At 35.8% G+C, this 144179-nt stretch overlaps 1 protein-coding gene across 1 annotated transcript; it reads right to left on the bottom strand.

Annotated features, from left to right (window-relative positions):
- Positions 1-400: 400 nt before the first annotated feature.
- LOC149791324 (uncharacterized) lies at positions 401-112259 on the bottom strand. Its single transcript, XM_089971336.1, has 25 exons — positions 112146-112259; positions 84457-84525; positions 77627-77710; positions 74684-74800; positions 70198-70323; positions 60978-61046; positions 57984-58105; positions 56022-56108; positions 54696-54785; positions 53250-53336; positions 52021-52065; positions 45418-45637; positions 44342-44485; positions 42664-42749; positions 42111-42181; positions 41681-41768; positions 33196-33355; positions 19781-19924; positions 15517-15602; positions 15119-15189; positions 10012-10147; positions 9403-9496; positions 5877-6962; positions 2708-2767; positions 401-1128 (listed from the first exon to the last, which is right to left on the bottom strand). Exons 2-25 carry the CDS (start codon positions 84476-84478, stop codon positions 401-403), a joined length of 4023 nt encoding a protein of 1340 aa, XP_089827462.1. The 5' UTR covers positions 84479-84525; positions 112146-112259.
- Between the last annotated feature and the right edge of the window lie 31920 nt (positions 112260-144179).

Here is a 144179-nt window from a genome sequence, read left to right on the forward strand (position 1 = left end):
TATATATATATATATATATATATATATATATATATATATATATATATATATATATATATATATATAAAGAAAATCTTTTTAAGTTTACAAACATTTTGGTTTATTTCCTTTATCAGGATTATCTTTATAATGCTTTGTTGATTTATATACAAAGTTCTGTATCAAGTTTTACAAAATAAGAATGTTTGGTAAAGTTTTCAAACATTTGAAACTCTTGCCATAATAAGTGTATTACGTTCACATCCAGTTTTACATATCTGTACTTACTGAGTTTTAATAAACAAAATCTTTTTAAGTTTCTAATAATCTTGACTACTTTGCTTTCACAAATACACACACATTTAACGCAAATGTATATATACACATGTACGGTAGAATCAATATTGACATCGTAATATGATTACTTATTTTCCATAAACTTTGAATGCATTTCGGTCAGCATTTTAATCACACTTTCCATTCCTTGCTTCAATTCAGTGGTCTCTGTGATTGTTTTGTCCATTTTTTTCTCCAGGTTTACTAAAGTTTCAGTTTTTATTGCTTCTAAATTGTCATTTAGATTTGTAAGTGCATTCTTTTGTTTCTGTACTTGTTTTTCAAGTTTATTGTGTGACTCTTTCAAAAGACTGATTTCAAGACTTTGCCTTGAATGGACAATCTGATCTGTATGAACCACGTCTGGAAAACACTTAAAATTCCTAGTTGTTCCAAGTTGTTCAAAGACAGCCTTAATTGGTGTAACTACATTTATGCATCCTAAATCCTTGTGAGTACTTCCACCAACAATTAGTCCTATAGCCTCCAAATCTCCAATGTTTCCATGATTACAGTGGAATACCAATGCTCCTGAATCTCCGTATGTCGAGAATGGTATTCTTTCATCACATGATTTTATGACCAACTGTTTGAAATATGTTGGATAGTTCGTGTAACAATTTACTTTCCATCTCCTCCGCGATGTACATTTATCATTTAACATCCGAACGGATGCTCCGTTCCACATCAGAGAACCAACCGTAATGCCTGTAGAACTTCCATACTTCACCACATTGCATGCACTATCCATAGGATTCAAATCCTCTCGAATCTTCCCACTAGTATACATCATTGGCCGTTCTTTTGTAAAACCTGTAAGAAAAACAAACAAAAATTGGATCTCAATCTAAATTTTAGATGAGACAGTATTATGTATCAACATATGAATACTGTAATTAACATCAGATTCCTCAGAAAATGCAGAATTTTTGCAAATGTAAGAAAGAACAAAAGAAATTTCTCACTTTAGGTTTAAGCACAGGTGAACATGAACATCCTTTTGTAACTTTTCATTCTTCAGAAGCAAATTAGGATAAAATGCATTTTGAATTTGTCAGGCCTGGCTTATCAATTTCATGAAAAGTAGATTTTTAAAATGAAACACAATGACAGAAAGTCCACACTTCTAAGAGTGCTCATTCTATGACATGTTACCAATACCACATCCTTCGTATAATGTTTTTTGTATTCCTTTGGCATGACACGGAACTAAATAGCTGAGATTTCCTAAAAGCAAAATCTATACATATTTTTAGCATTTTACATATATATTTTGTTGCATCAGTTCATACATTTATCAGTAAGAGGTTCTAGTGGGCCTAATAGATCTTTCACCCTTTTGACACTGGTTAAATAGCAAAATAAAAGGGATATTGGTAACATTATATTACTGCATCTCTATGGGAAAATATGAATGAGTTTTTTTCCGAGCAATACTTCATGACCTTGAGAGTGCAGTATTAGTCCCAAAAACCAAGTTCATATTTTCCCATACAAGAAGCAGTAACCTTTTTATTATATGCTCATTTCACTTTCCTACCTAAGGCCTAATAATAAATGAATATATAATAAGAAACAAAGTAATTAAAGCTGTATTTGAAAATAAATCACAACCATAGATTCATCAATACACAGTAACAATATTAATGCGCACATATCACTGCCCAGTAACCTTTGAACTTATTCACCTGCTGGTCATTAGGTTAAGAAAAGTTCTCATTTTGGTCTACTTAAAATTGAAATGTAGAACCAAATTTGGAACTAATACACATTGAAAACACTTTGTTTGTTTGGAATGGATGGATTTTATTTTTTTGTTTATCCAACTCATTTCTGCATTTCTGTTTAAGATGGACTGGATTTATTGGGTCATTTCAGTTCATTAAAGAAAATGTGGTTTCAGTTGGAAATGTAGTCAAAGTTACAGTGCAATTTTGGTGTGAATCACGTTTTCCATGACATGGGTCTTATCAATCAGATTTGCACAACTAAAAAGGACATTTTGAGGAAATTCAAGATGTATAAATGTAAGTATATTTATTAAAATTCTTTTTATCACTTTAATAAATTAGTCATATGTGCATGCCATGTCACTTGCATGCTTGCTGTTCAAGGAACCAAACTGTGACCTGCATCATACAGTTTATCTCTTCTTTCGCTAGCCTAACACTATCAAAATATTTTAATGTGGAAAACTGCAAAGCAGCTGTTGCATGAAATTACATTTGGCCAACGGAAATAATACTTTTTCCAGTTGCCTTATTCTCTCTGAAGCTCTTAGTTTCCTTCCAAAACCTTCAGATGCATTTTTTTTCTCGAATTTAGTGTTTTGACTGACTTATAAAATGGTACGTCTCTGACAGTTACGTTATAGCCCATGGCCTCCATATACTTTTCTGTGCTATTTTTACAGACCCAAGAGTGTACTGGTCATAGTCTGAACTAATCTGTTCTGAAAAAGTCAAACATTTCTTCTAAATAACTGTTTAAATGACCAGAACAGTATTTTCAATTATCGTGTCTCTCATGTTTGACAGTGACATTTTGCAAATATCTTCATTTGGTTGCTTGTTTCAGTGTTTCGTTTTTGACTGAGTGAACTTGTCCACATCATTAACTTTATCAGCTCTACTTTCAAATGGACAAAACTGCTTGTTTAGTTCATTTAACACATTAACCCCTAGCGACGACTTTATGGGGCAGGAGGCAGTAGCCTACTGCCGAGCTCTGTAGCGTCATGGTCATGCATGATACATTAAAGTGGGTAGTATTATAGAAAGGTAGACATATGTAGCTCTACAATGATACCAAATAATCTGGAATATCTAGTTGCACTACAAAATACAAACAGAAAAACTTCATTTTTTGGACCCGACTTTTTTAAACCCAAAATTCGACTTTTTGGTCTCAGATCTAAGGCAAACCTGTATGAACTGCAAATAGACAGATGCGCCTTTGCAAAAAGTAGGATAAGATGGGCATTTGGAATAAAGAGTGGTCTCCATGCAATAATAATGGCTCCGTTTAGCAAAAAAAACAACAACAAAAGAAACCAAACAACTTTTACCCATCTGCTCATGCTCAAGTCAAATAACCAATGAAAAACGATGTTTCTAACACAACTAGGCAGTATGTTATTGAAAGATGACTGGGGATTTGGTGTTTTCGAGTCTATTCAGAAATAGCTTTCAGAATGTGTTTCCTTCTCGATTTTCAGGCAAAAATGAAAGACACTCCAGGGGTTAATGTGTTACAAACAGATCTAATCAACTAAAAGCTAAAGCATCTATGACATGAGTGCACATTATTTGTTTACGACGTTGCTCCTAATACAATATACTATTTTTAGACACATATGTTGCAGTATCAAGCTGTGTAGTATCAAATATTATTGTATGATTCTGACCATGTAAAGTTATCCATGAAAAAAATGAGCACATAATAATGAAATCTAGGTCATTATGATGGTTTTCATATAATTTTTTTCAAAGCTTTATTTGACAACACATCAGCAGAATTTGTTCAATACTGAAATGCCTCTTTACCAGCATGTCAAAGTTGTTAGAATATTATTTCTACATTTAGTAATGAGGCTCTTTTTTTTGGTAATGGACCTGTATCACAAGTACGATTAAAATGGCCTTCAAGCTTGGACACTTTCTGTCAAATTTAGTAAGTAGTCTTTGAGAAAGCAAGTTTGATTTTTAGTAACAACATTCAAATCAGCATCATTTGTATAAACTTAAAAGCCCTTTATGGCATAATGCTTTCTTTCAACTACTGCCAGTGATTTTTGAGAAAATGTGTAACGGATTTATTATTTAGTACATGCAAAAAGTTTTGATGCGTACTTGGCATAAGTTCCACAAATGTGAAACTGGGTAATGCAAAAATGTTTTTCAAAAATTTTACTCGGCTATTTTCTGAAAAGAAGCCATTTACAGATTATTTATTTCAGTAATGGCAGTCATTTATGTGTTATATTAGCATCATTTTAACCAATCTGAAAGGGCCTTTATGTGACTAAGCTGTCAAATACATTTTTGACAAGAAATGCCATTAAAGGCTTATCAATTTGAAGTAATATTGGTCGTATTTATGGCAAATAAACATTATTTATATAAATCTGAACATCAATCATCATGGGGCTTTCTGTCAAATTCAATCAAATTATGTTGAATAATATTAGAAAAGTCATTTAATTTTTTTACTTTTGGTAAAGGTGGCCATATTGTATGTAGATTGGCATCATCTCTTTGCATAGGTATGACATATTTATATGCCTTACTGCTTTCTGTCATATAAGTAAAATTATGTTGATTGGTTCTTGAGAATAAATAGGTTAAGTTTTCATATTTTTTGGAACAGTGGTTATAATTTATGGCAGATTGGCATCACTTACATAACATTTAAATTCCTCTAAACCAGAATGCCCATAATTAAATTTTGTAAAATTCTATTGACTGGTTGCAATGATGGAGCCATTTTAAAGTTGTTTTTTTCATATTTTTTTTTAAAACAGTAACCATACTTGATGGCTAATGTACATGATTTATAAAAGCTTGTAAATCATTCATGGCAGTATGTTTTCTGCTTAATTTGTTTGAAAACTATATTGCTTTTACTTTTCAAATGTTAAATTAGCTAATTCTTACATGATATATATGGTACATGCTGGACACGAGACCATATGGCCCTGTCAGCTCAAAAAAGTTATCCAGAAAATTATTGCCTTGCGAAGTATTTATCAGAGATAACATTTCTTTTGTATTTTCTAAGTAAATACTCCAGTATGTGTTTTACATTACTGGTAAAGCACAGCCTCAAGGAAAACAAGGATTGCAAACGTCTGGTCCTGAATTTTCTCACTTCCACACCAGCACTGTTTTCTCTAATTTTATGACCGCTCCGGTGGTTTAGCGGTCTGAGCGCCCACCTCAGATGTGGGAGGTCGCAGGTTCGAAACCTATCTGAGTCTTACCAAAGACTTATAAAATTAGTACTAACAGCTACCTCACTAGGTGCTCAGCATTAAGAGGTTAGTATTAGGATTGGTCAGCCTGGTGTCAGAATAATGTGACTTGGTGAGACATGATGCCACATGTCTGTGGCATCATGCCCCAGTGCTATACATCACTATAAACTGCCACACTGCGGACATAGTAGCGATATGACTGAAATATTGTTAAAACTACGCTAAAAATTCAAAAATCATACCCACACACGTTCTCCAATTATGTTTAAACAGATGTTTTGAGATTCAATCTCGCATGAGACACATCAGACACATCGGTTTTAATTCAGTGATGATAGCTTAATTAACATATATATGCAATGAAGACGATATCAGTAGCTTTCATTAGATACCCATACACTGGTAAATAGCTTAAACAAATTATTAGATCTTGTAACATGTATCAGGAATTTATTAATATTTAATTTTTAAGTAAGTCATGCAGCACAAAGTAAATTATGTTAGCACTAAACTGAGAACACTGTTGGGATAAAGACTACAGAAATTAACAGTTTTCCTGTACACTGCAAATTCTGTTTTCCCATACCAATATTTGGAGAGTTATCAGATGGAAAATTCCCTGCATCTGGTCTTCTAACATCATCAGTGATTTCAATGAGAGCCACATCAACAGTGGGTGTAGAATCATTGCCCTCCTCATACACTATCTCACAGACCTTTCCAAATGCATCCGAGTCAGGTGAAGGCTGGAATATTTTTTTCAAAATCCGTCCTTTTGCAAGTTGATCATTAAATCTCTTTTGTTCATTCTTAGATTTGCCAAAATTCTGTTTCTCCTTCTCATTCAAGACCACATGAGCAGCTGTGATACAACCAATTTTGTCACCAGGCAGATCAATAAATCCACCAAGAGTCCCAGCATTGTTGTGGTCTGATGAAATACGGCAGCCCATTCGTAAGTTAGGATGCCTCTCTCCTGCTGTGCTTCCTCCATAAAACACAAACTCACCCTCTCTTACATCCGTGGCAATTCCATCAATATCTTTTTGAAACTCCTTCTCACCTACTGGGATGATTCCCTTTACTGGGACATATAGAACTATACATAGAGTTTCTGCCAGTGACAGACTATTGTAACAACCATTAAAGCGACTTGCTTTGACAGAAGATGCAGTGATAATACTAAGATTGCTATGTCCATGCATAAGTCTCTCTGTATTTTTTGCGATAACACCATGAACATATTCAATATCTTCAAAATTTAATATGGTAGTTCCAGTTCCAGCATACCGCTCTGAAATAAACGTTTCCTCGTCATTGGGGGTGTATTCGTACCGATATACAAATTCATAGTCATGAAATGTTTTTGGGAGATTTGACTTCACTGATTTTTGTGTGTGTTTGCGAAGATTAACCACAAACAAGGGAGTATATGGTTTATGCGGTCTATATCCACACCATACGCTTGTTGCATTGGGAATTTTTTTCCTGAGCAAATTAGACATTCCTCCAAGAAGACATTGAACAACCTTGTTGTATCCACATTTTTCTATAGCACACATCATGATATTGATTGCTGGATACCTTCTCTCTCGAAATATCATTCCAATTCTCCAAAGTTTGTCTTCTCTAATGATGTCTATCAATTGTATGACCATATGTTGATCCATGTCTGAAATAGTGAATTATATATATATACAGAAAACCGACTTTTCTTCCACACCTAAAGAACTTGACAGCTAAATGCTTGAAATCCTAGATATACTTAAAGCTGTAGCGCACAATGACTGGGGTGCTGATAGAAAAGTCGTCCTTAATTTATATTGAACGTTAATTAGCTGCAAACTGGACTTTGGTTGCGTTGTTTATGGTTCAGCTAGGAAGTCATATCTGATGATGCTTGACCCAATTCATCATCAAGGAATATGATTCGCTCTAGGAGCATTTAAGACATTAGATGTGAAAGCCTTCTCAGTGAATCAAATCAACCACCTTTATCACATGGGAGAGAAATTCTTTCCGCACAGTATGCTCTCAAATTAAGATCAAAGCTTCTGAACCCTGCTTTTTCGGCTGTTTTTCAACCCAAATACAAAACTTTATGCAAAAATAAACCAAATGCCATACCTTCTTTTGGCATTAGAATATCATCCAGCCTTGGCAGTTTCTAACATTCAGAAAACGTCCATCTCCGAAACACCTACCTGGCTACTTAATCAACCAAAAGTACGATGGAAACAAATCTGAGACAAACCATTTCATCTTCCACAACTCTTATCATGAACTCCTCACCGAATTTAAAAACTACAAAAGAACTTATACTGATGGATGAAAGGATGAGGAAAAGGCTGCCGCAGCCTTCATTAGTTGAAAACACAATACATGTTTGCTTACCAAACAGTACATCATTTTTTTCAGCCGAAATCAGAACATTAGACCTTGCTCTATATCGAAAAAAATGTATTTTAAACAGCATTATCTTCTCTGACTCCCTATCAGTACTTCAATCACTACACAACAGAAAACTTGAAACCCCATTACTAACCAATATTCTCATCAAAAATACTAAACTGAGTACCTCCCCCAATATAGTATACTGTTGGTTATCCAGTCATATTGGTATTAAAGGTTATGCAAAAGCACATCACACTGCTAAAATGGCCTTATTTCTCAAACCATCTGATTTTCAAATACCGTATACTGATTTTAAACCCAGTATCAAAATTTATTTATGTCAGAAGTGGCAGACATCATGGAATGGTGCAGTGAATAATAAACTTCATGCCACCAAGCCAACCCTAGGAGACTGGACTCCTTCCTGCAGAACCATCTGTAAGAAGGAGGTAGTCATTGCAAGAATTAGAATTGGTTATACTTATATAACTCACTACCACATATTAAAAGGCAAAGACCCACCAGAGTGCGTTTCTTGCAATGAACTATTCACTGTTAAGCACTTTATGATCGAGTGTTATGACCTGCAACCTACGTGAATCAGTACTATAATGTGCATGACATGAAGGAACTTTCTGATACAATAAACATTACTTGTATTATAGAATTCATGAGAGAAGTAAACATTTATTCTAAGCTATATCTTTTATGTCATCACCTTGAACATTTGTCATCACCTTGAACCTTTGAGATATTTTGAAACTGATCTTGACTTCTCAAACAACAAAATTAGCTCAACTATAACACAATATTGGTTCAATTTTTCAGACCAGAGGCAAGGTACCTAATGTGATAACAACACAACACAACTGGTGGAATAAAGAATATAATAAGGCAACACATAATAAAAACTAAAATTTATGATGCTTTATATCCTCAAGTGCTAAAGCTGACCTCAAGCCATATACAAAGTGTAAATCAGCGTTTAAATCAATTATTGCAAACAGGAACAGATATACTAGAGAAACCCAAAATGAATACATTAACTCAAATGAAGAAAGTTACTCGACAATTCTAGCATATTTTGAAATAGAAAACACATCATCATCAACATCAGTTGGATCGTACATATCCCCTCAAAAATATAAACTGGCATGAATATTTTCAATTTTCATTCAAGACGCCACTGTAAGAATTTGATGACTATGACAACAGAGGTATCTCCCTTACTGATATCTTGTGCAAGATCTTTGCTGATATATTGAATATGCACATATATACCCATGGGCATAAGATATCTGTATGTGAAGCACAGGCAGAAACAATGGGGCCTCTGAAGAGTGATTCTCCTCCAGAAAAGCAACCTTTCAAACGATTGTATTGTGGTCTAAGCCCAAATTGCTGCATCTGACAAAGCAGTGTTCAAGGACATGACATGCCTCGAAGTCTTGTGACTTGCTCTAGGAGGCACATTATGCTGCACCAGTGTCCAGGAGATGGAGGTGAAAGGGCCAAGCAAGAGAGTGACGAAAACTAAAAATGAATTCTAGCATGCAACCAAATATCCATTTTAAATGAGGAAACGATCATATATTTTCATCTGATTATGTATATCAAAGCTAAAACATTTATTAAACGATGCAGTGGGGATAGAGACTGGATGGGTGATGCAAACAATAGAGAGAGAGAAAGAGATTGAATAATGGTGTACTGCATACTCATTCCTTGAGCATGTAAATCTGACATTTCCTGGACAACGTTTTTTGATTCAGTCTGCTCATGGACGGAAATTCTAGATAAAGCTTCATGTCTCTGAAAAAGTAAAAGAATAGATAAATTCCATTCTACATTTAACGTTGACAAGTTAAATGCAATCGAGGGATGGAAGAGACCAGTTATGAGAAAAACATCATTCCATATATTTTAGACGGAATAAACTGTGCTAAGTGTATATTGTCAACTATTAGATAAAACGCATCAAAGTTATTGGATAAATCTGCATATTTGCATCCTGGGATATATTTTATATATTTGGGTGTTTTAATGCATTTTCTCATGGCAACAAAAATTATAAATGGTCGAAGTTGATCGTATATGTCTTTATCAAATACAGTAACTGATACGCATATCAGTGCCTAAACAGTAGAGCCATCCAATGGAAAATCTAAAGAATCTAAGAGCAATAAATGAAAAACAACATATGATGAAGCACATGATTAGATCACGAACATAACAGCGATAGTCATTACTGATATAGCATGTCTTTATTTATAAGATAACACTAAGCATTATATCAGAAATATACGTGTCCTCGTAAATTTATTTACCCCTTTCTTCATTGGGAATTTATTCTTGTCCTGGCCTTTTCCTGTTGGTACTGGTTTTGTGTTTGACGAGTCCAAAGTTGGATCACATCTTTCAATTTCCGACATGTGATGCTCAATTTGATTATCACGTGACTTACTGGAAAACACAAAATAATTTGTTAACAACATGCACATAATCGGTACGAATATTAATTATTAGACCATTTATTGCAACCATCTATTTCTACAGGGCCAATCAATGTAAATAGATGCAATACTAAAGGTGTTAATTTGACTGTAATGGAAAGTAAAGTAGTGATGTTACAACATGCTTTTGATGGATCACAAAAATATATTCAAAAATGTTTTTGTATAAATTCTTTATAACACCCAGTTAATGTCTGTTAAAAATATAAGATATTTGCACATTATATTTTCTTTGAAAATATTACACAACTTAGACAACCTCACATGACCTATCTCATCAAATGGGAACCAAGTTAGTTATTTCAACCACCCATATGACCTGCCTATTAAGAGGGAAACAAATCCACACTTATAAACTGGTATTAATATTATTAGTATTATATTATTGTTATTGTTGTTATTATTATTATTATTACTATTTCTACTACTACTATCACAAGTAAGTACAAGCTACAATGTTGGAATAGTGGCATTAAAATGATATAAACTAAATGAAACTTACAGTATCTATTAGTGTGAAAATTATATATATATATATATATATATATATATATATATATATATATATATATATATATATATATATATATATATATATATATATATATATATATATATATATATATATATATATATATATACATATATACACACTGTATCAATGATATACGTCGAGATGTTTACATTTTTCATTAAAAGGAAACGAGGCTTGACGATCATCATACATACTATACGTCAATTTTATTTTTATAACATACTAATACACATATTGCCTTTTGAACAGAGTTAAGACCAACTAAGAACTTTGTATTGACCGAAAAAATGAACTCACATCCCTGCCGAGTGTGTCCTACACAAAAATGTAGTTTTTGTACCAATTCACAATCACTTTTGCACATTGATAAGTTGTTTGTTTTCATTCACCTTCATTAAATCGGTATAATTCACGCTTAGTATATATACATGAAATATAGTTTTAATGAAGAAAGTAGAGCAACACAAATACATAGTTAAGTTCTTGAATACTGAACATTCAGCCATTCATGTACAGGTGCATGGAAATTAGTGTGGAACAGAATCTAAGCGAAATGACAAGCCAACAAGAAGTAACAAAAATATTTCCATGTATTTACAATTGATCTAAGTCATTATTATTTTTAAAGTAACATTACTACTTACCATAACATTCTCTCTATATATGTCTTTCTTGCTTTCTCTGTCTCTCTTCCTTTGGTCAGTTTGACTTAACATTTATTATCATTCTCTTTGGATATTTTAATTTTTAATTAATAATAATCGATTCTTAGTACCTTATAATAGGTTTAAGAAACTAAAACATCAACAACAACAATAAATGAAATACAGTGCATTATATGTGTCGTGAAACCAAGACCTTTCCTTTAGAGTGTCAACCGGCTATTGCGACTTTGCATCATTCATTAATATAAACCCTGTGGATAGATCATAATGGAAGTGTGCACATACAATTGCAACAAACCATATCATTGCAGGTTGCTTGGTGCAAGTTCAGTTTCAATATTTTCATCCAACCCAAATTCCTGTTTTCTCTCATTCAAGATTTTTTACGTACTTTGTCTGTTACATGAGAAGGGAAGGGGAAACGGAAGAAAGAAAGAACTGCGATGAAATTGTGTACCGTGTTAAATTCATTTAGACAATGGATTATTATTACGTTAAATTTTAGCTTTATTTTAATACATCAGTAAGGATTAATGAGTGCAAATTCATCATTGATCTATAGTAATAGAACTGATAGCACACGTATCCAATAATGTTTACATGTGCATATTATTGTGCCATGGACGTATCAGAATTTGATGTATCAATAATATGTCTTTATACATGTACCAACGATTCTAAATAAAGTCCAATTATTAAATTATTATAAACAAATTGAAACTAACTGGGATAAAACTGTATCTCTGTATTCATTCGGCTTCTTCATATGTAACCTATGGTCAATCTAATCGTATACCTTTTCCAAATTTAGTAAGATGCAATTTATCTATCAATATCGTTACTGTCTTCTTGAAATCATTTCCTGTAGACAGAGCACTTTTAATGTTAGTTTCAATTAACAACAAAGACTCAATCGGGTAGGACATGCTGACTTTCTGAACTGGCCGTTTCAACAGTACATTCGACCTCCACAACCGAAATTGATTGGTTGTTTTTTTTTTTCTATTTTTGTTTTTTAGCACAGTGCAAATAACCTACAACGTATCATTTCAATAACTCTGTCCAAAGGCCACGAAATGAGATGAACAGCTAAAGCGTATTGTAAAGAGAGTAATTACCAATTTTTAAATGAGGCACACAGATGCATTATCATTATACCGCAGTGGTTAATTACTTGATTATATAGACTCAGATTCATTTAAGTACTTACATTTATTCAAACATGCATCATGGTTACAAACCCAAATCTAACCAAATCTTCAGATGATTGTAACAACTTATATCGATAAAAAAATGTATACTCTCTGCATCTAACGAGAATTGTTAAATAGGGCTTTTCTGAAATAAGGATCAAAGATATGGGGTATCTACCCAGAATAAGATGAACACATGCATAAGAAATGTTGTAGATGATAGGGTTGTGAAATTTTCTTAATTCAGATGCCCTTAATGTAAACCGGAGATATGTTTATTGTGGGAAATCATTAGACATACTGTCCAATTTCTCTACTCAAATATTATTAAATACAAACAGCTTAATCTTTTCATACAACTTCCACAATTTTAGAAAGAGATATTCATAACGGTAGCTCCTATAAAGGTAAAAGGGGCATTCCTACTTAAATCTCTATAGGATCATTTTATATATGGAGGAAATTATCTGATGTTTTCCTTCCATCAGCGAAACAAGAAATAGCAGCGATCATAATGGATATCCTCTGTGAGTTCATCAATTAAGTTAAAGTATTATTCCTTGTATTTATCATTTGCATATGAAATAAAAGAAGCTCATTTTAAAAGTGCACAAATTATATTTAGAGCATTATCAAATACATGTAACCTTATTATTGAAAAGGGTCGTTATATTTTATATATTGCACATCAAATAATGTCAGAAATTACCTATTGTTGCTGATCTGATAAGGTGTTCAATTTCATTTTAAGACAAGTAAAATCAAATAAAAGTTGGCCATAACATAATATGTACATTTAATTGTATGTGAATTGCATTGAATTATGTTACTTAGTATTACATGTTTGCGTCATGAAGTTACGTTTGCAGATTAATGCTAAATAAAGTGTCCATTACGTTATGCTGATAGTAAATTAATCCACATCTAACTCATGCAACCGAGTGTGCACAACGTCAAATACAAATGCATTATTTTTATCTCATGAGTTCATATGAGCGGGAATGACAGAGAGATCTGTAGGTATGAGCTTACCGTTGTTTACTTTCAGCCAAAATAAACTATATAATACAGGTGAATTGATAAGAAAGATTCATATAAAACTGTTTTGTCAACACAAATAAGAAACAATACCTTTGTGTGCAAAACATATAGCCCAATATCAAACATTGCATAAAGTAAAAGAATAAAGTCACATCAAAACTGTAGAAACAAAATTGGAAAATTGCTATGACTTAAACATCATCCTACAATTAGGAATAATTCATTAATTTATTTCTCCTGACATAATCTTTCTTATTTGCAAGAGAACGAAATGGTGTAAAGACAACATAACAGCAAAATTTTAAGGTAACAGCAGTACTCATAAAAACCAACATGTAATATAAACAACAACAAAAACCTGGAGAACAGCGTTAAAACTTATTAAATTAAAGCGATTATACTTCTTGCTATAATACTGTAGTGATTTATCTAATTTGAAAGACATACTTTCATCCATCTACTGTCATGTGGGGTTATAAACCTCATTTGTGCTTAACCCTCTCATATATACATAGTGCTCTTTGAAAGCATGTGTTTTGAAAACAGAAGAATCGACACATTAAGGTTCTAAATAAAAACAAATATTCTTTTAGTCATCACATTAGTTCCTGGACTTCCATACTTGGTTTCTTACATAAACCAAACGTTTAGTTCAAAACAACGCTAGAGAGGGAGATAAATATACAGACAGACAGACAGACAGACATACATACATACATACATACATACATACATACATACATACATACATACAGACAGACAGACAGACAAAGACAGAGGGAAAGACAGAAAGATAAAGATAGTGGCGACGGAAAACCTAATGGTATAATTGTCAGAAAAGACAACTGCAAAACCACCCGCATTTCCCCTATATTTTCTGGAAAATCTAAAGTCACTAATCCCAGATAAAAGATGAAACATTATTTGACATATCTCAAAGCATGCACTTGATATGTGTCACATATTTCTTTCGCAAAGGGATTCTGAGCTGAATTACAAATAAAACAAATGCATTTTCGCAATGATATATATCGTATGTATATTAATATTCAATATATTTGAGATGACTGTGTTCACAGTTGTCACCATTATTTAATCCATAATAACGGAATCATAATTCGAAAGAAAATTGTCACTATTTTGTGTAAAAGGTTCATTGAAAAATATTTTCAGTTAACGTTATGTCAAGTTTGTGGACAACATAAGTATCACAACACAAACTATATCTGACATGAAGTTTAAAGCGGGAATGGTGTTTTATTTATAGAAAATATCAAAATCATTTCAAGTCCTTGAGCAAGAGTGAGCTGTCTTTACACTTTTTTTATTTTTTGCCTAATACTGTTAGCTCAGAGTAAAACACTTTTGTGGCATATTTATTCTCTGCACGAAACTCACGTCGCTAATACTATAAAATAAGTATTTTGTGTTAACTGGGGAATCAAGTGACATAAAATGTACATTTGTACAAAAAAGTCAACACATACCATATTTCTACATCAAATTGTCCCTCTGCACCATATCTGTAGTAACATTTATATTTATTTGGCCAGCGGACCTGGAATGAAATAGTTTTACTTGTCATCAAACTTAATATATAAGAAAATACATAGTAACTATCTACGGTTTAGGAAATGTATATCTTAAAATTTTCATTCTTCATCCATGCTAGGAGAGTATCAAACCAAAGACATAAATGATTCCGATTAACGACACCAATATTAATGCATTTCGATTGGCTTAACTTTCCTTACAGATAGTTAAATTCTCTTCTCTGCTTAATTATTCTTACACTAAACAAATGAACGGTCCTTTGCTTATAAATATTTTTGGGTGCAGAGACATGATCAAGAATGAACCTGCAAAATAGGATTGTTGAACATACCAAAACCATGCCATCTTCTCTAACATTAAGCACAACTCCTATGGAATCAGGCATGCCATTGTCATTCCCATACATCCAGGATGTTCCTGAAACAATGCATACTTTGTTAAGCTGCATCTTTATTTCAACACATTTAATGCACCAAAAAGAGCTGACATCGATACGTCCCATATAGATATAACTATCAAACACCGATCCCATTACAATAATATAGCAACAAAGAAACTCAGACTCATAATGCAACGTTAAATGCAAGTGTAGCACTGGACATGTGATCTGTAACCCAATAATACATGACCAAAACGGGTACAGGAGATAATTATATATGTAAATGTATTCATATATTCTTTGCAAAATTAAAAGTTGTTAACCCTGACAAAATCTTAAGTAACTTCAATATTAATTTAAATATATATGCTATTAACCTGCTGAAGGGCATAACATCTCTGTCTTATATAACTATCATAACTCCAAACCCATCACATCATACGTTATCACATCAAGCATCGAAGTCTACATTTGATGAAACTCGCATACAATCTCATCATTCAATCTCTGACAGCATCGTGTTCCTCTTTTTTTAAAGCTCCCATTCCATTTTGAAGATCGTTTATATATTTCCTTCTCATTAAATTCATATACAATATCATGTACTAAACCATCATTACCATTTCTTGTCAGATTCATTGTTGGCATCTTGAATGTTTTATCTGATTAATCTTTAAGAGTTATTTAAAAGTGATAACTTGAATCTTTAATCTTATCGTTCACGTTTTGTTTGGAACGATTGTTATTGATCTGGTGGGTATATAAGTGCAGTATATTTGAAGTGACATTTTTAAATCTGCATTGTAAAATAAGTTATTATATCATTCAACCATCGCTTTAAGTCATCAACGAACGTTTTAAGCTCTTCATCATTCAAATCCTTCTGCAACTGTTTGAGTTGGAATAGTAACTATTGCAAGTATCCAGATAATGATTGACTTCCCGATTAACTTCGTCTTTCCTTAGAAGGACTATCTTATTTTGATGCATTCCTTTGGTGGATTCAAGTTTGTTTCTTTACCATATGTTATGAATTGTAACGGTTTGACGCAGGCTATTATGGCAACAAATCTCTAGTTAACTATATCATGAAATTGTTCAATTTTCATTCTTTTCAAATCTTATATTTTCCGGTTCTAAGAGTTTAGTAACTCTACATATACAATGGCTTATTTGCCATTATTCTGTTCTATCTATGTCTGAATATGTTTCAAATCATTTTCTTCCAACGTCTTACAAATCTGACCACGAATAAGTCTTTGTACAAATATTGGATCCCCCCGCATTGTTTGTACAATTTAGATTTCAAGCTCGCAAGATATATTTACAACATCTATATATAATGTTCGTATTTCTTCTCAACGATGTCTTAGACTTATTTCATTCGTGTATAATGTGAAAATCAATGGAATTAGTATGCCATGAAAGAAATATCACTTTCCGATCCTCACTGGTAATGATCATAACAAATTAGTGTCATACCTGTGTGCAATAGTTTGTATCATTACATTATATGAAATCACAGTAAAATACGTTAGGCGAACCATTGATTTATCGCGGTTTCAGGTGCGTATATGGTGCCACATGAAGCATTCGTAGCATGGATTATGATTATGTAGCATGAAACTATTAAATCATGATGTAAGTACGCCATGTATGATACATCATGTATGTCTGCCAAAGTATATGGAAAATGTTGTATGAGGTAAGTTGATATGATACGGTGGTGCAATATAAAGTTATTACATTGCCAGAAACAACAATTTCACTGGATTGAACTTGATCGTCGAGGTTGAAACCATTAGGTCCACTCAAACGTGTATACCACATGAGCAAAGACTATTTGCATTCCAAAATTAAAACTAACAATTTCAGCTCATGAATTGGTATATACTAATTACACCAGTTACTTTAAAATACCTTATTTATAGACTTGTTTTTATTTACTAGAAATTAGCTTAAAGACTTAACAGAATCAGATGGAACTATCGATTGCTAAAAATTGCAGTAATTTTATAAAACTTGCAACTATTTTGCAACATTTTTGCACACCTTATGCTGCCTTATTAATGCCCTGTGTTACAGCCATCGATTAGGGAGTTGAAGAGACTTGGGATAATTTTGCAAACTTCAAGCGAAAATAACTGTAAGAATACATAGGATACTTGTGTGTTTAGAAAAACATAATAAAACAATTATATTATGTTTATTCTGGTGAACCATTAGGAGTATAGGAGCCTTTTATGACATTTAGTTGCACCCTTTCAAATGGTATTACAGCTGATTATACTAATAATGTAAAAATTAGATTGTGTGCAAATTGGTCAATGGATTTGCCAGCAATAGTAAAAACGAGAATGAACTGAGAAGTAAGGTATTATTTGACATCTAATGGTGACATTCCGATATTTAATGAATATTTACATTAACATGTTATTTTTATATTATAGTGTAGTCAATTCGCATTCAATTCAATTTTTTGTTTTTGTACATGTAATGTACATTTTTATTGGAAAAGTTATGTTGGGAAATATAATAATTAATATTCCGTTAGTAAATCTGAACTCATCAGTGCTTATTAGTCTACGTATACAAATAAGGTACTACATAGTTACACATGTTTTGGTTAATTAAGGTCCTGCGACTCAAGAGGAAAGTAGTATCGAAACATTCAAAATGGACAAACAACTCTATGCAGTTGGATGCGCACTAAACATAAATGTATAAAGAGACAAAGAAAAGATGCAGAGAACAGACGAGGAGTGACATAACTGACTGTCTGACTGAGTTCACCGATAGGTTAAAATGATTACACATGCTTTTAAAACTGCGGCATGTAATAAAATCTGAGGAGGTTCTCCCAAAAAAAAATAGGATTAGGTTTTTCTATTGATTGATCTGCTCTGCTCATATCACTATCGAAAATATGTGTAATAGATATTTGACTTACCAAACGGTATCTATTGATTTACCGAGTTGCCCAGTGATCTTATTCGCTCTCTGTTACGGATCACTGCCATCTCACCTCTGTCTGCATGGGTTCGAGTCTCGGATTCAGCCAATGAGAGTATGTGAGAAAGCTTGCCAGTAGCTTCTCGTGGGTCGGTGGTTCTTTCTGGGGATTTTCCCGGGTTCTTCCTCTACCATTAATACTGGCCGCCATGTATAGCCTATCGTGTGCTAAAATATGGCGTTAAACCCTACAGTAACAACAACAACAACAACAAATGTTGGAGACATATGGTGGTTACAATCAACATACTATGTAAATATATTAATTTATATAACAAGAGTCATAACTCTATGAAAAACTGAGCTGAATTAAACCAATCCAATTAAAGGCACATCTAGGACAATGAGATCGTCTACACCATAAATTGTTATAAAATCTGTTGAATGGCTTCTGATATATGCTGTAGTGTAGTCATGGTATTGATGTAAAATATTACAGATCTCCATCAAAAGTTACTCTAAAAGACCAATTAGCCTTAAAGGGTCATCTATATATAACAGGAAATTCACCTGCCAAATGGTTTTGAATCATATGTAAGGGTTGCAGAGCTATGCCGTTTGAAAGTGGCAACCAAAGGAAAAAATATTATGTCAGTTGTCAATGCCTATTATTGTTTCGAGGATCGATTAAACGTCATAATGCCCATATACTAATCAAGTTCTTTGAGACGATGTGCAAATTAAGTGAACTGGAATATACTGAATGCTCTCTGCGATATGATGCTTATAATATTATGATGTCCTGCAAATGTAATATTGATGAAAAATGGGCAATAGTCCTATTAAAACTGGGCACATGTAAGCAAATATTTTAAAGGGCATATCCACCAATAATAGACTCACTGCATCCACATTTGCGTAAGGGTTGAAGAGCTATGTTAGAAGAAATGTGAATGAAAGAACAGACAAGTGGACTGAAAATGCAATTAATACACAGTTACATCATCTCAACGCAAGACTTTAATCAGCCCTAACTGAGTACTTGTATCCAGTGAAATTCCATCTGCTGATATAAACGTAGTACTCGTGTGCATTTGAACGCTTATTGCCATTAAATCTGGAACATATCTGTTCTTTTGTTCCTTGAAGAATCATATATTTCACGTTTGCATTTTAATTATATCACATATATGATGATTGGTTTCCCTGGTCATTTTGTCAATGATTTAGTATAAAATGCATTTATCAGTATAAAAGGACATACCGCGCTTCACGTGGCAACCAGTGACAATAAGCTCGCATGGCTGCAGTACTCTGGGTTCATCCACGACAACAACCTCACAGTTTTCCATATCTTTAAAGTAATAGTAGTGACGTTGTCCATTCCCGTCCCATTCGACATAAACCTCTACAAATAAGAATACTTGTATTTAGAATCATGCTTGAACTTTGCAGTGGTCGAAGCACAAAAACTAATATACTGTCCAGGCTGTACCCCCAATTAGCCACACCCCACTGAGATACTGACCAGGCCCCATTAAGAGACTACGCAGCACCGGCGACTAAATCTCGCACTATCAAGCGGACGAACTTATCAAATATCACCGAAATGAAAACCTACCACAATCCAGACTCTCCTTTTTCAAAATGGATCTTTTGAGTCCCACAAATATGATGGATGTGATAAAAAATCAATCTGATTTAAAATTATATGATTTGCATTATATGATTTGAAAAACCAAATCTTCAATGTAATATGTGTTTCTTCGTGAATAATTAGTCAACATTCCTTAGGATAATTACTACTACCTCAAATCCAGCCATCCCAAATAGTACTTTTAGCTAATAGGTGTTAAAACCTGTCTGCCGACCTATGTGGCGGTCGGGATGTGTGATCTCTAAGGTATAATAACTCCTGGCTAAGTCTAAGAAGCTATCAGTTATTACAGGTACACTCTCTTAGAATGTTACTGTGGGGAGCTGGTAGTGTGTATGTATATTATAAGTGGGTATGTGTTCTGTGTGAAAATTATTTCACTCGGTAAAGTCGGTTTATTCCTTAAATAATTTACCCAATCATAATACCTTAGGAGAATACGTAATAGGTGGCAGGAGGTATATCCTCTTACCCCGGAGATACCGGTCTCCTAAGGTATGTGACACAACTTCTAGGTAACCCAACTGGAGGGGTCTCCATCTGTTGGTGCGCAGCTTCCAACAGATAAAAATCCGTTACACCCACACCCGCAAATTCAGCGGTAGCCGTGATGCCACATTTTATGACATCTATTGACCTGGACGAGAGACCTGTTGGGCTGTGGATACAAGATGTAGATCCTACCAGAACGAATTCGTCCCTTTGGAACGACAGATCTCGGAGATTAAATCCAGAGAATGCCGACTCTAATCCATCCCTAAGCCTGAATGATGTCAGTTAGAGAACATATCCGAATGAATGTTAGACTTCTGGCAACTTCTCTAACCTTGTGAATAAAAATGCGTAATAAGTTCATTTGAGATGGGGATATAACTTGATATGACGAGCAAATAATCTGCTTAATCCAGGATGAGACAGTTTTTCTTGAGATATATTTTTGTCATGTCTTGAGAGGTAGAAAGAGGTGTAAAATCCCTCAACGTAACATCACAGCTCGAACTGGGTCTAGTAGGTGAGCCTTATCTAATATTTCAAGCCAAGACATGGTTTTATGACGAAAGTCTGGCTACTCATGGAGAAAAGGCCGTTCTTGGCGATGAAAGAGGATGCGGACACGAATTAAACTAATACGACTTATCAGAACAGCATGTAACATGGGTCTGCTGATATGGCATACATTTTGCTCAGTCTGCCTGCAGTCCCTAACACCATGAAGAAGCAGGTCTGGTATGAAAGGTTTGCCAAAAATGACCTTGAAATTCGTTTAAACGGTGGCTTGTTCAGCCAGGTTAATACCCAAGATTGGTTCAACTTTGGGTGTATACTCAAAATTGGTGACTAGGTCAGATAATTCCTTGTTTGTTGTATATTCTTTCTTCCATGATGATGAGAGGCGTCAGAGATCGTGGAGTAGTAAAATTGTATCATACTCTGTACTAACGTTCTATCTCCGAACAGCCAGAATAACTATCTGCATTATTGGTGCCTGGAGAGGTAGGATATCTTCATTTGTGCACCACATAGGGAAAATGTGTCATTTGAATTTGTATGATTTCAGAATTGAGGCCGGATGTTCTTGAGTGATTCCGCCCACTCTGGGCAGTAATGAAACAACAGCCGTCGTGGTTGTTTGTGTAGATGAGGAAACACCTTAATTTTCCTAGCAGTTTCCGATGCAAGATTCATGAGGTCGTTAATCCACGACTTCTCCCACCTGGGTGGTGCAGTGATGAGAGGACCTACTGTTTATCTTGCCTTCTGTAACATTTTTGTAATCAGAGGTGTTGGAAGGTAGGCATATGTGTCCAAGTCGGTCAAACCTAGCAATAGAGTGTCTACTGTCCAAGCTTGTGGGTCCAGGATGAGAGATAAAGGTTGGAAGTTTGGTATTCCAACTTGTCTCAAACACGTCCCCCAACGGTCAATCTCACTGGGTACATATCCAAGTGATAACCGAGGGATTCTGAGACCATTCCATCTGTATTAGTTAATTGTTCCGATACAAAGAATCGGTTGGCAGGTTTAGGCATTTCGGGATGTATTGAAACAATCCTGACTACCTGTCAGCTTGTATTCTTATAAAGCGCATTTGCACATGAAATTAATTTTGGAGATAATTTATGATCTCCATTTATTTTTTACATTCCCTTCATGTTGGAAAGTAGTACCTCTGTTTCCGATGCAAATAATAGTAACTGTAGTAACAATTTTTGATATATGATGCTTGCACAAAGGAAAAGTAATTTGATACACTGTGTACATCATATAACAATGATTTGTTTCAATATTTATCATCCGAGTAAAGATTTTTTTGAAGCCCAGTGTGTACATGATAGGATTCTAAACTGTTATCACTTACCTTCTATTTTGAGAGAGAAATAAGCAATTGTATCCATTTTCTCCAGGATTAAGGTAATAGTCATGTAAGTTCATAATTTTTCGTCACCACTTTGATAAAACTGTTCATTATCAATGCTGAATCTTTGTAAAATTTATTGTGAATTCATTTCTATTTTTTGTCGTTTGAAATCGGGCGCCATTTTTACTAATATGTGTTGGACGCTCGGCATTCCACTAGGTGGCGCTCAGGTTAATCTTTCCGAATTCTTCCATATTTAGTCATATTCGTGAAAACTTTGTCATGAATTTCCCGAGTGTGTTCCCAAAACCTATAAATAGGGGTAAGGTCCGCCGTTTTGTCAGTTGTGGTTTCACTGGACTCCAGTAAAGGTCTCAAGATCAAGCAAAAAGTCTCTCATCAACTCAACTGATACTTTCAAGCCTTAATAGCAAGGTATACTAGTTACCACCGACACATTAAATTTAGTACTCACAATGACTGCCATAATGTTTCTCTGAAATTGTTTCAACGTTTATTTCCTCGTTATATCAAATAAAAACTCCCATAGAGGGATTTATCTGACGACACTGTGACTGTGTCGTCATAAACATAGCAGTCTGCTATCCATTGGAAATTTAGTATTCCGATTGGCATTATCGAATTTCCTACTCAGTTTCATGTATCATTTTGAAATCACAAACTTCCATCCATTTTGTAGTGGTTGTGTCAATTGGATGTTGAAATAATAAACCCGACACAACGACACACTTTGTTGCTACAAAACGACACTCATTGTCGCATTCAACTCGAGCGACACAATATTAACATCCGGTTCCAGACTGTGTTGCTCAAAACGACACACTGCGTCTCAGCCAACAAACGCGACACACTTAACATCCGGTTCCAGACTGTGCCTCTAACGTATTTACCATTGGGTTCTAAAACACAAATCCGGGTCTGGTTCCGAACTTTGATTGGGTGCACAAAATCATTACCACGTCGGTAGATTTGAGAACTATTAACTTCTTTTTCTGTATAAGGTTAGTTTGGGAATTGGAATTATCTGAGTTAGAGATGATGTGAATTAGGACAAATGGAACATTTATGAGATTTTCACATGCAATTTAACACTGAAATTATTGTTGTCATGTCAACATGCTTTATCAAATATCTGTTCTGAAAATTAGCAATATTATAATTCACTATTTTGAGCACTAGATTTTGTGAGAAAACATATTCAAGCCTGGAAAACTAAACTGTGCTGACTACTTATATTTGTTTTGTTTTGTGCTTTTATGATTTATATAAGAACGTTTGTGGTGGACACACATTCCTTGACACTACAATACACTGGAGAGATCTAGTAACTGAAAAATGCGTGAGCTGTCCATCTATTCCATTTTATTTGACCTTGACCCTTGACACGTTACAGTATGTGGTGAACATGTATGATGATTTGTTCTTGTCAACAACATTAAAGAAAGTCACAGACCATGACACAAAGGTCTAGGCCAGGGACTTGGTTCTTCCTTGTTGCTTGAGATAAGTCACTACTGTTGAGTGGTCGGACAGAATGAGGACTCTCGTGAAATTTAAACATTCTCGGCACCAGGGAAAGGCTTTCACAATGGCTTTAATCTCCAGAAGATCGACATGCATATAGCGTTCCTAGCAAGACCATGCACCGCTGGCTCCCCGAAAGGATGTTCGTAAGTGGACTCTCCAATCTTTCGAACTTTGCTAGGGACACCATACACAGCTGACTTCCCGAAAGGATGGCAGCAAGTGGGCTCTCCAGCTTTTCTAACTTTGCTCGATGCAGACTGTTATCTCTGGCGGTTTTACTTGCAGTATTTTAACTTAACTTATAGCCTCCCACTGGCACAGAATACTCATTTTCATTGGCCATATCAAAAGGTGACCAAGGACAATAAGGCTCGCTACCGCTTTTAATAAGCATAGAAGTCGAAGGAATTCCTATGCGAATAGGATTTTACGCAAAAGTAAACAAGTGACCACAGAGTTGATTAATGATGCCCGATCATGAGGGAGAGGAACAATGTTGCCTGTGTATTGAACTCCATGCCGAGGTGAGCAAATTGTTGACACTTTACTAGTTTGGACTTCTCCTTCTTGACTAGAAGCCCAGGTAGGTAAGCAGTGAAACAAGGGTGGTTATATCCTGCTTAGATATAACTCACCTGATGTTTCTTCAAAATGTAGGGTAGGTAATTTAATGCTGCCTCCGTAGAAATGGTCCAGACATGCGTCATTACGAGCAAAAACCAAGGGGCTGATGTTGAGTCGCAATGGAAATGCCCTGAATTGATATAAAATGTTGTAGGCAAATTTCATGAGCATATTGTAAATTGCGACATAAAGATATGCGTCTTTTAAATCTACATTGATGGCAAAGTCTCCCTCTTGGACTGCATTCCAAAATTGAAAGGGCGCTTAGGTCGATGATTGGAGGCAGAGTGCCGTTGGCCTTAGATCCAAATAAAGTGAGGGATATGACCTCGGAGAAACCCTGGAATGAAAGATAAGATCCTCTTGTTGCTTTATATGCTTTGGCTTGCGAGAACTGTACCAATCGCTGATGGGAGCTTCGATAAGACGGTTTTCAGAGGTTTGTATCCTATATCTTGTCTTTGGGTCCTTTTTTGACTTCCCATACGATCCCTGCAACAAAGCTGTGGTTGCAGGGCTGTAAATTGGTCTCCTTAGTGGTTGTTTGCAGATTTATTCAATCTGCTCATTAAGAGGATTGTTCGAGGATTAAAGCAGTGGACTTAGCTTGGCTTTATGGTGACAATAAAGTGCAGGCAGAGAGCACTGAGTTGCGTTCCAATTGTTCATTTGTTCACAAGAATCAAGTCAAAATCCGATGAGGAGTTCACAATAATGCTGACTTTTGAGGTGGTGATTTGTTTGCCAGAGTTTTAGAGCATGACAATGATCAGCACTTCATGGCGGAAGAGCAAGAGTTGGTTTACCTCTCTTCTCCTGCCAGAAATTCTCACACTGAGGAAAGGTCAGCATGCAGACTGGTTAAGTCTTTGTACTTAGCTGTGCATTCATGCACTTTGCCCATATTTGTAATCTGTACGGCAAATAGAGCAAAACATATTAAACTGTAGCCCCGCATCAGTCCTTAAAACGCAATGTCGGTGCAGAGCTACATCTTAAAAAGTTCACCCAGATATTGATATCAGATAGTCTTACAATGAAGCGCACAGGTAAAATGTAATCAGAATACCTCTTTCAGGGAGGAGAATTATAATCACTGTGTGCCTGTACATGTATTAATTTAATACAGTGTGGGCGCATAGTTATATAAAATGATCGTTACCTGGGAAATAGTGATAGCAGACATTCTCAAGTAGAATCACTGAAGCATGGCATTCCTAGGCTAATGATGCCCTGGTAAAGGAAATTCACACGTATGTACCAGAAATTATAGAATTATACATATATAAGGAGTTTCTAAAAGCATAAAGACAAGCACACACATATCTATTTTATCTCAAATCTATCTTGTGAAGTGGCATAGACTAACAGTGCTAGTGGCGAAGTGGTTTTCAAATATGATGGAATGTTTAATCATATAAGCATGACTCAAGTGTTGCCTATATAAACATGTATGAGCAAGAAGTGTCTAAGTAAACTATGGATACAGAGCTTACCTGAACTTGTCCGACCAGACTGGAAGCAATACAGAAATGTACAAAAGTGGCTACATTACACACAAACAATCCTTCATATAAAAGGGTACTGATGCACCGTTACAGATACTTACAAAGTAGATACGACAATTTATAGTATGAGCTAATGAGCTGTAAGGAAATCAGCCCAGAGGCAGCCTGTAGAAGTAAAATTGTGTTTGTGTTGTTTTTGGTTTCTTATTCTTTTTTTTTTTTGGGGGGGGAGGTTAGTTGCTTTTCTTTGTTTTATTTTGCTTTGGATTCATTTTGTGGGCTAGGGGTTTGCACATACATAAAACATTTATACCACGAATTTAATGTGAAGTCGCTTAGGCTTCCATGCAAGTACTTAGGTATATGACGATAACAAAGTGTTTGCAAATTGTAAAAGCAGCACTTTGTTGGCACAGGAAGAGAACAAAGTTGGAAATATAGATGGATTATACTTGACTTAGAAGGGAAAATTTCCTCCAACTTGTAATGATATATCTAGCTTTTTGCATGACCTCTCGTGAGGATAACCTGCTCCTTCGTAAGAGCATAAGTAATAACTGAGGGGCTCTTATACTTTGAAGCCAATTCTTATACCCAAGGGGAAATCACTCTGCCCGATCTCCACCTAGGTCAGAAAACATGTTTTAGCTCCCTTTAGCTAAAATTAGTATCTGGGAGGGCTGGATTTACGATGTAGTAATATTTATCATAAGGTATTATGATTGGGTCACATATTCAAAAACCCAATCATTGCGCGTGGCTGTTTTTCGGAAAAAAATACTTTGCAGCAAGCAATGTGTACGTAATTATTGTTCGATGCATGCCGACCGTGTATGTGAGAGTGGAGATGCAACCCGTTATGATGTCTGCAGAATTGGCATCAATTGGAACATTTTGGTATATTCATCACATGCTGATAGTACTCGATTTATAGGGTTCGAGTGGTATAAGAAAAGAAAGTGTTAAAACTATTTACCTTAAGGATTTGGTTGTCCACAACTTGCAAAATCTTGCAAAATCTAGCCCACTAACCCACTACGCTGTAAAACCTATCGATCAACTTTACCTCTTAGCAGACAACCACGATAGGGTTGTTAGAAAACTTCAGTGGTGGCTGTAGCACAGCGCCGTTAAAATAAATACATCACCATGTATGTGGACCATGGAGCTTCACTATGGATCACTAAAAATAAACTGAATGAAATTCCATTCTTAACTGTGTGACACATATTCAGTGTAACTCGATAATTTTTTGAATCTTAGGAAAAATCAGGATTTGTTAGATTTCATTTAGCGGGTCAGACCTGAGTGTCTGGTGTGTAATATAAACCTGAATCTTGTTAAACTTCAGTGAAAGTGCTTACAATATAAATTAAATCAGGTTTATATTGGATTAATAAGAGTTGTATGTTATTGGTTGTCAATGAGTAAGCTACATTTATTTATTATAAACTATCTGCCTATATATAATTAGTGATAGTGGGCAAGATGAAAACGTGGTTATGTTCTAAAAAACCTTTGCTTAATTTCATGTTCATTTCTGCTACGTTTATTGTAACAACATTTGACCTCCCCAAAACATCGCCAATGTATTTAGAGTTATATTGTACCATAATATTTCACTGTCAACCAACTCAATGTTGATTGATAACAATTTTGCAGGAATTAAGTAGTCCATGTTCTTCAGTAAATGGAGGCTTCAGCTGGGAATCTACTGCGACAATGTGATAGTTACAATTTTTCATTCAACGCTCTAGTTGCGGCGTCATAAAATCCAGTGGCATGCCACATAGCATCGTCGTCATCACCATGTCGTGTCAGCACAACTCAATGCTTGGCCTCGAAAATATTCTTTCCAACATTCTTACAAAACCGAAAGATATGTGACAGTGGAATTATGTAACTGAATTGACCTCTGCCGTTATATTGATTTCACGTGCTGAAAATCTCAAGCTCATTGTGAGATTAGCATCCTGCAGACTACCAAAGAAAGCAGCTGATCGCATTATAATTCCATCTGGTTGTGGATTAACAGCTGTAGCTTGTATGGCTTGTACTTTGATATATGGTTTAACATTAACATAATCTCTTATATCTTTGGCAAACATCAGTGATGGCCCCAAGCTGCAATCATAATCGTCGGATTAAAGTGTTAAAGAGTCCACGTATTGTTGAGGCACGTCAACAGTATCCAGGCATAAATCGATTTCCTTGACATCTATGATGTATCGAGCGGTGTTAAATAAAGCCATCATACCTTTGTTAACAAAGCCACTACCTTCCTCATCGCGATTACCTTCTGCTTTTGAAATGGATCCTGACACCTCAACAAACGTTTCCACGGGCAAGAAATACCTGCTTCTACCCGAAATTGTAATTTTACTCAACCAGGATTGTTTAGCACCATGGGTCGTATGAATAAAACTAATAATTGTGAAAATACGCATGCTTAAGCAATGGTTCATCCATGTCTAAAGTGGGAACAGATGCACTTTTGAAAATGTGTATTAGGGTAACCCGCTACTTCAGTACGCATTCAGTCCATGCGTACCTCCAGCAACAACATAAGAGCATGTGGCTGGATATTCCCTTTTCAAAAAAAACATTGTCGATGCCAGTAAGTAAGCCTGGCTTTGACTTGAACGTTATGGTAACAAACGATGAACCTTTTTACGTTCCTGAAGTAATGAATCCATTTTATCCTTGACAAACCATTCACCTTTCTAACCGAAAGCAATAAACTTTACTCTGATATAATGTCTTTAGTGGGGGGAAAGAATCGCTAAATCAGCTCCTGCATGAGCATCAGTCATTCAGTCATTATAGACCAGTCATTGAGTTGTCTTAAAATACCACATCGAGTAGACATATGTGTTGCGTCATAATGTAATTCATCCTTGGCATAATTAATATGCACATATACCGTTCAAAATTCTTGGGGGTGCGGGGTTGTGAGATATACCATGTAGGACATTTTATCTAGATCAATGACCGCTTAGGTCTCACTGTATAGTTTCTTATTTTGACACCTCCCTAATTTTTAAGGCAGAAGGCATGAACCTAATTATCACAAGCCTAGCATTTATAAATTCACACAAAAGCTAAATATGTAACGTGGCTTAGATTTACTTTGAGTTAGGCGTGGAAATGGATTGGCTTGTTGGTGCTGGCTGTCACAGTTAGACGAGCATTGGAGATCAAACACGTAACTTGGGCTGCAAATAAGCAGCCGACTTTGCTTACATATTTACGTGTGTCTGCTACAGAGGTAAATCTCTACAAATCTACATGGTTAAGGGGTGATGAAATATATGCTAATTTGTTATAGTACTAATGGACTTTATTCATGCATAAGGCACATACTGATTCTTTTAGCTGCCTTGTCACAGGAAAATATTTAAAATAGCTCTTTGCAGTTAAAAATGAACGTAAAATTTAAAGGTTGGTGGCAGTGTTGGTTCAGTATAAAAACCACCAGTTGCATTAGGAATTAACCCGATTGCTGCAGTCAAAATCTCACATGTATGCTTTCTACAAAAATAATTAGTTTGTTTCTATTTCTATCTTCAGTGTAACACTATTCTCATTTTTCTGCAATAGGTCTATGTCGGATGAAAATTCACCAAATAAACTGTCCAGTGAGACCTTAAGAACCTGTGTCATTTTTACAGTTTTGTCAAATGTGATTCACTGTGTCATAAATCATTTCCTTATTACCTCCATGTCTTGAAAATTTCATAGTTAGGTATTCCAAACATACATTTCCTATAGATTTGATAGCACTTAATCATAGTAGAAGAAGCGAGTTAACACTGTCAGAGCTATCAGGTATTCCTTTTGATCCATTCTGCTAATGAACATCACAATCCTGATAAGTTGCATGCAGGTTGATTTAATTGAAGTATTGCACATACTTATTCAGTTTAGCAATATTTTGAGTACATACTTAGTATATTTTCCTTATTTAATGATGAGTGCCTTAATTTAATGCTTTTACATACATATCTACTCATGATGTAATTTACAGTAATGTGGCTTAGATTTACTTTGAGTTAGGATTGGAAATGGGTTGGCTTGTTGGTGACTGCCTGTTACAGTTAGACGAGCATTGGAAATCAAATGCGTAACTTTGGCTGCAAATGAGCAGCTGACTTGGCTTATATAGGTAAATATCTAATAATCTACATGGTTGAGGGGTGATGAATTATATGCTAATTTGTTATAGTACGAGTGGACTTTATTCATGCATAAGGCACATACTGATTCTTTTAGCTGCCTTGTTGCATCAGGAATTAACCTGATTGCCGCAGTCAAAATCTCACATGTATGCTTTCTACAAAAAATCATTAGTTTGTTTTTATTTGTATCTGCAGTGTAAAATTATTCTCATTTTTCTGCAATAGGTCATTGTTGGATGAAACTTCACCAGATAAACTGTCCAGTGAGAACCTTAGCAGTATGGTTTATTAGCTGATATCCGTTATGTTTCCTTTCGGAACTTTTTATCTTTGCCGTACGTTTCAATATCTGATAGCCATTGTATTCTTGCCGATGTAGTGTTTTTTCGACCGGGGCCATTGTGACTTTTTTGTCAGCGTATATATGGGTGAGTGGGGGGGCTCACAAGTTCCATTTTGAAAAACTTGAGTTTGGTTCGTGGTTAGTTTTTCATAGCTGGGCTATTTGGCCAGGCAGCCTCCTTGAGAGTGCGATATGTTGTGGCTGCTGCTGTGTAGCCTCTTAAGGATAATGAGGGGTGTAACCTGGTCAGCATAACGGTGTGGGATGGGGTCCTGACACCGAATGGAAACTCCAAATATAATCAAGAACGTGAAAATGAATGCGTTGTTTAGCTGGCTTCATGCTGCTATATACATTATTATTGATTTTTTAATAGAGAAAAATGCAGTTCTGTTCCTATCTGCCTAAAGCTCATTCGACAAACGTAAATTTGCATTAAATGAATTAGGACAGACTTAAAACACTTCACTGGTAATAAAATGGTCACCATATATTTTGCATAACACACTTCATATAAACAAGAGATTGTTTCGTCAGAATTTATATTTCCTGATCGGTCCAATCCATATTATAATAAAACCACTCTCTTAAGAATCGTCTAGTTCTAGCATCAGTTGTGAATAGCAGATTGGCATCTGGTCACATTATGTTGAGTGCCTGCTGAGAAGAAGAGGCTTAAAAGCTTTTCCATTTTAAGCAAGCTTGGCCATATTTAACGATGAATCGGGCTCTTTCGAATTATGTTTTGGAAAAGAAATATATTTGTATTCTGTGACAATATGGAATGGGTAGATCTGCATCATTTTGAAAATTTGAAAATATGGAAGGACCTAATGCCAGCACACCTAAAGAAATTCCGTAAAGCGGCCTTGAAGAAAGTGTTTTCTAGTTATGACCATATCTGACTGTGATAGGCTTCATGTGCACCAAGCTGAAACATATTTATAAATAGATGCTCTGCACTATGTTGGTTGAAATCGGCATGATGAGTTTTGAAACGAAATTGAAAGTAAATGTAGAAATTACTGAGAGACAGCGTATGCGTTTTTCTATTTTTTTTTTATTTTTTTTTGCGGTTGCCACATCTAATAACGGATTTATTGAACAAAGCGCCTTGATGCTAGGATGCTATCTGCCAATATTACATAAATTCAGTTCAAATATTTTTGTGAAATGTTGTGTAAGGTTTCGTTATAAATGCTTAGTAACAGTGGTCATGACTAAGATTTATTAGGGATAAATTTATAAAGATTCCTTAATTTTGGGACTGTCGTTGCCAAATATGGACAAAGCTCGTCTTGTGGAATTTGAGAAGGTGCTTTTTTTAAAAGGAACAAAACAAAACAAAAAAAATCAACCAATAACCACAATTGTTGACGGACACATGATGTACGACGGAGACATGATATCAAAGTTCTAGGTCATTAAAACGCAGTGAAAATCAAACAATTGCTACTTACGTATTCCCCAGCCAATAACAATTTCAGCATTAATTAACTTCAGAGTTTTATTCATGAAGCTATACCTTGCTAATTATATATAGACGTGTTAGATTATAAATTTTCATGAACTTAAGTGTGTTAATGACTCTTTCCCCATCTCTGTCTGTCTGTCTCTCTCTCTCTCTCTCTCTCTCTCACTATATATTCGCACTCTTAAGTTCTATGAAATGTGTATGTCATAATGAAGATATCTGAATCAGTTTTAAGATTAGATATGAATTAAAGCACCTTACATATTCATAGCAAGAACATTTCTTTTCCTTTGCGACTGCGAAAAATGTTCAGAATAAGGATAGTTTCACACTGCATATATTCAAAGAATTATTGGATACATATTTATGAACCAATGTTAGTATCACTACAACACATATGTCGCTATTGCCTTGCAAAAGAATTATAAAATAAAACAATCTGCCTCGGTAGTCTTGAGCAGCCATGTCTGGAAAAGCTAATGTATGTTAAATTGATCGTTAACTAGGAAGGGTATAGGATTGTTTGGCCTGTGTTGATTTCAACGGAATATAGGTTGATTGAATCTTCTCTATCTCAGTACAGTCATTGTGATAAACTAGTTCTTTCGCTGAATCATTTAATTGCTTATTGTACATAATGATATTTGCACTGATATTCGCACTGATGTAAATACTGTAACATCAAAAGATTAAGGTATGCGACAAATACTAGCAAATGTTGTATTTCGGAGAAAATGAACTAAAGATATAACCAAATAAGGGCAAGTGATTATCGCTAACTTGCCATATCAATGATTTTTTTATTTGTATTAATGTAGGTACAAGCAAGATTTACAGAATCCAACCTTGTAAGACATCTAAGACAATCAAGTGCACTTAAAGATTCATGATGACCAAGGTTCAGTGGTAACTAAAGTAAAGCGTTGATGACGTCAGTTCATAGGTTCATGAAACAAGCTCCGTTTTACTTGTAAATTAATCAACTTACGACTCTTGTCTTCATTGTGACCAATGATTGTCCCAGGTCCATTGTGATCTTCCTGGCCCTTATTCCAGCCAACACCACGTCGTACCCGCGTTCCAAGGGGAGGCAATCTTAGACATTCAGTGTGGTACTTCTGTATTGAATCATGTTGTGCTTGTGATTCCTGAAATGCAATTTTGTCGATTGAACGCATTGTCTCCCACAACATTAAATGAGTAGATCATTTTTTAGTCTGTATAATTCGATATATTTGTATTTGATTTGTAGAAACAAATTTGACCATCATAATTTGGGCCTATTGAGGGCACGTTTTTGATCCCAGAAATTGAAATATATGATTATTTTCCAAGACATTTTGTATTGTTATTTTTAAAATCACACAATGACCACTCAAGTATTATAAACAACCAACTTGTGCTTAAGAACGAGGGTGTACTCCCAGAAAGGGAGTGATATTTGTTGTAGTGGTCACATCATTGCCTTGGGAATTTCCATGCAAAAACTTGAGTAAGTCGTGTCTTAAGAAAGATCACTACAAAGTTATGCTAACAGTTTTAAAGCCCTTCCAGAGATAATTAAACCCATTAAGTCCTTGCCACTGGTTACTAAGTAATTCAATATGTTGCTGGCTATCCAGGACATAAATAGACTGTACAGCATGGGCATAGAAACAATCCTAGCATATTTTATCAAACTGAACCAGAGATTTAATAACAGAAGAGATGTTGAATGTTGCAATGGTGACGGATGACAAACGACGTAACTGAAGGGAGGCAGAGAACGTGCACGTTTATTATGATTGGGTGACTATTCTCGAAGAAACATGTTACTAAGATAAATTGGATTATTCTTTAAATACATTACTCAATCAAAATACCTTAGGAGAATAGTTAAACATGTGGACGGAGGTACAGCCCCTTACCCTAAATATACTATCTCCGGTCCCTTAAGGTATGCGATACAGTTTCTAGGACGACATACTGATGGAGACTCCATCTGTCTGGGCGAGGCTTCAAATATGAAAACATTCCCTTCCCCTACCCCAGTAAATTCAGCGGAAGACATGAAAGATGAGTCTTAAAAAGCTGCCAATATAAATCCTACTGTACAGATCTCGCAGATAAAAGCTGAAGAATATGGATTCCGATCTACGTCACACAGCCTAGATGATGTAGGTTATTGAAAGTTCTGGCCGAATGCTAGTCTTCTGGCAACTGCTCTAACCACATGAATGGAGATAAGTAATACATTTATTTGAGCTGGGATGATTTCCCTATATGCTGAGAGAATAACCCAATTAATACTTCATGAGGAAGTATGTGTTGATATATCCAACGTAGCATCTTGAGAGCTAGAAAGAAGCGCGATTTACCTCTCGGCTCTGAGCTATTAAGATACCACTTCAAATCCCGAAATGGGTCTTGTGATGTGATGTGATGTGTCCATGCGAGACAGAGAATTCATGACGAAAGTCTGGTTAATCGTGGAAGGAAGGTGGTTCCTGGCATTGATAGAGGATGCCATCATAATTAAGGCTGCCCGATCTTATCAGAACTATATGTAATTTGGGTCTGCTGATAGGGCATGTATTTCGCTCATTCTTCATGCAGTACCTAATACCATGAGGAAGTAGGTATTGTAGCAAAGGTACGCCAGAGATGTACTTTAAAACAAATTGTTTCAAAAGGTGTCTTGTTCGGCCTGGTTAATACCCAAAACTGGTTCCACATTAGGTATCGGGTTACTGTTTACAGCCGCGTATACCCAAAGTTAGCGAATAGATCGGATACGTCATTTTGTCCGATATCCCCTCTTAAATGATGACGAAAGGTGTCAGCGATCGTAGGGCGGTTACCTTGCATCGTATTCGGTATAAACCTTCTTCTAAGACTCAGAGGAGTTTACTTATTTGCGGTATATATGCCTCGAGACGTATGATGTATTCGTTTGTACATCATTGGGTGAAAAAGTACCCCCGTGCCTTCCTATGCTTTCAGAGTATATGGCATACTTGCCAGAGTGATTCTCTCCACGACTAGTTGTAAATATTATTTATTTCTGAGGGCCTGTTTTTATATGATCCTTACATGCAGGTTTCGTCGATCTGAGTAGGAAAGAAATAACTGGCGCCGTGGTTGTTTGAGTAGATGAGGAAAAATCCGAAATATCCGAAGAGTATCTGTTGTGAGATTGATTAGATCGTTCCTTCATGACTTCTAACATATGAGTGGTGCAGTGAGGCGACACTCTGATTCTCTTGTTTTCTGTATCACTTTCAGAACCAGATGTGTTGTAGGGTAGGCGTATGCAGCCAGGCCGTTTCCACTCTATTCATAGAGAGTCGACTGCCCAGGCTTTGAATCACGGTCTGGAGGTAAAAAGATTTTGGATTTGATATTCCAATTGGTCGCAAACAATTCCATCAAAGGTTGATCACATCGGGTATGTATATAAATGATAATGCTCGTTCAGGGACAAAGACTCGGTTAGTAGGTTATGAGTCCTGGGATATGATCAACTTGTATGTGGATTTGTTGTTGACAACACCTTTTTAGAAAGTCCCAAACCAGGACGCAAAGGTCTTGGAATCTAGTTCCTCCTTGACATTTGAGATAAGTCACTATTGTATAGCTTTCGGACAGAATAAGAACTCCCTTGCTATGTAAATTTTCCTGGCACCAGTGAAAGGCTTCCACATTGGGCGTCATCTCTAGAAGTTATTATTATGATGATGTCGTTCCTGAGGAGAGAATGAACCGATATCTTCCCGAAAGGATAGTTGTTGGTGGGTTACTCAGCCTTCTGTACTTGAAATGGCGCAGAATTTCATTTCGGGCAAGTGTACTTGTAGATGTATTTCAGCCGTGAGCCAAGTTAGGTTTCCGAATTATGCAGATGGTACCCCAGCTGTGTGCAGATGGTGAGATAATGGTTCAGTGGGCAAACCTTAGGTCTCCATTTGGGCAGAATAATCATCTGCAGTTGGAGAATAGGAAGGCGACCTAGGACCATGAAGTAGGCGAAAGAATTCCATTGTAGACAGAAGTTTCCTCGAAAGTAAAGTTGCTACCATGATTCAGATTTCAATGCGCGACACAAACGGAGTTTAAATGTTTCCTGTCAATTGAACACCATATCTCCGTGAACAAATTGTTGAGATAGTACCATGTCGGATTTTTTTCTTCTTGACTAGAGGTCCAGCTTGGTAACATGTCTTGTTAGATCTAACTCATTGATGTTTCTGCAGGATGTCTTCCAGGTAAATTGATGCTTCCGCAACAGAAACGGTCCAGTGATGGGTCATTACTCGATTCATCAGATGAATGAAGACCCATGGGTTGATATTGAGCCCCAATCAAAATGCCCTGAAATGGTATACATTGTTGAAGGCGAATCGCAGAAACGGGGACATGAAAGAATGCTCCGTTTAGGTACACGCTGATGGCGAAGTCTATCTCATGGATGGCACTCAGAATGGGCCAGTTTTTCCATTCAGAAACTAGGAGAATGAATGAACTGATTGAGAGCGCTTAGGTCGACGACCGGACACATAACTGTGTTTGCCTTAAGGACCAAGTAAAGTCTGAAATGAATAATAGGACCCTCTCGGGGCTTGGGTATGCGAGAATTGGGTATGCGAGAATTGTGGATTTCGCTGGCTGGATCCTAGATTCGTCGACTTTGAGACGTTCATATCCTATGAGTGGCACTAGGGTCCCTTTGTCGATTTCAAGTACTATCATTGAATCGGCGCTGTGTCTATGGTCAAGTGGAAAATCGGTATCCAGGGTGGCCTGTTTGCGGACTTCAATCTGGCCGTTAAACAGAATGTTAGAGGATTAACTTGTAAATTTGTAGCTGTGGCATTGGCCAAATGTGTTGAGCGGCTCTATTCAGTACTCAAATCATTTGTAAAACAGATTGCCATGCATGCTCTTTGGTATAAGGAGAGAAGAAGATAAGATGAGTTCCGGCTGTTGGAAGTTAGTCACATGGACGAAAATCTAACATCAAAGCCACAGCAACAATATTGTGCACTAACTGCCTAGTTTTATCGAAGTCCATCGGTCCATATGCATGGAGTGTGGCTTAGTCATCTCCCGAGCGGAAATATCACTGTCAACGGATGGATTCCCAGGTGAAGACCGGTGTAAGGCAAAGGTAGACCGGCTGACAAACTGATGATGAAGGAGGTTCAAAATAGATGTATCTCTCCCAGATTGCAGATGTAATTATGTCGGACTCTTTCTTTCCGTAGTAAGATCAACATCTACTGAAGATCTGGTCCAGGTACTGATGGACTAGAAGGAGTTGGACATCACTCTGGAAGTCGAAGGTGGAACACGTTTTCATTGGGAGCTAGAAAGGCTGAATCTTCCCGTGCCATCCAATAGTGTAGAATATATGAGAGCACTAGAGAACAAGCAACATCATCTAGGTTGCACGAGGCGAGGCTAAGGTCCCCTGTAATGTGATGTGATATGATTTGGAATTTTAACGTATCTTTAACACGTTTTCAGTCATACTGCTACGATGTCTGCGACGTGGCAGTTTATAGTGATGTCTAGCACTGGGCCATCATACCGCAGACATGTAGCATGATGTCCCACCCAGTCACATTATTCTGATACCAGGCTGACCAGTCCTCACACTAACCTCTTAATGCTGAGCGCCAAGAGAGGCAGCTGTTAGTATAATTCTTGTAAGTCTTTGGTATGACTTGATCGGGGATCTAACCCATGACCTTCCACATCCGAGGCGGACACTCTAACCATGTAATGGTTGAGACTTAGCTGGCGAAGAGTGATGAAGTCTGTCGCCCACTAAACACGTAGAACACACTGAAACCTCAACATCAAAACATTCACCGAGTAAAGAGTCTCCTCTCGTGGCAGAGTGTACAGAAATTGTGAAGCGCCATCTCTTGTGGCATGAGGAGATATTCATTGCATCGTGCGAATGACTGTCTTGAGGCAGAATGATGGTTAAACTGGTCCCTACACGGGTCTGCCATGGTTGGGTTTTGACGTACCGGAAGCTGGGTTGGTAGTGATACAGCCCGTCATATGGCCTAGGCCAGTCGCAACGGAAATGTTACATCCATGTGGGGAGGATATCATTAGAATCGTCAGTTGGGACAGGGTATGGGATGTTTGATCCATGTAACCTGTCCGAATGTCTGATGAGTGTGAGGGAACTTAGCTGTTTGTTAGCTCTGTCCGTCGGTGTTCCGTACTAGGAATAAATTTGAATCCCGAGGAGGTGAGGTAGACTGAGTTGCCAAAAATGCTGATTCATTTGATGGTGCCCTCGGTGCCGGAGTAGTTTGAGCAAGTTGTAATGGCACAACTTTGATGGGATAGGAAGAGGTTTGTAGCCGCATCCTATCCTGTGAATTCGCATAGACTACGAGTACAAGTGACTAAGTGTCTTCCAAAATGATGGAATGCTTATGCAGATATATATGACTTTAGTGTCTCCTATAGAAACATGCAGAAGAAAGACTTGTCTGAGCAAACATGTATATAAATTCCACCTATGCTATCTGACCAGCAATACATAAATAAACACAAGTGTCTACATTACACACAAAAACTTCACATAAAACTTCATATAAAAGGGACCTGTGGCACCGTTATTGATATGTACAAAGTAAGTGCGACAATATCCATCATGAGTCACATATCTGAAGGACAATAGGCCCAGAGACCGCCTGTACAAGCAAAACACATTGAAATTGGGCATCGGGTGCTATGAATGCCTTGGAACAGGAAGACTCCGATATGAACCCGTTCCTAACTGAACTACATATATGTTAGGAGTTTTTTAAGCGCTAGAGATCTGCACATACAAAATAATTTTAGCCTAAATTTAATATGAAGTCGCTTAGCCTCCACGGACAGCTATCTAAATGGATGACCACGACAAAATGTAAGCAAATGGTAAAGGCAGTACGATGTTGCGATAGAGGGAACAAAGTTGGAAATATAGATGGGGTATACTTTCCCTAGAAGTAATGAAGTCCGCCAACCAATATTATTATATCTTCTGGTTTTGCGAGGTCTCTCGTGACTTTGCTGCGAAGTCTTATGCTTAAGGGGAGAGCAATCCATCCTAGCACCACATAGTCCGGCAGATAGCTCCTTTTAGCTAAGAGGAGTATCTGGAGGGGCTAGATTTGCAAGGTAGTAATTTTCCAAAGGTATTATGGGCAACGTATTTAAAGAACAAAACGAATAGTTCCCAACCTGGAACTTAAGTCTTAATTTAATGCCTGTATATGCCACTATCAATAGAGCGGTGATGCATTACGAGCTGCAATCCATCTTCACTCAAAATCCCACAAAGCCTAATAATGTACTCTGCCTAATTTGTTTGAAAGATATCAAAAGCTGTTCCAGTTACTTGACTTTACTAAATGACTAGTATAGCGCTTACAAATTATATGATCACAAATGGCCTATTTCAATATCGGGGCATTCGGACAGATTCAGACAAAACTTGAAACATTTGAAGTACAATTCTGCATGAATACGACCAGTATTCCCGCACTTCCTGATTTAAACCAGTGCCCCGATGAGTTAACCTCTTGGGTTTAATGGGAAATTGTAACCTTCATTAGTCCTTCCATGTTGCAGAAATGTGTATATTTTAATATGATATCCCACTGATGCATTTTTCTTCTCTATCTTGAATTTAATCTACGTGGTTACATATATTTGATTTAATTCAAACGATAGCCACAGAGGATTTTGCTGGAATGTAGGTAGATTCAGAATGTCGAGTACGGGCCTTAGACCTCAAATTTAGGTTAATGTTTTAGCCCTGCTGAGATAAAGACGATTAGGTCAACGTTGAGCACATACATAAGCTTGACTTCATGATCAGAATGTATATATATATATATATATATATATATATATATATATATATATATATATATATATATATATATATATATATATATATATATATATATATATATATATATATATATATATATATATATATATATATATATATAAACATATATAAACATCAAAGCTTTTTATATTAAATGCCAGTGAAAAAATATCTGCAGGATAAGGATGACCCTGGGGCTTGACATCTAGGTTCTTTGGAGTCTGGCATAAGATGAAAAATGAGTCATTGATAACCCAAGCGAATTCACAGATATATATTATTCATATTGTTATTTAAATCTGTTTTATGTGCTCAACTTTTTCCATAATCTTAGACTGTAATTTAAGATAATGGTCATTTAGAAGTAGGATCCTTACAAGCCTATCTTTTATTCATGATTGTAGGTTATTAAATATGTTTTTATGAGTTAGGAATGTTCTAAAATCACATTTGTTTATAATTTAGTTGGATTTTTCAATGAGAATGACTCGTATCTAAGTCAAGCGAAAATGTATATATGAAATTGTTAAATAAATAATTTGTGACCAGTCTTTGAGAATCCAAGATGAGAGTTTATAGTCGTGCTAGAAAATAATATATAAGATAAATTTTTTATTTATTTCACTTATTCATTAAAACTACTATGTGTTCTTTGACTTTGGCATAACACATTATTTTGGAATCATCGAGAACTCATTCATACAAGGCCATTCTGAATTATATCAGGACACTAAAGATTATTGGAATTCATTCAGAACTGTCTGTGATTTTAGACTTGTGAAAGGACATTCGTTTTTATTTGGGATTTAGTTTACAATGTGCTTAATGTCTTTATAATGTTCACTTTATAACGTAGGGAAATACATCACTCTTTGACATTATTAATCGTGACGATTTCGCTTCTTTATGTTGTATAGTTTATTACCTAGAGTCGTAACAATATAAAATCACCACAGCCCCACGAACTTAACAGTGCACCCAGTGATGAGACGACAAGACGCAAGTGTGGGCACCATCTATACCCACAGGCTGTAGACGTTACAGGTTTAACGAGACTGGGTCTGGTAGTGTAGTGTGAGTCCAAGAATTTTACACTCTTACATACGTGTCTTAAGGCCCGCATTATAATATCCGCATGCTTTCCTTAAGTGTGCTATCAAGATTATTTTGGAAGACTTCATATGGAGACATTGTCATTTGTAAGTCATGGATTCACGGTGGATTTATACGAAGGACGTGATATTCAGTAATATTTTTTTCGCATTTCACACAATAAACCCGATCATACTTGTGAAGTTATAGTGTTAGAACCACGGTTTGGAAGATGAGGAATCGGCGTTAATAAATATTGTCAATTATATCATGAACTATCGAAAGTGGGTTAACTAAAGTCTCATCAGGATATGGTTGTGTGTGAAGGCCAGTTACTGTGTTCAAATTTTAGAAATAGTACTTAGCATAAATATTCCATTATATAGTACTTTTTGCTGTCCTAATAATTCTATCATGTTGGGTACATATTAAACCTTACAAATATAAGTGCTGGTTAACAATCTCCATTCTATAGATCATGTTTCAAACTTGCCTGGCTAATAAAAGTGCCCGGTCCTAACGGGTACTCAGGATGAATCGCTATACTTTTTATGCTTTCAGCAGGATTTTCTTCTGGACGACTGTACAAGGAAAGAGAACAATTGTAAGAATATATACCTGCCAGTGAATACCCGATATTAGTGCTTGCATGACATAATACAAAATGACAACATTAACTATTTCAATTTCTGAAACTATTACAAAGCAGGAATGGGTGAGATTTTCATCTCACAAAATAAGTTTAGAAAGGAGACGACATTTATGTAATTCAAGTTCGCCATAAGAATTCATTATTTTTGTATGCATTAACTAATTTTTACAATAGGACCTGAAAATCCTCAATACTGTTAAATCAATTTTCCATTTTACTTGTGAAACAAATAACATAGAATTCAATATTGCAATATTAGGTCATAACTTACCATATCTCTAGATCGAAACATCCCAGTGCGCCATATCTATAGTAATTCTTAGATTTGTTTGGCCAGCGAACCTGAAATGCACGCCTTAATTTTTCACCAAATATTCTATCTGAAAACTATTTATAGCTACTTCCGTTTCACCTTCAATGTATTCTTTACCGACCTCACCTACTAAAATATAGGTGATTTAGTTTATGTTGTATTATGCTTAAATATTTAACAATTTTGTCTTCCATTGATGCCACGAAAAAACTTAAATCATATCGAAATGTGTATGTCCTTGCAAACATTTGTCTCACTTCAAAGATTACTAAGTATTTGTTTAGTAAAGTTGCATGGCAATGCAATGTTTTCTGCAATATAGTGGATACATTATCAATATTAATTACTGTTATTTTGACTGCTTAACTGTTGCTAAAAATCGTTTGAACATTTTCCACATTTAATAAATAGCACACAAAACCATTCAACAGAACTTTATTTAGTACTTTGTTCCTTTGATACAGAGGCATATCCAGAAATGGAACAGTAAAATAAGTTTTGTTTAACATACCACAACGATTCCGTCTTCTTGGACCTTGAGCACAACTCCTATTGCACCAGGTGTCCCATCTTGATTGGCATACTTCCAGTCTTTTCCTGAACAAATACACAGAAATACACAGTTTGGTAGGCTAAGTTTAAACGTTACTTGCCAGAATGCTGTCAATGCATCTAATTCAGTCAGAAAGGTTCAAGACCAAGATTAAGTACATTTCCCCTCAGGAGATGGTAGTTTTAAAGCAATGTTTGTTTGTAACGCAAGAGTGCATTCAAAAATAGGCTTTGTCCTTCAGTGAGATATATATAATAACCGATTTAATGCGACAAAATGATTAATAGTTGTTTTTAATGGTGCAGGTATGTTGGATAATTAATCGCCATAGCAAGGTGATTGAAGCTGTCAAAAGTATTTGGAGTTCCAAGGGAAAAGATTAAAGTTAGGCGATTAGATCCCCCTGGAAAACTGAGGGTAGTAAAACTGAAACTGTGTTCACATATGAGATGCCCGGACGTTGCCCTTTCAATATTTAAATTCCAGTATGCACTGCTGATTATAGAAAACCATCTAATCCCGTTTATATGGTCAGGCATCTAAATCCCGAATAGACGAAATTAGCTGATCAGTAGATGAAATGTCAGCCAATAAATGGAAATATTCTGAGATTTATCATGAGAAGAAATATGAAAAACTAGTTTAGTCTACAACTATTTCATGGCTTTGTCATGTCCTTGATAGAGAAGCTAACATACCTTTCTCATATTTTGGCAACCTGATGTCCCGCTATCGGGGTGAACAATATTCACCAACTCAGCCATTGGCTTTAGTAATCAAAATAATTATAGGTGGTATTAATAGTCAATCATTATCAAAGTGACACATGAAGGAATGTATAACAATAAAGATGATCAGATTTGTTATCTCTCTATATGGATTAAGGTTACGTCATCGGTATGTTGCACTAAATGTAAAGTTTTAAAGAATTTAGAAATCAAAATACTATTCATCAGATTGATACCATAAAACCCATTATATAACAGCTCTCTAATACTAAAACTGTCAATTGTTTGCACGAATTTACCAGCTGCTGGCTGAGTTAGAGGAGTGACAATCCAAGAGGAATCATTTTTAACTCAAATTTGTCGGTGCCACCATATTCTGGCCGGATCAAGCACGTGGACTCTATTGACAGGAATCATTGTAATACGAACTAGATAATGATTTAAGACAAAGCCAAGGAGCACTGTATACACAGATAAAAGCATTCGAATGTGTTTTAGTCTCAGAATAAATAGTGGGCTAGTTATGCTTTTCTGCATATGACTTAGAATATTCAGACATTATTCTAAAAGGTATAATTTACATTAGTTTCATTAGGCATTTTATCCGTAGTTAGGAATGATGTTTGTGATTGTTCAGACTAAATTGTCTGAGCTATTGGATTTATGTGAGTGCATTATACTGACATATCTTTATTAAATCACATCCACGCAGAAAGTATGCTAATTTTCATACCCTATTCACTTTTTTAAAACTCATGAACATTTAAATTCATTTATATTTATGATGAAGGCTGATACGATATTATTAATCCTTCAAAGTGTAACTTTTCTTCAAAATATAAATTCTGCCAACATCTGATAAGAACAACGATATACAAATCAGGCAAAGTAAACAAATAATGTCTTACCTCGTCTCACAAGGCAACCAGTCGCTATCAGCTCAGACTGCAAGACTCGAGGCTCATTATCGATAAGTACAACATCATACTGCCCCATGTCGCCGTAACGATAAAAGCCAGAGTGTCTAGTCTTGTCCCATTCTACCTTTACCTCTGGGGAAAAAAAGAAGTCAATCATTTGATGCAATTAAGCACCTAATTATAACGTACTGAACGTCACTAGGAAACATTGCCTACAACTACTCTGCATCTCATAAGAGATTCATTTCACGCCTTTTTTATATTCAACCATATATTTTTATATAATGCAATCAAAGTTATGCATATTACTCTATGATTTCATGCTAGCAACATTAATATAAATAGGTGGAAATTAAAATTATATGTCACTTCAAAACCATGATGAAACCTCTTGATCTGCGTCTACATTGTATTGTTCGTAATTCATCTTACGTATTTCTGTTTTAGAAGCAACATGACAAAATATATTATGTACTGTCTACTGGCACATTAGGAGACTCAGCATGCTCACATGTCACATCGAGAGAACCAGCTTTATTTCCCAAAGACATGTATTCGCTAACCTAATATAATAACATTCTTAACTGCATTATAAAAAATGCACTATATTATGCCATCATATATCCAATGTTTGCTTCGTTGGCAAAACGAAAGCATTGGTCTTACAAAGATGTTCCTTTTGTTTCATGACTCAAAAAAGTCCATTAGAGTTCCAATTTGTGATGTAATCAAGATATAGAACAAACAGACGCACACACACACAGACACAAAGACACATACACAGACACACACACATATGACAAAATACACACATATGCAACAACACTCATTATGCTGGGGAAAAAATAATATTTTAACACAGTTTACCATGCCATTTGAGCATCCACAGCTCATTATATATATATATATATATATATATATATATATATATATATATATATATATATATATATATATAGAGAGAGAGAGAGAGAGAGAGAGAGAGAGAGAGAGAGAGAGAGAGAGAGAGCACACGAACATATTTTTATCACACAGTGGATGCAAATATGATTTCACATTCTTACGTTTTTGGTCTTTATGATGACCAACTATTGTTCCTGGTCCATCGTTATCCTGCAAGCCTTTGTCCCAGTCTGGGCCACGTCGGACCCTTGTACCCAGGGATGGTAATGAAACATCTGAGTCATCACGTTCATAGTGATCCTTGTCGATGTCAGCATCATTATCATCATCATCTTTAACATTTGATTCGAGAGCCTCACGGGCGATTTTCAATATCTCCTCCTAAAATGAAAACATTAATGACTGTGTTGCACTGATTTCATTGACGTCACAGGTCCAATACATCGAGCCAGTATATTTATAAATGATATTTCTTGTATCTTAGTAGGATATAGTATCGTTCTGAATTTCTCGCATTTTAAAGCCAATGAAAACAAGACAAGTGTATGGTTTGCCATGTGATAACTTCATATTATCGTAAAGCAGCAATGTTTCAAAATGAATTAGAGTATGATGCCAACGTTACTATAACATATGATGCAATTCTTGGATAATAATTCATAAACAAAACTATTAATTGTCATTTTCCTGTCTAAGCCAGGCCTAAAAGAAACTAAGTTCTTTTAATACATGTGTGGATAGAAGGTGATGGAGAAGATTTGTATGAATATTTTCATATTAGTTTTAGTAGTAGTAGTAATAGCAGTAGCAGCAGCAACATTAGTATGTTAGCTTATTTAAAACAGATACTTGATTTTGGTGTATCTGTAATAATCATATTCTTGGCAATATAGTATGTCTGAGCAAAGGTTAGATACATCAAGAAACGACAACCCAGTTTAAATTCAACTTGATGTACGCTTAAGAGTTTCTCATTGTTAAAATATCCAAGTTAGTATTAATAAACAATTATATATACAAATAGTTTCAACCATATCAAAGCAGCATCAATGTTCACATGCAATATCTTTGTTTTACCAGTTCGTGGTCTGAAGTATTAAGAATGGAGTCAAGTTTATTTTATTCGCAACTCAAGGATATTTTTAGTGAATGGTTCGTGAATCTTCTCCGATTAAATTCTACGGTCACACTTTGGACCACAGTGTATGTGGATTAACACATATGTTGTGTGCTTTGCAACTACAATCATTACAAATTGTACATATTTTCAAACTTCTTTGGATCATGCTAGTTGTTAAACAATGCTACCGGTTCGTCAAAAGACAGTAGCATTGCGTCTTAAATAGAATGTTAAATTTGACAGTCAACACATTTAAACATAAAATGGAATCCATAGGGCATAATGTAGCTTCCGATCCCACAAAATTCTGACATTGTCCTGCAGGTCCTCTGGCAGTAATAATTCCTGACAAGCATCACGCTTATAAAATTTTGACCAAACTTGCTCTACGGTGAGACGAAATAACACGAACTTACACAGCCCACAAACAACTTTAAAATGACATTGCACAGCGAGTACTTCCTTAGAAAATAATTATCCTCAATCACAGGTCATCACAGCCCTGGCCTGTTCGACCTATATTCAAGTCAAGGGGATATATTTTCGTCCCATCGCTTGAAATTAGTGTTGAAGTCATTTAAATTATGATAACACATGAGAATGCCCCCAAACTCAAGTTAGATTGATATGCAACTGATTTTGAAAGAGAATTCAAGATTATACTGTAAATTTTTTCTTTTTATTTCTAGATGCTATGCAATGGCATGCTTCCTTTCATTTTTACCATAACTGGTAACAATGTTGGAAGCGAATCACATAATCGTCCTGGAGGCCCTGTGAGTGGGGACATGAAAGATATGCGCCGTTTAAGTCCACGCTGCTGTCATTGTGTACTTCATGGATTGTATTCAAAATGCGATAAAGTGTTTCCAATAGGAACCAAGAGGCATGAATGAATTGAATGAGGGCGCTTAGGTCTATGACCAGACGTAGAGTGACGTTTGCCTTTAGGACCAAATCTGGAACTAACGATATGACCCTCATTGTGCTATATCCGCTTTGGTATGCGATAAATGTGGCTTTTGCTGGCTGGATCCTCGATTGGTAGATTTTGAGGGGTTCATATCCTATGAGTGGCACTAGAGTCGCTTTGTTGATTTCCAGTACTATCCTAGAATCGGCGCTGTGTCTATGGTTACGTGGGAATTGGTCTCCTGGGTTGCTTGTATGCGGACTTCAATCTGGCCATTAAACAGAAGGTTAGAGGATAAAAGTTGTCTTCTTAGCTTTGACTTATGGTGGTCCGTGATGAACATGCAGGACAAGAGCACTGAGGCGCGTTATGCCAATTTTAAATTTCTAGCTCCTGTTACGGCATTGAACAACATGTGTTCAGAAGTTCTATTCAGTACTCGATACATTCTTGAAATAGACTCCCATGCATGCCCTGATGTGTTCGATGTTGGCGAAGATAACTTATGTTCCGCCTGTTGGAAGATAACCATATACACCCAAGTCCAACAAAAACGCTACGGAAAGGATATTGCGCACTAACTACCGAGTGTCATCAAAGGCCAACAGGTCCATATGAATGCAATGTGGCTTTGTCATCCAAAAAAGTGGCGATATCACTGCTTGGGTTTTCAAATGAAAGACTGGCGTCGCAAAGGTAGATCAGCAGACGAACAGATAACGAGGACGGGTCAGAATGTCTGTAACTCTTCTCCACTTTGCACGTAATTCAAATCGGACTCCGTAGTAACATCAGCAGGTTACGGAGCTCTGTTCCAGGTTGTTTACATGGTAGGAGGAGGAGGGCAAACCTCCGTGCCTCAGAGGGGAAAACATCCTCAATGGGTGCTCTGAAGCCTGAATCTTCCTGTGTCATTGGATACTGTAGAATAGATGACAGCACTGGAGAACAAACAACATCACCTTGGCTGCATGAGCTAAGGTCCCCTGTAATGCTTGAGACTAAACTTGCGAAGAGTGACGGGGTCTGTCTCTCACAAAACTCATAGAACTCCCTGAATTAAAATCCGTGACATCGAGACAGTAACTGAATAAAGCGTCTCAACGCGTGGCAAAGTGTAGAAAATTTTGAAATGAGGAATTATTCGTGACATAGTGCCGAATGAGTGTCTTGAGGAGCTATGAGGTTTAAATGGATCCCTGTAGATGTCTGCAAACGTAGGGTTCGACGTACTGACAGCTTTGCTGTTATTGATTGTGCCCATATATTGATGTTTTGGCCCTCCATGGTCCCTGAGCTGGTCGCAATGGAAATAGGTCATATGTGGTTGATGTGTAAGTCGATTTATCTTTCTTTTCACACTGAGAAAAGGTCAGCATGAGGACTGCTGACGTCTTCACCCTAAGTTGTTTGTATATGTTTTGGGGGGTGAGGTTTGTGCTTTGCCCACAGATCAAATCTGTAAGACAAATAGAGCAAAACGTATAAAATAGTGGACCTGTATGTCTTTTAGAACATATTGTCCGTGAAGAGCTAAATCTTAAAAGGTTGACCCAGAAATTTAAAACAGACAGGCTAAAAAGGCAATGAATCATGCAGGCAAAATATAATACAATGCCATCTGAAAGGTCTGTATTGAGGAGATATATACACCAAAGGGCATGCACAAGTGATGATTAAATACAGTGTGGGTGCAGAGCTATAACAAATGATGGTTCCTTGGAAAATAGTGATAGAAGACGATCTCAATTACACTGCTACCTGTGGCGAAGGTCAAGGACGGCATGTACAGTGGAATCATTGAAGCAGTTCATTCAAGGATGCCGTGGTGAAGAAAACGCACATGTATGTACCAGAAATTACGGAAATAGTCATAAATAAGGAATTTCTTAAGGGCATAAAGACATGCACAGTTACGAATATTGCAACCCGAACCTTGTGAAATCGCATTGGCTACCGATGCGAGTGACTAAGCGCTCTTTACATATGATATAATGATTATGCAGATAAACATCACTCAAGTGTCGCCTATAGAAACATCAAAGACCAGGATGCGACTAAGTAAATCGTGTATATAAAGCTGAGCGGAAGCAATGCATAAATGTTCACAAGTGTCTACATTACACACCACAGAGCGTTCACATCAAAGGGACTAGAGGCACAGTTAAAGTAGGTGTAACAATGTCCATCAAAAGGTAATTATCTGTAGGAGAAACGGCCCACAGACCGCCTGTACAAGCAAAATACACTGATGGTGACGCCTTGTTCGTAATGGAATTGCACATAAATTAAGAGGTTTTATAAGCGCTAGAAACTTACACGTACAAAATAATTATACCACCAACTGAATGTGAAGTCCCTTAGGCTCCTGCATAATAACCTAAGTGTGTGACGACGACACAGTATTAGCAAATTTTAAAGGCAGAACTTTCGGGAACAGGATCCTATAAATTTGGAAATATACATAGAGTATAATTTCATTAGAAGTACAAAACCGCCTCGAACTTTTACCGTTATATCTTCCATGTACATTCTCACTTATGCGAGGTCTCTCGTGACAAGAATGTGATTCTTGGGACGACCAGAAGTAGTAACCGAAAAGTCCTTAGCCTTTGCGACCAGGTTTAGAAATAAGGTAAAATTCATTGTACAAGGCCCCACATAGGTCGGCAGACAATGTTTAGTTCACTTTAGCTAAAGGTAGTGTCTGGGTGGGATGGATTTGTAAAATAGTAGTAGTACTCCTAAGGTATTATTATATGGTGACGTATTTAATGATGAACCTGTAGATGTTCATTAATCGACTGAAGTCTTAAATCAATATAAGTTTGTAATCGCTTCACCATTATATATAACTGCATTAAAGTTTCCGAACTTGTTCAGGCTAGATCATATATTGAAGTTGTGACGTAGACCTGTTCACCATTATCCAGTCGTAATCCATTTAACTCGAAGAATATACCAATTACTACGACTTGAAACAAAATCGCTATATCGAAGCTCAGCTATATGCTGAGGTCAAGCAGAGGCCTTCTCTCCGCAAAAGTATCTATAGTGCCCAATCTCCAGGACCAGAGAGCTCCTCCTGCCTATGTGCTTTAACTGACAAAGTGAGCAGCTCGTCTGAATTGAACTGTTTCCTATTGATCCTCAGGTATATGTGTACGCCCCATACATTTTTCCTCCGAGATACTAACTAAATGGAGGATGGATAGAATATCAGCATACTATAAGGTAAGGGCATTAAGTTCATTCTTCTTTGGCGAGTCTGATAAATGTTTATGGTAACCGAAAACAGTATCTCGAATGCATTTGGTGGCTGAATGTAATTCCCAACATCCTGGTCTGAATAGTGGAAAGATATTTCAAAGGTTAAACCTGCGTCGCTTGAGGAGTTTTCCCCAACGCCATCTTCCCGCTCAGTTTCAAACTGTTCAGGACTATTTTCATCATACCACAGACATACCTATCTAAAACTGGTGTTGTTGAGAAACGCCTGCCTGCTTTTCATTATAGTGTTCGCCCCTCCCACATAAACCCACCGCAAAGAGCTCCCAGTGCCTAACAACAACGTTGCTACTCCATGAATCCAAGTGGGCTAAATTGTACACCCATCTGATGTTATACTACCATGATCAATCTCCTCCCACTTCCACCTTTCCATTTAAATCTCACGTGTCTGGAAAAATCGATATTGCTCCATGAAGAAACAAATGTAATGCAATGTTAGCCAAAGCGGTATTTTATACTTTCTTTCAATCAGAAACGGAGATTCTATCTCTCAAGACCATCAGCCATCAAACAGAATAGAACTTATTATATATACACGTCCATCATATATTATCAGATAAGCGGGATATTTGAGCAACCAATGGTTGACACATGCATGAGCAGATGAATTAGAACACTTTCTATACTTGAGCTTGACTTGTACATGGCATTCAGGATTATGTGTGTGTGTGTGTGTGTGTGTGAGTGAGTGAGTGCGAGTATTCCTATTTATACGGGAAAAGTAAGGCAAAGAGGGATATAATTATCAAGGGAAAAATCATTTCTTTGGAAAAACAAATTAGACAAATTATTATTACAGACTACACCGGAACTGATGTTCGGTAGTATAGTAAGAACCGCATTTATAAGAATAAAGGTCGCTGATTGCATGAAAAAATAGGTATCTGGAAAAATTACGGTATTTGTTTCAGATGGAATATTTGTATGGGTACATTCTAAGCAGCAATAGACTTGAGCCTAAATCCATTTTCATTTTGTGGTTGTCCCGCACTGAAATTGTTGGATGTAAACTGAGATATCTTGACAGGACGGATTTATATAGTCGACATTTAGATGGTTAAATATATCATAAAGGAGGCGAGTTGTATGTTACATCCATCATTTGAAAATGCTATCTTAGGTCAAGTACAAGAAAGTAAGCGTATTATATGCGTCACCCATGAATATTTAGGAATGAGGTCAACATATTAATAGCACTGATTTTGGGAACTGAGTTAGCTGATTGTGCCACGTTTGTTGACCAAAGTGCAAGCTATTTATCAAGCTTGATAAAGGTAGATAGCGTAGATCTCGAGTTCTGGGAAGAAACAAAGTAGATGGTAAATGGTCACACGTATTATGTATTAATAGAAACAATTCCACTGGGCTAGAACGGTTGATTCAGCCATTTATGACCATAGTCTCTTTGTGGCTATGTGTGTCATATGCCTGAGAAGATACCTGTTCTTCTGCCGGGGAAGATGCTATCAGCAAGTTGGATTTCATCTGGAACGAAACACACAAGAAAGACTTTTATTTTTATAAGAAATTTGTGTAACAAAAAACTCTAAGGATAGGATGCTTAGAGTATATAAATCTATTAATGTTTCATATATTACGGCCATCTTATCGGGCCTGGTAAACATCGAACTTTATTTCTCGCTTAAAACATAAACTATATATAAAGGAAAATAAGGATTAAACTGTAGTATGTAAAATGTAACGTGGTTTCATATGTAGCATACTATTATGTCAGATACTAGAAGTAAAAGGGTTGAACAAAACCACATTCTTGATTTAGATTGTAATAAAAACGTCAGAAAGGTACAACTATTTAAATCACTGATCATGAAACTTGTGTACCTTCCCATTCCTGTATCATATTTGTACCGTCCCATTCCTGTATCATATTGTACTTTTCCATTCCTGTCTTATTTGTACATTTCCATTTATGTATCATAGTTGTACCTTTCCATTTCTGTACCCTATTTGTACCTTCCCATTCCTGTATCATAGTTGTAACTTCCCATTCCTGTATCATAATTGTACCTTCCCATTCCTGTATCACATTTGTACCTTCCCATTCCTGTATCATAGTTGAACCTTCTCATTCCCGTACCATAATTGTACCTTCCCATTCCTGTATCATATTTGTACCATCCCATGATTGTATCATATTGTGCCTATCCTTTCCTGTATCATATTTGAACCTTCCCATACCCGTATAATAGTTGTACTTTCCCATTCCTGTATCATAGTTGTACCTTCCCATTCCTGTATCATACCTGTACCTTCCCATTCCTGTATCATATTTGTACCTTTCCATTCCTGCATCATATTTGTACCTTTCCATTCCTGTATCATAGTTGTATCTTGTCATTCTTGTACATTATTGTACCTTCCCATTCCTGTATCATATTTGTACGCTCCCATTCCTGTATCATATTTGTACCTTTCCATTCCTGTATCATATTTGTACCTTCCCATTCATGTATCACATTTTTACCTGCTCATTCCTGTATCGTAGTTGTACCTTCCCATTCCTGTATCATATTTGTACCTTCCCATTCCTGTATCATATTTGTACCTTCCCTTTCCTGTATCATATTTTACATTTTCAGGGTGCTACTGAATATGAATTTATATTAACTGGCACCCCCATCCATGTTGAGATCTCAGTCAGTACATACCGCATCCTCCAGTGAGAGTTCTATATCATAAGACCTGCTAATGTCATTCAGTTGTTGCCAAGATTTTATAACATGACCAGCTCGAAACTGCAATTAAAGAATTCGTCCCTCCAATATATGACAAAATACGACATAAATAAACATTAAATCACTGAATGACAACCTACGTGTTATGCCGGTCAGTTATCTAAAACAGCTTTAAAGAAGAACACAAAAATGGTCGATCATGCTTATTTAGTACAAGACATTAGATGAGTTGTTTTAATAAAGGGTCAAAGTTATATGTTGATGATGCCATGATCAATATAGAGAATTTAATTAACCATGACGTAAATTTCACTTAAATAAAAGTAATAAAACGTTGATCCTACTTGATTCTTTTCTAATAACATATGCCAGGGAATGACACAAAAAGAGATTTTAATTGAAAAAAAAAGCAATTTGCTGATTTTCCTCTGCGCTAACATGGTAGATAAGTTGATGTTTGTTTACCGAAAGAGCTGATAAAACAAACAACATATCATAAACTTGCTCCACTGCAGTGCAAAACACAAGGGATCAGCTATGTACTCCCATTGATTTGTTAAAGTTCAGTACATTTTTCATAATCCTTGAGTAAAGTTATCTTAGGATATACGTAAATTTGAATAAGTAGCCATCAGAATGGAAAGGATCTCAACTCAAGATTTTTCATTCGAGGTTCATACATTTGACCAATTAATTGAAAAATTAACATGTGGTTGTTTACACGACAACGTTTTGCACGTGTACCATATTAACAGGCAATTGTTTCCTCACATTTGAAGAACACGTGGAGATTATATAACCCTGACCTTCTTAGCGTGTTTGCATAAAATCTTGCAAAATAATAGCGATTGATCTCTAAGCTGCGCAAAGCGGTCTTATAGTTTTGCATTTTCCTAAAGAAAAAGCTGGGATATGATGGTTTTACATAAAATGAAAGTTATTCCTAAGTTCTTGGTCTTAAGATTTCTGAGACTTATATCTCTACTGATCGCAGTGTTAGCTAATATCAGATAGTAGTTTTAGGACATCATTAGGTCACGACAAAAAGATATGATACCAGTTTTAATATGGAACATAGAGACATCCCAAACGTAATACCATGTATACTCTGACAAGAAAACAACATATAAATTCAGGCCGCAACCAACACTGACTTTTAGTCTATCCTGACAACTATTGAGATGTGGTAGCAGATAAAGTGTGATGTAACAAACCAAGAATTAGTAATGGTATGTCTAGTGATTTTGATATTTCAATTCAATTCAGTGCCTATAATTATGTAAATGAACTAAATTCTGCATATATATATATATATATATATATATATATATATATATATATATATATATATATATATATATATATATATATGTTCTAATTATTGCAACATTTCCTTTGGGGTGCTGCTGTGACGCTTACGGTATATAAGGTTCTTCTGGCCAGCATTCGTCCATCATTGTAGGAGTGAACCTTGCCATGGGATTGGGCTGAAATCTTCTCCAGGAATGGCTAAAAGATACGTGATTTAATCAGATATTGCACTGAGCCACATATATGTTAGCTGTAAACTAAATAGCATAATTAGAAATTACTCACATTGTCTAGGATTAAAATATTTAAGTCGGACAATGTGTCCATAGCCATGGTCATTTTGTGTTTTCATTTTAGGGTCTTGTCTCAGTAATTGAAATTAAAACAATAAACAACCATGATGTTACAAAATGCACTGCTTATTAAAAGCTGCTAAAGAATGTATAGCTGTACAGTGTGACTTCCAAGTATTAGACCTAGTTAGATCGCCAAACGTAGGGTACTGTTACACAAGGCACTTTAATAACCTTTAAAGTGTAACGGTTCCATAAAACACAAGATAACCAATCCTGAAAATTTAAATCAACAAATACAAAATCGCCAGCATAGCTTGCCTTCAACTAAACCGATTACTGCAAGAAATACATTCCTGAGAAGGAATTTGAATTATCCGACAATCAAAAGAATCAAACCAAACGATCATGTATGTTATCTGAATAAAATGTATACGATATTTCATCAGCAGTGTTGCCCACCAATGTTATTTTACTCTGTTATAACAAATGGGATGTTGCTGCGAAAAACTGCAGTTTCCATGTACCATGATAACTTAAGGATTGTAAATCATATTTTTAATGATATCTTATGATGATAAACAGTTCGGGTTTTCGAGCTATATATTTGTAAACATCAATTAATTATATATTAGTATGAACGGAAAAGTCAAATTCATTCGAAGTATTATCAACAAAATTGCAAAATGAACTTGATTGCCATAGAAGCTAATACGTTTAGTTATGCTTCGGAAACATCAGGATATCAGCCTGAAAGTTTGTGTCATAAACTTTCAACTAATGTTATAATTCGATGACGAATCTTACTTCTTCCTGAGATCACTGAAGAGTAAATGTAACGAAGTAAATATGGTGGCATTATTAGTAGCATGAACAAAGCGTGCAGAATTAACATAAGTGTAGGCAAACGGACAAACTAAAGTATACACTTCTACCGGCCTCGCTTAATATGTATCGCATAATCTATGAGTAAATAAAAAAATCATGACTTTCCTGCACGTAGTTTTAGGAGCTGTCGTTGTACTAGCATGATACAACCGTTCTGAAAACCTTTCCAAAATACAATACCCCTACTCCGCTTATATAGGTACAATATAACTGCTGTATTATTTAGAAACTTCCTTAAAACAGCTGTACTCACCACATTTGCATCTCCAACGGGTACACAATGTAGTCGAATCCTTTTAGATGAAATATTGGACACTGCTAATAAAACAACAACTTGCTCCTTGGAAAATAGAGAAAATATTACAAATGAAGTTTATAATTACCTATATTTATGCATTTCACTTTTTCCTGGCATACTTGTATCTTACATTTGCTGGTTAATTTGATAGGTTTGCATCGCTTTTCATTAGAATTATTGTTAAACCGATTCATTGTTGAACCGTAAATTGTCAAAGAAATACAAACTCGTGCCTGATCTTACTGGGGTGTATGTTTTACTCATAATGATTTCATTGCACGTTTTATGTGTGTGTTTGTGTGTGTGTGCCTTTGTGTGTGAAAAAGTGTCAGCAGGTGTGTGTGTATGCATGTCTGTGAGTGCATTGTGTGTGAATGTGTACCTTATACAGTATTTCGCATGAAACGACCTAGAGCACTAGTACAAGAAGCCTTCAAACGATCGATGTATGTATATATATATATATACAGATAGCAATACTCTCGCCATTGACACGATTCCAAAATAGTTGCTCAATTACAAAAATGGATTATATATTAAAAGAATAAAAGCTTGAACTAAATTTAAAAAAACGGTAACAGCTGAAATAAAATATATTGTACACGGATATATTTCCATGAAGTAGACTTTATTATCCTTTTATCTATGTATTTGCCGTATGATAATTGAAACAAAAAAGGCATTTATGCACGTAAGATAAGCATTTCTATCTAACGTGGAATAGCATAGTAATGATCTGAATTTATTTACATAGTATTCTAATTTAAGAGTGAAACCTTTTTTAGAATGGAAATGAATTAAAACGGAAATTATGAAGAAACTACTAAATTTTGAATGCCGCAGAACGATGAATAAATCAGTTTAATTTATGAACTTCCCATAAATCTGAAACACAGAACATTTTATGATGCATTCCTGATGTGAAATCATGGATGACATGTAACAAGCTGCAGATGAATGATGCTAAAACTGAGGCCATTCTGATTACAAGACAAAGAGTTTTTCATTCACATGCTTTACCTCAAACAATAAATATCAGCAACACCAACATTAAATTCATAGAATCAGTACGAAACCTAGGTGTTACTCTGGACTGTACTCTCACATTGCACCAACATGTCATGAACATATGCAAAGCTGCATATCTTGAGCTGAGACGCACCAGCTCCATTCGCAAATATATTTCAGTTGATGCCACCAAAACACTTGTGTGTTCATTAGTACTTTCAAGACTGGACTATTGAAACTCAGTTATGTCTGGTTCATCTCAATATCTACTCAATAAACTTCAAACAGTTCAAAACAGCTGCTTGGATCATACTTAGAGTACCAGGAGCAGAGCAAACCTCCCAGCTACTCTATACCATACACTGGCTATCCATTTGATCCAGAAACAAACACAAAATTTGTTCTATGTGCTACGTTTCACTGTCGGACTCTAGTCCAACATACCTGACCCATGTGTACACACCAGCAAGATACTTAAGCTCCTCTTCTGACAATCGTATACTCATTAGTCCCTCTATGAAAACAAAGTCATATGGACAACGTTCTTTTGCATACCAGGGCCCAGCAACGTGGAATGAATTGCCCCTCTGAACTGACACAAATACACAGTCATCCCATTCAAGAGTGCTCTCAAAACTCACTTATTTCGACTGCAAGAACAAACTTAAAGACCTAATAATGTTTCTTACCTTAAATATTCTCAGCATGTTTTTTTAATGTTTTCTAATTTCATGGTGTTTGTTTTTGTAATCATATCATTATATATGTTTTTATCTTATGGATGTTGTCTAATGTTGTATAGTGCTTAGATCTTCTAAATATTAGGCGCTATACAAAGTCCTCATTATTATTATTATTATTATTATTATTATTATTATTATTATTTATCTGAACTCCAGATGCTTTCACCATTGGCTCTGAATGGCAAACGTCGGGGCCAGAGACGACGAGAGAATTTGTTGGGTGGCCATCTGTGATGAGTATAATCCGTGGCGGAATTTTTATCTCATTGCAACTGGGACTTGTTATATCTGGAAAATAGTTAATATCAATTTTTAATATACTGCCATACATTTTCTTCCTTCAAACACAATTCAGTCCATTTTGTATTTTCTCTCTATCGATGCATACCCCCTCCACGCAATTAGATTCAAACTATTAATCCAGACCATACACAGAACTAGAGATAAAGCGTTACCCTTCAAATTTAAGACATTCTTAAATTTAATATTATGAATAAAAATATTTAATTTCTTCCCAATAGTTTTGGCTGTACCACTTGCATTTTCTGGAAGAAAATTCATTTTGAATTGTAATGCCTGTCTTCAGCCTATGTGTTTATTTATACACTTTACGAAAATCATTTGGGCAAGTGACCGTTGGAATAACACATTAGTTGTACCTTTTATTTAAGCGTTCGAATACAACAATGGAAAGGGATAGTAATAAGCATTTTGAGCTGTTGAGGTTTAGATGTTGTCTTTTTACAATACCATATATTCAAATGTCTTAAGCAAAAACAGTCATATTATATAAATATTATAGGTTACTGCATTTGTGCCGGAAAATATGAAGGACTTTTTCGGATGGATATGCACCACGACCATGGGAGTGCAGTATATCCATCCGAATAAACAAGTTCATATTTCCCATACAAATGCAATAACCTTTTTATTATATGCTCATTTTCTTATTCTACCTGAGGCTTAATTATATAAACAAAAATACACTACAAGAAACAATGTAATTGAATTTATGATCTATTTCAAACTAAATACGTAAGCGCATATTCATCAGTACACAACAACATTATTAATGCGCATATAACTACACCCAGATAAATTTGAACTTAGTCGTGCGCTAGATATCACTTTCGAAAGTAAATGGCGTTTTGGTCCACTTACAATTGAAGTTTAGATTCATACTGTGAATAAATGTGCATTGCAACAACTTTCCCATTTAGTCTGGAATGAAGAGATTTTGGTAGTTTTGTCGATTCTACTAAATTTTGTGAGAATTACTGGATTTATCTGTGTCCATTCTACATGAAGTACATCTGATTTCAGTAGAGATGGAACAACGTGTTGACATCTGCAAGCTTGTTTCTGTTTTGTCATTAAATGTTTGAATCATAATGTGGGAAAATATGAAGTCTTTCAATTGTAATTATAAAAAAGACGCTATGAAATATAATGTTTATTTGATTTTGAATGCAGTAAAAAGGATGTAATTGCACATGGAATGTAGTCGAAATTACAGTACAATTTGGAAATGGTTAATCAAGCTATAGAACACATGACAAGGAATCTGCAGAACTAAGAAGTACATTATGAGGAAATTGATAATGTAAAACTCTAAGTACATTTTTGCCATTCTTATTACCAACTAAGAAAGACACATTTATGCCTTCTCACTTGCATGTTATCTGTAGGGTCCCAACAATTGTTTTACCTGTCTGGCGTTTATAGTTTGTTAAAAATTGTATCAAAAACCTTAACGCTGAATATTGCAAAGCAGCTGGTATGTGGCAATCCACGAAACATCTGTTTTAGTTCATTCGGAAACAAAGTGAATCAACGAAAATGTAAAGCGTCTACTACATGAGTGAGCATGATTTGTTTGCAAAGTAGTTAATAATACACTATTAGGCACACGTGTCGTGGACGTCAATGAAATATAGAGGTTTGCAATATCGTAAAATATTGCATGATTCTGACAATCTAAAATTAACGGAGACAAAAATGAGCATATAATGAATCAAGAAACAAGGATCAATCATTATCAAGTTCGATAACTGTCTGTTAGACTTCTATTTATTTCCTTTCGCAATCTAAAGCAACGTTGCATAGTACAAAGTTATGCATTTGCATGGTTTTGGATTCCATACAGTTGAATATGATTTCTCTAAGACAGTTGAATATGTACTTTTACAAGTGAACTAATTCAATCTTTTTCGAATGGAGGTAATAATATTCATATTTGCAAGTGAGACAGGTGCCGTTGTATTAGCGGCTTCTGTGTATGTATTTATTTATTTCGCATTAATTTTGTTTTTGTATTTTAAGTCATTGTGCCTCCATTATTGACAATGCCATAAAACCATTAAACGTTGTTTTGTGCTCCCCAGTCAATCAAGGCTTTTAAATTGATCAGTGGTTGACTGTTTCATTTCTAGGCAAATTATCACCGAAGTTCAATATTATTTCAGGAGAAGTCAAACTTTCGGATACACGGGGAGCATATTTAATTGTCATTTATGTTCTGAAACAAAATGTGAGTCAGGTATGCTGCCGTTCGTTAGTAACTTAACTCTTTTCTCTTGCTTCTGCTTATATAAGCCATGGTCTCAACATACACCGTTTGACTGAACGCCGAACACACTACAGCGGATCTGTGTTGGCAAATAATGTTGTATGTAATATCACTCAAAACAAAGCTGGTACAATTCTGTATACTGTTATATCACCAGAATATATACTGAATGCCATCGATTAGTGGAGAAAGAAAAAGGTAAAACATAAGGGAAATCAGCATAGCATATGTCTGGTGAAAAGTACTTAAACGACGTGTGACTGGAAATGGCTGGATAACGAAGGTAGAGTTAGTCGAGTCATGACAGGGTAGCCTCTTTATTTATACGTCATGACATTCGATATCCAATTCCTTTGATCCACTATTCACAGTTCTCACTAATGGAAAAGGAACTCGTAAAAGGGTACAAATATGTTGGAAATATGTAAATTCTTTACACTGTAACAATTATTTAGTTGAAAGATTGTATGCAAATAAACATATTCGTATCTTTCGAATGTTTATACCTGAAATTAGTGTTTGCAACAGACTACCAAACCTGCAAAAATTTTACTTTAGTTTCCCAGATTGAACTGAATTATCTTTACTTACTTGAGACTCCTGCTAAAGCCATTAGCAAACCACCAAACAAAGGAGACGGACCTCCGAGCCGTAACGCACCTTCACAAGAAAAGATATACTTAATATCATAACACATTATATCTTCAACTGTAACGTAAACATAATCATCCATAAACATGCTATAAGCAGTTCAGGAACTCGAATGATAAAACTGTCACTTTCTTTCAAAGGTTAAAGTTCATTACTATGGAAAGGTCAGTCTTGTTCTAACCATACGAATCTACTATATGATTTAGCGTTTTGCGAATCTCATTGTAATACTGACTACCAAAAATAAATTTTAAAGCAGAAAATTCCAATAAAAGTAGATGTTCATTAGAGGATATAAAGAGATTGTATAACAGCCCGTATAATTGCCTCTCATTCGATTATATTTAACTTAATGTGGAACTATCAAACAGTTTCTCTTAGATTAAATTTACATAAGAACACTAGAAATATCAAACAGTTTATCCTCGCCTACATTTAAATGAGAACACTAGATGTATTGCACTTATCATTTTAAGAAACATTCACTTGCAAAGTTAAAATTTATGCAGAAGTTTAAGAGATTAAAACAAAGACAGATATTTAAACTGACAACCAAACCAAATTTTAGGCAAGAATTTAAAGCATTCTCAGACATATTGTTTAAAACACACGAGTTAGCAAAACTCACGGTTTTCAATTACTTTTTAAAACAAAATAAAATGTGTAGTCCCTGGAAGAAACATAAGACCTTCTGACCAAAATGAATTTCCTTGAAGAAACATTCACTTGCAAAGTTAAAATTTATGCAGAAGTTTAAGAGATTAAAACAAAGACAGATATTTAAACTGACAACCAAACCAAATTTTAGGCCAGAATTTAAAGTATTTTCAGACATATTGTTTAAAACACACGAGTTAGCAAAACTCACGGTTTTCAATTACTTTTTAAAACAAAGTAAAATGTGTAGTCCCTGGAAGAAACAGAAGACCTTCTGACCAAAATGAATTTCCTTGAAGAAACATTCACTTGCAAAGTTAAAATTTATGCAGAAGTTTAAGAGATTAAAACAAAGACAGATGTTTAAACTGACAACCAAACCAAATTTTAGGCAAGAATTTAAAACATTCTCAGACATATTGTTTAAAACACACGAGTTAGCAAAACTCACGGTTTTCAATTACTTTTTAAAACAAAGTAAAATGTGTAGTCCCTGGAAGAAACAGAAGACCTTCTGACCAAAATGAATTTCCTTGAATATCTATTTCATCTAACCCGATTTACATAAGTGATATTATTGCTTCTGAATAAAACAGACCTGTTTACTAAGTTCTCTTGACCCTATGTATAGCTGTGGAAAATACAACATACTGAACTGGCACAATTACATGTGTTCCTGATATGTATTGAAAACCTCGGTTTGATAAAAACTCATTAATGTATATTTGTCTTATCTGGTTCACAACCAGAGTCAACACATGTTCATTCAAGATCAATATCAGAGTGCTTATCTTCAAAATGTAATATGGAGAGCATGGTAACTAAAAACTTTGGGAGAATTTATTTGCATATGAACAAAACACTGGACTACAATGTTGAATAAAATACAATAATCCTAGCAATTGTCATTGGCTAGGTTGATTCGTATTAGCCACTACAATTACTTACGGGTCAAAGCTGGTTTCAATAGTGCCGATATTTGTTCAATGGATCTGCATTCTCTTCATCAAGAAGCAAATGATAATATAAGCGGAATTTGGTGAAAACCCACAAGTTAATGTTTCCGATTCTTGCACGTGGAGTAGTGGTGGAAATATACTTAAGATGACCCCAAATGGGTACCATCCTGGTCTTCATTTTGTTCCAGAGCCAGCTTAATATTGTAATAATGCATAAGTGAAATAATGTGTCAGTTCGTTGAAATGAAGTTGCCATAACCGATTTTGAGAGTGAACATAAAGAAGCCATATATTTCCGTGTGTGCGTGTATGTGTGTGACATTTATCGTACTGAAACCATATGTCGATATGACCACCCCTTCAAGTGTTATAGCTCTGAATTGGTGAATATGATAACCATAATATAGATCTAGTCAGCGTTAGTTTGTCTTACGATCATCTACATATTATGGGAATGCTTATAACGAAAACCACATGTCAATAGCACCATAGCTTCAGAAAAAGTGGCGATTATAAAATGTTTAACACGGTGCTCAATTTGGATGCCAAACCAGTATCATTTTCATTAGCAATAAATAGACATCATCAAAAGTATTTTAATAAAACTACATGTCGATGAGATCATCGGTTTATAAGTAGTAGCAATAACATATGTTTAAGTTTCCTACCATGATATTGTATATCAAATTGGCACATGTGTCATTAAGAACACATAAGGCATCATAGGAGGGCCAATGGTGGTGCCATTGGCGTTTATCGAAGAGTACCATTGAAAATATAGTCAATATCGACAGCACAACATCCATGTCGGATGTCACATCGAAACAATTTTCATTGATGGTCAAACAAAAATCGTAATAAGTCCTCCATTACGAACCACTAGTCGATATCGCCATCAATTCAGGAAGAGTAGTGATTAAAACCGTTTTCATGATCGCTGTCTTGGTAGCTATATTACATGTCGCATCGGCACTATTTTTGTTTATAACCAGCTAGACATCATACAATGTGCTTTTCTGAAAACTCACTATCGATACACACAGCCATACATAAATAATATAAATAAGACAAATTTTGCAATAATGGCTGTCAATGCACCACAGTTTTCATTTCAATCCAAGTAGACATTACATAATGTATATTTTAAATGACAACTCATTCTTAGCATCCTTTCTGGAAGAGTATTGATAGCATTTTAACTTATGTCTAACTAGACCATGAACTTGCTGAATGGCTCTAAATTCAGTAACAAAAATATTTAATCTTGCATACTTAAATAAATAATGTGACAATATACCTGTGAGCGCTCTGCACAAGATTTGTCATGGTATTTGACCGTGTATCTGAGATCTTGGACAGAAGATGACTGGATCTGAGACAATGTCGAAATATATTTGCGTGCTAAGTTTGATTAAATCTGTAATTAATGCCTGGTGAAATGGACACTTTTGAAATGGTATCATTGAATAGATTCTCTAGATATGTCCAGAAATATGCTTTGATGAATATTCATAAATGTATAATTCTTTATGACATTCACCATTACAGAAAGAAACATTACGCAAGATATTTAACCTTGAAATATATCTCAGAGCGGTGAAGCCGTGTTCATAAGGTTATTGAAGTACATAATGCAAATTATGACCTTTGACTAGCCTCAAAGTGAAGCAGGCTTGGCCTTAAAAACTCCTTCGTGGCCTGGATAAGTTGATGGTACATTGTGCACTTTATTATTCTGAACCAACTAAATATTGCAAAATATGTTTAATGACAAGCACTGGAAGGAGCGCATTGAAATATGATTTTCGGGACGCCCACTGTGGGGTGACGATGGGGGTAAGATGAGTACCTCTTTTATTTAAATCTTCTAACATTCCTCCATAGCGTTTCAGTGGAAAATCTACGTCGATACAACAATCCATTCATGAGAAGAAGCAGCAATAAAAGAATACAGCATCCATTTAGGAACTCTTGCAAGCCTCATTTCATAACAGAAACAATTATATATTGTAAAATGAATTTTGGGAAGAAAATATATTAGTATGAGTAGTATCAGTCACTGGGGATAAAAGGTTTTGACCTTAGACCTTTATGCTACCTATTTAAAATAACGTTCCAAAATGTAAAATATCAAAAGTTACACTAAAGAAATGTAAAGTGTTAAACCCTTTCAAACAAATGCAAACATTAGGTACTACATGATAAAGGATAAAAAGTAAAGATGAAATAAATTTTTAGTTTTAGTTGGTACATACAAAAAAGCTGCAGAAAACAATCCTTAAAATTTAAAACAAATTTAGTTGAAACCGCAGTATGTTTTTACTTCGGAGAAAATATTCCTGATAAGATATATGTTAGTGGCAACGACATGTCATGACCATCTGTTGAGAACAAGTAGATTGTGCATGATATTGGAGGACTAATTGGCGCCATTTTTTATTTAGACCAACTGCATAAAAAGTCCCTTTTGTGAATTTCCCATGTCGCTAACATCATTCCTTTAGCAAAAGAAGCTATAATAAACTTTTATAGACAGACAATTTGGTCGACCATCAGAGGCAGATATAAATGTAATTGCGTTATTTCTGGTAAGAACCAAATGAATATCACATATTTTGTTAAAATGAACACGCCGTATTCGTCACAATTTGTTAAGAAGAAATAACAAAGTACAGAATTTCAAGACGTGTTTTATTTTGGCAATATAAGTGGCGCCCATTTGTTTTTGGACCAACACCATCTATCTATCTATCTATCTACCTACCTATCTATCTATCTATATATCTATCTATCTATCTATCTATATATATATATATATATATATTTATATATATATATATATATATATATATATATATATATATATATATATATATATATATATATATATATATATATATATATATATATATATATATATATATATCTATATATATATATATATATATATATCTGTGTGTGTGTGTGTGTGTGTGTGTGTGTGTGTGTGTGTGTGTGTGTGTGTGTGTGTGTGTGTGTGTGTGTGTGTGTGTGTGTGTGTGTGTGTGTGTGTATCCGTGTGTGTGTGTATGTTGAATTTGGGCATGCACGTAGATAATGCAAAAGTTCTCTAGTTTTATCAGCCGTGTTATGACTGATTGTAGGACATGTTCTGTCAAAGCTACGTTTGTTATATGGTAGATAACTCTGTAACACTTTGAACAAGTAAGTTTCAATTTTTTCTATAGGACGCCAGAGCCAATTTCGATTGAATTTAGAAGGATATGGAGAAGTGCAAAAAATGTAATTCCTTGGACAATTGACAAATTGCAGGCAGGGTCTTGAGGTTTTAGGGCGGCTTGAAGTTAAAAACAACAATAGTCAAAACATTTAATACTTAGATACTAAAGTTTTGACTAATTTGTTCGCTTTCAGACCGATTTGAAACAAAATCATCAGAAATATGCTTTATCACATAGTCCTAAATTGTTATTTAGTCATTATGATGTTTTCAAATGTTACTAAATGCACCGAATTGTACTTCATTCGTTTAGGAAATAAATGGAAAAAATCCACTAGGTGATGTAGAATTACTCATGCCACATTTCCTTCTGAATTATTCAAGTATTAAAAAGCAGATGAGCTAAGTGCAGTCCTTTCATCCCGTCCCGTACCCTTTTATCCCTGATTTTATTAGTCAGTTCATTTTGTTTTATGAAAACTATGTATATCAATTATGAAATCTTGATGTAAAAAAAAACATACAAACACACTTTGCCACTGGCCTGATGCAGCTTTTAAATCTTAGACTATTGTTCAGACGAGAGAAAGATTTGTTTTATATGCAGAAAACATATTTTGTTACGTATAAGACATTCAATATTTAAACAAAACAAAACAAAACACTCTTTCAATTTCGATGATTATGATGCATTGAAAAGATATATGGCAACGCATTATATGAAAATTTACAAAATGAATTAATCAAAGCAGTACAGTGTATGTAACGTGAACATTTGATTAAGTTGTTGGAATTATATAATTTTACATTGGTGAATGACATCAATATATGTTTTGTATTTACTTTCAGATAAGAAAATTAACCCATGAATATTCATGACCAGATAGTGAAACTTTTAATTTGTAACAATATAACCGGGATGGGGTCAGATTATAACAAAGATTAATGATGGTAAAAAATACAATGTTTATTTATGAACTATTTAATGAAAAAGACTGATTTGTGAGCCAAAATAAATCCAGTTATTGGATATTTAACACAATATGCACGAATCTGCAATTTAAATGAAACGTGAACTCATATGCAATCGAAAACCTTAAATAGTAAAACAAAATACAATGATTAATGATTCAAAGTGATTCCACACAAACAACGGAAAAAAATGATTCACGTAAACATTGACAATTTCCATACGAAAATGATATAGTTCACTCTGATAGTGAAATATGACGAGTTTTACTCAAATAGTGAAATGTGATATGATACATGGGGACATATCACTTGCAGAGTCGAAAACAAATCCGAAAGGGCTTCCAAGCCCCAGTGCTATGTCGAATAGTTGAGGAGCCGCCACGAACGGTGTGTCCCTCCTGGTCTGCCTAAAAAGCAGTAAAATCTCAATTTCTGGAGACCCGTTGGTGCAGAAGCCTTGGCTCTTCACCACGTGAAGACCTTATCTTTTTCCGGGCCATCGTCACCCCCGACATTTGCTTCCAGATAATGGAATTTTTAATCCGACAAATAAAATAATAACTGTAGATAAATTTGAAATAATTTGTATAAACTTAAGTGTTCCACATAATTATGATGAGATATGTCTAGGAGACGAGAATCTACCAGCCGTTGCTACTCAGCAAGGATAAATTTAACAAACTAGTATATAAGATGTTTGTTTAATTAAAGTTGAAGAGTTTAGATTTTAAAGAGAAATGAGTACTAGACTGCATGTAATATATGCTTTAGATGATAACATAGGAAATATAGATTCTATAACGTAAACTGAATGTAATGTTTAACACACAAAAATGCTTAGTTGAACAAGAATATGATAAAATCATGCAATAGGATTCCGGGAAAATTGTGTCAGATTTAAAAGCTAAACTATGCAGTTGGCGTGGATGGCGTATGGTTGACACACAATATGGTGAAGAAAACTGATATTTACTAATTCAATATATTCATTAAATATCGAGATTAAATAATAAAACTAATGATGTTAATACAGACACAAATATAAATAATTTAAATATGAACGATGAACACAAACAACCAAGTGTTTATATTACTTTCTCTGTTCCAATATATCTATTTCGATTAATTCTTCATTTATAGTACTGACTGTTTGATGTTCGTTGTACTCTTTTTGGTAAATAGAAACAAACCTGTAGGTACAATTGCAAGGAACTGACAAAATAATTTAGTAATTAAAAATTATGATATTATCAGCTATTAAAGAAATGTTTCAGCTTTTGTCGAAGTTAGGCTATTGCACTTGGAGTTATTCCTGTCAATGCTGCTGATTTCGTAGCTCAATGAAGTAAATATTCAACAGCATTATTGCTGCTTGCACATTCACTCCCGTCTCTGCCGCCTCCACTGTAGTCTCTAGTAGACTACTTGGAGCTTATTGTTAATCCTTTACCAAAGTTTGCTATTGCTATACCACGATTTGTCATACCAATAGCTCAATAGCTGAAGAGACAGTAACAATTCTTACGTCATGTATCGTAAACAGTTGTTTTCACTTTGCACACTGTGAGAACCTGCGAAGTTTAACTCGAGGAGAAACCTATCAATCCATACCCCGTAGATAAATTGTCGGTAAACAAAAATCACGCTCCGATGGATCAAGCATGAATGATATTTCTCTGTTGATATCAATATGTATGAAAAACACAGACACAACCACCAAATATAGTAGATTAAATAAAATAAAGAGGCGGTTTATTGTCTCTAAGGTCTCTAAGCGGCTTAAAAGACAATTATGCTATTGTTTGGTCAATAAAAGCAGTAAATAAAACACCCATTTAAAATTCATTTCATTATTGAAATGAAAGAAACTGTTCGTTTGTATATAAAAAAAACACCTAAAGAAGCTACCATGTTATCCTATAATTGATTTATTAAACTGTAATTAATGTGTAGATTCACATATTTCATCATTATCACATCTGTTTATCTTTTCCTGCATTTATTTATTGTTTGTGTACATGTTTCTACATAAGTTCATTCAAATATATATTCATTCATTCATTCATTTATTCCTTTGTTATTATTAGACCTAAATATACATATATTTTAAGCCGATGTGTGCATTCATTTTCATTAAAACATTAACTTATAAGATACAGTCAGAATTGGATCATCAGTGGCTTTTAAAATGGTAATTTAGGAAAAAATAAATCTATTATTAAGCTTTTTTGTACAAAAATCTCTCTTTCTCACTCTCTCTCCAAGAGAACATGGTTATCCTTGCCAGGCATACCGAAGTATATTTCAACATTTAAAACGATTTAGGGATCTCTCTTGAAATTCTATTTTTTTAGATGTAAATCTCATTTAACACCAAAGATAATTTTTCTCGAAAAATGTTGCTCTTTTGTGGAGGTTGTCAAACACCTTTAGAAGGAGCTGCAACGGTTCGGGTAATCTCATTATATCATTTTCATCGTTTTTATATCTTTTTATTTTAAGGTAATGATAGGAAATGAATAGTTATTTGTGAGGATTCTATAACTCTAATGTAAGTTCTAGGGTATATTTCTTGATTACAATTTGTTACAAAAGGGACGAAGATTCTCTTTAAGTTATTGAAATGTTTTCTGTGGTTCTTGGAAAGACTTTAACAACAGCAATGTGGATGGACAACACGCCATGAACTAAACAATAAGGACACGCAGGAGAACCAACCGTCCAAATTGCCTAATGACAAATTGAGTTAAAAACAGTAACTTTTTTAAAACTCAGTTCACTTGAATATTTTGCGCATGGAATTTCATCGTTTGATATATCTTTCCTTGCATTATTTTCAGATTATTTCCTTGCCTTGAATTCAGATATTCCACCAAATATGATGGGATGATAAAAGCTTTCTGTACTCATTTTATACTGAATTAATGTTACGGATGACGTCGCGGGCGTATAAAATATAAAGTAGACAAGTAGAAGTAAACAAGAACTGGGAAAGGCATACCAGGTACTTGCTTTTTTAAGTGTTCAAAACTGATTAAAAGTTCATTTACAAAGGGGCAATCTTTGTAATGGTCACGTCGATTAGAGTTTTAACCTGTCAAACATCATTGAGGTATAACAAGTACATCAGCTGGTTACAAAATGTTTAAAAGACAGATAGGTGGATGGACTAGCAAACGGACAAAAGGAAAATGGTTACTACTTACGAGATCCGGAACTTCTATGTGGGGTCTTTAAAACAAACGATAAATGATCCAAGTACCACAAAGATGTATTAATTATGACGAAAAATTCAGACAAGATAGTATTGTTTATAAGACAACTAGCATGCAGGCAAATTGTCTTTACTTACCAAATGCCTGCTTTAGAAGGGTATAGTCAGTTGTAAGACGCAGGGCAACCTTTACTTCACCACCGAATACAGATAATGCAACGTTTTCAACATTCACTTCTGACTCACTTCTGGCTTCATCTAACCCTGAAGATATGAAAAAGAGAATTTTAAACTTGGTGGTGTTGGCAAATACTAAGCTATGCTCAAAATGAAAATGCACCATCTTAATTTGATAATGGGGTAACATTAGTTGTTAATATGACATTTTCCATTGTCCTTAAAAATTGTATTGGTCTTGCGTATATATTTGGGACTCTATGGACATGTGGAATGCTAACATTTCCTTCGGGTTTAAATGGTGGAATGTTTGGTATAAAGGCAAATAAAATTTTAAAGCAATACTTAAAGACTAGCACGTTGTTTGTATGACCATCTCCCAATCACCTACAGACAAATACAAACACTTACTCATTCTGGTTGTCTGACTAGTACCTAATCATCTATTGACCAACACCAACACTTGCTAACCAACATGCTGTCTGACTAACCATCACGAACGCATATACTGACCATCATCTGCACCTACTGCCCAATAGCCTTAGTGACCATCACTAATAGCTCCTATATAATACCCGCGCTTTGCAATTAATACGTAGTGATTCTAGCCAGCATACATGTTTACTAACAAATACATAGTTAACAAGCAACGACATCCACTGACCAGCATATATACTCCTGACCGTCACCCACAACTAATGACCAACTCCCATTATTATTATTATGTAATGCTCAGTGTTACTGGCCAAAAATCACATTTACAATACACAGTGTTGTTGAACAGTACCTACATCTACTGACTACGTATATACGACTACTAAATGACCATCACCCACACATAATGTCCAGCACAATGTGTTTTTAACAGCATTCACATATACTAATCAATGGCCATTATTACTGCCCAACCCACATCTACTGAAAAGCACATACATCTACAAATAAGATCATGCAAGGATATGCTGCAAAAGTAGGGGCAAATTCAGACAGATAATAACCTACTGTCACCACTCAGCACTCAAGCTTTAACAGAAAAACCCAGACGAAGGAATTTCCTTTGGACAGAATGCTGCCTGGTGGCTATGTGCATATATCTACTTATATATAATGAATTATCTACACTAAAGGTTATACTGGAGGTGTCGGTAAGTTTGGATATGTTGAACGGCTGTTATAAATAAATGAACAGAACTAAACGCTTATAATACTAAATGGTCCTGACTAAAAGCAATCACAAAACAAAACGGAAAAAAGAAATTAAATGATGGTCACTAATACACATACATACACCAACCCTTATGAAGGAAAAGGATGATCGAATGCGAATTTGTGATGATCGTTATCACCAAAAACGCATGCGCCCTTATTATCCATAGTGCTCGCAAAAGCAAATGTATTCGTTTGCAAGAGGCAAATTGTTTTATAATTGTAATCACTCATAATTGCAATTAAAGGTAGGTAATTTAAAATGCAACACAGGCACATATGAAATCATGGAAATGGGATGAAGTCTATATAGATTATATAGTCAAACAGTACTGCAACACCTATTCATAATTCGGCACATGTCAGTTGATAAAAGATATCAACTCCTGGATGACCAGGATAACGAGATGAGAGTGCTAGACAAAATATCTACATCAACCTCTCAGAGAAATAGGCTTGTTTTGCTCCCAAAAAAGCTAAATCATCACCACCATCATCATCGTCATCAGCCGCTTAAAAAGCAGCTACAACAATAACGATGATGGCGGACGTGGCAGGGTACTCCAACGAAGGACGCATTAAAAAGCATATGCTAACAAATTAAACATTTTTTAACTCCAAATAACCATACCTAATACTGGCAACTCCAATTAATATTTAGTTATGTGAATATTTTATATTTTAAACGTTTCTTCACATATTCAAACTTAACCATTTAACTTTAAAAAAGTGCTCAGTCTTCAATAAAATTAAATGAAATTCTTATTTTTTAAAAAGTTTAACTTTTGTTTTTTTTTAGTTTTCATTTTTATAGCAATTTGTTAAAAACAATTTTAAAAACTTTTTACATGTTTAAGGGATTTACTTAAGTTTCTACTAACTTCAGTATTAAATTATAAATTTTGCTGTTTTTCAGCTAAGCCATACATTTTGCATATTTTTTCGGATCATTTTTAGTGTCCCTTAAAATATATGAGAGTTTCGGAATTTTAGCACTAAGCCATATTTTTTTTTTAATCCACTGGAGTCCGTGACAGTTTCAGGAATTTAGTACCATTTTCAGCCTAAACGATATATTTTATAATCAGTCATAGTTAAGCCCCGTAGTTTCGGACTTTGAGTATTAGTTTTTGTTAGCGAGAACTTTTACAAGTTTCTTTTCTAGAGCATCAATCACTTGATGAGCCAGTGACTAATACATGTCCCTACTTTCTCTCATCCGTTTTATTTGTAAAGGTGAAGGGTTAGTTGTAATGATGGTTATTAATGATTATCACATAACTCGCCTTCATCCTTTATTTGTATGTGTGGATCTTGGTCGTTAAGAACGTATATGCGTCTTTAGAAATGTTTGCCAGTCTATATAACTCTCCTCATATTTACATTCTTGCACACGAGTGGGAGTATTGTCAGTAAAGGAGAACATTAGTAATTATTTACAACTGCCCGCACTCTATATACAATACCTGCCACTTACACGTCACCTCTTCAAAAACGGGTCATTCTAATTTCCCCCAGGCAATTGTTCTGTATACATGCTCTGTATTTAACGGTTACTGTCCATCAGCGGCAAGGAACAACGTGTTTCCTAACCAAACAATGGCTTTACCTTATGTATCAGTGGTCACTGAGAACATCAGCAGTGTCCGTTACAGGCATGCAAATTAAACACTTCTTTTGACTGACGAGAAAGGCATTGTGGCATATGTGAATATATGTTAAAGCGTTTCATATCTCGAATGTACTTAACGTACTCCAGTCACATCGTCAGTCTAACTCAAAGGTGTCAACAAGTCAGCTTCGAAAAGGAGGCCTATAGGAGATGACTGAATCAGGTTACTGGATGGTGAAAAAAGTATTTCTTTTATTGCAACAAAAATGAAAGTCACCTTTATGACTCTGTGTTGTATATAGATTGATATCTTTATATATTTGCCTGTCAGTTAAAGCTATCCTTGAAGTAACAATGTTTTGCCTTTGAGAATATATACGAGTTACATCCCTTTCAGTTAGAATCCGGGGTCATTCCGTATTTAAAAGGTGTCTGTGAAGCAAAGGAAAGTTTTGGTTCATGGGTCACAACGAATAGCAAGATACGGTTTATTTTTATGTTCTGTTCTTCTCAGGCTTGTCACATAATCCGATTGTCTTTCAAACTAGGTGAGTTAGCGACTGACTATTGCACATATTGTTTATATTGCTTTATCAAACATAGATCGGTTTATATTTTTAAGTCAGTCATGATTTTATTTCTATGACGGATTAAATTGAGCGGGGATACCGTATTCTTGCTGTGGAAAATATAGTTAAAAGACAACACCATATACAAAGTGATTTTGTTGTATATTCATATAAAAGAATAATCTAATAATAATATTAATACTAATAATAATAATAATAATAATAATAACTATATTCAGTGCATTGTAGTTATTCATAAAACAATGTTAAATGTTAAGCAATGTACAGCCATCACCTGTGCGCATCGGTCTGTTTGCATTTTCAAATGAGTCGCCGTTATTGCTAGGTTTGGCTGCATATATCTTACATTCTTAAATCGTGACTATTTAAAAGTAGGTTTTTTCTCCTTTCATAAATTCACACATATACAAACTCACACATATTCTCTAATTTCCTTTTTGGGGAGTTTCTGTTGTCGTTTCTTCATATCATTCGCTCATGCTTTACTAAGTGTACTTTTATTGTACTCTCTCCCTTTTCTATATGTGTGACTCTAGCCCTCTATCTTAGCTTTCTGTATTACTTTTATCTTTGCGCACTTTCAACCTGTGAAGACGGTAGATCAAAGAAGATCGAGTTTCTGGTGAGGCAAGTACAGAATGTTATTTCAAAATCCCCGAAGTCCAACGAAACCTAAAGTTGAAATCAACACTCCACCGGAGATAAGAGTGTAGTTGCCCGATATGTCTGTTAAGAGAACGAACATTGGGCCCCAAATTGCCTACAGTATGAAAGGAAATAATTTCTTCATGTACAGAATTTACATACTTTCGGTCTGATGTTGCCTCCAAATCCGAACTGCCATCTTAAAATGCCAGACACTTTCAAAGAAAGAGTACCAGACTGACGAATAGTACAAATACTAACAGGCACTAGACATAAAACATCTTGAGGATAAGTAAGTGACTAGACAATGAAAATAACAGGGATAATTACACTTTATTCAATAAAAATAGTTAAGCATAAAGAACAAACAATGATAATACACTCAAGTACTTACCTGTAATAAAATCATTAAAGAACTGTTGAGTTTGTTCCCATGCTGATCCTTGGCTAACGCTGTCTGATATATCTACACAAAGCACAGTATGTATGTCGCTGACCGGGTTGACTATAGCTGGAGAGTAGAGCGATAAAGAGCTAAATCGTTCTCACAATTACGGAAGTATAAATAATGGTACAAGATTCTTGAACAATTCTCTTCTGGCAAAATTAATGTTATTTTTCAGAAGCTTTCTCCAAATATAACATCATTATCAACACTACCTTTTCCACGTAAATCATATAATGCCGGTAATCGCATCTGACAGAGCAATTAACTTCGTAAATTACAACTGAATATATCTGAATTTGTATTTATACATACTTCCTTGCTTTAGAATATGTATGTATGAGTATATTGAGGAGGGGAGTCTGGAAGTCATATGTAATCGTAATAAATGAAAGCAACACAAGCCTGCTCAGATAATACAATGTTGGGCAGACGTAACCCATCTTTTTATATGGGTTCAACACCACAGGGAAAACATCCAGTCACACAAGGAAGGCTTTTATATGAAAGTATTCTACAATAAATGAACGACGATGTTTATTTTACCATATGTTTCCTCTTGAGTTAAAATGCAGTGAAACGTAATTTTCATTTCTAAGTACCACGTATAATCGCTGCACATACCGTGTAATACTGATATGCAAAACCTTTCACATGCACCAGATATAATCATTAGGCAAAGGAAAGTGCCTGTTTGCGTTACCTGCAGCTAGGCATGACTCAGAACTGAAATTATTCGCTAATATAAACACCTGTTGGAGATCGCTCAGAAAACCATACATCTTTCAAAGTATGATCTTATACACATTAGGCAAGTGGTCTACTCTCATTTCTTTGTTTTATCTGTATACTTCATTACACGATCACAAATTTAGCAATTGCATAACGACATGCTGTTATTCATATGTTATGTTACATGACCTTTTAACTCAATGGCTCTTTAAGCACTGTTGTTATCAAACTTTTAAACATAACGATATTGCTACAAGTGATATGAAACAGTTCAAGCATGCGAGAAATAAGACCACATTGATTGAAAACATTTCGTGCGCTGAATAACCAGCACAACCCCCGAAAAGAGCAAAAGAAAAACCCCACAAAACATGGGTATAAGTTGATTCAGGTACGAAAATAAGAAAATGCACTCACAAATATTCAGTTTGCATTATACATTTTCATTTTTCTCATTTAGGTCAGATAAATACAGTATATACAAAGTTTACAGACTATCCATATCCGCCATTTTGATTCTCTTGCCACACAAACCGGCTCCTAACAACATTGTTCATCCCACATAAGTATGAAGGCCTGTCTCATTTTGTGCGCAAGGATATAGTATAACATCACATTCTGTTGTGCATATCAACTGCTCGAGACCAAATGCGTGACTTTTCTCCATTTTATTCAAGTAAAACATTTAAATTTCAACCATTTTTGTTATTCTTTCATAAACTAATAGGTTCATCAATAAACAGACGCATAAACAAACGGATAAACGAACAAGTAGAAACGTGTAATGATTTTCAATTAACATGGGCTGAAATCAATCATTTAATGGGGTCACGAGTGGCCGAGTGGTCTAAAGCGCTCTTCGTTACGGATCACTGCCATCTCACCTCTGTCTGCGGCGGTTCGAGTCTAAGATTCAGCCAATGTGGGCATGTGAGAAAGCTTGCCAGTAGCTTCTCGTGGGTCGGTGGTTCTTTCCGGGGTTTTCCGGGTTCTTCCTCCACCATTAATACTGGCCGCCATGTATAGCCTATCGTGCTGAAAAATGGCGTTAAACCCCACAACAACAACAACAACAACAATCATTTAATTATAGTTCAAGTTAAAAAACCAATTGTTAATATCTATTTCATATGTTTAAAAACATTTAAAAAATAATCGGTTTTGACATTCGGTACAAAGTCATGCTCCGCTTGGTAAATGTTTCATTTTAATACACTTAAGACGAAATTTCTTTTCACGGTTATCGCTTACATTCAGTATCATCCTACGTCCATAATCTTCACCACAAATACAATACTTGATTATACTTATTAAAACTGGTTTGTCAGCAGTCCTTGGCACAGGCACGTGTTTGCGAAGAGCCTTTGTACATGAAAATCTGGCATAATACACATCCTATGAAATTTTATTTCAGTAACTGTTACTGTAACTGTTACTGTATCCCGAAGATCATTGTCCAAAAATACTCTTTCAAGATAACAAGCTTAGGGACATCACAGAAAATATTTTTAAAAAGACAATATTGTCTGTTTGTATCAAAAAAATATAACTGCATTTATATTTGATAGCAATATGTTTAACTTCACTCTTCTGTCTTTCGATATAGTCCAGGTAACATAGTTTTATTTTTATTTTCGTGCTATAGGGGCATATAATTTCAAGTATAATATATGCATCATTTCGATTAAGTAAATATCCTAATCGACATTTAAATATGATTATTATCTTGAATATACGTGATGACTAGTGTTGATAAAGGTTTGTTAAGGACTCAAAATGACGGCGCAAGATACGTGCTCGTTGTATTGTGGGTGTTTGCATACACAATCGTAACGTCTGTGAAAACAACACATTGTTGACATATATCGGTGTCGTAACCTCTAAAGTACTCCCCATTACAGTGAAATCTATGCAATTAACAGGTGCAGTAAGGCTTGAATTACAATGCGTTGTTGGGAAATAGACATAATTGATTTACGACCCATGAGTTGCCATTTGTGGATATTGAGGTAATACATAAACTAGCCAGATAGAATCCGCACTTGCAAGGGTGTTGAATGAAAACTACACCATTTTAGGGCTATTATTGGTGGTAAGGCAAAATAACCCGATAAATATTAATGAGTAAACTACTGCTTCATGATATGAGTACTACAATACCTTCATCGAGTTCCTTTTGAGCTAATTCAGCCCAATATGATTGACTGGATACTCGATAAGTTGGTGCATTCGGATCCGGGTCGACTGAAATTACAGGAATTATCACAAAAATAAGACAGTCATGAAGAACGTTTTCAGTCAATAGTGTACAAAAGGCTATACTTTCCTAAAATACATATAAACAATGTAGAAAGTCTTTAATGCTTTGAAATAAGTAACTGCCAGTTTTAGAACGTCGATTTGAGTATATTTTCAGCTTTCTTTAACGATACCAAAATAATGAAATATAATTGCTTCTGATCTTAATTTAATAATTGACATTGTTTTATCTTACCGATGTAGGCTTTACTGTCCAGCATGAAATCTTACACGTGTTTATTTTTAAATTTTATTTCAGCCTCGTGTAAGGTTGACTCGTATCAATAAACGAAATAAAAATGGAAAGCAGTGATATATATTTTTTTAAACGAAACTTAGACGGTAGAACATGAAGCCCTAACTGAAAATATGTGTCATTCACAATAACCCAGCGATTATTTTCTTGCTCTTTTCATAACTTTTGTTGTGAATGGTTTGGCTAATCTAATTCTGCCGTTGTTTACTAAAAGTACTTCTGGTGCGTAATGTCTTTGCTGAATGTACAATGTTTTGAACAATAGTTTTTGTTGGACTTTTCATAATAATCTGCTTGGTGTCCTTGTAACACATGTTCTGCTCTAAAGCACTGCCAATATTGAATTTCACTTTTGGAACCTTTACGCCAAAAAGCCAGTTCGTGTTCATTTGATAGATCATATTCAAATAATGATAACGCAACAACAGTACGTTTGAATTACCTGGTCCTTGCATTGACCAAAAAATACAAGAACAAGATGTTTATGCCTTGACAGAGACCATACCAGCGTCTCGAGCCATGCATATGTCACTTCTTTCTGACAGAAGAAGAGAGGGACTGAAACACTATTAAATATACTTGATATAGATGAAATAAATTGTTGACATAGTTATTTGTCTTCATGACCATTATTATTATTATTATTATTATTATTATTATTATTATTATTATTATTATTACTTTCTGACTTCTTATGTTGCAAGAAGGAACACTATTGAGACTTCAACATCACTTTAGCAGGAATACGTTGAGACTGGAAAACAGAGTATAACTCTATACTCAATTTAAGGTCATTGAAAGTTTCTCCTTTTCGCAAGTATTTTCAAAGGCGATCGCTATGCACACACAAAGGCACACAGCTTACCTGTTGATATTCCTAACTGAACTGCTCTGGAGCTACTCATTAACATTAACATACTGTCAGTAATACATTTATGGCAGAGCTATTATTATGGCTTCTTATGAATTATGAAGACACTGAACGAAACATTTTCGTATCAGTCTTCACAGTCACGTAAGGAGTTAAACATTTAATATTTTTTCATAAGTTAGCTGCCATCCGTTAGTCTCGAGAGACGATGGAACTGCGCCCATGAGAGATGTCCTGGTTGGTGGTTGTGAAGCGTTTGCTGTGGCTAAGAAGTGCAATGCGGGAGTGCCAGTCCCTGCTGCACTTGCTGCACTTGAAGGTTGTGTCAGGTCTTGGTTGGAGCTGCTTCTTCTTCCTCTGCGATCGTCTTTCATCAGCTAGCAAGCGTTGCTTGTCCTCTCCGGCTTTCAGACCAGTGATCAGAGCATGTCGCCAGCTTGATCTGTCTAGAGCGAGCACTTCCCAGGTGTTAACATCGATATCAAGGGCTGTCATGTCATGCTTACAGACATCCTTGAAGCGGAGATGTGGCCGTCCGATCGACCTTTTGCCAGAGGCGAGTTCCGAATAAAGAATGTCTTTAGGATCCGTCCGTCAACCATCCGACGTACATGGCCCAGCCATCTGATGCGGTGTTGGCGGAGGAGTGTGATCATGCTGGGAATCTTGGCACGCTCGAACACCTCATTGTTTGTTACTCGATCGCTCCAGGTGATCCCCAGTATGCGTCGAAGGCATCGCATGTGAAAGGCGCTCAGTCTTTTCTCTTGTGAGGCGTACAGAGTCCAGGTTTCACTGGCATACATGAGAGTGCTTAGCACGCATGCACGGTACACGGTGATCTTAGTGTTCATGGTCAGCATGCTGTTGTTCCACACTCTCTGCGACAACCTGCAGAGAGTTGTTGATGCCTTTCCGATCCGCTTGTTGAGTTCAGCATCGAGGGAGAGGTTGTTGGTGATGGTAGAGCCGAGGTACGAGAACTGACTCATCACCTCAAGTTCGTAGTTGTTGATGATGATGCTTGGGGTATCCGCGTCCTGAACCATCACGTTTGTTTTCTTTAGGCTTATGGTTAACCCAAACTCATCCCATGCTTTAGCAAAGCAGGCCATCAGGCGCTGAAGCTCAGCTTCTGTGTGGGTGACTAGAGCAGCATCGTCTGCGAAGAGCATGTCCCTGATGGTTATTTCACGCACTTTGCTCTTTGCCTTCAGTCGTGCCAGGTTGAACAGTCTGCTGTCTGATCGTGTGTGCAGGTAAATCCTTTCTGTGGACGTCCCAAAGGCGTGCTTTAGCAGGACTGAGAAGAAGATGCCGAAGAGCGTGGGGGCAAGGACACAGCCCTGTTTAACTCCACTGCGGATGTCAAAGGGGTCGGATATGGAGCCATCGTACTGCACTGTGCCTTTCATGTCATCGTGGAAGGACTGGATCATGCTTAGCAGCTTTGGAGCGCAACCAATTTTCGCCAGGATTGTGAAGAGTCCGTCTCTACTGACCAGATCGAATGCCTTGTGAGGTCTATAAAGGGCAGGAAGAGGGGTCTGTGTTGTTCTCTGCATTTTTCCTGCAGTTGCCTGACAGAGAAGATTATGTCAATTGTGGAGCTCTCTGCGCAGAACCCGCACTGTGACTCTGGGTAAACTCTGTCAGCAAGCGTCTGCAGTCTGTTCAGGATGACGGGTGCGAAAACTTTTCCCACGATGCTGAGAAGTGATATGCCCCTGTGGTTGGTGCAGTCGCTCCTGTCGCCCTTGTTCTTGTACAGGGTTATGATGTTAGCATCTCTCATGTCCTGAGGGACTGCACCCTCGTCCCAGCACTGGCAGAGGAGATCGTGCAGGTGTGTGAGCAGCACGCTACATCCACACTTGATGAGTTCTGCTGTGATGCCATCCTTCCCTGGGGATTTACCTAGGGACAGTTTCTCTAAGGCCTTCTTTAGTTCGTCTTCAGTAGGTTTCTCATCCAGTTCGGACACGAGAGGGAGGTTTTCAATGGCGTTGATGGCATCATTGGTCACGTAGTTCTCTTTGGAGTACAGTTCGGAGTAGCATTCCACCCAACGCTCCATCTGTTTTCCCTTGTTGTGGATGGTATCGCCTGTGGCAGACTTCAGTGATGTTGTCAGTTTCTTCGTGGGACCCATTGCTTTCCTTATGCCATCGTACATGCCTCTGATGTTTCCAATATCTGCTGCTGACTGGATACTCTGACAAAGCTGAAGCCAATATTCACTGGCACACTGCCGTGCTAATCTCTGCACTTCGCTTCTGGTAGACCTGTATGCCTGTAGAGTCTTCTGACAGGGGGATCGCTTGTATTGCAGTTGAGCACTGCGACGCTCTTCTATGGCTGGCATGAGTATGGCAGAGTTAGCCTCAAACCAGTCATTGTTCTTTGATTGCTTCTTACCAAAGATCCGTGTGGCTGTGCTGTATACAGTCTCTCTGATGTGATCTCATCTTTCTTTGGCACTGCCGTTGGGGGGTTCTGAGTCAAACGTCTTGGAAAGAGCATAGGTGAATTCCTCAGCCTTGTATGGATATGATGTCTTGCTCACATCAATGCGTGGTTGACCCTCTTGCCTAGAGCGGTGGATCTTCTTTGGCTGAAGCTTCATTTTGCAGCACACCAGCGAGTGATCGGTGTCGCAGTCAACACTGTGGAAGGTACGGGTAAGAAGCACACCCTTCATGGTTGACCGTCTTGCAATGATCAAGTCCAGCTGGTGCCAGTGTTTAGACCGGGGATGCCTCCAAGACACTTTGTGCTGTGGCTTTGTCTGAAAGAATGAATTGGTGATGCTGAGTTCGTGGTACGAGCACATCTCTAGAAGGCGCTGCCCATTCACATTCATCTTCCCAACGCCAAACTTGCCAAAACAGGAGGGCCAAGAGTCATGATCGGCACCCACCCTAGCATTGAAGTCGCCCATTAAAATCAAGTTCTCCTCCTTGGGAATTTTGTTGATGAGCGAGTTTAACTCATCATAAAACTCATCCTTGGTATCTGTGGAGGATCTTAATGTGGGAGCATAAACGCTGATCAGGTTGACAGGCCCGTTTGAGGTGTGGAGGAGGAGGGATAGCAGTCTTCCATTTCCTTGTTGGCAGGGTTCTATTATCCCCAGCAGAGTGTTCCTGACAGCGAATCCAACACCAAACTGTCTAGCTTTATCTGCACTCTTTCCTTGCCAGAAGAATGTGTAGTTCTTTTCTCTGAGGGACCCAGAATCTGGTAGTCGTGTCTCCTGTAGTGAGGCGATGTCGACCTGGAGCCTTGCAAGTTCGTCATTGATGACTGAAGTCTTAAGAACATCACTGATTGTCTGGAGATCATCTGAACGCCCAGTCAGCATGGTCCGGACATTCCAGGTACCTAGCTTGAGGATTGAAGTCTTCTTTTTTATTTGTATTTTGTTATTTCTTGGTGCAGTACTTGCAGTCCTCTTGTCAGGTACTCGCGTACCTTAAGCCTTACGCACCCAGCAAGGCAGGCGAACTATGGCGGGACGGCACCTTATTGGCTTGGGACTGCCCAGTTTGAGGCGGGCGGTAGCTGTCCAGTGAAACATGTTGGTCTCTCCCACCGTCAGAAGCAACCCCTGGCGTCTGGCTCTACGCCAATCGAGCGGTGACTTATAACCGGTAAAATGCTGCTCCCCGTGTTGTGTCGACGCTATGTAGCGAAGCTGGAGTGTCCTCTCCAGGGAGCAAGCCTGGGCAGGGTGATATGGAGAATCAGCTGTTGCCCATGCAAATGATCCCCCCTCTCCACGCAGCTGATGGATCCATGGGAAAGAACAAGCCGATACGTCATGGCACCAGCAGCTGGTACCATTTTTTCATTATTGACTTTATTAATCACCTTTATCCTGAAAACTTGTAGGGCCCAAGCTGCGCTTCCGAAATTAACAATTTGAAACCTATAAATAGGTACTTTTGATGTGGAACCTTAGTATGAACAGTTCTGTAGCTTAATTTTAAATCGACATATGTGTATGATGTGCGTTTTGAGCTGAAATCAGTTTTCATGGAGGCAATGCAAATTGATGAAGAACAACTTCCCCACGGATTAAAATTAATCATCAATTACATTTTTCTGACCGCTCCGGTGGCCAAGTCGTCCAATAAGGGAAGTCGCTGGTTCGAACCCCGGCCAAGTCATACCAAAAATGGTACTAACAGCTGCCTCGATAGGCGCTCACCATAAAGAGGTTAGTGTTAGAACTCGTCGGCCTGGTGTCAGGATAATGTGACAGGGTGGGTGATCATGCTACATGTCTGCGGCATGATGCCCCAGTGCTAGACATCACTATAAACTACCAAACTGCAGACATCGTAGCGATATGACTGAACATTTGTTAGAGCTACATTAAAAATCCAAATCACACACACATGCATACACTTTTCTAATCCTATCATATCTACCCATCCACCTGTCCATTCTAAAATTACTGCAACGGATTGAAACTCTTTCAACAAATCATTCATCATCAGTTTTGAATCTTCTTTGATCAACAATTTTAATATGTATTTCTTTTTATGTAACCAATTGCATTCGACTAACCTGACTGTCAAACGATGAATACAGCTCTGTCTCTGTCAGGAAACAAGATCAAGTTCGAATATTACATACAGGTTACCCCATGGAAATAAAATCACATCGAGAATAGCCCAATCACAAAGACACCAAAATGTATTTGCCTCTAAATGTATGTCATGTTTTACGTATTGTAGAAATGCATAAGGTTTCAATTGAAACAGAGCTTTGATAGTGTAGTTCTCTATGGCAAGATACGAATACTGCATGGAATTTATTTTATGTTTTTTAAACAAAGACTTCATTTATTACATCCAATCAATTCAAAAATAAACTTCCATATTCACCACCTTTTTAACTACATGCCAAAACTGTCATTCTCAAAATTAAATTAAAGAATAAAAAGGTCTTTAATAATGTTCAGATGAAAAATGGAGGAAATCAAGATAGATATCCTTTCTTATCAATAATGTCAACAAAAAAAAGAATTTAAATGACCTTATCTCAAAGCTTTCTTCAATATATCCCACAAAACCACAACCAAACAGTTTTTTCATTAATAAGTAATGTTATTGGACCAAAATGAAACATCACGAATGAACAATCCGTGACGAAAATGGAGTAAATGTTTCTAGTTAATCAATTACATGCAAGTTTTAGACGACTGAACGGTTTACAAAAGACTCTCTTTACTAAACATATCTCATATATGACTGATGCCTTATGATACACGCACAAAAGACACACACAAATATATATATATATATATATATATATATATATATATATATATATATATATATATATATATATATATATATCCTTAAATTCGTGCTATATAAGATTACTCCACTATATAGCCACTAGCTTTTCCCAGCTGTGAATAACGTTTGGATCTCCAGTTTGTCAGGATAAGATATATATGTGTTTTCATCTCAAGCTATAATGATGTAAACACACGTTGATTAATAAATCATGCAGAAAGCTGACTAAATGGATACATTATACATTACATACCTCCAGTTTTTAAACTAGACATTTCTGACGTGTTTCTCTCATAAGTGATTCGTCTACAGTCGCACGTACCTGAAAAGATAAGGCGTTTGTAGAATGTAGACATAATAATTGTGCTTGCAAACTATTTAGTTTGTTTTTTGTAAAATCTCACACAACATACATGATTTACTTCACTTTAATAGTCGTGAAGGTCACCAAGTCATTATCATTTAACATGTCATATTTTGTATTTCTCCTTCGACCAGACTGCAATGAATATACTAAGCTGTTTTCCCAAAACTTATGTACGACTCCAATTAACGTATACGGATAAATGTTTCTATTTGGGTCTTGTGCCATCTTATTGATGTTCAGTAATATGCCTACAGAGATCACCAACCCAACTGCGAATTTTGAAAGTATTATTATACCATATAACGATGGAAGAGCACACTGAGTACACTTACACTTTCAAATTTACAATACCGCGACATCGTCCATAAATAATGAATGATCCAAATATTGTCGACTTCCTAGCTAGCACAGAGTCCGCATACAAATTTGAAAACTGTTTCTCTACATCATACACAGCGTTGTGTGACATATATTCAACCGTTTCAAGCAGGCAATGTAAGTATCTGGGTTCAAAATACAAAACACAGAGGTATTAAGAGACAGATAACGGACCTTTGTTTACAAGTTGTTATACCGCAAAGGCAAATGTATTCATCTCAGGAAATCACATTATTTAAAATGCACATGATACAAATTACCGTCTATTATAAATGAATAGATCATGAATCAATAAAATGGTGTTTTATCTTTTCTCTAAAATATTAAATGCAGAAGGTCATACTTTTTCGAATATCCACTTAGGTAAATACGTTCCATTCACATTTGAAGTACATTGTTGTTGTTGTTATTTTGTTCTTCTTGCTTTTGTTTTGTTTCTTAAACATATAATAATATCTAAATATCGATTATTATTAACTAAATATGAAAATGCCCAAAGGCCACCTCATGACCCCACCGATCACTGCCTTGGTTGTTCATGCATGCAGACTAATCAACCAACAGAAAAAACACAAGGTTTAACAATAACAAAAATGCCCCTATCATATTCTCCTTTTAACCCCTGATCTCTCTCTCTCTCTCTCTCTCTCTCTCTCTCTCTCTGGATCATCATAAGATACGTGCGAAATCCATGAAGAAAGAGCATAGAGGATTTATAGACTGCATGATGGATTTTAGCTCGTGTCATGCAAAGGACAATATAGATAAAATCAATTTTGTGGTCGGTAGTAATGTTAAATAAAACAGAATAATGACTTCGATCAACTGTAAATACGCTAAACATATGTTCACTACCTCTTGTTGCTAATTTCCACACATTCGCCGGTTCGTGAATGGCTGACAGTTCAGTGTTCAAGAAGTTAACCATGTGTTTGTATTGCTCCACATCCTTTATCAAAACCATCTTTCCTTTTCATATTATGTGTCTTATATTTATAAGTGTGTTTTATATTTATTTAATCAATCTGAATAAAAATAGAATCTCCAAAAAGAAACTTGTGAATAATCACAAAAGCACAGAGCTACATTTTGTAGCAGACACACTGGGCAGGGATGTGAAGGATTCATTCACTCGGTCAATACACAGTTGTCTGTAGTCAATCTTAACTCCGAACAAAGGGCAAATATGTATGCATGTACTTGTGTGTTATATAAATAAAATATATGTATATTATATACGCTAAATCTTTGATATAGCATTCGTTGTATAAATTTTCATTAAAAGGAAACTCGGCAAACGTTAAACCTATCGTGGTATATCAATGATACATCGTTCATACTATGTGTGTGTGTGTGTGTGTGTGTGTGTGTGCTCGTAAAAGAGTTTAACATTCCGTTATGTTTACTGCTGTCGTCGATATTTGACACGCACGTTATATGTTACTCGAAAACTAAATACACGTATAATTGGCCAGGTATTTTTAACCATTTAGGACAAAAGGAACAAAATTACTTGTGTGTGTGATTTGGAATTTTAACGTAGCTTTTAAAAAAATGTTTTAGTCAGATCGTTTCGATGTCTGCAGCGTGGTCGTTTATAGTGATGTCTAGCTCTGGGATTTCATGCCGCATACATGTGGCATCATGTCCCACCCAGTCACATTATCCTGACACCGGAAGGCAGCCGCTAGTACAATTTGTATGTCTTTGGTATGACCCGAACCTGCGACCAGACGGTCTAACCACTTAGACCACCGAAACGGTCCAAAATTACGTCACATATCTTATTTCAAACAATGCAATTGTTTGTATAATCTGACATGATACGGAACAAAATGCCTTCCTAATGTATTCTTACTCCTTTGGCATAGTTTGTCTTGATACAATGCCTTTCCAGTGAAAGAAATACCTGGATAATAAGTGGAAATGAATGAACTAAGTACGAAAGGCTTATATTTATACATATATTTACCTAACTGGATTTTACAATATGCTCATTGTGAAACTCTTAAGAAAGTTGTTACACAAACGCTCAAATTTGATTTTGAAGTTGTACTGATATCATATCATGCTCGTGAGCTCACTATCCGTGACGGAGGCTCAAAAGGGAGACAACCAAAGAGCACAATTTGTAACCACAATCAACCACAATACGTATTTTGTCATATTAATAGTTAAATTCATGTAATTTACGTAGTTATTATAATGCATAAAAGAATACTTAAAATTGTTTTGAAAGGTCAGATATATACACTCATACGATACAATTGTCTTGCAAGGGAGCTTATAGTTTTGCACTGCACCGGTTGGGTGTCAACAAAGAATGAATATATTTATCTCTCTATCCGTTCATGGGAATGAGTCTGACAGATACCTTCAGAAAAATGTAGACAAATGTTGTTTAACTAATTAAGTCCGTTTAACCGATGACAACCTTTTGAAGCAATCACGGTCTTCGTGAGTCATTGAACACAGTAATTATCATGAAAGAAGTAAATTAAAATAACTTTGTCTTTAACACTTAGTTCCATCTTGGTTTAAGAATTCGCCCTAAAATGTATACTTTAACGGTGAAGATGTTTACGTTGAACCTGTTAAAAACGGTTGGAGCAGATAGAGCGAATATTATTCCGACCTATCGGGGAGCAAGTATCAACATGGATCAGATAACAAGCGTTGATATTACTTATATCAATACACAAGGTGATACATTGATATTACTTATATCAATACAAAAGGTGATACAGTTTCGTCTAAGCTTAGAGAGAAAGAGTATCATCTATTATGTATCGTTTAAAATCATATGTAGTCCAGAATAATGTCTCGCATTTTGAAACACATAATGGACAGCACACTGTTTACTACACAGGGGTTCGTTACAAAGAAAATTAGGAGTATCCATCAATGAATCAAATGATGGGGGTTCTAACCTGTAACAATATAACACCAGTTAAGACACGAGTCCGCACCCCTGGGTAGCTCCAACCCTGCTAGTTTATCCTAATTGCGTCTGCTAATTTCCACCTAAAGCCAGTAATGACTGTCTGAATTTAATGTTGGTGTTACTGATATTTATTGTTTGAGGTAAATGATGTGAATGAGAAAGTCTTTGTGTTGTAATCAGAATGGCCTCTGTTTTATCATCATTTCACTGCAGCTTGTTACATGTCATCCATGATTTAACATCAGAAATACACCTCTCTACACCTATCTAGTCAATCTTAACTCCAAACAAGAGCAAATATGTAGGCATGTACTTTATGTTATATAAATAAGATACATGTTTATTATGCACGCTCAGTCTTTGGTATAGCATTCGTTGTATAATTTTTTCATTAAAAGGAAACTGGGCAAGCCTTAAACATATCGTGGTATATCAATGATACAGCGTACATACTATATATGTGCGTGTTTGTGTATGTGTGTACTTGTCAAAGAGTTTAACATTCCGTTATGTTTACTACTGTCGTTGATATTTGACACTCACGTTGTATGTTACTCGAAAATTATAAATTGTAAATAGTACCTGGGTTCAACAAGGAATTGTATAAATTCTATTATTCATTAAATACACGTACTCGGGTTTCGTTTTTTGTGTACAACGATACCCGATGGTGATTTATGCGTATTGCATTGTATTTCGAAACAGAGAATTCGATTCATCCTATGCCGCACGTGCGAAGTGCTTTCGATGGGAAGAACCGAATGCCTTCAGTGCACAGACGATATCTGTGTATAAATACATCACTGTAGGTAAAACGCTTTACAGTCAGCGGTCTACTATAAGGACTTGCACATCTTCAGCTATAGAGGTATGTAAGTTTATTTATTTCTTGTATATAAAATATAACTATTGTACTACCACGTCTATTTTTATATGTTTGCTGTATAGCATTAGTTTACGCAGTATAATGCACATATTTATATTCTTGTTTGCGAATTAACAAGGGATTTATATTAATAATATAAGGCTAGATTTTTAAGAAATGCTTAGTACAGTTTATTTCTGAACTTGTTGTTTTGTAATTATTGTGCCGGTAATGTAATCTGTATAACTTAACCGTGTATAACGTCATTGCGTTTTACCTTATATGCCCATGTCATGTATAGCACACGGTATTGGATATATTTTCAGCTGTCCGGAGTGTGTAGAGCTGTCCAGAGTGTCTGGAGTGTCTAGACCTGTGTAGAGCTGTCCAGAGTGTCTCGAGTGTCAAGAGTGACCAGAGCATTCAAAGTTATCGGAGTGATCTGGGTCGACGTGGTACAAGATGTAAAAGCCAACCACATAAATTAACCGTAGCAGCTGTGAAGATGAACTGTAGCAGCCGTGGAGCTGAAATAAAGTGTGCTGATGACGGAGTGTATCTCCTTATATATAATCTTTTAGCCGTGGGCTAATTTTGGGGTTCGTAAAACCCATTGTATCTTTCGGAACTGTAAAGATAATTTGTATATCTGTCCCTTTTTGTATTTGCATAATTTCTCTATCTGAGATACTTACGCTCCTCTTACTTGCTCTACTCATTATTCCCACTACGAAGACGAAGTCATATGGACAACGTTCTTTTGCATACCAGGGCACAGCAACGTGGAATGAATTGCCCACTGAACGTAGACACAAAGGCACAGTGATCCCATTCAAGGGTGCTCTTAAAGCTCACTTATTTCGACTGCAAGAACAAACTTAATGACCTAATAATGTTCCCTACCTTAAATATTTTCAGCATGTTTTCATGTTTTCTAATTTCATGGTGTTTTTTATTTCGTAATAATATCATTATATATGTTTCTTATGTTATAGGTATTGTTTAATGTTGCAAAGCGCTTAGAGCTTCTAAAGATTAGGCGCTATACAAAGTCATTATTATTATTACTATTACTATTATTATTATTATTATTATTATTATTAAATAATTGCTTACAGTAATTGCTTAGGTGGATCACAGTGGAAGATTGTACAATTTGACTAACGATCACATTCATCCGAAGATGTTTACCAAAGGGGGGAGTGATCTTGTCAAGAACAGGTTTCACGGAGTATCCATTGGTTCTACCGATTTGCTTGGGTTCATTTATAAATTTGTCCCGGTGACCTATATTTAACGAAATTGATCATTATCAACACGAAGCAATCTGATATCAAAATTAGACAAAACGAATTTTGCTACTCAGTAGCCAACTGTCTTGAACAGGAATAATGATTTCCTTTCAAAACACCTGCCGACCTACTTTTTATGTGAAAATGGATTACTAGTGTATATGAAGAAACAGTGCTAGCACAACAATATTATTCCTGGCCAGACTTAATCAGAATCTTATAAAAAATAAAATGGTCCATACTATGCTACAAATGAAAATTTCAAATAAATGCAGTGGGACATAATTCTGGTAAATATAAACGGATATGGCTGGTTCAAGAAACGAACAAGCATTGTATACACTGAGCCCATTATTAAGATAATGGCTTATAGACAATGTCTCTTTTGTTCATTATATACTGAACGTTGCTGCTAACTATGGTAAAGACTGTATGAAAATGGAATTCCCATGCTGCATAAATGATTAAAGATGGCAATCTCGGACAGATGAAATGGCAAAACTCTTGTGTATATAATCAGTTGCAGTAGACAATATAGATATATTTTGTTTAAAGTTATATTCAAGTATGACGAAGATTGGATTTATCATCAAAAAAACACCAAGGAGGCTGAACAGACCAAACCTTCGAGACCTTATTTCATATAAATAATGCGTTTAACAAAATTGGCAATGCAAGGTCAGGGAGACTGCAGGGAGAGAGGCTGAATAACCCAAATATGCAAGACCTTCTTTTGTCAATATAAGGTTTATAACAACATTGGCCATACAAGGCCCGGGAGGCTGAGTAGAGATAATGCGAAGACCACTTTTTATAGGGTTCGTAAAAATAAAGCTTATAAGAAGATCAGAAATGTGCTTGCAAAAAAATGTCACAAAAAGGGCTAATCGACAGCTTAACGATTTAAAAACCGAATCTTCTGTGTCCGTGGTTAAAGAAAAAGTACCACGGCGTGGAAAGGTTGCTCAACCATAGATTATCTTGAGTCAAAATCGACATCGTGCTCTTGATCGTGTAAATGTATTGAAATGAATTGATGTGGGATTTTCCGAGCATGTTCAAAGAAGTTTTAAACTGACATATGTTCATATCACTTGGGCACCAAATCTGATGAAAATTTCGCAGTGTATGTGTATCAACGCCCTTAAAGATAAACAAATATTACAGTTATCTCTGATCGCTTTAAAGATTTGAGCGAACCGCTGTGTAACGTAGATGCAATCTGTATTTTATGAATGCCTCGTGAAAATATTCTGGCTGGATTTGTTTGTCTGTCAAGCACGACATCGTCGTAAACCACTAGATTATGTATATCGCCGTCTAGGTCTTCGACGGAGGTAGCATCACCGATGTCAATGATAAATTCAACGACAACTGCACTGAGAAAAGCTCTCGTTCCAAGGAATATTTTATAGCTTCATTGTATTCATTACGTACACTAAAACATTTCTGGTCGTCTGCGGATGACGCCACTGAATAAAGTTTGTCCCATTTGAGCAATCTCATTATCAGGATGAGTAGCAATTGAGTTTCGCCAGACCCAGCCGGACCAATGATAATGGCACAAACATATTTTGGTAACCCTAGATGATGCCTGACTGGCTCTTGTTCCTGTTGGCTGAAATGTCATTCACGTTCATGTTATTTATATATTGTATATATAACCAATAGTTTATGTTGCGTTCGATGCAAGACAATCACCGATACCAGTGGATGAAAAACAATAGCACTAAGAATCGTCGGCGGCCACTTACATATATGTGCGTAAAATGTGGCATAAAAAATACAAATTTGTGTCGTCTTAAACTACCGGTGGTGATATCGCTGCAACACTTGGGAAGTGACCAGGAGCTCCATTGGCTAAGTATTCGATGAAAACATCTTCCGGGATATAGTTATTGTGGCCCCGACTTCATATGAGACCTGACGAGGAAAACTGAACAAAAGCTGGTGAATATCCAGTGAATGAGATTAATCAAGCGTACCATGCTCATGACATAACTTTTTAAAACAACGATCACCAGCAACGACATATCGCTCATACCAGGTTGATTCACCCGCTGAAGTTGATAAAAAAAATAAAAATATAAGTGAGACGATGGCCAAATGGCTGATAAGATTGGCGATGAGTGGTAAATTAGCTGTGGGTGTCTAGCAATTAATTGTCCGATAATTATAATAATGTAATCAATTTATTATAGTCCAAGAGGATACTGGAAAGGCACAGCGCCGATTAGCAAACTAGCTGATGCCGCAGGTGTCAAGCCTGATGTCGCCGCAGATTGGTTGTCTCAACAGACAATATGACAAATTTATCTGCAGCCACCTACAACGATTAAATGTGGACGGTTTGATGTTAGCAATCCCGACAAAGTTCAGCAGGCAAACATTTTGTTTTTACCCTACGGCACTATTATAAATGGCACAGCACGTAAACGACAAAGCCGCACATACAAATACGCGTTGACAGTCGTCGATGTTGCGAGTAGATACAAAGAAGCGAAACCATTATCAACTAAAACAGCAACTAAAGTGGCAGCCGAGTTTGCACGAATTTATTGGCGTGGGCCTTTACGATGGCCAAAGTTATTATTGGCTGATCTTTGTAAAGAATTTCTTGGTGCAGTATCATAACTGATGCGTACATATAATGTCAAAATCAGACGTTGACACACCGCAATACATCGTGATCAGGAAAGCGTTAAATGATTTAAGGTAACACTTGCTGATCGATCGTTTAGATATCTGCATGTTCAGCGATTACCTTCCGTCACTGATACTCGATCTCGCGAATGGGTTTGCAAGACAAGAAGCATAATAGCTGCGATAAACAACGAAGTGACGCGTGGAATTTCTAGGAAAACCATCGATGCTATCGCAAAGAAACATAACGGCTACTCGGCGAGACTCTCCCTCACAGAAACTATTACTCAGTAACGTGACGTTCCGGTATTTATATGAACCTGATTATGATGAACTTGAAGGTGGTAAAGTAAAAGACCAACTGATCCTATTTGGAGAGTACCCACACATAATATTTCCAGTGTGGTAAGATCTACATGAAAGTCTGCAATCTACAGACTAGATTCGGTCTCTCCTCGCCGTGGATGTGTGTGTCAATAATTACAAGTAATTTCTAAGATACGCAATTACCAACATCATGGATTCGCTAGGAAATTAAGGCACTAGTGCCCCTACGTCTACTACACTTAAGATAGGTCAACATGACATTTTCGCGTGTATCTGCGCATCCTTTATGCTGCAATGTCACCAGGCTGCCTTATCTGCATTCAATATCGAAAGCCCCAATAGATGGACTATTTTTGACCTGCTGATATAAAATAAATATGTGGCGACCCTAGCAGCATCATTAGGAAATATGATGATTATCGATAAAATGTTTATTGAAGTATAAGCGAGCATTGAAAATCTCAAATGAATAAACTGCGTTAAATCACCATACTAGTATTTGACAATAATACCTAACTTAGTTCCATTTGGTAGATTTATATGTCCCCGATCTACAAATACACCTAATTTTACTGTATCGGCGATTATAAAAACTAGTTCTGTTTTGTCTATAATGAATATTGTACAACGATGTTTGTTACCAGATGAGGCACCATGTGTAAATTTACCAATTATTGTTCGACCTATATCATTTGCAAATGAGTTCTCTCCCTTTTGTCTTGTTTTGGTAACCAGACCTCCTTTTGTGGCCTATATGAAATTATCGCCTCGTTTACTGTCAGAAATATCAGTTTAATTTTATCAAGCATAAAGCTTGATAGTACTATTGGAGCCCAACCGCGTTTTATTCCTTGCATAATTATCCTGGTCTAGGTCGTTAAAATGACGACCAAGCAGAAATAACCGGATGAATGTTTTTGGCGACCTCACATAATTCTTTCTTGGCAAATCCAGTTAAATCAAAATCCGGCAGTTGGCCGTTTATCGTAAATCGAGTCATTTCGAGCTTCGGATGGCGAACTCGCTTAAAATGCTGCAATATGGCACTCCGCTGCGGTTGATTATAGTAGAATGAGACTGACAAAACTTGTTGATTGAAATTTTCATACATTGATGCGACTTCAGTTCCAGCGGTATATGTTCTCATGTTTTAATTCTAGGGTTGATCAGTGGTATCTTTGGCTAACATCATTGACGGACCAGTGGACTCTGGATAATCATTGGAATATCTTGCGAGGCGCAATATCGCCGTGACAACGTCAACATTTTCGAAATATAATTCAATATTTTTTCCATCAATCATGTATGTGGCACTGTTAAACAACGCCAATACACCATTATCAACAACACCAATTCGACCTCCAATTGCATATCCTGCATTATCCGCTTTCAGAAGTTGTCCCTGCTGCTCAACTCTAGAGTGTACAAAAGGCTAAATAATGCAAAAAGGCGTATAACTGTTCTAAGCATGAGAATATTGCTAATTCAAGAAAGGAGCTGAAGTGTTCGGAAAATAACTTGCTGCCAAGTTTGGTTAAAATTGGTCAAAATAAACAGAAGATAAACTATTACAATTTTAAACAAAGTTGAATAATTCTGGTTAATATAAACGGATATTGCTGTTTAAGGTCAGGAACCGATGTATTGTTGGAATACAAGTTGTTTTCAAGTTTATTTAATCAAGATTGGATGTATAATGGAACGTCTAAGGTGCACACAATCTAAACTGGCTGAGGGACGGACAACAGACCATCCTTAACAACTCACCTAATCAGCTGATCAGTTGATCAGCTGAGCTAATAAAAAAAAAAAAACAAATGCACCGCATAACGGGACAGTATATGCCCGTCTGCGTCACAATCTCAGTAACATCTGTAGCAATTATTATTCGAAGACACCAGCCTGTTAAGAAGTTCAAGTTCGGATACGATTTTACCTTTGACCCACTTTGTGACAGTAACCTTGGATGCACGGCGCTGAGTTTGTGATCGACATATGTTCTAGATTAAGTAACATTTGTACCAGTTATAATTCGAATATACCAACCGGTTCAAGAATTACAGCCCAGACAAGAATTTCTTAGTGTAGTGCCGACACCAACGAAACAGCATCAAATATGATTTTTGCGTTTGATATGTGATTTCATTATATGCCTATCAATTTTCTACGGAAGAGTGAGCCATCATTTTAGCGTCAAATCAAACAAGTAGGAACACGAGACTGGTGTGTTCTGATCCCGTGTTACAATGCTCTCAGTTGAAGCTAGAGCTACTTTTTCTTCGATATTTCCTAGTTAGAACTGAATTGAGCGTCAGTACACATGCCGAAACCTCGCTGGACATAGAAATGGATGTGGGTAGCAATCTCTTTAACAACTTTGTAACATCAAGTTGAGATAAGTTGTCTACTGCAGCTGAAATTAATTGCAATCTGTGTTCTAAACAGCTCCATGATCGTGTTCTATGCAAGATTGTTCGGCATCTTCGAGAAATGATTTTGGCGTTGGCGACCAGTTATGTATTTATCTAATTGTTGTCGTCATATCAATGACTCAACTGATATGGTTGTGTGTGTGCAATTTGTGTGTTTTCGATTTCTAATGTACGTTTAACAAGTTTTCAGTCATATCGCTACGATGTCTGCAGTGTGGCAGTTTATAGTGATGTCGTTCAATGATGTCCACCCAGTCACATTATCCTGACACCGGCCCGAACATTTCTAACACTAACCTCTTAATGCGAGGCAGCTGCTAGAATCATTTGTATTAGTATTTAGTATGACTCGGCCGAGGTTAGAGCACGCGACATATCTCATCCGAGACGGACGCTCTAAGTACTTACAGCACCAGATATGGTTGTACAAGATTAGTTAGCGATTTCGACGTAGTGTTGTTTATCGTCAGGAAAATACATGTGTGCGACATATATAAATTCAGTCCGTACAAGATGTTTCAGACGTCAAAATCAACAGATTATTTCACTCTGAAATAGGATCTCTCTCAAGCAACCAGACAGATACATAGTCGTTTGCGGTAAAGTTCGCGATGGCGACAGAGTGGTAAACATCTTCGTCGTAACATTCTATAGCACGCTTGAAAGGGAATGCTAGTGTATGATCCCATGTGAGTCCGTTAGTTGTACTGCACCTCGCCGGTTATTTTTATTTTGATAAAGACTGGCTATTTAAACACATATTTCAACCATAGCATTATGAAGTGCTGCACTGTTGAAATCTCCATCGCGCATCTCCGCTAAGCGTTTACGACGTGGTTCTTTCATAATGGAAATTCCGTACACGGCTGTGGTTACCGGATATGCATTTTAGTAATGAATTTTGTCAATTCCGGTCAACATTCGTTGTGGAGTTAAATTAGCTAACACAAAAGCCTGTTGATGTCGACGACGTTGCTCTCGTATTGGTTTCAATTTATCTCTGGCAACCACTTGATCAGCGTTTTATCTTGCTAAATCTAATCCTGAGAAAATGTTGCTTCTTTGGCTCCAATAACGATACAACTTTTTGTTCACATTTATCGGTCATTCGTATGTCGTAAATGATATTATTCCCTCGTATTTTAACATGTTGGGGTACGTCTTGAGTTGATCTGAATATACGGCTGTTCAAATTGCCACATGGTAAGGACATGCACAGTGTTGTCTGCTAGAAATTAATCTCGGCATCCCTGAAGTGTTCAATTAAATCACATGGTAAATTGTATGAAGAGTTACTATCACGGGAACAATTTGCCATGGTTGAACGAACGTGTAGGAATTTCAGTCTCGACTAGGCTGCATAATTCTTGCTCGTGAATGCTTCAGTTTTGGAACAAAGCTCATTTAACTTCACACGCAATCGTGGACAAAGCAGATATATTCCGGTGGATAAAAGTTATTTTTCTCTAGCGTTACGAGTCATTTTTTTTTGGTGTAAATTAATAGCTCTATATTATTCATACTCATTAGACTCTTCAATTTAAAAAAAAATATTATCAAAAATGTCTATGATTTGGATCATTTAGCATGTTTTACCAGTTTGACTGTCTTTAACTTCACAAGCAGATGTTTTTATTGGAGTTGTACCATTTCATCCAATGTACATTAGAGCCCCGATATTATTTATATCACTGGTATTTATTATTTACATCAACACCACAACGTTTACAAGGAACTGGTATTTATTTTTATCCCAACGCCAAAGAGTTGACATGGAATTCAACACCACCGTGCAAATATAAGCAGAGCGTATCCAGCAGTATTCTGTTATACATCATCGAACACATCTGTCAGTAGTGCCAATAAAGAGCCATTCAAAATTATGTTGTTCTCATCATATATTATCTATGATATTTTCATTATTAATTTAAATTATATTTCTACTGTTGCGCACATTATTATCTCGCAAATGATTTTACTCATCTATAAGCCACATACCCTCCCAAAATAGTGGCTCTTGTTCAAATCCACAAGCCCTTACTATCCCCGAACGTGGCACCATACGCTAGTCCCATAGTGTCCCAAATGTAATCTTCATTTCCCATAATCTTAAATTCTCACCAGCTCCTAGTGACTTCCATTCCTCCTGATGTTTTCTTAGAGAACTTATCAAGTGAGTGAACGAGCAGAAGATTTGCATACTTGCTACTTTGGGTGATCATTAAGTCTCTTCATCACTATCGCAAAACTTTGACCATTTCTAACTTATTGGAGCCACTTTAGAGTACATTCGCTCATAATTGTACTACCGGAGCAAAAAAAAAAATATATTCCTTACTGTTTCAGTCAAGCCACTAACTGCATAAATAAAAGGTTACTAAAACTCTAATTGTAATAGGACATATAATGCTGTGACATATTAAGACAAAGATGGAAATGGAGAGAAAGAAGTCAAAATATAAGAAAAAAGGATGAATGTCAGGAGAACAAATAAGCAGAGAAAGAGGATTTTAACAACTTTAGACAGTTGTTATGGAAGAAAGCATGACGCGTTAAATCGAGACACAGGAAAAACAGACAATAACAATTGAGAACATAAATCCATAAACAGATATCAATGGTGACATATATGGTGATGGATCTAGAAAATCACCATCCACAGAGCTTGGCATCAGTAACGACGCCAACATCAATGTGTAATGGATTCAGTGTGACATATCAAGGGACATGGTGATCAAGTTGCCACTTAAATCACTCTAGAAAAACAAATATAAATACTTAACAGATTTTGTGTTTTGATTTCTTTAGAATATTTGCGATTTGTTGGATTTTTTTTGGAATTCATAGTTTCTTATGATCCGGATGCGTAAACCATAAAAGGTATGCGCAAGCACTTTTAATTTAAAAGCTAATACAAATTATAACAGTTTCATTCATAATGAAACGTCGAATTCGCATCTTAGTCATAAACGTTTAACTGAATCACCAACTTATGCTCCCCAGTAATGAGGTTCGTTACTTTTGTTTGAAACGGTACGAGTAAACATCAATGTAAAGATGCTAATGTAATGCAACAGTCTGCTTTGACCAGGGTATGCGATTTTAGAGTAAACCCCAGCAACCTAGGAAAACATGATGACAGATGGTCTCTGGCCAGTAAGGATTTATTTATCTTTAGTTTGCAAATCATACGTTCAGGGAAAATGTATTATTTTAGAGCGATGCAGTAGACATGATAATCAGAAGTACGTGTAAAATATTCGATAAATATATCAATATTATTTCCTACAGTGCAGTTTTATGCATTACAATGTGATTCTTTCAGTTGAAGTCAATATAGACAGGGTGATATTTTATAGCAAGGAAATATCGCTCAGACAAGCAAAATATGAAGGCCCAGTGAGCTTAAGTATAAGAAACAAAATGGGAAGGTTAAACAGACCACAAAAAATACCACGGCACTAATTTAAAACACTGTTCAGGTCTACAGAGGGACATCATTACGTCAGAAGTTGTAGAACGTGATTTGAGAAGGTAAGCAAAATAATTTCTGAAGTAAGACGTTAACAACAAAAAGGAAAATGATAACAAACACGTTCGATTCTTCGGGCTTTATCTGCTGATCAGATATAGGGCGTGACTTGAAACGGGAAAAATACAATACAAAAGGAAAAAGATGATTGCTTATCGGGCATGTAATCAGGATATGTACTTCTTTTTCAACTAGCCGCTCCGGTGGCCAAAGTGGTTAGAACGTCCGTCTGGAATACGGGAGGTCGCGGATTCAAAGTCCAGCCGAGTCATACCAAAGACATAAAAATGGTACTAATAGCTGCCTCGCTGTTCGCTCAGCATTAAGAGCTTAATGTCAGGACTGGTCGGCCTGATATCAGGATAATATGGCTGGGTGGGATATGATGCTACATGTCTGTGGTGTGATGCCCTAGTGCTAGACATCACTATAACCTGCCACACTGCAGCCATCTTAGCGATATGACTGAAAACTTTTTGAGGCTATGTTTAAAAGCCAAATCACACACACACACACACACACACACACACACACACACACACACACACACACATTTTCGACAAAATTAATCTATCCATTAGACCTGTCAGTGAAAAATGTCTCAGGATATGGTCGACTAGAAAGCTAAGGATAGCGGTACATGCATCTTGCGTGCATGATATGAAGAAAGTCTCTCTAAATGACATCATACAGAACTTGCATAAACATTCAGTGTTGACTAAATATATTGTTTGAGTCAAATATTCTGTTTATTCGGAAGGACAGTTTCTCTTTGCATTATAATTGGTTACAATAAAACTAATACATTTTATTAATTGTATAAAAGCACACAACTTTCTAGGGACTATTGTGTAACAAATTAAAGGTTCAGTGACTGCGTCCGAACAAATAACATAATTTCTTCTTCTTGCACTCGTATTTCTATTCCTATTTTCCAGGAGTGACACACTTCTCTTTTAAAATACACCTGTTAACAAACAGTGGCATCATAAAGTAATTTAATTATTCTGCAAATCAAGATGAAGCTTGTTTCAAATGTAATTTGTTGAAGCATTACGTTTGAGATGCAAATGAATGTCTGACATCTACGCGCATATATATATATATATATATATATATATATATATATATATATATATATATATATATACTAATACTATTTTCTCGTGCCGCTGGCAAATATGCTGGCTTTGACACACCTGGTCAACAGGTAAGCGATGCGCTTTTGATGAAGGCGACCTCACATGGTTTCTTAACCGTAATGGAAACGACAACATTCCAATTACACTTTACAAATCACCTCTTTGGAACACTCATCCTCTATAAAAGACTTACCTAAAAGAAACTCTAATAGTTGTATCTCATTTAAGGCACGATTAATGTGATTACTCTTCTCCAATATACACAGTTAATAATGCAGTCATTTTTGTGTTTAAAAGTTGTTTTTTTTTTGTTTCTAAAATATAAGAAGAGAATACTTTTCCATCTTAATATGGATATAAATGTTTCGAAAATTGTAATAAAAACCTTGTAGAATCAAAATGCTCTATACACATTAAAATGCAGACGTAGATGAAAGCGATTGTTCTTGGGGCGAAACGTAATTGTAATTGTATCAATATCGAAGGATCTTCATGTGAGTATGCGATTGGCTGGAAAGGAGTGAACTGCACCACTGGTCATTTTTCATCATATTCTTTCTCCCCAATTACTCCTGCTGTAATGCATGCTCTATTCTTTGCCTTATAGTCGGATTTTCTGTTTCCTGCAGTCTAACACTTTTACTATATTTATCTGGGAAGTCTTGATAGCAATAAAAATATCTCCGCAACAAGAAATTTGATATGTTTGTGACTATATGAAAATGTCATTTCTGTTTTATTTATGAAAATTCAAATTTAATAATTTAAGTTGAAATGTCATGTAATGCATGGTTAAGAAAAAATATTGCTTGAATTCATATATTCTTGTATTAATCAGACTGCAGTTATATGTGAATATGATAGTTCTATCATGCGCAAATCTTTCTTGGCATAATATCATTTGTTTCCTCTCTCAATTGAATCACATACTCTTGAATAAACCTTCATTATTGTACAAATTTCAGATATCAATGAACGCGACAGTTCTCCTTGCCAAAATGATGGTAATTGTAGCAATGCAAACGGTTCTTATCTTTTCGACTGTCACAGCAGATGGAAAGGGCCGAACTGCACAATTGGTGGTTAGACAGGCTGCCTTGTAAAGTGTTACAATTGATATCATTAGTAACAGCGCATATTGTAAATTCTGCAGAAGACGACTTGGCCAACATTTCAGCTGTGTCCTGCTCAGACATTTAGATTGATCGTTGAAATATTGCATACCTGAATACCCATTATTTATTAATCTTCTACGGTGAATCTCACATGCAGACGAGACTTTTTAAAACACAAATCTGGTTTCATTAAGTTAGTTCACACATTGTATGTGTCAAAGGTATTCCCAAGATGCACCAACAGTTTCGTTATAACTTTACTGTAACAATTAGGCCAGGAGAGATATCGAAATACTTTGATACAATTTCACTGTTGATCTCAATTTATTTATGATTATAATTATTTGCTAAACAATGTATATATATATATATATATATATATATATATATATATATATATATATATATATATATATATATATATATATATATATATATATATGTATGTATATGCTTAGAAGAATACAAAGATGTCGATGACAAAATGTCTTTCTGGTTCTGTCAATCCTTTGAGATTGACACACACACTCCTTTAACACGATTGAAAATCACTTCAACTTCATATATTATACGTCACAGCATATAACCAATGAATAAAATCGCGGAATCACAATTAGTAGACCATATAACGTGAGACCAGACATATAACTATCAAGTGTTCATGGAACATTATGTATTCTATGTCCAAAATTCCCTTTCCTGAAACATAACGATATTTGAAATAAGTATCACATGATACTCTTCCCTAGCACATACATGCAACTGTATAATCACACAATTCAGCGTGTACCGCTCCGGTGGCCTAATGGTTAGAGCATCCGCTTCTGATGCGGGAAGTCGCGGGTTCGAATCCCGGCCGAATCATACAAAATACATATAAAAATGGTACTACCAGCTGCCTCGTTAGGCGCTCAGCGTTAAGGGGCTAGCGTTAGGACTGGTCTGCTTGGTGCAAGAATAAGGTGACTGGGTGGGACATCATGCCGCAGACATGACAGTGCTAGACATCACTATAAACTGCCACACTACAAACACTGTAGCGATATGACTGAAAATTTTTAAAGCTACTTTAAAAATCCAACACACACACACACACACACACATTTAGCATGTATATATTTGTAGCCGACACGCCAACCTTTGTGTTAATATTGTATGCACAAAAAATAAATAATATGAAATCCATATGTCAAAATTTTTATTCAATCAGATAATAAAATGCACGGTGCCTTAAGCCTTTAATCAACCACCATTATTACCCTCATTTAGTACGTCTTCGAGGTTTAGCAGTTAACATAAATAACAAACAAATTATGTTATCACAGCAGCAACTTTCATTTAGAATTTATTTCCAGAAAATAAGTTCAATTTAAATAGTTCATTTTCATATTGTTCGATATGGAAAATATTCGAAATAATTTAATGAGCCACCTCAAGTGAATTGTTATATATTGGATCACACAGGGATTAAAAACTGACAAGTTTATAAATATGTTCATCCCAATTATACTTGGGCCGTTATTGTCTTGACCGCGGTTGCTTGAATCATTGTATACAGTGCTGTAAAGAATGTATATATATATATATATATATATATATATATATATATATATATATATATATATATATATATATATATATATATATATATATTAATTTTTAATAACTATCCTGGAAAAACTCACGAGACCTATTTCAAATGACATACATTTCTCTCAGGATTATTTGAACTTTGGCATTACCAGCTACTTAAATCGTCTCTAAATAAATCATGCCCAAGCGCAAACATCAATCCCCATCGCAGGCTAGCGATTTATTGCGGGCCTAGCCCATAACACAATGTTAACAGTTATGTGTCATACTGACTGCGAAAAGAACACACACACACATACACACACACGCACGCACACACACATACATATATAGTTATCAGCAACATTTCTCTCTTAGCGCATATCATATTCTAGCTGTTAGTATTGGCAGTTGGTCAGTACATCAACCCCCGCATCATGGATATTTCTTAACCAAGACCATCAACAGGAACAGTTATGTTGTTTGTCTTTCCAGGGCTACCTGAGCCAGGACCAGTTCATGCCCATTGATAAGCCACAACAATTAAATTAATTAAAATCCCTTATCTCTAACCCTTGCTAAGACAACGGCATAGTGAGAAAACATGCATTACTGTGGCTGGGCTTGCTATTGTAAGGAACACTAGTTTTGGGATATTAGATTTATATCTTTAGGTTCACATAAAGTTGTGGGATCCTTACTTGGTGGGTGTTTGTCCTTTGAACCCGAATGTGTGTGTATATATATATATATATATATATATATATATATATAGAGAGAGAGAGAGAGAGAGAGAGAGAGAGAGAGAGAGAGAGAGAGGAGAGAGAGAGAGAGAGAGAGAGAGAGAGAGAGAGAGAGAAAGAGACAGACAGACAGACAGACAGACAGACAGACAGACAGATAGATACATCGGTTGATGGGGGTTGAATGTGTGCGACCAAATGGTAAAAACTTAAAATAATGTCAAGAATAAAAATGAATAATCAGCTAATATACCAGCTCAAATTCAGCGGAACGTCACTTCTGACGTAAAGATTGAGAAAACGAACCATTTTTATACACGTTTCTTCTGTACACCAACCAATACAGATGAGTTTAAAGTCACTAAAGATCAAATGGACCAACTTCAATTATATTCAGAGTCAAGAAAATATTGGCGGAGTATCGATTTTGCACGTGAAATGTTTCCTGCAGTTCGTTACTGCAGTAAAGAAAACTAATTGCTTGTAGCGTAAAACTGGTCAGCAATGAATATGTTGCAAGCTGTGTACCGGGAGAAGATGTATTGTATTATGCAGTTGCAGCAAATCAATATCAAGTAAATAATTCGCTCATTTGCTATATTTCGAATGGCATAATAAATTAACCATTCAGCGGGGTTCCACTTGCATATTAAGCAGGCGCGATCATGGCCATGTCAAGCAGTAGCGTGGGAAAATGGTATGGCATTCCTGAAAGGTACGATAGTAAACCAAACTTTTAATACGCATACGAAGTCGAATGTCTGACCTAAACATCGGTACCAAATTTATAACGTTATGCGAAATGTAACTTTAAATATCATCGTTTATTCTTAAATACGTCTCGAGAAAGGAGAAAAGTGTCCTCCCTTGTAGTTATTATATTGTACATGAATGACAGGTAAATTGTAAGCAACGATACGAGACCCTGTGCAATAAACCACAGGGGGGCTCGTATCGTTGCTTGCAATTTATCTTTCATACATGTTCTATATAAAGTTATTATATAGTACTCGTATGAAAGTTCAATTTTAAGCAACGATACGAGCCCCTGTGCAATACATCCCCATTACATGCCCACCCTGCGATATGCATTGACTCCTCTCCGTACAGAGTGAATGTCAGACAGCATTTGCTTCCCTGAATGGGACGATCTTTGGCCCATATAGCCAAGGCTATTTCCATTTCTAGCTTTAATGTTTATTTTAAAATCTCTCAAATATTTTGTTCTGGAACCTCGCTGTCACGAAGTTGAAACCCGCGCACAAGTTACAGATTAGTTATATGAAACTGTCCCCAGTGCCGAAACTGAGACTGAAACTCCCAGAAACTTTCTTTGTTGTTTTTCGGGGGGTGGGGAGGGGTCTGGGATTTTGTTTAATCGCATGAACTGGAAATATACCAGCTTTTTCAATTTAATACTGGTGAATTAAACCATTAATTTTTAATTCAATATGCACTCTAAAAGGAAATAAATACTTATTTTCTACCCATCATTCTCAGCTTCATAAGTTATTAGAAGATCCCTCTGCCTTTTTCGTCAATGTCCAGTTGATTCGTCGTGAATGTTCGTAACACGACATTTTTTCCATTACAGCAGCCGATCGAAATATCACTCACTCATTTCCGTCAGGTCGCGATGTTCAGATCGAATAGATGAAAGATTTTCGCTTACGTCATCAACGGATATTACGCTATCTATGATGCATGTTTTGATATTAGATCTGTTCGCTATGATAGAATTTCGTCACTACATATTTTTGATGCTTTTGATATTGTTGCATTTACGAAATCTTATCTGTTTGTTACATTACCGACGATGATCTTAAGTTTGACGGTTATCATAAACCAATTAGGTGTCATCCAACAAATCTTGCAACAGGCGTAATGGTCCATATTTCAGAAAATATGATTTTGAAACATTTACCAATCTGCTGATACGTAACTTTAAGTGACATGGATAGAAATATGTGTAAAAGTATGAAATATATGATACTTCTAATCTATTGTCATCCATCTTTACCGTCACTCTTCTGGGATTTATTGAATATCATCATTGAACGGGGCTTCAATATCTTTGATAATATTATAATTATGGGTGACTTGATCGGCACTGAATTCAAAATCTCTGAGAGGTGGTGACAAGGAAAATATAATAACTGATCCGACCAGACTAGCCGATAGCACGGTAACTGTTACATCCCAATGTTATATCTACAACCAAAATCCTTAATTATGGAATTATCTCTATTGATGCAAGAGAAAATAACCAGAAAGCCTCCTACTTAATTTCTCGGCTGGATTATGGATCTTTCACCTGTTATAAGATGAAGTATGGCTTTGCAATCAGGCATATTTTGAACAATTTACTACTCTTATAACAGGTAAAAGTGGACAACTAAGTTAGAGACTTGTGGTGATGTCAAGGCTGAAGTTGCAACTTTTTGCTGAGTCCTATATACAGTTATCTGAATATTGTATACTCTTTCGATCAGCAACCGTTCGGCTGCGAGACAAATATTGATATCAGGGCACAAAAAGCAGAACAAGCAGGAAGTATGACCACATGAAAAAATAGCTATTAACAGCAATAATCTGAGAATTTGGAAAAGATGCAAAAAGGTGGTTTCGGCACAAGAATACACGGCGAACTCCGGTTACTTCTGCTTGGTTCAATAAAGTCATTCTCCAATAGATAACCACTTTTTTTCAAATATTCCAGTTTGAAATGATGCGTCCTGGAAGGGTACTGTTTTACAGGCACAATTTCAGCATCATGGCAGATTTTGTTTGTTCGAGTTGGAACATCTGGGAACAAGTGCTCATATTCACATATTAGCTGCTTTAATTCATTATTTTCCTGTAGCTGTAGATGTGACATTTTAATGTCCGCACTCTTTAATATTTCTATCTTGTGAAGACTGGTTGAACCAAAGTCATTACAATCCAGTTGTACATCATTTAAATGTTCAACATGTGAGACTTTAACAGCTTAAAATATTGCACGATTGTTAGAGCTATTTCGATCAACATGCGAATAAGGGAGGTCGCCAATTAGATCCCTGGCCGATTCATACCAAAGGCTTTAACAAATGGTACAAACAGCCGCCTCGCTTGGCGCTCAGCATTGAGAGGTTAGTGTTAGGACTGGTCGGCCTGGTATCAGGATAATGTGACTGGGTGGGGCATGATGTTACATATCTGCGGGATGATGCCCCAGTGCTAGACATCACTATAAACTGTCACACTGCAGACATCGTAGCGATACGAAAATTGTTAATGGTATATTAAAAATCCAGCACACACACACACGCAAACACATACACATACACTTATTAGTATAAGAAGCTCCAGTTGTTAAACCTTTATTGAGGAGCAATGCAGACACATACACAATAACAATACGACGCGAGTCACGCGAACAGTTATTAAAATATAAAGGTGATAAAACACCAAGTTGATGCTTGGTCAGTTATTTCAGAAAAAGGAATTCCAGTTCCTAGCATTTTACTGTAGAGCCTCAGCTGCGTCATTATTTAACACAAACGATTTACCCGTAACCAAACGTATATTCAAAAGGATATGATTGTACCCTAACCCGTAAGGGGGTGGGATACAGCGTGGTAAAAGGACCCTCAAGCAACTAAATTCTTAAAGAGGACAGAAGTTACACACATATAATAAACGGATAAATCTAGTACTGAGATATAATATTGTAGAAGTGAGACGGCAATGTGGTCAAACATTCGTAGCAAACAATTTGTCTCTGGTTAAGATAACGGATCTGCTCGTGCTATGCTCTTTGGCACACTAAGTGCACGAGTGGATTGCGTCTTAATGAGAGTTCTCCACTATGTAGGATGATGTATTCGCATCACAATGACAAGGGCACGAAAATATACAAGCAACGGCTGCGATACTGCTGCCATTCAATATTATTTTGTTCCTCTCTGTATTGCTTGTGCTTGCACAATACTCCCATACCAAAAATAATTATCAATCTAATTACCCTATACTTGCATAATCAAAGGACATTATATCATTGTTGAGTATCAGAATGAATAAATGATTGATGGAAAAAAAAATACTTCTTTCAGCGCATCTGAAAAAATTACATACATTCCACATTTTCAACATTTCAGTAATATATAATTGCCTGTTTTTCATCATATCCTGTGCAATTTAAACAAATGAACTTATTTCCCAAGAATAATCATCATTATTTGGTTAATTTAAATGTAATTTTGGTTGAGTAGCCTGATGAACTATTCTAAATGAGCATTTGCACGCATATAGCCATTATGGTGTACGACGTTGTCTATCTCTGGTTTGATTTCTTGTTGGATTGGGGGAGGGTTTCAGAAGGGACTGTTTTTGGTGGGTTAAAATGCTCATATGAGTGTCATGAGCAGCACGTATAACATGTACGCCCACATCAAAGGTTGAACTGTCAAGTTTCATCAATATATATATATATATATATATATATATATATATATATATATATATATATATATATATATATATATATATATATATATATCACATGCGACTACATGTGATTAGACATACCCGTTTCATCAAAGAAATTCCACTTAACCATGATGAACCAGCTTCGTCATTCTTGACAATCATTGCTCTCCAATCAAATAAAGTGAGAACAATTATTTTTCAGTTTCAAATTGTGTGTGCCCCCTAAATTTTCAAACAGGGGGACAAAACAGTAAGGACAGAGCAAATGAGATATTTGCTGTTCAACCGTACCTACAACAAATCAGAAATGGGATAAAGTCAACAAGAAATGCTTTGAAGATGGACAAGAACTCCATGTTTAACAGCTCTGTATGAATGCACTAGTAGGATATGATAACGGCCATACTGGATCTTGGATGGTCACCATTTTAATTTAGGGCCTGATATATATGACCAGACGTCTCGTAGTGAAAATACCATGTTAATATGACTGCATTCAGGATAAGAAGTGATAACAAGATTTTCACTAATTCTTCCATGGTGACCATACCGGATGTCTGATAGTCATCATTTTTATTTAGGACAAACAAGGCGTCCTATCTAATTGAGTGCCAACTCATTTAAACAAGAGCATCCTTTTGGTAGGAATGGCAATGCCAAGTCCTTCAAGATGGCCACTATGGGGGCCATAGAGGATATCAGATCGGAGCTATTTTTATTTAGGACAAATTGTTTACAAAAGGTCTTTAGTGGAGTAAAAGTCACTTTTAATATGACTGTTCATTAAAAAGGTATAAACATTAGACAACTATAACAAGAACAAAACTATTATGAACGTTAAAGAGAATATAAACAGAAACAACACTGAGATTTTTTCAAAGAATTATTTCAAGTAATTTTGAAATCAAGATAAGCCATATACCAAACTACTTTTTGTTCCAATTCCGTTTTACTTTTTTAAATATACACACAGCAAAAATACAGAACCAAAGGAACCAATTTCATAAATAAACGCCATTCTCTTTTCGGACCATTAAAATATGTGTGTGGGTCACCTCATACGTCAGCTAGTTTTCACAGTTGCGGATCTGGATGTGTCCCCACAAATAAATAAAAGAAAATTAAAACAAAATATTTGTTATGACGAAGAAGACAACTGAAAACGTTTGGTTGTACTCCAGCAATTATCGAGATATATCTGAGTAAATAATTTAAGACAGCACACACTTGACTAATAAAATAAATTATTAAATCATTCTAATAAACATTTTTGGTGATGAATAAATCAGACAATTTTAAACAGTTATTGCAAAAATGAAATTCACAATTTGGAAAGAAATTTAATAGCAAATAGCAAATTTTCGTTTACTTTTGAGTATTTGTTTTCATTGGAATTTTATGAAGAAATTGTATAATTGGACAACTAGATGATTTCCTTGGGAAAGAACGCTTTACTTGCTTTAAGATCAAATAGGAAACTTGTTGAAAATATATATGTTTGCATTTGAACAATAAAATTTCCACGGATCATCAAAGTAAACTGTCTTCATGTCAAATGAGTTGATGTTACATTATTTCCACTTGCATTTTGCCTACAGTGATGCTTCCAAAGTAATCATAGATAATGGTGAAGCAATGACTTTTGCTGCAAAAAAAAAAAAAAAAAAAAAAAAAAAAAAAAAAAAAACATGTTGGTTTGTTAAAAGAGAAAGAAGTATGCAATTATTCTCACTGAAATGAAAATGCAATGACATGTAATTGAGCTATCAAATTCCATTAATAATTTAAATACGATCAGGTTGCTTAAATATTAAAGTTGTTCTTAAACAAGAAGAGAAGGTTTATACCTTCTATTTAAATAGTATATAGTCCATCCAGTAGGTGAGATAAAACCAGTATAAAATCATCAATTATTTCTTTTCAACTCACACAACATCATGGCGGACAATCAATACAATTCCGGGAAGACCAATCAAATCTTTACAAATTGTCACGTACTCTCCCCACCCAATAAACCAAATACATAAAGGAACTAGTAATTTCATATCTTTGTTTCGAAACAGCGTCTACTTCATTTTAAATCTTGAATGTTCTCTACTGCAGATTCTGCTTCGGTTGTACTATTTACTGTGGTTTAATATCTGCCTACTTTCACAATCGCGCTGGTGCAGGTACCCGAAGCACTTGCTAACACAGGTTTCGGTTTGTCGACTCTAGCCAGCCTTTTAACAAACGTATTATTAGTCGGAAAATATATGTCGTGTAAGGTGGGGCGAATACAAGGGTATAGGTAGAGGAATCGTGGGCGCTTTAGTGCCCGTTTTTTTATTGTCAATACCCACAGAGTCCACCCTGCAACATCAATAGTATCAACGTGAGAATGTTATATAACTGGCTTATTATATGATCTCAGACGTCATTCCGAATATTATATGATCAACTCTATAATTTTCACCTAGGTCACATCTTTCCCTATGCCCCTCTTTACCACATGGCATCTTTGGTGTTTTACTGTTGCATCATCTGTCAATATACATATCGCCGATCATTTTCGACTGCTCAAGCGATCATGCTCGTGTCTTTTCCAATAATATTCGTTATTTGTAGATATAATGTCATGTCTGGCCTGGTACTCTGGCTTCCCATGATGCTCCTTTCACGAGGCCAGACTAACCTGGTACACGGGCCTCTCATGATACTCTGCTAAGTGTAGCAGGCTTGTGCCCAATCACGCATTGTTCAATTGCTAATACCTAACGGAGAAATTGAACATGGCGGAGGTTATAGGAATAATACGCTGGCATTGCATTAAATCAGTTATTTCCAGTTGAGAAATCGCCGAGTTTTTTTTTTGGTAGTGATAGTCACAGATATGTCCATTAAAGAAGTACTGAGTGTTGATTGACAGTGTCAATATGCATAACTGTCATTTTAAGCCGTTATACATGCGGCGGGGGAAGTGAGATATTGTACAATTGCATAGTTGTGCCCAAATTGCGTCGGAGATACTTTATTTCACTGAAAGTTTTATCGAGTATGTTTTACCATTTTTTTACATTAAGTTTCAACATTTCCAACTATACGGATGTTCCTGTCATGCAGCATATTTATGTTAAAATATGCATTAGCGGGTCAGATTCATAGATTTTACATTTTTATCTTTCGTTCTAAAAAAGGTAATCTTTTACCAGTTACGATTCGATAGTCATTACTGGAAATCTGGATAGATCAAATATGAATATTAGTCATACATGAAATATATACTCAGAGAATTGATATATATCAGAACACTGAGTCGTTTTCAAATGAGCAGTGCTAACATGAAAAAATGTGTTCTGTTGGAAACTATTGAGCGTGTTTACCTGGTCACTGTTAAACACGGACAATCATCAGAGATTTTTTTAACAAGACTCATCTTGGTACTTTATAATATTTTCCTTTTCAATTTTGGCAGACGTTGATGACATTTTGATTTCACGTGCGATAGTTTTTATATGTACACAACATTGAGAGTTTTATGCAATTTTGTAACTGGAAAATATTGTATGCTGCAGACAGACCACAAGTATCCAAAATGCACCAACAGAATTACAGAGCCATCAAAAGTACCACAGTTTGTGCATTTACAACTACATGCCTATAAACAAGTATATACCGAGGCAAATTGCAGGTCTCGAAATTAGCGGTAGTCCGGTAGACGGTTGCCTACAGTTAGGTTTAAAAATTGTTCACAGATAATTGTAAAGGAATGACTTTTGCTGCCAAGAAAAATAAAACAAGCTGGTTTGTATGCAATTATTCTCACTGAAATGAAATTGCAATAACATGTAATTGAGCTATCAAATTCCATCAATAATTTAAATACGATCAGGTTGCTTCAATATTAAAGTTGTTGTAAAATAGGGAGAGAAGGTTTAAACCTTCTATTTACATAATATATAGTCCATCCAGCAGGTGAGATAAAACCAGCATAACATTTTCAAACATTTCTTCTTAACTCATAAAACATCATGGCGGACAATCAATACAATTCCGGGAAGACCAATCAAATCTTTACAAGCTTTCACGTACTCTCCCTACCCAACAAACCAAATACATAAATAAACTATAAATTTCATACCTTTGTTTCGAAAAAGCGTCTACTTCATTTTAAATCTTGAATGTTCTCTACTGCAGATTCTGCTTCGCTTGTACTATTTACTGTGGTTTAATATCTGCCTACTTTCACAATCGCGCTGGTACAGGTACCCGAAGCACTTGCTAACACCGGTTTCGGTTCGGTGACTCTAGCCAGTCATTTAACAAACTTATTATTAGTCGGAAACTATATATCGTGTAAGGTGGGGCGACGAAAAGGGTATAGGTAGAGGAATCGTGGGCGCTTAAGTGCCCGTTTTTTCATCGTCAATACCCACTGAGTCCACCCTGCAACACCATTAGAATCACAAGTGAGAATAGTATATAACTGGTTTACTATGCGATCTCAGACGTCATTCCGAATATTATATGATCAACTCTATAGTTTTCACCTAGGTCACATTAATTCGTATGCGCCTCTTTCCCACATGATATCTGTGGTGTTTTACTGTTGCATCATCTGTCAATATACATATTGCCGATCATTTTCCACTGCTCAAGCGATCATATTCGTGTTTTTTCCAATAATATTCGTTTTTTTGTACATATACTGTCATGTCTGACCTGGTACTTTGGACTCACATGATGCTCCACACACGAGACCAGACTAGCCTGGTACTCGGGTCTGTCATGATGCTAAGCTAAGTGTAGCAGGCTTGTGCCCAATCGATTATTATTGAATTGCTAATACCTACGGAGACACTGAAGATGGCGGAGGTAATAAAAATAATACGCTGTCATCGCAATTAATCAGATATATCCATTTGAGAAAACGCCGGGTTTTTTTTTTTGTTGTTTTTTTGTAGTGATAGTCACATCTAGGTCCATTAATGAAGTACTGAGTGATGATTGACAGTGTCAATTTGCATAACTGTCATTTTAAGCCGTTATACAAGAGGTGGGGCAAGTGAAAGATGGGGCAATGGCATAGTTGTGCTTTAATTGCGTCGGAGATACTTTGTTTGATTGAATGTTTGATTGAATAAGTTTTACCATTATTTTACATTAGGTTTCAACATTTTCAACTATACGGATGTTCCTGTCATGCAGCATATTTATGTTAAAATATGCATTAAACAGAACAGACACATAGTTTTTACATTTATGTCTTTCGTGTTTAGAAAAGTAATGTTTAACTAGGTACTATGCAATATCCACTACTGGAAATCTGAATAGATCAAATATTAATATTAGTGCTACATGAAATACATACTCAGAGAATTGATATATCTCAGACCACTGAGTCGTTTAGAAATGAGCCATGTTAACATGAAAAAATGTGTTCTGTTGGAAACTATTGAGCGTGTTTACCTGTCACTGTTAAACACGGACGATCATCAGCGATTTTTTTAACAAAACAAATCTTGGTACTTTATATTATTCTCCTTTCTAATTTTGTCAGACGATGATATTTTGATTTCACGTGCGATAGTTTTTATATGTAAACAATATTGACAGTTTTATGCAATTTTGTAACTGGAAAATATTTTATGCTGCAGGCAGACCACAAGTATGCAAAATGCACCAATAGAATTACAGAGCCATGAAAAGTACCACAATTTGTACATTTACAACTACATGCCTATAAACAAGTATATACCGAGGCAAATTGCAGGTCTCGAAATTAGCTGTAGTCCGGAAGAATGTTGCCTACAGTTAGGTTTAAAAATTGTTCACAGATAATTGTAAGGCAATGACTTTTGCTGCCAAAAAAAAAACATGCTGGTTTGTTAAAAGAGAACAGAAGCATGCAATTATTCTCACTGAAATGAAAATGCAATAACATGTAATTGAGTTATCAAATTCCATCAATAATTTAAAAACGATCAGGATGCTTAAATATTAAAGTTGTTGTTAAATAGGAAGAGAAGGTTTATACTAAATTGTTAAATAGGAAGAGAAGGTTTATACTATCTATTTACATAGTATATAGTCCATCCAGCAGGTGAGATAAAACCAACATAACATTTTTAAACATTTCTTCTTAACTCACACAACATCATGTCGGACAATCAATAAAATTCCGGGAAGACCAATCATATCTTTACAAATTTTCACGTAATCTCCCCACCCAACAAACCAAATACATAAAGAAACTAATAATGTCATACCTTTGTTTCGAAACAGCGTCTACTTCATTTTAAATCTTGAATGTTCTCTACTGCAGATTCTGCTTCGATTGTACTATTTACTGTGGTTTAATATCTGCCTACTTTCACAATCGCGCTGGTGCAGGTACCCGAAGCACTTGCTAACACAGGTTTCGGTTTGTCGACTCTAGCCAGCCTTTTAACAAACGTATTATTAGTCGGAAAATATATGTCGTGTAAGGTGGGGCGAATACAAGGGTATAGGTAGAGGAATCGTGGGCGCTTTAGTGCCCGTATTTTTATTGTCAATACCCACTGAGTCCACCCTGCAACATCAATAGTATCAACGTGAGAATGTTATATAACTGGCTTATTATATGATCTCAGATGTCATTCCGAATATTATATGATCAACTCTATAATTTTCACCTAGGTCACATCTTTCCCTATGCCCCTCTTTACCACATGGCATCTTTGGTGTTTTACTGTTGCATCATCTGTCAAAATATATATCGCCGATCATTTTCGACTGCTCAAGCGATCATGTTCGTGTCTTTTCCAACAATATTCGTTATTTGTAGATATAATGTCATGCCAGACATTATACTGGCTTCCCATGATGCTCCTTTCACGAGGCCAGACTAGCCTGGTACACGGGCCTCTCATGATACTCTGCTAAGTGTAGCAGGCTTGTGCCCAATCACGCATTGTTCAATTGCTAATACCTAACGGAGAAATTGAACATGGCGGAGGTTATAGGAATAATACGCTGGCATTGCATTAAATCAGTTATTTCCAATTGAGAAATCGCCGAGTTTTTTTTTTTTGGTAGTGATAGTCACAGATATGTCCATTAAAGAAGTACTGAGTGTTGATTGACAGTGTCAATATGCATAACTGTCATTTTAAGCCGTTATACATGCGGCGGGGAAAGTGAGATATTGTACAATTGCATAGTTGTGCCCAAATTGCGTCGGAGATACTTTATTTCACTGAAAGTTTTATCGAGTATGTTTTACCATTTTTTTACATTAAGTTTCAACATTTCCAACTATACGGATGTTCCTGTCATGCAGCATATTTATGTTAAAATATGCATTAGCGGGTCAGATTCATAGATTTTACATTTTTATCTTTCGTTCTAAAAAAGGTAATCTTTTACCAGTTACGATTCGATAGCCATTACTGGAAATCTGGATAGATCAAATATGAATATTAGTCATACATGAAATATATACTCAGAGAATTGATATATATCAGAACACTGAGTCGTTTTCAAATGAGCAGTGCTAACATGAAAAAATGTGTTCTGTTGGAAACTATTGAGCGTGTTTACCTGGTCACTGTTAAACACGGACAATCATCAGAGATTTTTTTAACAAGACTCATCTTGGTACTTTATAATATTTTCCTTTTCAATTTTGGCAGACGTTGATGACATTTTGATTTCACGTGCGATAGTTTTTATATGTACACAACATTGAGAGTTTTATGCAATTTTGTAACTGGAAAATATTGTATGCTGCAGACAGACCACAAGTATCCAAAATGCACCAACAGAATTACAGAGCCATCAAAAGTACCACAGTTTGTGCATTTACAACTACATGCCTATAAACAAGTATATACCGAGGCAAATTGCAGGTCTCGAAATTAGCGGTAGTCCGGTAGACGGTTGCCTACAGTTAGGTTTAAAAATTGTTCACAGATAATTGTAAAGGAATGACTTTTGCTGCCAAGAAAAATAAAACAAGCTGGTTTGTATGCAATTATTCTCACTGAAATGAAATTGCAATAACATGTAATTGAGCTATCAAATTCCATCAATAATTTAAATACGATCAGGTTGCTTCAATATTAAAGTTGTTGTAAAATAGGGAGAGAAGGTTTAAACCTTCTATTTACATAATATATAGTCCATCCAGCAGGTGAGATAAAACCAGCATAACATTTTCAAACATTTCTTCTTAACTCATAAAACATCATGGCGGACAATCAATACAATTCCGGGAAGACCAATCAAATCTTTACAAGCTTTCACGTACTCTCCCTACCCAACAAACCAAATACATAAATAAACTATAAATTTCATACCTTTGTTTCGAAAAAGCGTCTACTTCATTTTAAATCTTGAATGTTCTCTACTGCAGATTCTGCTTCGCTTGTACTATTTACTGTGGTTTAATATCTGCCTACTTTCACAATCGCGCTGGTACAGGTACCCGAAGCACTTGCTAACACCGGTTTCGGTTCGGTGACTCTAGCCAGTCATTTAACAAACTTATTATTAGTCGGAAACTATATATCGTGTAAGGTGGGGCGACGAAAAGGGTATAGGTAGAGGAATCGTGGGCGCTTAAGTGCCCGTTTTTTCATCGTCAATACCCACTGAGTCCACCCTGCAACACCATTAGAATCACAAGTGAGAATAGTATATAACTGGTTTACTATGCGATCTCAGACGTCATTCCGAATATTATATGATCAACTCTATAGTTTTCACCTAGGTCACATTAATTCGTATGCGCCTCTTTCCCACATGATATCTGTGGTGTTTTACTGTTGCATCATCTGTCAATATACATATTGCCGATCATTTTCCACTGCTCAAGCGATCATATTCGTGTTTTTTCCAATAATATTCGTTTTTTTGTACATATACTGTCATGTCTGACCTGGTACTTTGGACTCACATGATGCTCCACACACGAGACCAGACTAGCCTGGTACTCGGGTCTGTCATGATGCTAAGCTAAGTGTAGCAGGCTTGTGCCCAATCGATTATTATTGAATTGCTAATACCTACGGAGACACTGAAGATGGCGGAGGTAATAAAAATAATACGCTGTCATCGCAATTAATCAGATATATCCATTTGAGAAAACGCCGGGTTTTTTTTTTTTGTTGTTTTTTTGTAGTGATAGTCACATCTAGGTCCATTAATGAAGTACTGAGTGATGATTGACAGTGTCAATTTGTATAACTGTCATTTTAAGCCGTTATACAAGAGGTGGGGCAAGTGAAAGATGGGGCAATGGCATAGTTGTGCTTTAATTGCGTCGGAGATACTTTGTTTGATTGAATGTTTGATTGAATAAGTTTTACCATTATTTTACATTAGGTTTCAACATTTTCAACTATACGGATGTTCCTGTCATGCAGCATATTTATGTTAAAATATGCATTAAACAGAACAGACACATAGTTTTTACATTTATGTCTTTCGTGTTTAGAAAAGTAATGTTTAACTAGGTACTATGCAATATCCACTACTGGAAATCTGAATAGATCAAATATTAATATTAGTGCTACATGAAATACATACTCAGAGAATTGATATATCTCAGACCACTGAGTCGTTTAGAAATGAGCCATGTTAACATGAAAAAATGTGTTCTGTTGGAAACTATTGAGCGTGTTTACCTGGTCACTGTTAAACACGGACGATCATCAGCGATTTTTTTAACAAAACAAATCTTGGTACTTTATATTATTCTCCTTTCTAATTTTGTCAGACGATGATATTTTGATTTCACGTGCGATAGTTTTTATATGTAAACAATATTGACAGTTTTATGCAATTTTGTAACTGGAAAATATTTTATGCTGCAGGCAGACCACAAGTATGCAAAATGCACCAATAGAATTACAGAGCCATGAAAAGTACCACAATTTGTACATTTACAACTACATGCCTATAAACAAGTATATACCGAGGCAAATTGCAGGTCTCGAAATTAGCTGTAGTCCGGAAGAATGTTGCCTACAGTTAGGTTTAAAAATTGTTCACAGATAATTGTAAGGCAATGACTTTTGCTGCCAAAAAAAAAACATGCTGGTTTGTTAAAAGAGAACAGAAGCATGCAATTATTCTCACTGAAATGAAAATGCAATAACATGTAATTGAGTTATCAAATTCCATCAATAATTTAAAAACGATCAGGATGCTTAAATATTAAAGTTGTTGTTAAATAGGAAGAGAAGGTTTATACTAAATTGTTAAATAGGAAGAGAAGGTTTATACTATCTATTTACATAGTATATAGTCCATCCAGCAGGTGAGATAAAACCAACATAACATTTTTAAACATTTCTTCTTAACTCACACAACATCATGTCGGACAATCAATAAAATTCCGGGAAGACCAATCATATCTTTACAAATTTTCACGTAATCTCCCCACCCAACAAACCAAATACATAAAGAAACTAATAATGTCATACCTTTGTTTCGAAACAGCGTCTACTTCATTTTAAATCTTGAATGTTCTCTACTGCAGATTCTGCTTCGATTGTACTATTTACTGTGGTTTAATATCTGCCTACTTTCACAATCGCGCTGGTGCAGGTACCCGAAGCACTTGCTAACACAGGTTTCGGTTTGTCGACTCTAGCCAGCCTTTTAACAAACGTATTATTAGTCGGAAAATATATGTCGTGTAAGGTGGGGCGAATACAAGGGTATAGGTAGAGGAATCGTGGGCGCTTTAGTGCCCGTATTTTTATTGTCAATACCCACTGAGTCCACCCTGCAACATCAATAGTATCAACGTGAGAATGTTATATAACTGGCTTATTATATGATCTCAGATGTCATTCCGAATATTATATGATCAACTCTATAATTTTCACCTAGGTCACATCTTTCCCTATGCCCCTCTTTACCACATGGCATCTTTGGTGTTTTACTGTTGCATCATCTGTCAAAATATATATCGCCGATCATTTTCGACTGCTCAAGCGATCATGTTCGTGTCTTTTCCAACAATATTCGTTATTTGTAGATATAATGTCATGCCAGACATTATACTGGCTTCCCATGATGCTCCTTTCACGAGGCCAGACTAGCCTGGTACACGGGCCTCTCATGATACTCTGCTAAGTGTAGCAGGCTTGTGCCCAATCACGCATTGTTCAATTGCTAATACCTAACGGAGAAATTGAACATGGCGGAGGTTATAGGAATAATACGCTGGCATTGCATTAAATCAGTTATTTCCAATTGAGAAATCGCCGAGTTTTTTTTTTTTGGTAGTGATAGTCACAGATATGTCCATTAAAGAAGTACTGAGTGTTGATTGACAGTGTCAATATGCATAACTGTCATTTTAAGCCGTTATACATGCGGCGGGGAAAGTGAGATATTGTACAATTGCATAGTTGTGCCCAAATTGCGTCGGAGATACTTTATTTCACTGAAAGTTTTATCGAGTATGTTTTACCATTTTTTTACATTAAGTTTCAACATTTCCAACTATACGGATGTTCCTGTCATGCAGCATATTTATGTTAAAATATGCATTAGCGGGTCAGATTCATAGATTTTACATTTTTATCTTTCGTTCTAAAAAAGGTAATCTTTTACCAGTTACGATTCGATAGCCATTACTGGAAATCTGGATAGATCAAATATGAATATTAGTCATACATGAAATATATACTCAGAGAATTGATATATATCAGAACACTGAGTCGTTTTCAAATGAGCAGTGCTAACATGAAAAAATGTGTTCTGTTGGAAACTATTGAGCGTGTTTACCTGGTCACTGTTAAACACGGACAATCATCAGAGATTTTTTTAACAAGACTCATCTTGGTACTTTATAATATTTTCCTTTTCAATTTTGGCAGACGTTGATGACATTTTGATTTCACGTGCGATAGTTTTTATATGTACACAACATTGAGAGTTTTATGCAATTTTGTAACTGGAAAATATTGTATGCTGCAGACAGACCACAAGTATCCAAAATGCACCAACAGAATTACAGAGCCATCAAAAGTACCACAGTTTGTGCATTTACAACTACATGCCTATAAACAAGTATATACCGAGGCAAATTGCAGGTCTCGAAATTAGCGGTAGTCCGGTAGACGGTTGCCTACAGTTAGGTTTAAAAATTGTTCACAGATAATTGTAAAGGAATGACTTTTGCTGCCAAGAAAAATAAAACAAGCTGGTTTGTATGCAATTATTCTCACTGAAATGAAATTGCAATAACATGTAATTGAGCTATCAAATTCCATCAATAATTTAAATACGATCAGGTTGCTTCAATATTAAAGTTGTTGTAAAATAGGGAGAGAAGGTTTAAACCTTCTATTTACATAATATATAGTCCATCCAGCAGGTGAGATAAAACCAGCATAACATTTTCAAACATTTCTTCTTAACTCATAAAACATCATGGCGGACAATCAATACAATTCCGGGAAGACCAATCAAATCTTTACAAGCTTTCACGTACTCTCCCTACCCAACAAACCAAATACATAAATAAACTATAAATTTCATACCTTTGTTTCGAAAAAGCGTCTACTTCATTTTAAATCTTGAATGTTCTCTACTGCAGATTCTGCTTCGCTTGTACTATTTACTGTGGTTTAATATCTGCCTACTTTCACAATCGCGCTGGTACAGGTACCCGAAGCACTTGCTAACACCGGTTTCGGTTCGGTGACTCTAGCCAGTCATTTAACAAACTTATTATTAGTCGGAAACTATATATCGTGTAAGGTGGGGCGACGAAAAGGGTATAGGTAGAGGAATCGTGGGCGCTTAAGTGCCCGTTTTTTCATCGTCAATACCCACTGAGTCCACCCTGCAACACCATTAGAATCACAAGTGAGAATAGTATATAACTGGTTTACTATGCGATCTCAGACGTCATTCCGAATATTATATGATCAACTCTATAGTTTTCACCTAGGTCACATTAATTCGTATGCGCCTCTTTCCCACATGATATCTGTGGTGTTTTACTGTTGCATCATCTGTCAATATACATATTGCCGATCATTTTCCACTGCTCAAGCGATCATATTCGTGTTTTTTCCAATAATATTCGTTTTTTTGTACATATACTGTCATGTCTGACCTGGTACTTTGGACTCACATGATGCTCCACACACGAGACCAGACTAGCCTGGTACTCGGGTCTGTCATGATGCTAAGCTAAGTGTAGCAGGCTTGTGCCCAATCGATTATTATTGAATTGCTAATACCTACGGAGACACTGAAGATGGCGGAGGTAATAAAAATAATACGCTGTCATCGCAATTAATCAGATATATCCATTTGAGAAAACGCCGGGTTTTTTTTTTGTTGTTTTTTTGTAGTGATAGTCACATCTAGGTCCATTAATGAAGTACTGAGTGATGATTGACAGTGTCAATTTGCATAACTGTCATTTTAAGCCGTTATACAAGAGGTGGGGCAAGTGAAAGATGGGGCAATGGCATAGTTGTGCTTTAATTGCGTCGGAGATACTTTGTTTGATTGAATGTTTGATTGAATAAGTTTTACCATTATTTTACATTAGGTTTCAACATTTTCAACTATACGGATGTTCCTGTCATGCAGCATATTTATGTTAAAATATGCATTAAACAGAACAGACACATAGTTTTTACATTTATGTCTTTCGTGTTTAGAAAAGTAATGTTTAACTAGGTACTATGCAATATCCACTACTGGAAATCTGAATAGATCAAATATTAATATTAGTGCTACATGAAATACATACTCAGAGAATTGATCTATCTCAGACCACTGAGTCGTTTAGAAATGAGCCATGTTAACATGAAAAAATGTGTTCTGTTGGAAACTATTGAGCGTGTTTACCTGGTCACTGTTAAACACGGACGATCATCAGCGATTTTTTTAACAAAACAAATCTTGGTACTTTATATTATTCTCCTTTCTAATTTTGTCAGACGATGATATTTTGATTTCACGTGCGATAGTTTTTATATGTAAACAATATTGACAGTTTTATGCAATTTTGTAACTGGAAAATATTTTATGCTGCAGGCAGACCACAAGTATGCAAAATGCACCAATAGAATTACAGAGCCATGAAAAGTACCACAATTTGTACATTTACAACTACATGCCTATAAACAAGTATATACCGAGGCAAATTGCAGGTCTCGAAATTAGCTGTAGTCCGGAAGAATGTTGCCTACAGTTAGGTTTAAAAATTGTTCACAGATAATTGTAAGGCAATGACTTTTGCTGCCAAAAAAAAAACATGCTGGTTTGTTAAAAGAGAACAGAAGCATGCAATTATTCTCACTGAAATGAAAATGCAATAACATGTAATTGAGTTATCAAATTCCATCAATAATTTAAAAACGATCAGGATGCTTAAATATTAAAGTTGTTGTTAAATAGGAAGAGAAGGTTTATACTAAATTGTTAAATAGGAAGAGAAGGTTTATACTATCTATTTACATAGTATATAGTCCATCCAGCAGGTGAGATAAAACCAACATAACATTTTTAAACATTTCTTCTTAACTCGCACAACATCATGTCGGACAATCAATAAAATTCCGGGAAGACCAATCATATCTTTACAAATTTTCACGTAATCTCCCCACCCAACAAACCAAATACATAAAGAAACTAATAATGTCATACCTTTGTTTCGAAACAGCGTCTACTTCATTTTAAATCTTGAATGTTCTCTACTGCAGATTCTGCTTCGATTGTACTATTTACTGTGGTTTAATATCTGCCTACTTTCACAATCGCGCTGGTGCAGGTACCCGAAGCACTTGCTAACACAGGTTTCGGTTTGTCGACTCTAGCCAGCCTTTTAACAAACGTATTATTAGTCGGAAAATATATGTCGTGTAAGGTGGGGCGAATACAAGGGTATAGGTAGAGGAATCGTGGGCGCTTTAGTGCCCGTATTTTTATTGTCAATACCCACTGAGTCCACCCTGCAACATCAATAGTATCAACGTGAGAATGTTATATAACTGGCTTATTATATGATCTCAGATGTCATTCCGAATATTATATGATCAACTCTATAATTTTCACCTAGGTCACATCTTTCCCTATGCCCCTCTTTACCACATGGCATCTTTGGTGTTTTACTGTTGCATCATCTGTCAAAATATATATCGCCGATCATTTTCGACTGCTCAAGCGATCATGTTCGTGTCTTTTCCAACAATATTCGTTATTTGTAGATATAATGTCATGCCAGACATTATACTGGCTTCCCATGATGCTCCTTTCACGAGGCCAGACTAGCCTGGTACACGGGCCTCTCATGATACTCTGCTAAGTGTAGCAGGCTTGTGCCCAATCACGCATTGTTCAATTGCTAATACCTAACGGAGAAATTGAACATGGCGGAGGTTATAGGAATAATACGCTGGCATTGCATTAAATCAGTTATTTCCAATTGAGAAATCGCCGAGTTTTTTTTTTTTGGTAGTGATAGTCACAGATATGTCCATTAAAGAAGTACTGAGTGTTGATTGACAGTGTCAATATGCATAACTGTCATTTTAAGCCGTTATACATGCGGCGGGGAAAGTGAGATATTGTACAATTGCATAGTTGTGCCCAAATTGCGTCGGAGATACTTTATTTCACTGAAAGTTTTATCGAGTATGTTTTACCATTTTTTTACATTAAGTTTCAACATTTCCAACTATACGGATGTTCCTGTCATGCAGCATATTTATGTTAAAATATGCATTAGCGGGTCAGATTCATAGATTTTACATTTTTATCTTTCGTTCTAAAAAAGGTAATCTTTTACCAGTTACGATTCGATAGCCATTACTGGAAATCTGGATAGATCAAATATGAATATTAGTCATACATGAAATATATACTCACAGAATTGATATATATCAGAACACTGAGTCGTTTTCAAATGAGCAGTGCTAACATGAAAAAATGTGTTCTGTTGGAAACTATTGAGCGTGTTTACCTGGTCACTGTTAAACACGGACAATCATCAGAGATTTTTTTAACAAGACTCATCTTGGTACTTTATAATATTTTCCTTTTCAATTTTGGCAGACGTTGATGACATTTTGATTTCACGTGCGATAGTTTTTATATGTACACAACATTGAGAGTTTTATGCAATTTTGTAACTGGAAAATATTGTATGCTGCAGACAGACCACAAGTATCCAAAATGCACCAACAGAATTACAGAGCCATCAAAAGTACCACAGTTTGTGCATTTACAACTACATGCCTATAAACAAGTATATACCGAGGCAAATTGCAGGTCTCGAAATTAGCGGTAGTCCGGTAGACGGTTGCCTACAGTTAGGTTTAAAAATTGTTCACAGATAATTGTAAAGGAATGACTTTTGCTGCCAAGAAAAATAAAACAAGCTGGTTTGTATGCAATTATTCTCACTGAAATGAAATTGCAATAACATGTAATTGAGCTATCAAATTCCATCAATAATTTAAATACGATCAGGTTGCTTCAATATTAAAGTTGTTGTAAAATAGGGAGAGAAGGTTTAAACCTTCTATTTACATAATATATAGTCCATCCAGCAGGTGAGATAAAACCAGCATAACATTTTCAAACATTTCTTCTTAACTCATAAAACATCATGGCGGACAATCAATACAATTCCGGGAAGACCAATCAAATCTTTACAAGCTTTCACGTACTCTCCCTACCCAACAAACCAAATACATAAATAAACTATAAATTTCATACCTTTGTTTCGAAAAAGCGTCTACTTCATTTTAAATCTTGAATGTTCTCTACTGCAGATTCTGCTTCGCTTGTACTATTTACTGTGGTTTAATATCTGCCTACTTTCACAATCGCGCTGGTACAGGTACCCGAAGCACTTGCTAACACCGGTTTCGGTTCGGTGACTCTAGCCAGTCATTTAACAAACTTATTATTAGTCGGAAACTATATATCGTGTAAGGTGGGGCGACGAAAAGGGTATAGGTAGAGGAATCGTGGGCGCTTAAGTGCCCGTTTTTTCATCGTCAATACCCACTGAGTCCACCCTGCAACACCATTAGAATCACAAGTGAGAATAGTATATAACTGGTTTACTATGCGATCTCAGACGTCATTCCGAATATTATATGATCAACTCTATAGTTTTCACCTAGGTCACATTAATTCGTATGCGCCTCTTTCCCACATGATATCTGTGGTGTTTTACTGTTGCATCATCTGTCAATATACATATTGCCGATCATTTTCCACTGCTCAAGCGATCATATTCGTGTTTTTTCCAATAATATTCGTTTTTTTGTACATATACTGTCATGTCTGACCTGGTACTTTGGACTCACATGATGCTCCACACACGAGACCAGACTAGCCTGGTACTCGGGTCTGTCATGATGCTAAGCTAAGTGTAGCAGGCTTGTGCCCAATCGATTATTATTGAATTGCTAATACCTACGGAGACACTGAAGATGGCGGAGGTAATAAAAATAATACGCTGTCATCGCAATTAATCAGATATATCCATTTGAGAAAACGCCGGGTTTTTTTTTTTGTTGTTTTTTTGTAGTGATAGTCACATCTAGGTCCATTAATGAAGTACTGAGTGATGATTGACAGTGTCAATTTGCATAACTGTCATTTTAAGCCGTTATACAAGAGGTGGGGCAAGTGAAAGATGGGGCAATGGCATAGTTGTGCTTTAATTGCGTCGGAGATACTTTGTTTGATTGAATGTTTGATTGAATAAGTTTTACCATTATTTTACATTAGGTTTCAACATTTTCAACTATACGGATGTTCCTGTCATGCAGCATATTTATGTTAAAATATGCATTAAACAGAACAGACACATAGTTTTTACATTTATGTCTTTCGTGTTTAGAAAAGTAATGTTTAACTAGGTACTATGCAATATCCACTACTGGAAATCTGAATAGATCAAATATTAATATTAGTGCTACATGAAATACATACTCAGAGAATTGATCTATCTCAGACCACTGAGTCGTTTAGAAATGAGCCATGTTAACATGAAAAAATGTGTTCTGTTGGAAACTATTGAGCGTGTTTACCTGGTCACTGTTAAACACGGACGATCATCAGCGATTTTTTTAACAAAACAAATCTTGGTACTTTATATTATTCTCCTTTCTAATTTTGTCAGACGATGATATTTTGATTTCACGTGCGATAGTTTTTATATGTAAACAATATTGACAGTTTTATGCAATTTTGTAACTGGAAAATATTTTATGCTGCAGGCAGACCACAAGTATGCAAAATGCACCAATAGAATTACAGAGCCATGAAAAGTACCACAATTTGTACATTTACAACTACATGCCTATAAACAAGTATATACCGAGGCAAATTGCAGGTCTCGAAATTAGCTGTAGTCCGGAAGAATGTTGCCTACAGTTAGGTTTAAAAATTGTTCACAGATAATTGTAAGGCAATGACTTTTGCTGCCAAAAAAAAACATGCTGGTTTGTTAAAAGAGAACAGAAGCATGCAATTATTCTCACTGAAATGAAAATGCAATAACATGTAATTGAGTTATCAAATTCCATCAATAATTTAAAAACGATCAGGATGCTTAAATATTAAAGTTGTTGTTAAATAGGAAGAGAAGGTTTATACTAAATTGTTAAATAGGAAGAGAAGGTTTATACTATCTATTTACATAGTATATAGTCCATCCAGCAGGTGAGATAAAACCAACATAACATTTTTAAACATTTCTTCTTAACTCACACAACATCATGTCGGACAATCAATAAAATTCCGGGAAGACCAATCATATCTTTACAAATTTTCACGTAATCTCCCCACCCAACAAACCAAATACATAAAGAAACTAATAATGTCATACCTTTGTTTCGAAACAGCGTCTACTTCATTTTAAATCTTGAATGTTCTCTACTGCAGATTCTGCTTCGATTGTACTATTTACTGTGGTTTAATATCTGCCTACTTTCACAATCGCGCTGGTGCAGGTACCCGAAGCACTTGCTAACACAGGTTTCGGTTTGTCGACTCTAGCCAGCCTTTTAACAAACGTATTATTAGTCGGAAAATATATGTCGTGTAAGGTGGGGCGAATACAAGGGTATAGGTAGAGGAATCGTGGGCGCTTTAGTGCCCGTATTTTTATTGTCAATACCCACTGAGTCCACCCTGCAACATCAATAGTATCAACGTGAGAATGTTATATAACTGGCTTATTATATGATCTCAGATGTCATTCCGAATATTATATGATCAACTCTATAATTTTCACCTAGGTCACATCTTTCCCTATGCCCCTCTTTACCACATGGCATCTTTGGTGTTTTACTGTTGCATCATCTGTCAAAATATATATCGCCGATCATTTTCGACTGCTCAAGCGATCATGTTCGTGTCTTTTCCAACAATATTCGTTATTTGTAGATATAATGTCATGCCAGACATTATACTGGCTTCCCATGATGCTCCTTTCACGAGGCCAGACTAGCCTGGTACACGGGCCTCTCATGATACTCTGCTAAGTGTAGCAGGCTTGTGCCCAATCACGCATTGTTCAATTGCTAATACCTAACGGAGAAATTGAACATGGCGGAGGTTATAGGAATAATACGCTGGCATTGCATTAAATCAGTTATTTCCAATTGAGAAATCGCCGAGTTTTTTTTTTTTGGTAGTGATAGTCACAGATATGTCCATTAAAGAAGTACTGAGTGTTGATTGACAGTGTCAATATGCATAACTGTCATTTTAAGCCGTTATACATGCGGCGGGGAAAGTGAGATATTGTACAATTGCATAGTTGTGCCCAAATTGCGTCGGAGATACTTTATTTCACTGAAAGTTTTATCGAGTATGTTTTACCATTTTTTTACATTAAGTTTCAACATTTCCAACTATACGGATGTTCCTGTCATGCAGCATATTTATGTTAAAATATGCATTAGCGGGTCAGATTCATAGATTTTACATTTTTATCTTTCGTTCTAAAAAAGGTAATCTTTTACCAGTTACGATTCGATAGCCATTACTGGAAATCTGGATAGATCAAATATGAATATTAGTCATACATGAAATATATACTCAGAGAATTGATATATATCAGAACACTGAGTCGTTTTCAAATGAGCAGTGCTAACATGAAAAAATGTGTTCTGTTGGAAACTATTGAGCGTGTTTACCTGGTCACTGTTAAACACGGACAATCATCAGAGATTTTTTTTAACAAGGCTCATCTTGGTACTTTATAATATTTTCCTTTTCAATTTTGGCAGACGTTGATGACATTTTGATTTCACGTGCGATAGTTTTTATATGTACACAACATTGAGAGTTTTATGCAATTTTGTAACTGGAAAATATTGTATGCTGCAGACAGACCACAAGTATCCAAAATGCACCAACAGAATTACAGAGCCATCAAAAGTACCACAGTTTGTGCATTTACAACTACATGCCTATAAACAAGTATATACCGAGGCAAATTGCAGGTCTCGAAATTAGCGGTAGTCCGGTAGACGGTTGCCTACAGTTAGGTTTAAAAATTGTTCACAGATAATTGTAAAGGAATGACTTTTGCTGCCAAGAAAAATAAAACAAGCTGGTTTGTATGCAATTATTCTCACTGAAATGAAATTGCAATAACATGTAATTGAGCTATCAAATTCCATCAATAATTTAAATACGATCAGGTTGCTTCAATATTAAAGTTGTTGTAAAATAGGGAGAGAAGGTTTAAACCTTCTATTTACATAATATATAGTCCATCCAGCAGGTGAGATAAAACCAGCATAACATTTTCAAACATTTCTTCTTAACTTATAAAACATCATGGCGGACAATCAATACAATTCCGGGAAGACCAATCAAATCTTTACAAGCTTTCACGTACTCTCCCTACCCAACAAACCAAATACATAAATAAACTATAAATTTCATACCTTTGTTTCGAAAAAGCGTCTACTTCATTTTAAATCTTGAATGTTCTCTACTGCAGATTCTGCTTCGATTGTACTATTTACTGTCGTTTAACATCTGCCTACTTTCACAATCACGCTTGGTACAAGTACCCGAGGCTCTTGTTTACACAGGTTCCGGTTCGGTGACTCTAGCCAGTCATTTAACAAACGTATTATTAGTTGGAAAATATATATCGTGTAAGATGGGGCGACAAAAACGATATAGGTAGAGGAATCGTGGGCTCATTAGTGTCCGTTTTCTCATCGTCAATACCCATTGAGTCCACCCTATAACATTATTAGTATAACACGTGAGAATACTATATAACTGGTTTACTATGTGATCTCAGACGTCTTTCCGAATTTTATGTGATCAACTCTATATTTTTCACCTTGGTCACATCTTTTCCTATGCGCCTCTCTCCCATATGACATCGTTGGTGTTTTACTGTTGCATCATCTGTAAATATACACATCGCCGATCATTCTCGACTGCTCACGCGATCATGCTCGTGTCTTTTCCAATTCAATAATATTCGTTATTTGTACATATACTATCGTGTCAGGCCTGGTACCCTGGCCTCCCAAGATGTTCCACACACGAAGCCAGACTAGCCTGGTGCACAGGCCTCTCAATGATGTAGAAGTTTAGATGATTTAATAATACGATAGTTAGTAATGCTTTAGTTGTCAACAGTGTTTATTTTGTCTATACTGTATAATTTTCGAAAACCTTAATGATCGGAGGATATTCAAGTTCTCTCATATCTTATCGCGTATAATCCCAAAGATTACATTGACTTATTGGATAGATGGAACAAATGAGGATTTAACAAATCTTATTTGAAAACGTAGTATGTTAATGCACAATTTTCATTTTTAGTGACCTAGGTTAAAGCCTTCCACCCCCCATGACTTTTTTGGTCTTTGTATCTTGCGCTCATGCCCACCGCTGAACATGTCCACAGGCGATCCTGCAAGAAGAAAGTCATGTGGGATAGAAGACTTCATCCTAGTGAGTAATCAAGAAAACCGCTAATATCATAATACTCAGTATACGTCGTTTAGACTGCACGTCCACGTGACAAGCACATACGCGGGTGGACCGAGTGCACATACATAATTTATATCAACATCCGTGTGGCGGAAATGTTTGGATATGTTTGTAGCCAGTAATATTAGAAATGTATTTCAGATACAATGTTTTAACATAAGTAAAGTTTCTAGTGCAGCTGTATTCACTGATTAATAAATATTTGCACACAGAATTAATGTTAGGCCTCTGTATTATATACTTGTATAACGGGGACGGACTCTTGTATAAGGTTGTATTAAGTTCTCTTTTTCGCGTGCGTTACAAGTCTTAACGGTAAAATAGACTTAATCAAGAAATATACAATTCTGTCCTGAAGATTATTATCGCAAAGAGAAATTGTACATGTCTTATCCTTATACCTTAGCCATCCTAAATAATATTCGCCGTTGTGAATGCTACTCAAATTATTTCCTGGTTAAATTGCTGGCTATATCTGAGAGACCTAAAATTCTAATTCCAAACTTGTTTGATTAACTATTATATAATAAGCCATGGAATGGCAATTCAAAATGTTGTAGCTTTTACATTAGCTTGTGAAAAAGATGTTGCGCTCGTGTTTTTCAGCAGCTTCTTAACATTATGTATGTGTTTTTTACTACTAAGTGTTCTCGACGGCCTTGTTAGTCTCGGTGTTTTACTGCTAATCGGAATATTACAGGTTCCACTCACACGAGCGGACGTGTTTTCTGAATAACTGAGAAAACGTCGGGGCTCTAGCTGGTTGAACATTAAAATGAAAGTCAGTCCGACCATGTAAGGTCAATGTCAGCTACAAGTATGAGTCACAAATAATTATATGAGAAGTATTTTGGTTCAAATAAACTCTGATCCTTCTAGTCCGTCAATTGCCAAACTCGGGACACAAGTCGGATTGCATTCATGTATAACAGCTTACACTCAACACGGCGCCAATAATCTCAAAGATACAGATCCAATAGTACAGCCCGAGCGGAGATGTTTCCTTTTACATTTTTATATTAAACAATTACTGCAGTATACATTATGGCGAAAATTTTACAGATTGATGTGTATTGTATTTCAAAAGGATTTTGAGCATATTTAATGCACGCATCATATGACCAAACCAGTGGTGTTTATAGCGATACTGAAAGGATTAAATCATAAGAGCTGCTTCAATGATGTATGATTTTTAACATACTTATCTGGAGCAACTTTGATAAATTGATAGACCTTAGAATTTTCTTGGAACTGTAACAATATAAGCCTCTCGCGAACTACAGCAAAAAGAAAGAAATCCTTTTTTGATATAATAGAAGAAAACTTCAAACCGTTGAAGTTAACCGAGTTGTCAGTGAAGACAGTTATGTCAACAGTGAAGACAGCAAAGACCACAATTAGATCTTTTCACTATTAATATAATTTTGTCCCAATAGGTGATATTTTATGAACCTCCTTGTAGGTACAGAGAAGCAAAAACTATAACTGAGATATACAAACAATGCAAAATGTTTAGAATTATAGAATCTGGCGCTGCAAATGTCGGCATGAGGATTGGAGCACTGCTTAGTGATGAATCATATGAGCTCATCTGCACTAACATCGACTTTATGATTTTATTGATTTGCTTATTAGTTATTGTTGAGAGCACCTCTGTACATTAACAAGACCCTCGTCCAGTAGTGCCTAATACCATAAATGACATTAAGACACAATCACTGCAATGATGTATGCCGTGGAAAACGTGACCTCTTAGGCATAACATATAATTATGAATACTGTAAATCACATTTGCTAGCGCTGTGTGTTTGACTTTGTAGTCGACCATATCTTGAATGTTGTATAGCGTGCGGAGGTAAAAGACTCATAGAACATGTGATTGCAGGAACACCCGACTATGCCGTTGAGAAAACATACATAGAAGTCAGAGAAAAAAATAGACAGAGCTGAAACAATCACAGTTTCTGATCCTGCGAAAGTAAAACCAATAACACAAACGTTTCTCAATTAAACAATGAGTTCCTTATATGCAAGCATGCCAAGTGTGATTCAACTAAGGCAACTTGTGCGAGAGCATGGGATATGAACACCAGGCTGTATGAACAAAGCTGACAAATTTGTAATGTTAAGAATTTCTCCAGAGGAGCCAGTTTTGACTGTAAAACAACTTCATGAAATGTCAGCGCAGTATTATATCAAGATTCCTACACGTGCCAAGCGGATTGAAAAGAAAGGTGGTTGGTGACGAGCAACAACGTCTCGCCGTATCGTTTATGCCATTGCAACTGAGACCGCCGGAAACGTACGACAATTACAAGAACCTCAATTTGAGTTACATAAACATCGTGGCGATTGTCACGATTATCGTATAATTATTCTGATCGAATAAAGGTAAAGACGCTGTAAATCTTCATTTAAAGATGCATTCATGAATCATATTATAATACAGCACACAGGTACCTCTGATGTTAAGATGGAAGTTATTCTCCGTGTGTATTTAATTATGCAACTTAACCTTGACAATGATGCGTTTAAATTCCCAAAACCGTGGATTGATAACGATGCTCGTGTAATCTTGAACCATAAAGACGCGCTGAGATCCTTTTTGTTGAAATAGACAAAGCTTTTAAATGAATTCTTGAGACTTTTGAAAACCACTAATTTAGGATCATAATGGCATGTAGACGGACGCGCAATGTTTCAGCGACATATTTCCCTGTTAAATCCTATCCGCTAGTCGAGTTACATTCACACACTAGCACGTATTTCGCGGTGAGCTGTAATCAATGTAAAAAATGCAGACAACCAATGTTTTAAATGGGTGTTCTTGTTAACAGTGTACCCCACGGGCGATAATCAGGATCTGTCCCAAAAATACAAGCAACACATGGGTGAGCTTATGTTTGGCATGATCGAATGTAACTTCAAATTTACTGGCATCAATACGATTGAACATTTAATATCGACATCGCTGCTCACGTATTTGTTTTTGGAATAAATGATAGCATCTTATTCGACAATCGTTACCCACACGCGGGCCGTTTAATATTGATCTGCTGTTGTAACACAACCCAATGTTTTGACACCATTGTGTGTGGATCAAAATTATCCCACGAAAAATATATCGCCACAGCAAGTACGGGGGTAAGAAATTTCCATACATGTATGTAGTACCCACTTGAACCACATGTCATTCCCCACCCCTGAAGCTACTGCAGCTAAAACAGCTTTGAGAGGACATTCTGCAGTATCTCTTCATAAAATTATTGATTCTTATGTCTTTCAACTGCAAATAAATTTTAATGTAATTTATTATAAGACAGAACAGCATATATTCTTAAAAAGAAATATTAAGGAAAAAACTGAGGGGAGAAAAAGGCAGAAATAATGTGGCTTTGCTTTTCTGTAATCCATATTTTTCGTCTCACCGTGTAGCAGACATATCATAAAACTGACATGTCATTATCAGACAAGTTTACATCTGACTACAGTTTAAAATTGTTGCGAGGTCAGAATTTAGCATATTAAATGGGAGGGGGGAAGGGCATTTATGGAGCTATATATAAATATCAAAGAATATCAAAGAAGATAAAAAAATATTGTAGTCCTTATGAATGGTATATCATAGCATTAGAGCTCGTTAGATCCAGAATGTGCAAAGACAAAATAGTTACACAGGCAGACAAAGGACAAGGAGAGAAAGAGAGAGAGACAGACATATATAATATATCTCAGTCGTTCCAAACTATGTTTATTGCAAAACAATGATAATTAATAGTTTGAAGAACTCAAAAAGTGACAAAGAATTCCGGCTGAAGTTACACCGTCGCTATAAATACAAGATTAATATCAGTTTGTAAGAGATTAATCCAAACTTCTTCTTTATCTATCCTTATTAGAGCAGTACATTTTTTATTTAGTTTCAATCACTCTCAAATATTCTTTACTACGGTTTGTACTGAAATGTAAATGTTTAATATTTCTATGCAGTCATATGTCCAAAAATTGCCACATCATTTCAAAGAGCAAAGTTCATTCAGTTGTACATTCATTTTGCTTTTATCAGTTCAAAAACAATATGATACATAGGCCAAATGTTGTTTAACACATGAAGTATGCTGTTCAATTATAAAATTTCCATATGCTTTCAAGATTGTTCTGTATCTGAATTAATTATATAATCACACAACATACAACCATTCACTTCACACTTCAAATTATCTAGATCGTTCAATCATGGTAGTTTGGATCTCGCCAAAATGTTATTTACCACCTTACAGTGTTCATCAACTGTAATGAAAGTATATAAATGAGAAAATATTTATTACAAGTCAGTAAAATTTTGTCCAGCATGACTTGATACAGAAGCTTAACGTGTGTTGAAATAAACTGAAAAAGCTCGTGCTTTTTTGCTTCGAATGTTAGTCATTCTTCATCCTTCAACTTTTTTTTTCCCGGAGCATCTTTATTTTTTTAACCTTTTGTTTTTTGTAGTTGTGAGAAAACCGATGAAGATGTGTCGTGCACGTCTTTTAATTGTTGCAAATGGGGCGAATTCTCGGTAGTGGCTATTTAACTATGCCGCTGGACGTACGCCATATATTACAACGCACAGACATTATATGGTTTACACAGTGTGAGGGATCCAAGGTTCTGGACCAACGGGTGTGTTGAATAAGAAGGCTCTCGAGGGATCCTTCCTAATTGACTTTAGGTCCTTGATAGCGGTGACATTTCTCTTGCCTGCTTTTGTATCTACTTTCTATATCACAAAATATTTGTTTCTAGATAACTTTTGCAAGACCAAAATTTCTGACTTAGTGTTTTTAATTCTGAATAAAAACACCATGTATTTTTATGTTTAATGCAAAAAATGCTATTCCGCATGTTTTTGTGATTAAAGTTTCTGAAGGTTAAAAAAAGTTATCTGTACCTCTGATATGTCAATCCATATATCCCCTCGCAAGTTGATTCACAGTATGGTTAGTGTTCCGTGGTAAATTTCTCCTTTCAAATTTTGCGCCGTGACAACAGAACAAACCGTCCCTATCATACATACAAATATGTCGGCGGCGAATCCGTAACTCTGGATGTAATTCTCTGACATAAGTAGATGATCTATTGATTGAGTTCTTTACGTGCCACTTGTAGGATGTGGCCTCTGTCCAAAAAATTGGGTGGACTTACCTATGATATGTCAATAGCCCGTGTAAGCAGTGCTTCGGTATTCACACGTCAACCTATATGCCCCACTGATCGGGAAATTTCGCCTTCGTCTCTGTGATGAGTGTCCTGGAAGAAACTTTTCATTTTCTATCTTCCGATCTGAGAAAGTCAACATACTAACATACCTTTAACTTAATTGGATTGACCTGTATTGTTGATGATTATTGCGAAAATTAGCTGTGCTTAGTTGTTTTGATAAAGACTGGCAGTTTCAAGCATAACAACATCTCCTATAGTCGTCCACGTTGTCATTGTTAAATTTAATGTTGTCGTAACTCCGTTAATCCATGTTTACGAATAGCGTTGTTATAATATTCTAAGATGCAAGCAGCTACACAATTTAAATTTCCTTCGCGCATCGGAGCTAAGATGTAAAGATTTTTTTCGTTCATAATTAAAATTCCGTACACAACTGCGGATACCGAATATGGGTTTTCGTAATGTGCCGGGTAGGACAAAGCGTGTCGGCTTGGATGAAGGAAATGGTAGGGCGCCTGTATAATTAGGCTGGTTCCGAGTTCGACCCCCGGACTGGCAGTGCGTTGTTCCCTGTCACATTTGGCGTCGCCGATACGATTTCACATATGTACCTTCAACCGGCGAAGGAGCGAGCAATTAAGTGGAAGCTGGACCTTGAGACACAGGGACTTGTCACAAAAATGTAGGAAGAGAGTGGCTCGAATGGAGTTCACTAGGTTCCGGGTGAGAGTCCCGGGCTGGACATATATTTTTAAGTTGCTACAGTAATAAGCATGTGTCAGTTCTGGTAGAAGCTGCTAGTGGAGTTAAATTAGATAAGACATCAAATGTTTACCTCCACGACGCTGATCATGTATTTATCCAAATGTATCTCGGGTAACCAACAAATCATCGTTCTAACGTGATGACTTTAATCCTGAGAAGATTGTGCTACTTTGGCTCCAGTAACGATATGATTTTTTGACTATTTATATCGTTCATTCGTCTGTTCTAAATGATCCCATGTCCTCGTATATTAACATGCAGAGTTAGATTAAGTCTGCGTAGAGTATCTGGCAGTTCAATCTGTCACGTCATAAGGACATGGACAGTGTTGTCTGCAAGAAATTCATCTCAGGCATCTCTGAAATATTCATATCACGTGGTAAATTTGATGAAGAATGACCACTACGGGAACTATACCGTCAAGATTGAACGGCAGTGTGGGAATTTCAATCTCGGCTACTATGTTTAATTCTTCATCGCAAATGATTCGATCAGTCTTATAACGAAATTCATTTAACATCACACGCGATCATGGTTAAATTAGATTCATTCCGGTGAGTAAAATACATTTTTCTCTTGCTTTACGAGCCATGAAATACAACCGAACAGCCGTCTGAATACTATAATTATTATGATCTTCAATACAAAAATAATATTAAAAATGTACATAATTTGAATCACTTAGCATGTTTGACTAATTTATCTAGCTTTAGCATTACCAGGAGATTTTGTACTGGAGTTGTACCATATAATCCAATGTACACTAGAGCTTCCACCATTTTATATAACTGGTATTTATTTTTTACGCCAACACCACAACTTTTACACGGAACTTGTTCTTTTTTCATGGCAACAACAATGCGTTTATAAGGAATAGGACTAAAACAATTTGAATTGGAACAGAGTGGGATCCAGCAATATTATGTTATACATTGATCAATAGTGCCAATAACAAGTCATTCAAAGTTATTTTGTCCGCGTCATATATAATCTATTATTTTGTATTATTAATTTTATGTATATTTGTACTGCTGAGCACATATATTATCTCGCAAATGAATTTTCTCAGTCATAAGCCACATACCATTCTAAAATATTGGTTCTTGTTCAAACCCACAACCCCAAACTATCACCAAACATGGTACCATACGCTAGTTCTATAAACCCTTAGTGTCCCAAATATAATCTACATTTCCCATAATCTTAAATTCTCACTAGCTCCTAGTGCCGTCCATTGCTTCTGATGTTTTCTTAGAGAACTTATCAAGTGAGTGAATGAGCAGAAGATTTACATACTTGCTACTCTGGGTCATCATTAAGTTTCTTCATCAATATTGCAAAACTTTGACCATTTCCAACTTACTGGTACTATTTTAGAGTAAATTCGCTCATAATTGTACAACCAGAGCAATTGGCAGATATTTTCCTTACTTCTTCAGTCAAGCCACTAACTGCAAAAATAAAAAGATAATAATTTTCTAATTGTAATAGGAGATACAATGCTGAAACATATTAAGACAAAGATGGAAATGGAGAGAAAGAAGTTAAAATATTGGAAAAAAGGAAGAATGGGAGGAGAACAAATAAGAAAAGAAAGAGGAGTTTAAGAATTTTAGACAGTTGTTATGGAAGAAAGCATGACGCGTTAAATCGAGACACAGGAAAAGCAGATAATAACAATTGAGACAATAAAGCCAAAGACAGATATCAATGGTGACATACTAGTATATGGTGATGGATCTAGAAAACCACCGTCCACAGGGTCTGGCATCAGTAAAGACTCCAACATCAATGTGTACTGGATTCAGTGTGACATATCAAGGGACTTGGTGATCAAGTTGCCACTTAAATCACTCTAGAAAAACAAAAGACAATACTTACATAGTTTGTGTTTTGATTTCTTTAGAATATTTGCGATTTGTTGGAAATGTTTTGGAATTCATGGTTTGAATTATAACCTGTTGAATTCTATAATGCTTCTTTCATCCACCTTTCTTTACGATCAGAACGCGTAAATCATAAAAGGTATGCGCAAGCACTTTTAATTCAAAAGCTTATAAAAATTATAATAGTTTAATTCGTAATGAAACGTCGAATTGGCATTGTGGTCATAAACGTTTAACTGAATCACCAACTTATGCTCGCCAGTAATGAGGTTCGTTGCGTTTCTTTGAAACGGTGAGAGAAAACATCAATGTAAAATACCTAATGTAATGCAACAGTTCGCTTTTACCAGGGTCTGCAATTTCAGAGTAAACCCCAGCAACCTAAGAAAACGTGACGACAGCTGGTCTCTGGCCAGTAAGGATTTATTTATCTTTGGGTTTACAAATCATACGTTCAGGGAAAATGTATTATTTTAGAGCGATGCAGTATACATGATAATCAGAAGTACGTGTAACATATTCGATAAATATGTCAATATTAGTTGCTAACGTGCAGTTCTATGCATTATAATGTGATTCTGTCAGTCGAAGTCAGTAAAGACAGAGTGATATTTTATAGTAAGGAAACATCGCTCAGACAAGCAAACTATGAAGGCCAAGTGCATTTATGTATAAAAAAGGAAAGTTTCAACAGACCACAACATATGCCATGACACTAATTTAAAATACTGTTCAGGTCTACAAAGGGATAACGTTACGTCAGAAGCTGTGGAACTAGACTTGAGAAGGTAAGCAATAAAAGTGATGAAGTACGCCGTTATTAAACAAAAAACACGTTGTATTGTTTTGGGCCACGTATGCTCTCAAGATATAGTATGCAGGTCTGAAAACAGGGCAACAAACAGTAAAAAACATAGTGACTAGAATGACATGGCATTCCAGTGACCCAATACTGTCAAGGTTATCCAGGAGGGTTAATGAAAGACACATCTTATCGTAAGATATATGTGTAACAAGAACTATTAGGATTGGTTGCATAGAGTTTACTATTCTATTCATTTTTACATGTTACATTCATCTGCTTAATGAGTCTGAACTGATGAACATACAGGTTCCGTTAATATGCTGTATATAAAATACAATGATCACTGTATGCCTTGAAACTGACGCATGATAATTGTGTAGCGGTTACATATGGGGCATATTAGTACTATAGATAACAGACAGTGGCAACATATTTTACACACACATAGTCGTGATTTTAAGATTATTAAGATCAGAGAGCACTTATTCCAAACAGTTCATGAATGTATTTGTTAGGTTTGAACTATTTCATTTCTTTGCGAATTGGCACGTTTGACAATGCTACTGAATATAAAGTTATTTTAACTCGTGTTCAGATTTCACTCAGTACATACCGCATCCTCCAGGGATAGTTCTATACCAAAAGGCTTGCTTATGTCCTTCAGTTGTTGCCAAGAACTTATAACATGACCAGCTCGAAACAACGATGAAAGAACGTGTTCCTATAAAACATGGCAGAACACTGAATTGAAAAAAAATAAATGATCGCATGAAACCTACTTGCTATGAAACAATCCATAACACATCCCTTAAACAAAACAGCACAAATGGATTTGCATTATTACGCAATACATTACATAGAAGTTGTTCTTTTAATTCAGTTACAGCTATTATGGGAACGATTACGAATGGACATATTGATGTCAATATTAGGATGTATAATAAGCCTTGATGTATACTTTTTATTTCAGCACTAAGAATAAAACGTTGATCATTGTTTAAAATTTTCATATCCAATTTCTTAAGATATTACCGAAAAAAAGGTTTAATTTGTTAAGTATATTTAATTGTTTGTCTGTTAGTTTAAAAATTTTTTTTATTCCATTACATGCTATTGTAATGTAACATTGCTTAATAAACTTGACCTTATCCAAATGTGAGTTTGATTCTGTTTGACCTGAATGACTTTTGTATTTTTTTTAAAGTAAACAACTAAAAATAGGTTCATTATTCTCTATTTTGTATGAGCAAATTAACCTAATTATTATTCAGGTAAACATGTTGATTTTTGTCAGGGATTTGAGATTCCAAAGGGAATGTTATAGACTATTATGTTTTACATAAACAAGGCTCATTAGATTATGTCAGACATTTATTTTCCATTAAGCAATGGTTATTTTTAGAAAATGCTAATTTGTGACCTGAGGTCAAACAGATAACTATATTATTTTGTGAAAGTCAGAATTATGCCACTTGTGCTTTAACACCTAGCACAGAAAGTTGTGCTATGTTGTGTTTGGTTTGTGTTGAATTTTACTTTCTTCAAACTATTGAATTCAAGTGATTATTTTCCCTGGAAATATAAACGTGCTCAGACATAATTCTTGGACAAAGACATTCACTGGAATTTATACGGCAATTAAAACTGGAATAATATTTTCTGTGAATCAACAAAAGACTGTTGACACATCTACACTTTGTAGGCTATTACAGACGTCTTCGGTTTCCATCTTGAATTTCATCGGGGTTTGAACTGAGATCCTCTTAAAACTTTTCATTGACAGGACTTCTATTTTTTTAATTTTGGATTACAGTTTGTATTTAATTCGCAATACCGTAGGTTCTTTTCTCATTTTCCACTTTTATTCTATGGAAATAAATTATTTGTTAAATTTTACAAAGCTTGCTGTCTTCACTCTTTTCTGTTAGTTATTTTAAGAGCATAGACTCGTAACAAATTGAATATATCAATTACTTGATAACACGGTTGATGAGATTACATATTTTACAAAAATGGCTTCAAAAGAAAGCATATATCAACGCGCTGTATTGCCGTGCAAATCGCAAGCAACCAGCTAAACATGTATATAGATATTGCACTATGTTTGATCTGTGAAGTTCAGTGTGTTTTGTATATGCATGATATAAGTTTTTCTCACCCATGCGAAAGAGAAATCTAGCTGTTCTGCTAACCTTACTTTTCTTATCTCAGTCTAGTCATCTCAGACTAGTCGTCTCAGTCAAGGTGTCCACGCGCTCAGAACTTCTTTTAAAAAAAAAGAAACCTCGGTCGAGTCAAAAATATACCTACACTATTTAATGACAAATAATGTATTTACCAGCCAGAAGTAATCATTTATTCGTCAAAACTTTAATCCATAAGCAAATTTCACTGTAGCACTTGCCATATTTCCAGGACAGAAAAATAAATGTTCAAAGAATACGTGAACTTGAATGTTTAGCACATGGTTATCTGCATAAGTCTTTTTTTGGAGAGGTTATTATACACGGGGGTAAATTTATAATCAATATTAAGGACAACACAAGTATGTCACAACACAGTTTCACCTTCTCCAAAGAAAAGAATAGTTATATACATAGTGACACATATCTCTAACTACCCATGGATAATCTAAAGAAAGATGTTACTCTTCCTTACAGCTTGTACTAAGTATCACTACAGTAGAGCTGAGTAGCCAATATCGTTTTATTATTTACAATATAACTTTTCAAAATTGGAACTGATGAAAATGAAACAGTTTCTTGTAATAAATATTAATTATTTATTGTCAATTTCATATAAATCCACATATTAAATGTGATAATATCTCATTATTATGCGACGTTTTATGTTGTTTTGTTTCTTTGCTCACGCATATAAAATGTGTACTTCGGACGCAACGGTCACACCACAGCCCTCATGTAAACACTGGACGTGAACACTAGTGAAGAATTCTTTTTACTTTAAAGACAATATTGTGTGAGAAAAATAATCTACGTTGGGGCTTGGACCGAGACAAGGAAATCCCAGTCGCGGGTTTATATTATATGTCTCCCCACTCGGGCAAGACTCGTGCGGAGACAAATAATATAAACCCTTGACTGGGATTTCCTTGTCTCGGTCCAAACCCCAACATAGATTTTATATATCATGATAAGCATATTTTGGATAGATAACCTTTAAAAGAGCAGGTAACATCTCACGATGTTTTCCTCGAATAAATAGTGAGTTACACCTTGAAACAATTATATGTAGTTGTGTACTTAACACCTTTTAACACAAGTTTTAAAAATAATGTGGGAATCATACAACCCAGCTCTTATCAGTGTGTTTGCTTACAATTTTGCAAAATGATTCGGATTGGTCTCTATGCTGCCCATGTGACCTTGCATGTTTGCAATCTCTTGCAATAATAGCTGGTTGGTTTAACCTCGAAGTTTTTCCTAAGTTGTTGGTCATTGATATCTGTGAATTGATATGTGTTATGTGTTATGTCAAATTGTGTCGGCATGTTTTATGAGAACACAAATTCCAAGGTTCTAACACGGATACTATTGAAACCACAATATAAAAGCATGTATATACCGAGAGAGAAACACAAAATAAATTCAAGAATGCGGTCAACTTTGATTTGATTCTATCCTGAAAAAATGTGATATTACAAGCACTGAGTGAGTGATTGTATGTCTAGCGATTCTAATTTCAACTCAGTGTTTAAATTTCAATAACTTTAATTCGGGATGATAAACATACACATATTTCCAAATTCTTTCAAAATGTTTGAGAGCCAATGCAATGATGCTTACGGCACATATCGTTCTTCTGGCCAGCATTCTTCCACCTTAATAGGAGAAAAGTTTTCCATGTAATTGGGCTGAAATCTTCTCTAGGAAAGGCTGAAAGATACATCGTTTTGTTACAGACAACAGTCAGCCATGTGCATACTGGCTCAACTATATAGCGAAACTAAATATTAAGCCATGTATGTCAAATATTGAAATACTTGATACATCTGAGAAAAAAAAACGATTCTGTTGTTGAGGTAATGTTTAGGTCAGACAATATGTCCTTAGCCGTTGACAATAGTTTCCATTGCAATAATTAAAAGAAAATCTAAAATTGCCCTGAATGCCCTACTTACTTAAGGCCGTAAAGAAGTGTACAAATGTAGAGCGTTGCTCAGTGGTTACAGCACTGAACTCGCAGCCAGAATGGAGCAGGTTTGTTTCCATTTATCGGACCAACAGAGATTGGCAACTAGAGGGTACTGTTATGCAAGGCACTTTAATAACCACCAAATTGTTGCTGTTCCATAAAAGGCAACACTACCAGCCAATCAATTAACCAACTAACCAATCAATATAAAACAACAACCTATGTTTGAACAAAACTAAATCGATCGCCGCAAGACGAAATTCAAGAGAAGAAACTGGAAACATCCGACAGTCAGAAGAATTAAACAACTGATAATATAAATAGCTGCAATATATTGTATTTAATAGGAAATCAGCACAACTGCCTTCGAATGTTATTTCAGTATATAATAGCAAATGGGATTTTGCTACAAACAAATGTACTACAGCTGTGTCATGAAAATTCAAGATTGTAATTTATTTATTTATTGATATTCAATTAAGACAAACGGTTGATGTATTATTGTGAGAGAAAAAGATAGCATTCATTCTACGTCTTATCAGCATAATTTAAAAGTGGACTTGATTGCTATATAAACTAATAATCATGGTTACGCAACAGAAACTAAAAAGGGGCCGCCTGAGATTTCGGGCCAAAATTCCGTCAAATAATCATAGAAAACGATGACGAATCTTACTACATATCTGAAATCAGTGTTTACTTCTGAATAAGAAAATAGCGAAATTGTTCACTTCAGCTTCCTACATGAAATTGTATTCTCTTTACTTAGTCGAAACTCCTGCCAAGGCCATTAGCAAACCTCCAGCCAAAGGAGACGGGCCTCCACGCTGTAATAAACCTTTAAAAAGATATAATTATTATCAATACACATTAGTGCCTTATTTGAAAGGTAAACATAACAATTAATGAACATGTCACTTGTATTTTAGGGAATGATAGGAACATTTACATTTTTGTTTAATGTTTCACGGCCAGTTTAAAGCTCAATACAAAGAAAAAGTAAGTATCTTAAACCATAAGAATCTGCAATATCCAGGAGTTTTGTAAGTCTCTTTGTGACTGGTCATAATAAGCCTTGGTCAGAGAAAATCTATTAAAACTGACATGCTAGTAAAGTAATAATGACTTCCCAAAATGACTAATAAATCAGAAAATTTAATAATGACCAATGCTCAAACTTAGACGATATAAAGCAATTACTAAAATAGTCCGTTTAAAGTTTTCTTATTCTATTACATTGAAATTAATGTGAAATTATCAAACTGTGTTGTTATGTTGTATTTAAATAATAACACTTGACCTGTGACATTTATATTTTCAAAAAACATGGGTGAGCAAA

The sequence above is a fragment of the Sinohyriopsis cumingii genome, chromosome 9 (genome assembly GCF_028554795.1).
Source record: "Sinohyriopsis cumingii isolate HCF-2022 chromosome 9, ASM2855479v2, whole genome shotgun sequence".
Taxonomy (NCBI): domain Eukaryota; kingdom Metazoa; phylum Mollusca; class Bivalvia; order Unionida; family Unionidae; genus Sinohyriopsis; species Sinohyriopsis cumingii.

Coding starts and splice junctions, on each gene's coding strand:
- LOC149791324 (XM_089971336.1), bottom strand. CDS start 84,478: ATGTCTAGTTTAAAAACTGGAG. Junction 41,769..42,110: donor TGTTTCGATCTAGAGATATG/GTAAGTTATGAC, acceptor TTCCTTGTACAG/TCGTCCAGAAGAAAATCCTG. Junction 2,768..5,876: donor TGATAACTCTCCAAATATTG/GTATGGGAAAAC, acceptor TGACTTTTTCAG/AACAGATTAGTTCAGACTAT.